The sequence below is a fragment of the Cynocephalus volans genome, chromosome 7, assembly GCF_027409185.1.
Source record: "Cynocephalus volans isolate mCynVol1 chromosome 7, mCynVol1.pri, whole genome shotgun sequence".
Taxonomy (NCBI): Eukaryota; Metazoa; Chordata; class Mammalia; order Dermoptera; family Cynocephalidae; genus Cynocephalus; species Cynocephalus volans.
Genome location: NC_084466.1, coordinates 120,133,295 through 120,277,473, shown reverse-complemented (window position 1 = coordinate 120,277,473; position 144,179 = coordinate 120,133,295). Strand labels below are relative to the sequence as shown.

General features: G+C 39.5%; 1 protein-coding gene across 1 annotated transcript; it reads left to right on the top strand.

Moving 5' to 3' along the window:
• The first annotated feature begins 24,045 nt into the window (after nt 1-24,045).
• Nucleotides 24,046-77,302, top strand: PANK1 (pantothenate kinase 1). The gene is made up of 7 exons (XM_063102838.1): nt 24,046-24,730; nt 51,707-52,059; nt 61,658-61,911; nt 66,544-66,720; nt 67,210-67,333; nt 71,993-72,118; nt 76,224-77,302. The coding sequence occupies exons 1-7, from the start codon at nt 24,046-24,048 to the stop codon at nt 76,281-76,283; spliced, it is 1,779 nt and encodes a 592-aa protein (XP_062958908.1). The 3' UTR covers nt 76,284-77,302.
• Nucleotides 77,303-144,179: the final 66,877 nt, after the last annotated feature.

Below are 144,179 nucleotides of genomic sequence, written 5' to 3'. Positions count from 1 at the left end.
AGCCATTCCAACCTAGGTGTCAGACATGAACATGAAGAAGCCATCTTGGACATTTCAGCTTCAGCAAACATGATGTAGAGAAAATTTGAGGAACCCAGTGATAGCCAGAATTAAGGCCTTAGTATTGCCTTAGTCAATTTGGCTGCTATAACACAATACCATAGACAGAGTTGCCCATAAACAATAAAAATTTATTTCACACAGTTCTTGAGGCTGGAAGTTCAAGATCAAGGTGCCAACATAGTCAGATTCTGGTGAGATCCTCTTCTGAGCTGCAGACTGCTAACTTCTCTCTGTGTCCTCACATGACAGAAGGGATGAGGTTCTCCCTCTGGGACCTTTTATAAGAGCACTAATCCAATTCATGAGGGTTCTGCCCTTATGACCTAATCACCTACCAAAGGACCCACATCCTAATACCATCATGTTGAGTGTTAGGATTTCAACATACAAATTTGGGGCCGGCGGTGGGGGGGGGGAGGGGGTGTACAGACATTCAGACTGTAGCAGATATATGTTCCCAGTTGAACCATCCCAACCATTTATAGCCATTTGAATCATCCCAGCCATCTCAGACATCATGGAGCAGAGATGAGTTACTCCTCCTGAGCTCTGTTGGAATTCCAGACCCACAAAATAATGAGCATAATAAGTGTTGCTAATGCCTCTAAAATATAATAATAGATTTGTAAAAATAGAAACTTTTTTCTTCCACCATGGGATTCAAAAAAGATATTTGAAAGAATGAGAAACACTAGCTGAAATATTTCACTGCTACCCTAGCTACTGAATTGGCTCCTATGTTAAAAATCAGTTGCTCACCATTGGCATTGATTTTGATCCAAAGTCACATGTGTGCTCTCTGCAGAGCATCCGCAAGGATGGCAGCTGAAGGTTTTTCCTGGCAGTTTTCTTCAGCTGCTTTAGCCCAGGGGACCAAGAGTGACCTATGAAAGCTGGTCCCCTTCCAACTGTCAGAGAGCGCTTTAGCCACTCAGCTGCCTGATATACAACACTCCCTCAGTCTGCCTGGTATGGTGGGGAATGCTCAGGCTTTAGGAGTAGCTTAATCTGGGCTCAAATCCCAGCTCTATCACCTAAATTAGTTGCATGACTCTGGGCAACTTAGTGAACTTGGGGATACTAAATTTTCTCATTTTTAAAATGAGGATAACTACACCTAATTCTGTAGGCTTGTTGTTAGAGTTAAATGAACCTTACTTACCTAACATTCAGTAATAATAGTAGCTAATGCTAACTGAGCATCTTTCCAAATGACTTTAAATTACTCATCACCATCTTTAACTGATCATTCAGCACTCCCTTACAAGAGTAAGCTGATGTTCCACTGTTTCATACCCTTTCTCTCTCCTCAAACCTGTCCCACATCCTCTTTCCCCTCACTCTAAGCTGATGACCTCACCTCATTTTCCACCGATAAGAGAAGGAAACTACCTCATTGTTTAGTCACCAAATCAAGACTTCTCCCTGTATCTGCATCTATTTCTCCTTTCCTCCTATTGAAGACCTGACCTTCCATTTGTATTCTAGATCCCAACACATTTCCCATCTCCACTGGATCTTTTTATTGGCATAGGCTCCGTTATCTCTCATCCTATCCTTACCTTGGGCCCCTAATCTCGCTCCAGCTACTGCCCTGTTTTTCTGCTCCCTTCTTAGCAGATTCTCTATTAAATTTCTATACACACCATCATCTATTCACTCTTCAGTTCACTCATATTTGGATTATGTCTCTGCCAGTCTTCTGAAATTGTTCTTGTCAGTGTCACCAGTGACCTGCTTATTGCCAATTGCAATGTCCCCCTTATTGTTCTCATGTTATTCTACTTCCCAGCAGTTCAAGGCTTACTTGGACCGTTTGAAACACTCCCCTCTTAACTTCTGTGACTTCATACTCTCCTGGTTTTTCTTCCCCTTTATGAGAGTCCCTATGCTCTGTCTCCTTTCCCTTCTCAACACCATGTGTAAATGTTGATATTTCTCAAGATTTGATCCTGGGTCTTTTTTCTCCTATAATTATACATTTCCCTATGCCTTATATTGAATGTCCTCCCAAAACTTAATCCCCACTATGACTGTTAAGAGGGTGGGAAATCTTATTATGGTAATTGAAGGGTGGGATCTTGAAGAGGTGATTAAATTGATGGTTTAATGGTGGTCATGGGCATGGTTCTAAGGCTTTAAAAGGAGAGCACATGAGGAGCTCTCTCTCTCTCTCTGCTCCACCATTTTCTGCCATGTGAGACCCCTGCATTGCTGTAAAGCCACCACTAAAGAAGACCATCTCCAGATGTGTTCCTTTGACTTTGGATTTCCCAGGTTCCAAAACTGTAAGCAATACATTTTGTGGAGTTTTTTTTTTTTTTTGCAAATTACCCAGTTCCAGGTATTTTGTTATAAGCATCAGAAGTGGACAAATACACCCTAGGGGATCTCCTATGTCACAAACTTTAAATACAGTATCACACTGATGGCTTCCAAATGTATACCTATTGCTCAGGCCTCTCTTAGTATCTCCAGACTCATGTATCCAACTGCCTAATTGACATAGCCACTGGAATAGCCAATTGGCATTTGAAGCTTACCTTTTAAATTTTACTTTGCTGCTAAAACCAGAAAACTAAGAGTCATGCTTGACTTTTCTCTTTTCTTAATCTTCTACATTCATTTAATGATTTCTGTCAATTTTGCTTCCAAAATAGGTCTCAAAACTGTCCACCTCTATCCATCTCCCATTGTCTCTTATCTGAATAGTTGCCTTCTGTCTGGTCTCTCCAGGATCTCCCTCTTGCCCCTGCCCCAGTCTATTCTCTATAGAGCAGCCTGAGTTACCTTTCTACATATAATAAATAAATTCCTATCACCCGTCTGCTTCACAACTGTCAGTGGTTTCTTGTTATGCTTTGAATAAAATCCAAACTAAAACATCACATGGCCAGTTTCCACTTTTATCTCATTGGATGGAGTTGTGTCACATGGCCACCCTGAGCTGGAAGACAGCAATGGATGGAGAGGCTTCAGAGAGGCTTCCCTCAATGTCTCATCTAAAGAACGTACTCCCTATTATTCTGCAGGACACTATCCTGTTTGCTTCGTATATACTATACTTAGTGCATTTGTTCACTTGATAAGGGTCTGATTGCCTCACTGGATTGTAAGCTTCATGATGTCTTCCTTAACATAATAACTTCAGGTACATATGGAAGATACTCAATAAATATTTGTTGAATAAATAAAACAAATGCGGTAGACACCATTCTTATGTCTACTGTCCAGTACAGTAGCCACTAGCTATGTGACGTTTGTTTGTTTGTTTTTGGAGGAGGCTAGTACAGAGATTGAACTCACAGAAGACAAAAAACTTTTTTTTTTTTTTTTTCCAGCTTGCTGGTAAGGGGATCCAAACCCTTGACCTTCGTGTTATCAGCACCACGCTCTAATCAAGTGAACTAACCAGCCAGCCCAGCCATATGTTGCTATTTAAATTTAAAGGTACATTAATTAAAATGAAATAAAATTTTAAAATCCAGTTCCTTAGTCGCATTAGCCACATTTCAAGTGCTCAAAAGCCATGTGTGGCTAATGACTACCATACTGCACAGTGTAGATATAGATACAGTACATTTCCCTTATCACAGAATTCTATTGGATAGTACTGCAGAGAATAAACTGGCTAAGAGGTAACTTTATCAAAGTCACACAGTTATTAAGGTTACACAGCTACTAAGAGGAGAAGCTGGGATTCAGACCTGTCTGAGTGACTTCAGAGATAGAACTCAACACTATAACATAGTTATCATTGTTATTCTTATTTGCTTAGTCCTGCTTTCAATTTCAGATCCTCTGTAGGAATCTATAGGTAGCTTCAAGCCTGGCTACTTTACGGGGTGACCAGCTGTCCTGCTTTACCTGGGACTGAGGATGTTTCCAGGATTCAGAAAAGTCCTGGCAAGCCATGCTACCTAATTATCAAAATTCTCTGTTGAGTTTTGTGACAAGTGAATAGATGGGTTCATTCAGCTCCATTTCAACCACTTGCAATATGCCATATTGCCTGCTAGAGGTGGGAAAAGTGAAGACTTCATGTCCTAGATTCCCTTACAGCTCGGGTCCTGTACATGGCCTAGCTCTGCTAAGCAGATGCACTTAGGCAACACCTGGGAGGCCAGATAGAGGAGGAGGCTGCACTTCTGCTGTTTTGTCTGGCAGGCAGTGCAGTGGCAGAAGATGCCCCAGTATCTTGCCCTTAACGTCATGGATTTGAAAAGACAAAATATGGGACATCATTTTGCAGGTGAAGATTCATCCTTATACGTCAGTCCTGGAGCCAGCAGTAGAAGCAGTGAGTCCTTGACGTCTCAGAAGTGGAATTTATGATTTAACAGAAGTAGGAGCTGCCTTAGTAAGCTGATTCTGTAGTGGAAAAAATTCCACCCAGAAGGGAATCATTACTGGGAGTCTAGTCTAGAGGCTGTTCCTTCAGCGTTTCCAGTGATTTTTATCCACTCATTTCCCTGTATCAATTCATTTTATGCTGAAATGATATTGTGATATGATAAGAAATACGTTTTTGGTCTCTGCCCCCAGTTCCTGACACAGAGTTTTTAACCCCTTGGAATCTCCTGGGTGATAGAAGCATCTTTTGTTCTAATGAGATGAGTCTTGGTGGGCTCCTGGATGGGGGCTGGGCACCAGAAAGACCAAGCCATAATTAGAAACTTGGGACTTTCAGCCTCACCCCTCATTCTCTGTGAAGGGAAGAGGGACTGGAGGTTGAGTTAATAACCAATCATGTCTACATTGTGAAACCTCTGTAAAAATGTCTGAACTATGGGTTTTGGAGAGTGTTCAAGTTGCATAACATGTGGAGGTGCCTGGAGGGTTGGCACATCTGGAGAGGGCATGGAAGCTCTGCGCACACACCCCCCCCCCCCATACTTTGTCTTATGTATCTCTTCATCTGGTTCTTCATCTGTATCCTTCAAAATACCCTTTATAATAAATCAGTAAACAAATTAAAGTGTTTCCTTGAGTTCTATGAGCTGTTCTAGCAAATAATCATACCTGACAGAGTATCATGGGAACGCTGACTTGTAGCTGGTTGGTCAGAAGTACAGGTACCTGTACCTGGGACTTGCAATTGGCATCTGAAGTGGGGGGGGGAGTCTTGTGGGCTGAGCCCTTAACCTGTGGGTTATAACACTGTCTCCAGGTAGGTAGTATCAGAGTTTAACTGAATTGTAGGACACCCAGTTGGCATCCACTGGAGAACTATTTGGTGTGTGGGAACCACCCCCCCCAACACACACACACATTTTGGTCACAGAAGTGTTCTGTGTTGTGTTGAGTGTGTGAGAGAAGAAGGAAGAAACAGTTTGTTTTTTCCCTTACAAGTGGTTTTATCATTTGCAGCTGATGAACCCTCACTATTGAGAGGACTTTGCCTGACAAACAAGGCAGCTATAAAACAAATTTGAATGTTCAGAATGCTGGAACCCTAATATAAGAATCTCCCTATCACTATCATTCTTGAAGAAATGTGCATACACCCAGTCACACCAGCAGCCTAAAAATACTGGAACTTTGATTATGAAGAGATGACTACACACACACGCACATGCACACACATGCACATACACAAGTATATATTTTTCCCCTTCCATATGCTGGAGCACCTTTCCAAACCTCCTTACATGACAGGTTTCATCTCAGCCTTCAAGCACCAGCTTAAATGTGGTTTCCTTAACTACTCCCATCTACTGGGACCCCTCCTCCACTTATTCTCTTTCACATTATTTTGCTTAGTTTTTATGTCACTTAACACAATCTGTATTTTATTTACCTACTTTTTTACTTGCTGTCTTCCCCTGTATCCCCCACCTCAGAAGAATGTATATTCCATGATAGCAGGGACTTTTTTCCCTTGCTCATCAGTGTAAGCTCAGTATGTGGAACAGTGGCTTGCACATGGTAACATCGTTTTTAAATATTTGTTGAATGAATATACAAAATAGAAATTATTAGAGCTAGAAAAATTTTAGAAGGGCAAAAAGGCTCTTTTGGAAACAATAAGAATATAAGATGCTAGACTGCAAAAAAAAAAAAAAAAAAAAAAAATTCACTAGTAAATTAAGGAGCCCAGTAATGGTTATGGGAGGCAGCATTGAGCCGGCAGTGGAATATTATATCAGGTGTTTGCAACCATCATGCAAAGTCTGCAGGTTATCGGAGATACACCAATTTTGGGAGGTACTACAGCTAAGTTATAAAGTGCATAAGTGTAAAGGAAAACAAAATATTTTTTCTCTCTACTCACACTCACAACGCAGAACACTTCTGTGACCAGCTGTATGGAGGGTTTCCCCTACACTCCAAGCAATTCTCCAGTGGACACCAACTGAGAGTCCTACAATTCAATTAAGTTGTAACACTACCTGGAGATAGTGTTAAATCCCACATTTTAAGGTCTTGATCCCACAGACTGCTCCCACTTCAGATGCCATCTGCAAGCCCCAGATTTTTACCTATGCTTCTGATGGACTGGCTTTAAACTGGATTCCAATGACCCCCCTCCTGGATTTCAGTAATTTGCTATGATGGCACACAGAATACATGGAAACACTTTACTTACATTTACTAGTTTATTATAAAGGATACAAGTGAATGGCCAGATGAAGAGACACATAGGGCAAGGTAGGGGTGTGGGAGTGTCTTCCATGACCTCTCCAACTGTTTTACCCAGCAATTTCACATGTTCAGCAACCTGGCAGCTTATCAAGAGTTTTAGTAGAACTTAATCTTCAGCTCCCTGCACCTTTCCTGGAGGTTGGTAGGTGGAACTGAAAGTTTTGACTCTCCAATTCTCTAATCACTTGGTCTTTCTGGTGACTGTCCCCCATTTTGAGCTTCTCTCAGGCTCCACCTAAGTCACCTTATTAGTATAACCAGGTATGATCAAAAAGGGCCCCGTATGAATAATAAAAGCCACTCATATATCATTCAGGAAAATCAAAGGGTTTTAGGAGCTCTGTACCAGGAACTGGGGACAAAGATCAAATATATTTCATATTACTGTATACCACAGTAGGTTCTGGAGCCACCCAGATCTGAGTTCAAATGTCAGTGACATACCCCATGTCCCTCACCCAATGTGCCTTGCTTATTTCACTCAACATAAGTTTCTCCAAGCTCATCCATGTTGTTGCAAATGGGAGAATTTCATTCTTTTTTATGGCAGAGTAGAATTCCATGGTGTATATATATATATATATACCACAGTTTCCTTATCCAATCATCCATCGATGGACATTTAGGTTGGTTCCTTATCTTGGCTATTGTGAACAGAGCAGCAATGAACATGGGAATGCAGGTATCCCTTCAACATGATGATTTTCATTCCTTCGGGTACATACCCAGTAGTGGGATTGCTGGATCGTATGGAAGATCTATCTGTAGTTATTTGAGAAACCTCCATACTGCTTTCCATAGTGGTTATACTAATTTACAGTCCCATTAACAGTGTAGGAGCATTCCCTTCTCTCCACATCCTTGCTAGCATTTGTTATTCTGTCTTTTTGATTATAGCCAGTCTAACTGGGGTGAGGTGATATCTCAATGTGGTTTTAATTTGCATTTCCCTGATGACTAGTGATGTTGAGCATTTTTTCAGGAACCTGTTGGCCATCTGTATGTCTTCTTTTGAAAAATGTCTATTCAGCTCCTTTGCCCATTTTTTAATGGGGTCATTTGTTTTTTTACTATGTAATTGCTTGAGTTCCTTGTATATTATGGATATGAATCCCATGTCAGATGCTTAGTTAGCAAAAATTTTCTCCTACTCTGTAGGTTGTCATTTCACTCTGTTGATTGTTTCCTTTGCTGTGCAGAAGGTTTTTAGTTTGATATAGTCCCATTTGATTATTTTTTCTTTTGTTGCTTGTGCTTTGGGGCTCATGTTCATAAAGTCTGTGCCCAGACCTAGTTGCTGAAGTGTTTCACCTATATTTCCCCTTACTAATTTTACAGTTTCAGGTCTTATGCCTAAGTCTTTAATCCATATGGATATCCAATTTTCCCAGCACCACTTATTGAAGAATCAGCCTTTTCCCCAATGTATGTTTTTGTTGCCTTTGTCAAATATCAGATGGCTGTAAGCCTGAGGGGTGATTTCTGGGTTTTCTATTCCGCTCCACTGGTCCAAGTGTCTATTCTTATGCCAGTACCATGCTGTTTGGGTTACTATAGCTTTGTACTATAATTAGAAGTCAGGTAGTGTTATGCCTCTGGCTTTATTATTTTTTTGCTCAGGATTGCTTCAGCTATTCAGGGTTTTTTATTATTCCATATGAAAGTTGAGATTTTTTTTTTCCATTTCTGTGAAGAATGTCATTAGTATTTTGATGGGGATTGCATTAAATCTGTAGATTGCTTTGGGTAGTAGAGAAATTTTCACAATGTTAATTCTTCCAATCCAAGAATATGGAATGTCTTTCCATCTTTTTGTGTCTTCTTTAATTTCTTTCAGTAGTGGTTTGTAGTTCTCATTGTAGAGGCCTTTCACCTCCTTGGTTAAATTGACTCCTAGGTTTTTTTTTGTTTTTTTTTTTTTCATGACTATTGTAAATGGGCTTACTTTCTTGATTTCTCTGTTAGGTCATTATTGGAGAATATAAATGCAGCTGATTTGGGGCATTTATTTTGTATCCTGCAACATTACTGAAATTATTAACCAGCTCTAGAAGTTTTTTGATAGAGTCTTAGGTTTTTCTATATATAGTATTATGTCATCTGCAAATGGGGACAGTTTGACTTCATCTTTTCCAATCTGGAAGCCCTTTATTTCTTTCTCATGCCTGATTGCTCCGACTAGTACCTCCAATACTATGTTAAATGGAAGTGGTGAGAGTGGGCATCCTTGTCTTGTTCCTGTTCTTAAAGGAAAAGTCTTCAGTTTTTCCCCATTCAGAATGATACTGGCAGTGGGCTTGTCATAGATGACTTTTATTGTGTTGAGATAACTTCCTTCTACACCTAATTTGTTGAGAGTCTTTATAATGAAAGGATGAATTTTGTCAAATGCTTTTTCAGCATCTATTGAGATAATCATATGGTTTTTGTCCTTAATTTTATTGTGATGTATCACACTTACTGACTTTCATACGTTGAACCATCCTTGCATCCCTGGGATGAATCCCACTTGATCATGGTGTATAATTTTTTTGACATGTTGCTTTATTCTGATTGCTAATACTTTTTTGAGGATTCTTGCATCTATGTTCATCAAGGATATTGGCCTGTAATTTTCGTTTTGTTGTTGTTGTGTTTTTGTCTGGTTTTGGTATTATAGAATGAGTTTGGGAGAATGGCTTCTGTTTCAACTTTTTGGAATAGTTTGAGGAGAATTGGTATTAATTCCTCTTTAAAAGTTTGATAGAATTCAGCCGTTAAGCCATCTGGACCTGGCCCCTGTCTTTGTTGAAAGATTGCTGATTACTACTTCAATCTCATTGCTTGTTATTGGACTGTTCAGGCTTTCTATTTCTTCTTGGTTCAGTCTGGGTAGTTTGTATGTGTCCAGAAACTTATCCATATCTTCCAGTTTTTATATTTGTTATCATACAGTTGTTTATAATCGTCTCTAATGATTCTTTGTGTTTCTGTCATATCGCTTGTAATGTCTCCCTTTTCATTTCTGATTTTTGTTATTTGGGTCTTCCCCCTCCTTTTTTTTTTTTTTTTTTTTTTTGTTAACCTAGCTAATGGTTTGTCTATTTCATTTGTCCTCTCAAAAAAACTTTTTGTTTTGTTGATCTTTTCTATGGTTTTTTGAGTCTCTATTTCATTTAGTTCTGTTCTGTTCTTAATTATTTCTTTCTGTGTACTACCTTTAGGACTGGATTGTTGTTGTTTTTCAAGTTCTTTGAGACATAGTGTTAGGTCGTTTATTTGAAGTCTTTCCATTCCTTTGATGTAAGCATTTATTGCAATAAATCTGCCTCTTCGTACTGCTTTTGCAGTGTCCCACAGGTTATGGTGTGACATATCTTTATTTTCATTAGTTTCATGAAATTTTTTAATTTCCTGTTTAATTTCTTCATGGACCCATAGGTCATTCAGGAGCCTATTGTTTAGTTTCCATGTATTTGTATGATTTCCAGAGTTTCGCTTATTATTAATTTCCAGTTTTAGTTCATTGTGGTCTGAAAAGATACTTGGAATGATTTCAATTTTTCAAAATTTGCTGTGGCTAGATTTGTGACCTAATATGTACTCTATCCTGGAGAATGTTCCATGTGCTGATGAGAAGAAAGTATATTCTTTATTTGTTGGGTGAAATGTTCTGTATATATCTGCCAGGTCTAGTTGGTCTAATGTGTAGTTTAAATCCTATGTCTCTTTGTTGATTTGTTGCCTGGAAGATCTGTCCCATACTGAGTGAGGTGTGTTCAGGTCTCCCACTCTTAACATTTTAGGGCCTATTTCTTTCTTTAGGTCTAAGAGTGTTTGCTTTATATGTGTGTGTACTCCAGTATTGAGTGCATACATATTTATGATTGTTATGTCTTTTAGCTGGATAAATCCTTTTATCATTATATAGTGGCCTTCTTTGTCTCTTTTGATGTTTTTTCATTTACAGTCTATTTTATCCGATATAAGAATAGCTACTCTTGCTCATAATTTATGGTCATGGGCATGCTGCCAGGATGGATCTGGCCATCACATCTTGGGCACAAGTGGTGACAATTAGCTTTGTACCCCATGAATATTCATAACCAATAAAAAAATTTTTCTTAAATGTCAGTGACACCATTTTCTGCAGGTGAACTTGGATAATTTAATGAACTCCTCTAAGCTTCAGTTCCCTCATCTGGAATATGAGGATGATAATAATAGAATTCAACTCATGTGGCTACTACGATGATTTAGAGAAGACATTTATAATGTCTTAGTACAGTGTATGGCACATGAGAACTCAATAAATGTTAGGTAATATGACTATTATGATTTTGCTGAACTCAGCTTCATTCTTGAAATTATGCCCAATATTTGAGGTCACTCTGATTATAGCCTATCAAATTTCTAGGCAGCCATGCCTCATTCCCCTTCACCAAATAGTAATTAGTAGGTGATCAAAAAATATTAGTGACTGACAGGAAGTTTGTTTATGTAGGGTGTGTTTCATTCCTGCACACACAGTTATTAATGGGAGTGGCAGATGCCAATCCTAAATTGTTCTATCTCTGTTGAACATTAAAAAACAAACAAACTTAACAAGATTATCTTGGGTAAATATGTGTGATAAAAATATCCCATCACCAGAAAGAAAAGCAACCAACATAGAAGAATAGTACAGAGAAAGGATTACTCTTACATGATCAATTATTGTGAAAGACTGATGACCAGAGAAATTGGCCTAAACCCTCTCCAATGGATATTTTTTTCCTTACATTTGATTTGCTCAATTGAGAGGGATAGGGCCAATTCATTCTTTCAACCAGCAAGTATTTATGAAGTACCTACCATATTTAGGCTGTGGGTTAGGGTAAGAATATCTCCTCTACGTCCACCCAACGTCAGCTAATTGTTATTCAGTATTTAGAACTCAGCTTAAATATCACTTCCTCTGCTAAAGCTTATAACTAGGTCAGGTCACTCTGGCATGTATCCTCATGACACTAGGCATTTTACCTTTATTGTACTTCACAGTATGCACTTCCACCTTTGATTTTTTGGTGATTGTGTGCTAAAGGCTTGTCTTTTCTGTAATCTTTATGAGGTCAGGGACTTTTTTTTTTTTTTTTTTTTTTTTGGTGACCAGTAAGGGGATCGCAACCCTCCCGCGCTCAGCCAGTGAGCGCACCGGCCATCCCTACATAGGATCCGAACCCGTGGCGGGAGCGCTGCTGCGCTCCCAGGGCCGCACTCTCCCGAGTGAGCCACGGGGTCGGCCCAGGGACTTTGTTTTTGCTCAAGATTGTAATCACAGTACTTATCTTGGTACCTACTTCATAGTATTTGCTCAGTTCTGAAGATGAGTATGTCATCACTACCTCACTATAACACTAATCACCAGAAAACTTTTTATTTGTTTTTGGTGGCCTCTGACTCCCCAGTGCTGCTCTGTTCAACCCTAAGGGACTGCAGAAAGTACAATAATGAAAATCACCGTTTTCGAACATAGTCTTTTGTATCTCTTGTGTGAGGTGGTCCCATGGTGAATCTCTGAGGAATGTACCAACATCAATAACAAAAAGCAAACATGATAAAAAGTTCATCCTGGGTCAATATTATTCTGGCAGCCAAAGTTTTAATGTTTCTTTTAAAACTATGCCTTGAAGTGTACCTTTCTCCAGGTTCACACTGTAGCTAATGTGGTTAAGTGGATGAAAGCTTGGGCATGTTTGACTTTATTCTCACTTTAATGATAATGTGGAATGATGGCATGGTGAACAGGTTACATTTGTGTATCTTCAGAAAATAACAGAAAATAAAAGTCTGATTTAGAATAATTTAAACTAGGTTACAAATGCACACCACAGACCAGCCTCTTCACTGAGAGAAAACCTTTCCCAGAACCCCCCAGGAGGCTTTCTCTGATAGCTCATTGGCTAGACAGCTCCTAAGTCAATTACAGACTTGAGCCAATCAGGATTGCTCTCGTGAGTCTGGGCCCACCTCCTCGGGGAGTTTTACTCCCCATGCTCAACAGAACCAGGACCGCTGAGCCAGGAAGGAGGAACCTGCTTTGAGGACATTACTGTGTCTGCTCTGCTTCCACTCTGCTGCCTCAGCCTCTTCACCTGTACAATGGGGGGAACTGCAGCCTTCACTGATTCCACACACATTTCTTCAGCTCCCATTTTGTGCCTGGCACTATATTGAGCCCTGGGCATTCAAAGATGAGAGTCTTCTAGTTCTGGTTTGGGAGGCTGAGAACTATCAGAAGTGCTTCAAGGCCAGGTGGGTAACATAAATGCACAAAGTTAGCCTACTTGCTTTCTAATCCAAACGTTTAATTTGGAAACAACCAACTGGTCAAAAAGAACGCATCTTGGCCTGGAGAGGGATTTGGTTTCTTGTTGGCTGATCCTTGAGGAGAACAAAGAAAAAAAAGTTTTTAAATAAAAACTTGCAATGGGCCGAACCCGTGGCTCATTCGGGAGAGTGCGGCGCTGGGAGCGCAGTGGCGCCGGGAGTGCCGAGGCCGCAGGTTTGGATCCTATATAGGGATGACCGGTGCGCTCACTGGCTGAGCGCGGTGCAGGCGGCACCAAGCCAAGAGTTACGATCTCCTTACCGGTCACAAAAATAAATAAATAAATACATAAATAAAAATAAAAATAAAAACTTGCAATGGTATGTGATAAGTGTTGAGTTAGACTGAGATAGGAAAAGAGTGACATGGCTTACACTAGAGAGGCACCCAACTCAGCCTGGGGGTGAGGTAGCTGCTCATGATGGGATGGGGATCTTCTCAGAGAAGACCTTCCTTGAGTACTTAGTTTGTCTTGAGCAACGAATAGGTGATAATCACACAGTACTTTTGGGCAACTGCACAGCATGTGTGCTTTTACAGGAGTATAGGGTGTGAATGGGAGGGACAGGAAATAAAAGTGAAGTAGACAGGGAATTGAAGGACCCCCAGTGCCCTGCTAAAGAGTTTAGATGTGTTATGAATTGTTGGACACCCATGAAGGAATTAGGTACAAGAATGCCCTGATCGGGTCTGTAAGTTTAAAGGATCATCTTTTTAAAGTGTAAGACTCAGGGAGCATGTGAGTAGAAGGTCTTGCTCCTTTTCCATATTCATTATCTTGCATGTTGAAACCACCACATCCCCAGTGACTGAAAATGGAAACATAGAAATCAGTCTAGCCCTACTTCTCCCTCACCCTCCAATTGGCCACCAAGTTCTATAGATTCTACCCTTGAATCTTGAATCTACCCTATGCTTTCATTCCAACTGCTATGTCCTTCACTCAGTCTCTTATGACCTCTTAGCTAGTCTTCTACTGGTCTCCCTGACAAGAGACCTCCTTCCTCAATCTATTTTCCAGGCTGCTCCCTAGGATCCTCCCAGAATGCAAGTCTACTAGTTTTTCTACTGCCTAAAACTCTTCAGTGGTTTCCCGTGGCCCTCAGTTAAATATCCAAACTCTTTCCTATGCCATTGAAAGCCACCTGAGATTTGGACCCCATCTAACTTTTTCAGCCATTATTTCTCACCTTCTCCCTTTGTAGGTTAGTCTTAAGCCTTGTTGAACTCCTGGAAGTTTCCGAAACATGCCAGGTTGTTTCAAATCCACCCACAGAGTCTTGGTTCCTTCAGTTCTGAATGGATTCTCTTAAACCTTTCCTCACTATTCACCTGAAGAAAGCCTATTAACTATTCAAAATTCAGTTTAAGCATCTTTTTCTCCCTAAACCTGTTCTAATATCCACCTCAGCACTACCTCCTTCCTTCTTCCTCCCCTAGTCCATTATTTCTCACACTCTGGAGTTACTGTTACTGAGACCCCAAAGGTCCATTTGCTTGCCACTCAATAGCCAGTAATTGAGAAACAAGTGCTGGTGTAAGCAAAGGTAGCTTTTAATCAGGAAGCTGGCGGACTTATGCCTCAAAGACCATCTCCACTTTTCCCAGACTTGCCAAAATGTTTTATAGGGATAGGTGATAGGGGGCTGATTCATAGTGATCTAAGTGGGGACATGCAGGTATAATCATAATATTGCAGATAAACATCAAAGAACTTCTCGGGTGGGAGCTGATTCATGGTGACCATCCTCCATGGAGTCAAGTAATGGATGCAGTTCCTGTTAACCTCAAAAAGGTCTACTTAGTAAGCTAGTAAAGAATGGCCATCTGGGTTAATAATTTCTTCTATAATTATTCTGTGTACAATGTGAGCAAAGTCATTATGTTCTAGCAATCATGTGAACAAGAATCATTGTATTCTAATGTCCATGTGCAAGCTATGCAGTCCAGGTTACAAGAATAAGAAAAAAAAATCTTTTTAATTTAGAAGTTTAACAAAATGGAGTCACTTCTGTGCAGGCTGTTACAAACTCCCGTTGTCAAATGTTCATTCCATTTCTATGGAACAGGGGCTATCGAGTTCATTCTGACTACTTCCTGCTAGGTGGGGGTGATGGAGGGATTTGGAATGGAATGTGTTACTTTTTTCTTCAAAATTTTCTCTGGTCCCCCTTTGGGGAACAGCTCTGTAGCATAATTTTAGATCAGGGAGTGAACATCCTTTGGGTCAATTATTCTTGCATTCCCATGCAAAGATTGCAGTAACAGTACACAATGCAATGAAATTAAATTCCTAAAAGTACTATAATTACTAAAACTATTAAAATGTTTTTCCACCAAGATATTTCTCCTCCTCCTCCAAACCAGGAGGACACCAAATCAGTTAAAGATAAAGTAGGATCAGACGTATAAACAACCTGTGACTGCATATTTTTTAAGGCATGTGAAATATTGCCTGAATTATCTGGAATATATACACAGCGTTCAGCTTTAATTATAGCACAAGTCCCACCTTGAGCTGCAGTTAACACATCTAAAGACATTTTATTTTGTAAAACAGCTTTTCTCATCAGACTCATTTCTGAGTTAATTAAAGCTGTTTTATGTATAGTGTGTTTACAGAGAGTTGGCTCAATCTAGCCTAATTTGAGGGTATTATTGGGCCAATGGTTATAAGTATTACTTCTTTGTTTCCAGCAGAAAGGGGCAGTACAACTTAAGTGCCTGATGGTGGAAGTTAGATAACCACCAAGGTAGACCGAAAGTGCTGGAAAGAGGAAGTAGCCCATATATATATCCAGCAAAAATCTACCTGCAGCTTGTCAGCAGTGTTAGGCCCAATGTAAAAACAAGTTGGAATCATTTGTTTGGCACAGCAAAAGTATACGTAAGAGTAGCCATAGAAAACAGTTATTAAACCCCGTGGTGTTAATTATTTTCCTTTTTAAAATAGAAGTTTGAGGTCCTCTAACATCTCACAAATCCATGGATCAGGCTTAGGTTCTTCTGGTGGTGCTTTTTTTTTTTTCCCTTAAATGTGCTAAATTCAAGGATTAACATTGGCATGCTTTAGGGAGGTATGGGTGATTAGCAAGACATCATAAGGACTTACCCACTTCTTAGTCAGCTGGTCTGGGCTTTGGTGTCACCATGTCTTTAGCAGCATTCTGTCTCCTGGGTTGAAGGGGTGTACAGGTTTATCTGCTGTAAAAGCTGACCTGGAAAAGGCAAACTGATGTAGAATAGAGTTTGACAGTCATGTTCTATTGGCTAAGAGGGTGTCCCTAATGTGGAGGCTTGGAAGGGTCTCTCATATACAATTTTAAAAGGACTCAATTTTAGTCCATTTCTAGGAGCCACCCTAATACAGAGCAAGGCAATGGGTAATGTTTTATCCCATTTCACGTTTCCCAGCAAATTTTGGTTAGAGTCCTTTTAAAGTATGATTCATCTTTTTGGTTTTTTGTTTGTTTGTTTTGTTTTGTTTTGTTTTTTGTGGACCGAGGTCTCCACAGCGAATGTAGTTTCCATTCGATTTGTAGAGCTTCACTCACCTCCTGTATTATTGTTGAAATAAATGCAGGTCCATTGTCATTTTGTATTGTTCTGGGTAAACCAAATTGGGGAATTAGTTTAAACGAAAAACCTGGCTACATCCCTGGCCTTTTCAGTTTAGGTGGGGTAGGCTTCTACCCATCCAGAAAAAGTGTCTACAAACACCAACAAAAATTTAAAATTCCCCATAGTTTGGGGCATTTGAGTGAAGTCTATTTGCTAGTCCTCAAAGGGGCATATCCCTTTTTATTATACTCTTCTTAGGTGGGAGCTTTTCAGTTTTAGGATTATTTCTAGCACACAGGTGGCATCTTTGAGTAATTCTTTGTATATAGTTTGCTGAAGATGGGGTCCTTTGAAGTAAGACTTGACTAAATCTGACAAAGAAAGCATAATGGCCATAATGAGTCCCTTCATGTAGGAGTTTCATAACTAGGAATACTAGGGCTTCAGGGAGTAATATCATCTTGTGGGCATTCATTTTCCATAAAGAGTTTGAGTCCATATTTGTAAAGCCCCGTTCTCAAGCATGTTCCTCATCTCAGCCTGTGTAATTGGCTTGAAGTCAGATAAGTCTACATGAAGTATCAGAGCCCCTAGTTAACTTCATTTCTTTGGATGTCTGCTTAGCTGTTCTATCGGCTGCTTGATTTCCCTTAGTTATTTGGAAATCATTTCTCTGATGGCCTGGGCAGTGCATTTTGGCAACCTTAACTGGCAGCAGAACTACTTTTAACAATGCCAAGATTTCTGCTGTATATGTCTTTGTCGGAGGTTAGTAAAACTGGTTGGATGTCTTTTAAGGCCTCCCTTTTAGGGGATACTGTCTCTTATGTGGAACATGTGCCCCCTTGTTCAATCTAATGGCTACTGGTTCTACATTTTCAGCATGACCAGGTATCCCATCTGCCCGAACAAGCTTACTCATTCTTTTGTAGATCTCTGGTGGTATAAGCTCTTCCTTTTGTTCTTCCAGATGGGTGAGTAGTGTCTGTAATCATGGGGCGTGCTCTGGGGGAACCTAGACATGGAGTTGCTGTTTTTCAGGATAAAATATTACTTGGGCACTTAATTTACATAAAAAATCTCAGTGCAACAGAGGAATTGGGCATTCTGGCATGTAGACGAAGCTAAATCTCAGTTTTATATCTCCTAGTTGGCATTCTAGAGGTTGGAGAAAAAAACTTTGTTGCATCTTTCCTGTGACTTCAGCTATGGGTACCATTCATTATGTACTTTTAGTCATTTGGGTATTTAATATTGAGCAATCTTTGGTTCCCCATTGTCAATTGCACTTGGGGGCTCCAGTGGAGAAATAACTATAGGCTCCAGTAAATTCAGGTAGCCCCTAGGCTTCCTCATTTTTCATTAGACTTTTTCATCTTGCTCTATCATCTGTCTCTTGTGTTTTTCTTCTTCTTTTTTAATTTTTTTGTATTAACATCCCTGTCTGGGTATTGTCTTAATGGATATTGCCCTGCCCCATAAAGGGGAACACCTGGACTGAAACGGGTGCCCTGTCGGTTCTTAGAGGGGGAAACCATTCCATTGCCTGAGTCATATTGGGGTGGAGCAGTAGCCACAGCAGATTCCAAATCATCTGGAAAGTTTTCGGGAAGAGGTGATGAAGGCAAAGCTGCTGTGGGAATAAGCCCTGGGGTTTGTGCAGCGTTCTGATCACCCTGTGGGTTCGGAGGGTTTAATGTTGTTAGCAAGCTGCATGCCTCATCTTCCTTCTCTTTTGGACAACGGCTATTCAAAAGGCTCAATATCTCTTTTTCTTTTCCCTGGATCATAAAGCCGTGAGCCTCCCTGTGAGGAGTCTTTATTATGTAATGCCATAAAAGCTTGTACATAAGGAATTTCATCCCATTTCCTTGATTTCTGACAAAAGAACTCTAGTTGGAGGATAGTATAATAATTAAGGGAATGATTTAGAGGCCAGTGCTCTTCTGAGTCCAAAATATACACGGCCAAGCAGTATTATAATAAAAAAATTATTTTTCCTTTTGTCATGGGATTATAACTATAACTGGACCATTCAGGTAAAATTCTTCCCAAGGGCACTTAGCTGGGATTGAAGGCATTCTGCCCAGGTCTTCTAGAGTGGTTGCAGCGCCAAACCTGAGAATAAAGATCAAGAATTTGTTTCCAACTTCCCAGTGGAAAGTTGCAGTGTTTAGTGGGGACACACACTTTACAAGATTTTATCCAAATATAATTATCTATCTTAATAGTCTGAAATATTGCCCACAAAGTGAGAGGATTCAGGGGTCTTTTCCTAAAGGGATTAGCAATAGCTAGACATTGAATGCATAAACATTGATGTAATGTTTCCCAAGTGTGAATGATTCCCACATGCCAGTCACTGATTTCTTGAAAATGTGAATCCCACCAGTGCTGAGTTACATTTCTATACCCTGGAATTGCACTTCCTTCAATAAGCAGGACCCTTGAAAGAAATGTTGAAGCACTTGGGGCTGACCCACACTGTTGTAACCACTGTAATTCAAACTTTAAAAGCCCAGTGAGTGCCCTAAGAAATTGGAATCTAGGTATGGTATCATGACCAGGACCCGTGTCTGCGTGGGGGTCACTCCATTGGCTTACCTCAAAGAGAGAAAGAAGCCTTAATGACTCTTTCAGTAACTGAGAACGTTTAGATCCCCCTATTCCCAAATGGAAAAGAACAGGGGTCTGACTGGCAGTCCACTGGCATTTAACTAAAACAGCAAAACTCTTCGAAGGAGTACCTGCCATCTCAGGAGGACAAGCTGTACCAGTGTTAGTTCAGCAGACCAGCTGCTGTATAACAGTTAAAGAACAGGTAGAAAAACCCTGAGTTTTCCTATCCCAATAATTCAAGACAAAGTTAGAATGAGTAGTGTTGGGCTAGGGCCCACAGACCCTTTCACAAACCCCTCACATGCAGGTGCATGAGCTAGGTAATAGGAAAAAGATCCTGGGAGCCATGAGTAAATAATTCAGATGCAAGTTCAGGTAGCTAGCAGCAGCCACCCTAGTGGCCTCCTGGGGCATCCTGATGGCCATGGGGAGGCCACGACTGCTGCTGGACTCTGTTGTAGCCAAGGGCCCTGGGACGCTCCGGGAGGCCCCTGCTGCTGCTGCTGAGGAAGCTGGGGACTGAGCTTGTTTTGGAATGAACCTGTCAACTTTGCTAATGGCTCCCGGGATCCTTCCCAGTTACCTAGCTCATGACCTGTATGTGAGGGGTCTGTGAGCCAGCCTGGCATGTGGGGGGCTTGTGACTTGGCCTGGCATGTGATTAGTCTATGACCCATCCTGTACATGGGGGGTTTGTGACCCAGCCTGGAATGTGAGAGGTCTGTGACCCAGTCTGTACAACGGGTTTGAAGGGTCTCTGAGCCCTAGTCCGGCAAGTGGCCAAGTAACAAACAGAAACAAACAGGCACCTAGCAAACTAGTTCCCCGTCCCAGGGAACCAGATTACAGTTCTTGAGTCCCTTCCTCCCCAGCCAATTTAGTACTACAAATGACCTGACCAGGTCCACACAACCCAAAAAGAGTTCAAACGGCGGGGCAGGGGACTCTCAGCATGCATGCTGATATGACTTACTGATCAGCCTGTCCAAATGGCTCCAGTTCCTTCACCAACTGAAAGCGAAAAAGGCAACTGGCACTTTGGCTGTGAGGACAGGGAATGTCCCCAAAGGAAAAAACCTCTGGCAGCCTCTGGGAAGGTCCCCAAGATCACACCCACAGGGTCATTTAGCCACAAGCAACCAATGCATCTGGGCTGCCAAAGCTTCTCTCTCACCAGAAGTCAAGGGGGCTAGGCCCTCCAGATTGCATAATCTCCTGGTTTGGCTCACCAACTTTGTTACCAAGACCCCAAAGGTCCATTTGCTCACCACTCAATATCCAATAATTGAGACAAGTGTTGGTGTAAGGAATGGTAGTCTTTAATCAGGAAGCTGGCAGTCTGGGGAAATGGTGGACTTAAGTATCAAAGGCCATCTCCACTTTTCCCAGACTTGCCAAAATGTTTTATAGTGATAGGTGATAGGGGGCTGATTCATAGTGATCTAAGAAAGGACGAGCAGATATAATCATAAAATTGCAGATAAACTTCAAAGAACTTCCAAGGTGGGAGCTGATTCATGTTGACTATGCACCATGGAGTCAAGTAATGGATTCAGTTCCTGTTAACCTCAAAAAGATCTAGTTAGTAAGCTAGTAAAGAATGGACATCTGGGTTAATAATTTCTTCTATAATTATTCTGTGTACAATGTGAGCAAAAGTCATTATGTTCTAGCAATCATGTGAACAAGAATCATTGTATTCTAATGTCCAGCTGCAAGCTATGCAGTTTGGGTTACAAGTATAAGAAAAAAAACCAACTTTTTAATTTAGAAGTTTAACAAAATGGAGTCACTTCTGTTCAGACTATTACATTACCTCCCACAGCACAGATGACATACTTTGCTCCATTCATTGTTTCTCCAGACAAGGGTCATGTACATCATAAACCCGTTTTTTAAAAAGTTGTTATTGAAAAAAATTATTGTTTTGTTTTTTAATTAAACATTATTTATCATTGTCATACTCTTCATTATTATCACCATCATTACCTACTGATGAATCAGTTTATGGAACTGGGTCTAGAATCTGTGCTTAAAAAAATTCCTAATGTCCTATGTCTTGATCAGGTGCTAATTACGCAAGGTGTTCATTTGTGAAAAATTCATTGAGCTCTACAGGATATGCATACTTTTCTGTATGTATGTTATTTTTCAACAAAAAATAAGGGAAAAACTCTTGGTTATTCTTATGTAACACTGATGTTGGAGAACCTTGCCTTTTCTGTCTCTGTACTGAATTTTAGGCCCCTTGAGGGAAGTGAAGGTATCTATCTTATCTTTGTATTTCCAGCATCTGTTTAGTGCCTAAACATACTATGCACTTAATAAATGATTGATAAATAAATGAGGAACGGAGGAAGAGAAGTGGCTTGTGGGTTCCCTCCTCCCTCAGTCTCTTCCAAACATCATTTGTTCCTTGTCCCTCCTGGAGCACATGATAGCTCATGCCTCAAAGTTACACCTCCTACACACACCCTTGAATAAACCTGTGAGATGCCTCCTGGCTTCCTCTCTACCACACTCCGGGTGTAACTGATCCAGGGCACCAGCCTGACAAGGGTGGGAGAAAGCAAGCAGGTAGAGGACATTCCGTCCCCAGTATCAGTACTAGTACTTCTGCCCTACCTGGGTCTGAGCCACTTGGCTCAGGACTTTCTCACCATGCCTGGGAATCAAACTGGAGAGATGTCCTTGGAGATATGGCAGTGCTAAAGCTTCTATTTGCATCTTTGATGTAAACTGCTTCCTAAGCTACTCATTTCATTTATGCGGGAATTTGAAAAGTATATATTTGAACATGTAGGAGTGGCAATGGAGATTTTTAACAAATTTACAGTAGAAAGTGAGAGGTCCTGGGTGAAACATCACCTAAGTCATTTATTTAGTCACAAATAATTACCCAGCACTTCCTAGGGATACAGTACTGAACAAAATGATCATCTACCTTAATGGGGCTTATAGTGCAGGGGGAGGGTGAGATGGGCAATCAAATAATAATATCTAATTTTTCACAGCACTTACGATGTTTACGATGTACTGGCACTTTACATATCTTAATTCATTTCATCCTTGTAACAACTCAGTGATGTCCTATTATTATACCCATTTACAAATGAAGGAACAGATGCATTGTATCATTACACACTAAGAGGTCACTTATGGAGTATAGGGAGTCACGAGTGTAGCAGGAAGTCCTAAGGGTCAGGGAAGGTTTCTCAAGAGAAGGTTGAAGTGGAGACCTAAGGGGTGAGTTGGAGTCTAGTAGACAAAACAGGTCTGAGGGAAGAGAACTGCAGGCAAATTAAACAGCAGATGCAAGATGTTTAAGGAACTGAAAGCAGCACAGTGAGTCTGAGACAAGGCAGGAGAGGTATGCAGAGGGCAGATCACCCAGGTTTTTGTTTTTTTTTTTTAATGTCTTCAAATAGCACGATAAGGTCAGAGAAGCAGAGAGAGTTGAGATTTAGGGTCTAGTCCTAGCTTTGCTCTTGATAACCTCAGCTATATCTCTGTGGCTCAGTTTCCTTATCTGATAAAAATAATTGGATGGACCGGCCAGAGTTCTCAAGTGGCCCCTCTTGTTCTGAAGCTCTGATTCTAGGTAAGACTCTGTTGGAACTAATTGCCAGTCCCTGGTGCAAGTCTGAGGCTGCTGAATGCACTGAGGCCCAGAGACCCAGAGGCCCAGCCCACAATGACCAGCCTCTGATTCTTCCTGATTAAGTACAAATGATGAAGCACACCACAAGATAAATACGGCTGTGAGCATGGTTTGTTCCTCTCACTTTAAAGGATGAACTGCTAATAATAAGAGTGTAATACAGATAATTACCTCTTTTGAGCATTTACAGTGTGCCAGGATTGCACCACTTACTTTCAGGTAGAGTTCCTCACACCAGCCTCCATTACATATACGTAACTGAGGCCTGAAAGGATTTCATAACATTGGGAGGGTTTTCACCACCCAAATTTGTTGCTACTGAGCATGTCCAGTCCTGTTTCCAGGTATGTTAACTTAAGAAATAACTTTCTCTGGGTTTGCTCAGCGGCTGAGTTGGAATTTGAATTTGAACCCAGCGCTGACTCCAAAGCTACTGGTGTTGATCACCATGTGATGCTGTCAACTTCTTGCTCTATAAATAACATGGCATTGTCTCTTGAAGTCCTTTCTGGGTGAGGAAAGAGCTTTTTATAGCTTGGGATTGCTTCTGTTTACTTGGTCTCTTCCAGCATTGGTTAAATCCTGCCTACAGTTTTGTCCTTCACTGTCCTTACACTGTATTCCTAGGTTTCCTCCCGGCTAAAGGCAGCTCCACGAAAGTGTGTGTGTGTGTGTTGTGTGTTGTGTGTTGTGTGTGTGTGTTGTGTGTGTGTGTGTGTTGTGTGTGTGTGTGTGTGTGTGTGTTGTGTGTGTTGTGTGTGTGTCGCGCGCGCGCCAGCAAAGAAATTTCACTCTCTTCCCTCCCCAGGTCTGCCTATCTTTCTATAAATAATCGTTCTCCTCCCTCCCCTCAGGCCTTTGAGTAGTTTGGTCACTTAACCAAACGCGAGCGCGCGCACACACACTTACGGGGGGGAGGGAGAGTATGGAGGGAACAACGTGAGTGACCTTGCAAAGGAATCTAGCCCACTGAAGACAGGATTAGCAAACCTGAAACCTCTGCAAATATTTGTCTTTCTCCCGAATTCCTCGCGAAGCTGCTCGCTTCTCTCCCGCCTGGCTCACCCAGTCGCCTCTCGGCTCGCTCCGCCGCACAAAGCCCAACCCGCCCATCTCTTCTTTGCAAACCCAGAGAACTTCATTCCCCATGTTGAAACTCGTCGGCGGCGGTGGCGGGCAGGACTGGGCATGCTCAGTGGCGGGGACAGGTCTGGGAGGCGAGGAATCCGCGCTTGAAGTCGCGAGGCCGCGGGATCGGCTAGAGGCTGACGGCGGGGGCCCCGCCTGGGGGTGCGCGGGGATCTCCGATTCCGCACCCGGGGCGGGCATGCTCCAGGCGGGAGCCACGGGGCCGACGCGAGGGAGGCAGGGCGCGGAGGAGGTGGGGGAGTCTGCGGGAGGAGGGGAGGAGCGCCCGGCTCGCCATCCCCCGGCGCCGGCTCTGCGGCTGCTGAATCGGAAGCTGCAGGGAGGATCCGGGAAAATAAAGACACCCGAGAATGACCTCCAGCGAGGCCGCTTGAGCTGGGGCCCGCGCGCTGCCCCGCCAGCCCTCGGCATGGGCGACCGCGGCGGGCAACTGGAGCACTCGGCTCCGCACTCCCCAGGAGCCGCCGCGGTGAATGGGCTACTGCACAACGGCTTCCACCAGCCGCCAGTCCAGCCGCCGCTCGTCTGCCTCCGGGGCCCCGTGGGCGGCGGCGACGCGGCGTCTCCGCGCCACCAGCTCGTGCCTGAGCTCCAGCCGCAGCTACCGCTCCCTCAGCACGACTCCCCGGCCAAGAAATGCCGGCTGCGGAGGAGGATGGACTCGGGAAAGAAGAACAGGCCGCGTAAGTCCCGCCGGGAGGGGAGGGCAGACGCGAAGCAGGCGCAGCGCGCGGGGCTCCGAACCCGCAGTGGCGGGGACAGGCTCCGCAGCGCGCCCCGTGCGCACCAACGCCGGGGATCGAGGGACTGCCCGGAGGGGGCGCCCGGGACTGATTGTTTCCCCAGAGACGCTAAGGACTAAAGATCGTTGCCTGAGCCTGCCCTTTGCTTGCTCTTATCACCAGAATGGGCCGATTGGACACGGAGCTGGTCCTTAAGTCACCGCTCTGTAAAAGGCGAATGAACTGCCCGCGCTTCTAATTGGCCACTGGGAAAATGCATGTGTGTGAACATTTGGTGAGGTACGAGAGTGGGGATAGAGCAAAAGGAATAGCCCAGGCTGCCCTTTTCCTTCTCGCCCCTCTCCCTTCTCAGAGCGAGTCTTCCTGGGGTTGCAGCTCAGGCCACCAGCTTGCCCCTTGAATCGCAGAATAGCCGCCAGCATCTTGGGTCTATTGGCGAAGGCAAGTCTGGAGGCGTGGAGTTTGACAACCCCCCAAAATCACAGCCTATGAATTGCTGTTTTCTCGCAGCCAATGAGAAGGACTGTTGGGAGGGACACACCCACTGATACCATGTGGGCCGGAACTATGTGGACCAATGAGGATTGGAAATGGATTTTTTTTTTCGGGGAGGGAGGAGACAGAATTGAGGGTTTATAATTGTAATGTACAGCGCAGAAAGCCGAAGTGCGTTATTGCACAATCCAAAGCTTGTATATAAAATGGTAGTTTGTAAAGAGCACCTTCCCCGCAGGACGTTCTGGGGTGTAAATTTGTAGGTCGAGGTTTCAGCTGGTTTTTCTTATCTGAGCCGAACCTCATTCAACTGGTTACCTCTTTGTGGGTGTCTTTAATGAAGCTTATAAATGGCAAAAAGCAAAGTAAGTAGAATGCGTGATTATAAATGATGGCATTCACACTTGCACCTTTTGCGTGTCGTTTATTGTGTCTGATATAGGGAAATTGTTAAATAGGTTTTGGATTTCTGTAAAAGTTTGATATTTGGCAAACAGCATAACACCTTTACTTTTTCCTATTTCTCTTTTTATTTCTTTTTGACTCTTAGCTTTTCTGCTTGAGTTAAAGTTTCTGAGACTTTGGAAAGCACTTTAACATGATTGTGGGTGACTCTGATACTTGTATTTTATAGGTCCGAAATGTTAAGGTTGAAAGTTCAGGTTTTGTGTGGAACTTGGAAGCAATACAGCAGATTTGGCTTTGGTTGTAAGGAAGGCATCCAAGCACCTGAATTTTTATTTATTTCTGTTTTTGATACTTGTTAGAAAATGACTTTCTTTTATGAACTTAATATTGATTACCTGTGATTTATTAATCTATTTTACTTCTTTTGAAACTACATTTTAGTTATTGCTCTGATCTACATTAACAAATTGTACTAGAGTTCAAAGTCCAAATAGCTAAAATATAATGAAAGACAACTGTATTGAGTTTTCATTTAATCTTACTAGCTTGAATGGTCTGTGTTTAATTAAGCATATCACACCTCTTGAAATAATATTTGAGAAATTGAAAACATTCCAACAGTAGCTTTTAGACTGAGAGAAAGTAACCTGAGCCTTAACTTGTGCTTGCAAACTCATAGGAATTATTTTCAAATACGAGAAAATATAGCTATTTGCTCGTGTGCTTTGGGTCAGCAATAAAAGTGGTTTGTATTCCTTACAAAAATAAAAATCTTAGTTGTTCTAAGTTTAGTGACCATGATAGTTGCTTATAATTCTTTTAAGAGGATTCATCAAAATTGGCTTTTCATTATCCTATCATGTTTTCTTTTCTCAGATTTGAACAGACATTTGGGAAATAAATTTTACATGTTCCAAGGAGTCACATTTGCTCTTTTCACTACCAAAATTCCTTAGTTAAAACTGAGTTTAATTTAATATCTTTGTACCTTGCCTATTAACATTCAGGTATCTTTTTGTAAAAAGAAGTATTGCTCGATCAGTTGATATTTAGGTACTCTGAGAGGAATCTACTTAGATTTAAGCATATCCTTACTTAAAGTTAAGCCTGTTCCTATTTCCTGATGACTGACAGGTTTTTCATGAGCAATTATTGCAAAGAGCATTTGTGTGCTTTCAATGTGACCTTTGAGGGTATGTTGGTGGTGAAACATCAAACTGTACAAATCAGTAATTCCTACTTACCAGTTTACATCAGACACTGTCCAAACCAGATGTGTGTTAGGACAACCAGTGATATCACTTCTAAAGGCACCTGGAATGCATATGCAGATAGGTGTGTTTCTGTTTGGTAATATTTTTGGTAGAGTGCAATATATAATAAAATACTTCATGTTTGAAAATGACGAATGGAATAAAATAAACAGTTCAACATTTTCAGATTTAAAAAAACTAAATCTGACCTCTCAATGCAGAGACTATTAAAAACATCATGCAATCTAAAAATCAGATCAGTGTCAGGTTGATTTTGCTAAACCAGGAAAGAAGAATATTGTCCACAGTTATCATCTAAAGTGTCATTGCCTCACTCTACTCATCCTTGGAAGGCTTTTCCAAGACTAACTGCTTCATCTAGTTGCCCTAGTTACTTTACCTGCCTCGGCTGCTTAGCAGTGGTGTGATCTCAACCAAGTTACTAGCTCTCGTTTTGAAATGCTGGAATTGGACTAGGTGATCTCCAAGTGTTGTTTCTGGTACCTTCAGAATTCTATGATACTTCAGAGCTCTGTACGGGAATGACCTGTGCACTAGTTATCCGCTCTGCCATGACTTATCATTTAATTATGCATTTTTTTTTTTTTGCCTTGTGCTGATTGCTTTGTGTTTGTTACTTGTCTACCCAATTAAATTGAAGTCTGATTATAGATATATATTTTTTCTTCTATGCCTTACACCTTGGGTACATCAATGTATATTGATGTCACTGAAAAAACAAGTGACATCATCACCACCTCATCAAGGTAACCATTTCCATCCCTACAACAGACTTTGGCAATAGTCTTTTGATGGAGTTTCCATAAGGCATCAGTAGGGAAATTCCTTTGGTCTGCTCCTTGGTATGCTGATTCTTTGAAGCATATTTAAGTAGCATCTCATGGGGTCAGCTCATTTACCAAATATTTTGAAACTAGTGATAGTCCTGACTAAGATGCTGTGAATGCCTAATGTGTTGTAAATGGTGTAATGATTCAATGCCCTCCCACCCCTTATCCCCATCACAAGGGCTTGGGTTTGAATCTCAGCTGGAAAATAAGAGCCAGTTACTTAACCTCTTATGTTTTAGTTTCAGTATCAGTAAAATGGAGATAATCATACTATTTCATGGGGTTGATGTGAGGATTAAATGAGATAACATACACAAAGAACTTAGATTCCAGCTTGGCATATAGCACTTGGTAAATGCCAGCTCTCATCATCACCTCCCTAAGAAACACTGTCCACCATTAATCTACAAAGCAAGACAATGGAGCTGGCAGATACAAGCTCAGACTGACTTTCTTAGTTTAAAAAAAAAAAAAATGCAGGCCTAGAATAAGAAAGACCAAAAAGTTTTATCTGATTAGCTATAACACTCCTAATTCCACAATTATTGTGTCTGTCTTCCTTCCTTCCTTTCTTACTTTTTTTTTTTTTCCTTTTCTCCCCTGTTTACTGGATAGTATAAAAATGTAGAAAAAAGTAGGAAAAGCATTCAGGGTCCCATCACTCAGAGAAAACAACTGCTTAAAATATGCCATATTTTAAAGATAATTTTTGATCATACTAACATAAGATTTTGATAACTTTTATTTAAAAATTTTAGTGTAAGCATTTTCTTATGGCATTTAGGCATTATCCTTAATGGTTATATTATATTTCCAATATTCCATTAGGTGGATATACCATAGTTTATTTAACCTGTCTTTTGTAGCTTTAGGCTGCAGCCTGCGTCTCTCTCTATATCATGAAGCACACACACACACACACACACACACACACACAAAGTATTTGAATTCAAACCTTGTAGTCTTGGTTAGAACTTGGAGTATTTTACTGTATTAGAAAGCAGAAGTATTGCAGCAACAGCTTTGTATATAGTTCTTTCTACCTAATAAGTTATTTTCAATAAAATTGGTGAATACATACTTTTTAGGGGAGAAACAGAAAGGACACAGTATTATATAGATGTCTTGAAATCCTGGATATTTTAGGCATCATGAACACTGTTTAGATAAGCCACAACTCTACTGCAAAAAGAATTCAAAGGAAATAACTGAGTCACAGAATCCTATGCTGCAAAGGTAAACATTTCAGCATCATCTGAAGGGTTCAAGGACATGTGCTGCCTTCTTCCTTCCCGGTGTGCGGGAACAGGCAGGGATCACAAATGGATCCATGCAGTGGCCTTTTGAGGGGAGGTTCCGACTTCTCAAATCATCCAAATGGAACATCCAGATAGCAGAAAATGGGTTAGAGTTCATTATGCACATAACACACTCATGGGTACAAACTGAACAAACCCAAATCTATTGTCAGTTTTAGCCACCATTGTGAAAGTATAAGGCTTCAATTCAGGATATTTAGCTTTCGACTGTAAAGGTGCAAATTACCCCTGAATCAGGCTAATAAGAAAAACCAGGATAAAAAAATGAATTAAACAGGGAGAATTTTCTGGTTATATCTGCATTCAGTGTTGTATGTGCCTTTTTAAAAAATTTACATGATCAACCCTTCTACATGGATGAGAAGAATTGCAAATTCAAGAACAAAAGACTAAAATGGAAAGTGGGAGCACACTCTATTATTGCTACCTTCTGGAACGTGGTCAGATTCCCAAGTTTGTCAATTAAGTTATGAATTGTACAATACACATTTGAACTGAAGATTAAGAATTTAAGACCCAAGTGTCCAGTGTCTAAGTGGTTAAGGATCAGGATTCTGTTAAACACATGCACACTGCTTTTCCTCCAAAAGGCCTGTAAGTGAATTTCAACATTAATACAAAGAATATTTTCTTTAGCACGGTAACCAAAGATGGAATACTGCTGTTAATTCTTAACATGTAGGACATTTAGCAAGTGAATAAAACAAAACCCATCATGGTTTGGGAGACAGAATAAGCAGGGAAACAAAGTATTGGTTTTAACTGATTGGTGTGGTGGGTGGGTGTGTGTGTGTGTGTGTGTGTGTGTGTGATAGCCTGACTTTTAATATTGTGTGTGTATGTATGAAATACAATCTAGACCAGTTACCATGAAAATAAATCAGGGTTTGACTTCTATTATATTTAATTGTTTGTGCTTTAACTTCAATATGTAAGCCAGTATTCACCTTGGGATGACATATTTTGAGTCAAGTATGGAAAACTGTTCAGTGTACCCAGTGCGGCTTACAGAATTTCTAAGTAGACCTTTTCTCTAGATACTGCAGCTGTCAAGCTTGGTATCTCATTACTTAATTTCTGACATCTTTCAGATGTTTTGAGTTGGTTAATCACGTGCGTGTGTGTGTGTGTGTGTGTGTGTGTGTGTGTGTGTGTGTGTGTGTTTTCTCCTTGGGAATGTATTTGAGAGCAGAAGATGATTGTAAGGTGTGAGGCAATGTTATTTTTATAGGCCATTACATCAAAATAATGATCTCAGCCTCTAAGAGATTTAAATATAGTTTGAAAAAAAGGTAGAAAAACTCATGGCAACAATAGGTACGTATAGTAGTAGCTTGAATGTACCTAGCAATGGGAGTAGCTATTATTGAGCAACGGCTATGTACCTGTGTTCTTTAATCTTTTTTGCAAAAGCATGCAATTACCACCCCCACTCTCCATTTTACAGGTGGGGAAAGAGAGGCTCAGAGAAGTGAAGCAAACTGGTCAACGACCTGTAGTCAGTGAATGGCAGGGTCAAAATTTAAACACAACTCTGTCTCCATTGCCACCTGGCTTTCTTTTCTGCCACAATAAGCTTATTATGTATGTTTGGAAAAGGAAATGTATTCTGCAAAACTTCCAGAAAAGATAGGTGTATGTGCTCTGTACACCTTTGGCAAAAACCTCACTCCTGTGTCAGTGGAAGTAACAGTACATTAAGAAGCACTTACTATGTGCCAGGCACTACATGGATTATCTCATCAAATACTCCTAGCACCCTATGAGATAGGTACTATCATTGTCTTCCTTCTATAGATGAATAAACTGAGGGCTCATAACTCACAGTAAAACTATCTCAATTCAGATTTTGACTTGCTGGGCAGGACCCTAGTGGGTTCCCAGAAAGAAGTAAGTGTGGTTAGTGTTCTATAGTGGAAAAAGCTTTAGAGCTATTAGACCTGGATTCAGATTCTCATTCCACTGTTTACTAGCCGTGTCGCCTTAGGTGCAATTCTTAACTTCTCCAAGGCTCACTTTGTCAAATAGAGATAATGGTGCCCACCTTATCAGTTGTAGTGAAGACCAAGTGTAGAAAATGTATATAAAGTGTATAGTAGCATGCCTGAAGCCTGGTATATGCATAGTAAAAGATATCTTACTATTTGCTGTGGTTTGACTGTGTCCCTCCAAAAGCTTGTGTTAGAAACAATCCACGACACAACAGTGATGGGAAGTGGGGCCTAATGACAAGTGTTTAGGTCATGGGGCTCTACCATCATGAATGGATTAATGCCAATGATAAAAGGGCTTCAGGCAATGAGTTCAATCTCTTGTGCTGTCTTGCACATGTGTTCTTTTGCCTTTCTGCCCTTCTGCCATGGGATGATGCAGCAAGAAGGTCCTTGCCAGATGCAGCCTCTTGATCTTGGACTTCCCAGCCTCCAGAATAGAAAGCCAAATACATTCCTGTTCATTATAAATTACGGTTTCAGGTATTCTGTTATAGTAGCACAAAATGAACTAGGACACTATTAATAGTAGTGTCCTTAATATTAATAAAGGCCATTTAATGTTAATAATATTGCTGTTATTTAGTCACAGAGGCTTTCAAAAGTTTCTAAAATCTTAGGATTTCTATGAACTCATCTTTCCCTGACTGGGAATCTTTTGGGGACCAGATTTCAGAGTATCGTTGAACCTGACCTGATATCATCTCCTGAATACAAGCTCCCCTAATGCTCTCTGATGTTTCTAGAAGCAGAACACATGGCCTGTGTCACAAGTCTTGACCTCGTCACTTTCATAGATTGCCTCATTGCAACTCCTGAGACCAAGTACAGCATGCTCTCTTTGAAGAGTGATGTTAGCAACTTAATGAATAAGAAGACTGTGTAATTTATTTGACTGTTAATCTAGTGTCAGGACAAAGTTATTTTTAAAAAAGGAAGTGTCCTCCTTTGATCTTGACTGTTTGATATCTCAGCCCTTGACCTACGCAGATATGCACAAAGGAGATGAGGATTAGAAAAGTGAGGACTTTTCCTTTTAAAAAAAAAACCCATGAATTGAATAGGACTTCAGAATTCAGAACAGCTGTGTCCAGTTCTTGGGTCATTTTTTAAATTCGTTTTCCAGGGTTTGAAAAAAATGGCCTTACAAACTTTGTCCTGGCAGATGATGAATGAGGTAGATATTTCTGGGTGCGTGGTTGCCTTCAGCGCCAAGCATGTGGACCTTCTGGTGCTCCTGGCCTTGACTCTCCACTGAATCTTAGGTTACAAGGACTTTACATAGAGACTCAGGATAGACTGGACCTGTATGAACCTCTGTGAGCTGTGTGGCCAGCCTGGGCACTGTCAGTTACTTAGAACCTGCTGGGGCTTCTGAACAAACAATTCCTTCACAGCCCAAGGGTAGCCAGTCCAGGGGTGAGAGGCAGGGGTGGACTTCGTTGACTTCAAGCCTGATAGGAGTCAGCAATATGGTGAGGCTTCCAGCAAAATGTAAGCAGTCTGTAAATGTTATTTATTATTGGTGGTGGTGGTAGCTGTTCTTCTTTATACTAAGTCAAAATCTGTCTTCCCATAAATTCTTCCCTGTGTTTCTTGAAAATACAGTACATCTATCCATCTTCTACATGACAGCTCATTAGATATTTAAAGATACCTGTATTATCTTGACTCTTCCTCTGGGTCTTTCCTACTTTTTTTTTTTTTTTTTTTTTTCTTTCGTGACCGGCACTCAGCCAGTGAGTGCACTGGTCAGTCCTATATAGGATCCGAACCCGCGGCGGGAGCGTCGCCGCGCTGCCAGCGCAGCACTCTACCAAGTGCGCCAGGGCTCGGCCCTCTTTCCTACTTTTTGAAGAACCAAGACCTACACACTTGTCTGCCAGACTCCACCCATGTGATTCAGTACAGGTTGTATTGAGTTGCTGACAAGTATTAAAGCAAGACTTCTTTGGGTTGTCATAAAGGAGATCAAGTAAATATTGACCTGAATGGCCTTGAACTCTGAGGTTTAATGATTCTCAGGGGACCCACAGGGACTGATCAGTTTTTATTCCTTTGGGCCAGACACTGTGTGCTGGACTGTGGAAGTGATACTGGGTTCCATGTGACTCTAAATTGGAATGGAACCTGAGGCCAGTTGCCTGGCTGGATTTTACTTAGATGCCATCACAGTTCTGGAAGTCACTAAACTCTGTGTACGAGTCAGGACCTGAACATTAGTTGAGTCTGGAGACTGTTTACTATTCATACTTCCCCAACTACCTTTGTTAAAAATCTAAGGGAATGTTATGTATTTAGGATGTTATGTACAAGGAAGGTAACATAAGTTTGGCCGAGAAGATAATCACATCTTCTTAACTTTTATGGAAAATCCTCTCCCTTTTGTGGAAGGTTTTTACTATGAGATAGGATTCAAATGTGATTTATTCTTTGAGGTGACCACATAATATTTCATCAACACTTTTGAAGAGTGGTAGGGGTACCATTAATAATTATGCCAGGACCACAGGCGTAAACTGGGATTATCTTAGGCAAACCGGGAGTCCCAGTGAGTGGTGTGCTATAGAGCCAATTTATACAGGCTCTGGGAGCTGACTGTACACATTACTTTCCAACGCTGCATTCAGTAGCCTTATGTTGGTAGCATGAAATTGGCCATGATGGATATATTTACACCATGGAAATGGCAAGCACTGAAAATCAAGGCTTTATTTTTATAGAGCCAGTTGTTAAACATTTACCAGCACACCATTGACTGGGACATAGTTCACAGAAGAGGCTCAGAGAAAAGTCCCAGAGGGCATCAGTTATCCCAGTTGAATTATTGAAGCATTTTAGGTAGTGAATAGGAGGAAAGGTCAGCGTGTCCTTTGCTACTTAGGACAATGTCAGAAGATGAAAAGTTAGATGAGGGAGCCTTATTCTCAGAAAAGAAAGTATTCTACAAATACTTGAGGACCCACTATGGTGTAAGGGTAGGATTTGTTTTGAATTACATTGTTTTCTGCCTCCCCATTCTCCCTCTTAAATTCCTACTCCAAATGTAGTTGGGCTCAGTGCTGGAGTATCCAGTAGGTAGACCAAGCAGGTGTCACTGTACCATCAGTGCAGCAGGGAAACTTAGGAGAGGAGAAGAAAGTAATATAAATGTATTTATATATATAGACACATACACATGCATGCACCAAAGTATTAATCACATGCAAATCATAACTTTGGACCTATTTATACTTATTTTATGATTCACTGTTGTTTTTACTTTTGAATGACTTGAGTTATTTTTTCATTGTGGATTGGAGGACACCAAATTTTATTCTTTAAATAGATGTAAATCTGGCCCCAATTGGCTCTCCTACTTTTCTAGGGTGATTTATAATTTATTTATGTCAGGGTGGAGTTGCCAGAATGTCTTCATTTCATGTTTCTAGTTAGGGCAGGCAGGTTGAAATTTGTCCCAACCAAGAGGGAAAGGAGTTTGGTATGTTTGGTTCCGTAAGCAGGATCTGTGAGGCAAAAAAGAGACTTCCCCAGTTGAGACCCATTGGGTGTTTACTCCAAAAGTAACTCATTGTGTTCTACTTGTCCTCTTATTTTCCTGAATGAGTATTTGGAGAGCGTTGGGATTTTAAAAACTCTTTAGTTTAGGAAAATTTCAAACATTATACAAAACTACAGTATAGTGCAATAAATTACCAATCTCATCACCCAGCTTCTATAATTATCAACTCATGTTCAGTCTTATTTTATGTATTACCTGCCAACCCCCTCTCCTCCCAAACTGGATGATATTGAAGCAAATCTCAGAAATCATATCATTTGAATATTAAATGTTTTCGTATATATTTCTAAAAGATAAGAACTCTTAAAAAACATAGCCATAATCTGTTATTTGCTGAAAAAAATAACATATTATATCTAGTTGAGAGTATAGCATTTTATGATGCATAGTTAGATAAATAAATTCAGTTATTCAACCTCAGTTAAAATTGTTACATCTCATTTGTAGCTAGATAAATGGAAACCTGATATTGTGTTGACCCTGGAGAATAAGTTTGGTTGCCCGCACCTGTTATTGTTTGTTTTTAATTAATTTTTAAGCATTTCTTGTAATCTGAGATTTGAAACCTTATTCTTGTAATGAAATAGATCTGTGCCAAAACGCTGTTTTGGGATTACCCCAGAATCACTGGGCTAGAAGTGATTAGTATCTTCTACATAGTTTTTGTGTTGAGATATAGATTAAGAAATAAGGAACAGTATTAAAAGAATTCCATGTCTGCTTTTCACTGAAGTCACTGGGATGGGGCCAGTGGGAGCCTGAAGACAATTAAGATGTAGGACTGGGCTCAGGCCTGGAAATCTGGAATTCCTGGATTCAGGGTTGTACTGGGGGTTTACAAGGAGAGCTATTGCTGAAATTTGTGAAACTTGGGATTCTGGGCAATATTTAGACCTATGACCCTGTATTTCAAGTTAACCACAAGAACAAAGAAAACGTTCTTGAATCTATTTAGTATTACTCTGTTTATTGAGCATTCCTGGGATTAAACGAGTTAAACATCAGTGAATTATCTGTGTAAATGCCAGAACTGGTTTACTTTTGTCAATTTTATGAAAATGCACTTTAAATGCATTTTATCCATCCATGGCTTCTTTGATAGAATTAGTACCATTTGATGTATTCTAATAATTTAAGAATATTATTAATATCAGTTTTTATACTGGGTTTTAATACAGGGAAGTCTTAGATAATGATGTACAAGGTGTTTGGGTTTGTTCATTCAATGAAATGGATATTTGTTATGCAACAGCTATACAAGGGCTGTTCAAAAAAGTTCACGGAAGCGTTCGTATTATGTTTTAATTCCATTTTTCCATGAACTTTTTGAAGTACCCTCATATGTAGTGCATAACTTTTAGGGGGTCCAAATGTTTCATTCAAAATTCTTCTTAAATTTTTTTGTCTATTTAAAAGCTGTCATTAAAAAGCATGCTGGAGCCCCTTAACTAAGGTTTGGGTGAGTTCCTTAACCTCTGTGAGCCTCTGTTTCATCATCTGTAAAATGGGCATAATAATTGTGCCTACCTTATGAGAACTAAATTAAATAATACACGTAAAGTTCCTAGCACAGTGCTAGGCACATAGTAAGCCCTTAATGTTAGTTGGTACAATGCTGCTGCTGCTACTGCTGCTGCCGCTGGGTTAACTCATTTTTTATAGGCTTCGAACAAGCTTCTTCTGAATTCTTATAGACCATTGCTTGGCAAGTTTGTAGCTCTGAAGTCTCACAATTTGGCCGATACGTATATGTTCCACATAAAATTGCACAAGCTAGTATACCACTTCAGCATAATGTACCAAACCCAATTAAATTTTAGTCAAGGCTTAGGCATATTTGCTTGGTAAATGCTTTCACTGTGGCTTAGGTCAGTTATGTAACAAGTAAATAAGTAACCTGTCAAGTCCTGATAATGCTGTCTTAGAGTTTTAGCACTTATTAAAAGGTTTAGATGTTTTTGTTTGATTTTTATATTTATTACAAGAAAAGTGAGGAGTTCTTGGATATTTTTAGTATTCAGCTTTTTTGTGAAACATTTTCAGTAAATCTTTCAAGCTACCGAATCGGATTTGATTCAAGAAATCTCTGAGACTGCAAAGAAAGCTGTTCAAAAAACAGTTGCAATTTACACCTACTCTCTGTGAATCAAGCTTTTCTCCATATTGTATAATCTAAACAAGGTACAGAAATAAATGGGTGCTGAAGTTCACAAAACTGCAGCTATCATCCATTATTGTTCTTATTAACTTTACGTTAAATATGTAAAATTTACTACTAATTACTAATTAAACATTTACTACTCATTACAATGACCATCACTTCTGCAACTGCCAGTGATAACTCACAAGGCAGCTGAGAGCTGGAAGGAAGCAAACGCTTCTGAGCAACCAAAACCAGTGTAGGGAAGTAGATAAGATTGGAGATGCTCATGCATTTTACACTTGGGGTACTTCCTGTGCTCTCAACCAGAGTCAGAGTTTTACAAGACTTGCTTTTCTGGTTTCTCTGCATTCATACGTAGCAGGTTCTAGATAGATATATTGCAGTAACACTGACAGCAGCAAGAAATTAACAGCATTAGCCCAAAAGCAAGACATAGAAAGCTGTGATAGAGACCAAAAAAAAAAAAAAAACAACAACAAAAACTCAATACTCATAGCAGCTGGGGAAGCACAAGTTTCAATGATTTCTGACGACATCAGTGTATAGTGGGCATAATAATTGATTATCCTACGACTCTGAATCATCAGAAAGAGCTTAAATTACATTCAGTCTATTTTGCTTAAGAATATGGGAGAATGAATCATACATTTTAGAAAGATTTCCTTTAAAAACTAATATAATTTGGCATTTATATTTTAAATCAAGTTATCTATAAGATGAGAGTAGTGAGATATAATTCACATACCATACAATTAATCCATGTAAAGTACACAATTCTATAGTTTTTAGTATATGAGGGTACTTTAAAATTTCATAGAAAGATTCATACTATCTTTTAATTCCATTTTTCCACAAACATTTTGAAGTACCCTTATATTCAGAGTTGGGCAGCTATAACTGCTATCAATTTTAGAACATTTTATCACCTCCCAAAACACATATTAGCCGTCACTTCTCTTTTTCCCCCACAACTTCCAACCCTAGACAACCACCAATCTTTTTTCTATCTCTATAGATTTGCCTATTCTGGACATTTCACATGAATGGAATCATATGTGATCTTTTGTCATTGGTTGCTTTCACTTAGCGTAGTGTTTTCAGAGTTTATCTGTTGTTATAGCATGTATCAGATTTTTGTCCCTTTTTGTGTGAAATAGTATTTCGTTGTATGGATATTATCACATGTTATTCATCTATGTTCATCAGTTTGAGGACATTTGGGCTGTTTCTGCTTTTTGTCTATTATAAATAATGCTGCTATGAACATTCATGCCCAAGTTTTTGTGTAGACATATGTTTTCATTTCTCTTGAGTATATGCCTAGTACTGGAATTGCTAGATCATATAGTAAGTCTATGTTAAACTCTTGCTGAACTGCCAGACTGTTTTCCAAAGTGACTGTGCTATTCCCAACAATGGTGTGTAACAGATTCCTACTTTTCTACATCCTCACCAATATTTATTTTCCTTTTTTTTTTTTTTAAATTAAATAACTATCCTAGTGAGTTTGAAGATGTGTCTCATGGTAGTTTTGATTTGCATTTCCTAAATGACTACTAATGTTGACTGTCTTTTCTCGTGCTTACTGTGGGCCATAGCTCTTATATCCCTGTGATACTAACATCTTTATGATTTTAAATTTTTTGTTAAGCTTCAGTTCTTGTCCAGTTAAATTATAAGTTTCTTGAATGGCTAGAAAGTATCTCTTCACTTTGCGATAGCTACCATGTTTAAGAGGGTGCCCTACGTAGAGCTGCCATTAGTAAGTATTAAAAGATTGTTCTAATTTAGTAATATCTAGTTCTAGGACAACTCACAGCAGTGTTTTTATTCCTTTTTAGATTGTTCTTCTTGATTATTGATCAGTCCTTGTGGACTAGAATTTAAGTGCCAAGGGGGCAGCTTCGCTGCCGCATCCTGACGCTGTTTAGCACACTTCCTCACACTGTCTAGCAATAGCATGTTGCTTTTCCTCCCACGGATTTGTCACCCCTTTTCCCCTGGGTGACGGAGCCACCAAAGATTACTGAAAGCCCATCTCTTCTGAGCAGTGAGAAGCCCTGAAAAGGGGTTAATCTCCAGGAACCCTCAAGATAGAGGCATTCCTTCCATTTGGGAAATTAACCCCGAATTGGGTTTCCCTTTCCGCATTTATTCTCCAGACCAGGAAGTTTCAGGAAGAGAACATAGGTGGGGTTTTTGCTAAGTACAGTTTAACAAGTTTAACAATAGAAGCTGTTAACATTCAGTAAGACAAGCAAGGTGACATTCCATAATGCAGTTTTCAAGAAGTTAAGTCAATCCACCAACAAAAGCTTGATCTTAGCAAACATTCTCTTCTTATAGCAATTTCCCAGTATCTTTACATATCAATCAGTAACCTCTGTCTTTGAGCCAGCAACCTTACTGTGTTACAATTCTTTATCTTACAACAGAGACTATAGCCTGGGGAAAATTTCCTGTCTTTTGCAAGGTTAATATTTGAAACTGCAAGGCTTTGGAAAACCAGGCCCTGTGAAATACATTTGCTTTATACTCCACAATAACAAAATAAGTACCTGTTCAATTGGTTAATGAATAAGCATGTAGTTGGTCTCCAGTTATTTGAGGTGGGTGCATGTGGTCCTGTCTTTATTTCAGTTTGCTTTGCCATTTGAACAGCTGGAACATCTTTTCTCAGCCCCTCCTCCCCCCAGCTTGACTTTAAAGATTTTGACTTTAAAAGTCAAGGCTAAAATAAATTAACAAAGCTCATTTCTGGTAGATCTGTTGTTCTGCCTGGTGGTGCCACCTAGCATGCTCTTCTCCCCGATGCCTCTTTAATTAACTGCTGCCTGGTATTAAATTGTCAATAGCATCCCTAGTGTGAGCAAGCATGCTCTGGTGACTTGTCAAGACAGAAAGCTAAACCTCTTGTGTTTTAAGCTGGGATTTATTTAAGCAGGTAATGAGATTATCATCATGAGCCTCAGTGCAGGGCATTAGGAGGCTGGAGTTAGCCATTGCTGGATGGACACTGTGATCAGCTCTGGTTGCTGAATGATCACACTGGAGATAGTCACACTGGAGATAGTCACACATGTGTGATAGTCATGTCCCTTGGCACATCTATGCATGGTCAAAACTATGGAATCTTCTTTTTAGTCCAGGGACTGTATTTTTGATGAAGAAGGTGGTGTAATTAAAGCTGAGGACCACATGGAGGGTTGATATTCATCTCCCGTTGCCTTTAGGTTGGCAGAACTGGCAGCTTCTTGGTGAGAAATAAGGGTGATGACTGCAGCTGTCTGTAATTGCATTTTCTTCTCACCTCCTTCGAACAGCCTGAGAACATTACAGTGGAATGGGAAACAAACTTCATCTGCCTACCATTTTTCCTTCTTACGACCTGGAACAGAAATACAGGGCTTGATTGCAGGGGAGAAGAGAAGTTCACTGGTCACTAGCTTGACATTCCTCTTTCTCCTCTTATTTCTTTCATAAGCGTGGCATGGAGAGGCTCCAGAACCTTAGGGAAGAAACTACGCTCACTGAGCTGCTCAGGGACATGAAGAGGAGACCGAAGGAAAAAAGTTTTTTTTAACCTCATGGGTTTAACATTTTTGGTCTCCTCCTCTCCAGCTCCATCTTGCCCCTGCTTCCTCCTGACCCAGATCCAAACTAAGAATACATTTACTGGTGCTATCAGAATGGCACCTTAGTGCATGGCTTCCTTTACCCCTGCAAGAGCTTTTTTTTCAAATCTTAACCTTAAACAAAAAAGTAACATAGCTTTTATGTTGGTGTTTCTGTTTGTTGTTCTGATTTCATGTGGTTGTCTGTCTCAGGATCAGTCGCATGAGTTGCAAATCAAAGAACTTCTGCCTGCGTGACCTAAATACATGAGTGCTGTTGCCAGAGCTCACTTCTTTATGGAGGAATGCATGCTTACCTTTAAAATGGCAGTCACTGGGAGAAAGGAGCCCATCAATAGAATTTAATCATCATGGATGGGTGATATCTAGGAATTTGAAAGCTGTATTTAAAATTTGAAGATCACCTGCGCCACTCATGTTGTAAATTTTCTATAGATAATTTCATTAACAAGAAGTTGGATGTGTTCTGGGAATGGGAACATCTGGTGGGGTGGTTGCTGTGCACTGGCTTCAGCTGTCAGCAGCAGAGTTCTGCCCTCACAGTTTCAAGCAAGGGCAGCTCATTCAAACTGTGATTTTTCTCACTTTAAAAACATGGGCCAGCTATTTACAGCATTCATTTTGATTCAACTAGAATAGTAGTTCTGAACTTGACCGGTGAGAACTACAGGGGCCCCTCACTGAAAACATTTTCTGGGGCAGCACTTCAGTCCCCCCTAATCAGAATCTCTAGGTGATGGCCTTAGAGTTTGTGTTTTTAACAAGTGTCTTAGGTGGTTTTTATGATTAGGCAAATTGAGAAACCATGCGGTTGAATATGGCCAGTTGTTTTTATAAGTAAATATAATTAAAACTTAGACTTTAAAATTTAGTTGCAATAAATACTAAAGTCGAAGTTGCTTTAAGGGAATGTGATTGTAAACAAATCATAGAAGCCTGATTCAAATTGCAGATGCAAAGTAGATTCTGGTATGGTACCATGCCAGTTCCAACCTCCGGTTGGGTGTGGAGCTAAATGTAAAGAGGCTAACTTTTGTGGGCCCCCAGCACTTCTGCCTTTGTGGGCCCCTTTCTCTATAAAAAATAAATAAAAATTTTGTTTTATGACCGTGTTGGTATAAAGACAAATGTATTCCTATTATAACATTTTCTTCTACCTGAAAGTTACGTTGTCTTCTGATTTTAAAAGACATTGAAATATTTTCCTGGGTGCCTACAGTACTGCAGGTCCTAGGCACTATGCCCACTGTGCCTGACAGATAAATTGGCCCTGCATGGAGAGGTGGTGAGATCCAGACTTTACTTCTCTCTGTTGCTGATGTGATAATACAGGGCTTCTCTCCTTGCCTCAGAAGTTTTGAAAGGAATCCTCTCTGTTCTCTTTTTCCCTCTAGCATATTAGAATATGATCGGCCCTTTTGTTCCTACCCTTGTCTGGGTGAGAGGGAGAAAGCTGATTGGAATCTGGGGCTGTGCCAGTGGAAGAAGGATTATTGTCACACAAGGATGTGTGGCCTTTCCCACAGTGATTCTTTCCCACAAACATGCCTGTGCCCCCTGAAGTGTGTTTTGAATTGCCAACTTTAACATAATTTTTGCCCTGACAATAGTGTAGGTGGGTAATCAGACCTCTTCCAACTCTAAATTCCTGCCTGAAGAAAACCTTGTGGTGTCAAGCTTCTAACTGGCTGAACGACTTTGCTCTTGGGTGTTAGGCTTTCTCTGCCACTCTTGATGGCTTGTGTCGAATGGATTATGGCAACAGGTTTGATATGTGTAGAGTCTTTCAGAAGACAAGAAGAAACTGTTGTTAGCATACTGTTTTCCATGTACAGGACCACAGATACGATATCTGCTCATTGAAACAAAGTTAAAACAATTTTTTTTCTTTTGCATTATTACAAAGAAATTTTTAGCTGAGAATTAAAAAATAACTCTGATTGTGAGGCTTAAATATGTTGATTATAAAATATTGAAAAGTGTCAGAAAAGCGAGAAGAAAAAAATTCACTCTAATCAATGATCCAGAGGAAACAACTGTTAACAGTTTGGCCTAAAATGTCTAGTCTGGTTTTCTGTGACCAAAAACCCATTTAATTTTTAGACAAAATTATGATCATGTAAAATGTACCATTTAATCACTGCCCTCTTCACCTAGCAATATAGACTATAATGAACATTCTTCTCACATTATTAAATGATGTCCTGCAAAATGATTTTAATGGCAGTGTGTTGTTCCTTTGTGTTAATGGATAATTCTCTGTTTAACCAGCTCTCTATTATTAGACAATATATTAGTTTTCCCATTATTATAAATAAAAGTTCAATGTGAAGTTTCAGACACACGCATAGTTTTTTTTTAGGGTAAAGAGTATAGAAATTTTGAGCTTTTTAATATACATTTTCAAATAACTTGATGGAAAGATTGTACCAGTTTACATTCTCATCAGTAGTATATCAGTGCTTATACCCTTGCCAACACTGGGTATGACCACGTGACTAACATTCAAACTAAGGAAATCTGGCATGCATTAATTTAAAAGAAACCATAACTCAAGTTTCTTTGCATAGAATATCAAATGCTTAACAGATTGCTCTGTATGCAATAATTATGGATTTCTTTACAGTGTTACAGAAACCCTTTTATTAAATTTAACATTTACGACTTTCTTCAAGGTCCTTAAACAGTTCTTAGATTTTCAGCTGTTATACTTTATGCTGTTAAAAGTATGGTTTTGGAGGACTGTGTGTATTTAGGATGATGGAATGTGAGAAGTAGACATAACTTTGGTGATAGGTTAATCTCCCTCCATATACAGATTAGTAAACGGCTCAAGTAAGAAACTTGCCCATACGAATTCTATCTGGTGGGATGATCCCAGTTGCAACAGCTCATCTCAGACTGCCCTAGCAAAAATGGGGAGTTTATTGGCTCTTGCAACTGAAAATGGGTTCTAAAACCTACTGACTATCCAAGGCTGACCTTGGATAATCTCCTGATCTAAGCCTCAGTTTTCTTATGTATAAACAGGATGTTGGACTCAACCTAAGGTTCCTTCTACCTCTTAAAGTTAAACATTTCTGTGATTATATTAGCAAAGAATTACATTATACTATCAACCAAGTTCACACATAATGAAGGTAAGGCTAGCCCTCAAAGATAGGAAATTTTTAAAGAAATACAATTCTGTTACGTACTTGGGTCTAATTTAAGTTTTGTTTTGTTTTGTTGTTTGACTTATAGAGGTCATTAGGCAACTTGAATGTATAGTATTCCTTTAGTGTAAAAAGTATCTTTGAAGCACTTTAAAAGTCTCTTTTCTGTTAATTACACAATCCTCAAACATTTTTTCCATCTTTTAGTTTGCTTCACAAATGTTCACAAGTAGTGGAGAAAGAAATTTCAATCCTGCAGCTCCCTATGCACAATTTGGTTGAAACTTGAGAGAATTGTTATGTTCTTGGCAGTAACTTGTTACTGAGCCAGACTCATGCCCTAAGGAGCTAATCTCAGGTGCCTAATTAACATTCGGGAAGAAACACTGGCATTAGGGATTCTTGCCTCACCAGGAACACTTGTGCCTCACTAGGAACACTTCTGAAATTTCTATGGCTGGTTATAAGGAAACTCAACATTTAGTTTTCTACACCGTGAAATCAATAGGACGTCCATTTGCTCATGTCAGGGTCCCTTAGCTCTTTAAAATTGCTTCTTTGTAGGGCTGGCTGGTTAGCTCAGTTGGTTAGAGCGTGCACTTATAACACCAAGGTCAAGGGTTCAGTTTCCCATACAAGCCAGCTGCCAAAAAAAAAAAAATTGCTTCTTTGTTAGGAAACCTTTTCTGTTTTATTTTTTCTCCCCTTGTCTTTGCTCATTTATGCTATTTGGATTTCACTGCATACCATTGAAATTTACTGCAGGAAGCCTAAATGCCCCTCAGAGACTATTCTAGTGTTCTGAAAAGGTCTTTAAGAAACAGGCTTTGTTTTAAAGCCATCGACTACCAATTAAGTTTTAAAATATTTTCACCACAGTATTTGAAATGCAAATTCATTTCACAATTTTTGGCTTTTTATGTTTTTGTTGGTTTGTTCTTTTGGCAGCTGTCCAGTACAAGGATCTGAGCATTTCACAGTTTTAACTACTACCAGATTGACAATCTTGGTTTGTGTTTGGAGAAATTTTTAGACAGAAATAAATATAACAGGACCTACATACCTTTTTTTTTTTTTTTTTTTTTTTGTCGTTTTTTCGTGACCGGCACTCAGCCAGTGAGTGCACGGGTCAGTCCTATATAGGATCCGAACCGGCGGCGGGAGCGTTGCCGCGCTCCCAGGGCAGCACTCTACCAAGTGCGCCACGGGCTCGGCCCTACATACCTTTTTATTAACACTCAGCTACCACATGTTCATCGGTGATAATGACAGTCTCTTTTATCTGGTTCTGCTGGAGAGGGAGGTTTCCAGGGAAAAGAAATAGTCAAAGATTTTGATGAAGGATATACCAGTCAGGATAGGCAAGGTTATCCTGCAGTAACAAATAACCCTCAAATCTCAGTGGCTTAAAACAACAAAGATTTATTTCTCACAATACAAGTTCATTGAGCGGTGGCTAGGAGCCCCTCTGGCTGATCTTCACTCTGAGACCCAGATGACAGAGCAATCACTATCTAAATTTTGCTGATAATGGTAACATAGAAAGAGTCCTAAAGGGTCTCACATCAGCCAGAAGTGCTCTTGCCTGGAAGTGACATACACCACTTCCATTCCACAACTCACTGGCCAGATTAGGAACATTGCTCAGCTCAATTATAAAATGGTCAGGAGCTGCAGTCTGACTCCATGGGCCTGGAAGGAAGAGACCAGAAGTATTTGGCCAGCAGCATTAGTGGTATCACAATTTGCTCTTCTGCATACCACATATTTGGCTCACTGTCCCTCTTGCAGGTGAAATACATTCATCCCTTCCCCAAAGGAGACCAACCCAAAGTCCCACCCAGTCACAAGATCTGGATGATGCCAAATTTAGGCTCTAAATTAGGTGATAATACAAAGTCATTTCTACATCAACTTTGGACATGGTTTCTCCTGATGTAGAACTTCTGAACTAAAAAAGGCAAGTTATCTGCTCTTCACCCCCCTCTCACACATTGTGTATTCATATATAATGGTGAAACAAAATTTGGGAAACTCAATATATACTCCTATTTGGAAAGAAGGTGAATGGGAGACCAGCAGTCACTGGTCCTTGTGTAAAGCTACTTGTACCTGCCCGTAATCCTGCACTGACTGGGCCAATTGCCGAGCTAGGGCTGGGTCTGGCGCTCCCAGGCCCCTCAAGCCCATTGTCCAGACTGGGTCACAAACCCTTCACATGCCAGGCTGGGTCACCAGACCCCTCACACACAGGTCTATGAGCTAGGTAACCGGCCAAAAGGTCCTTGGAACCATAGGTTCGAGAGCATGGCCTCGCCGGGTGGACACCCAAGGCACTAGATGCCAGCCAAGCCATAGAACCGCACATGTGCACTAACTCCACCCACACACAACTTATTTACAAAGAATGTACTGCACCACCCCCAACCTGACCAAGGTGAGTGGGCCTGATTTAATTATTCTATCTTCCCAACACCTTGTCATTAAAATGCTGAAGTATTTCTGAAATCCCTGTGAGCTCCCCACCTTGTTAGGTGAACAATGTTCCTTTGGGTTCCTGATTATTCCTGGAAGGGCCTCCCCAGTCTGTTGTTCTCTTGAGCTCTCAGCTCCACCCCTTGGGAGGTCTCCTTTTCCTGCAGGCTCCTTGATCACATCTAAATTGAACACTGAAGAACATGCCCTCCTTAGAGGCTGAGCTGCTTTCTCTGCTGCTTCCTGACTTTAGATCCTCGCGGGGGGGCTCAAGAGTTATTTTACTTCTTGAATGGTTTTCCCAGCCATTTTATGTTCTGGCACATGGTTTTTTGGCGGTACGACTTTCTCTCTCTCTTTTTTTTCCATTTGATTCTAGTTTATTGCCATATGCCAACAGTCAAGCCCTCAGTTCTTTTCTAGGTGTACTTTTTTATTTGCTGTATGCCTTTGTGTTTTTGCTTTGATGCCTTAATTGACTTAAAGGATAGTAGAACCAGTCCAGCTTTGTTGGGAGAGCCATACCTTTAATTTCTTTTTCCCTGAGCTATTCTAATTGAAAGAGGTAACTGAGAAGCCACACCTTAATTGAATCTTTACTTGGAGACATCTTAACCCTTTCAGTGTGCAGTGAGTGTGATAGCCATTTTCTTCATTTGAGAATTAAAACGCGAAAAGCTAAGTGCTAAGTGCTAATTAACTTTTTTCACTCAAAAGCTTTCTTAGTTTTATTTTTTATCGGCTAGGAAAGAAAAGTAGCTGCGTTTTCCAACCCTGCAAATCCCACTTTATGGACTCTATTCCCTTTCTTTTGTGTTTGTAAACCAGCCAATTATTTCCTGAGCTCAGCTTGCTCTTTTTTTGGTTACACCTTTTAAAATGCACCCAATAGTAGCCAATAGTAACCAACACATGCTACAAACATTTGACTTTCAAACTCTTTCACTAGATCTGCTAGTTCTTTAGGTCTATTATCTGCCTTTCAAGTTACACACGATTGTTTTACTAAGTGCTTTGCCAATCTCCAAAATCCGTGTCCTTACTCCTGCTGCCTGAGCTCGAAGCCAGTGTCGCATTTTTTGTTGTTGTTAAAGCTGCATTCCACTTCAAAAGTCAGTCAGAAAAGGCCAGGTTCTGTTGCAGCAACCAAAAACACCCAAATCACAGTAGTTTAAAAGTGTTCTTTTGTGCTCATGCTATATGTCCTTTGAGGACTGGTTGTGTCCTCACTTCAGGATCTAGGCTGACAGATGAGCCACTAACTGGAATGTTTCCCATTGCCGTGGCAGAGGCAACGTTTTGGAGGGTCTCATGCCTGTAATTAAATGCTCTAGCCTGGAAGCGATGACATACATATCACTTCTTTTCACCATTAAAGTATTTCTTCAGCATTGTTTTTGAGCTCTTATCCAATAAGATGTCTTTTGAGACAAATAAATATAGTTGATTCTTATAACTATATAGTATTCCATCAAATGTCACATTTTATTTACATATTAATGGACATATAGATTGCTACCAGTTTTTCATTATTACAAATTGTTGCAGCAAACATCTTTGTATTTGTCTTCTAGTGCACATGTGCAAGAATTTCTCTAGGAAATAGTTCTTTTTATTCTTTAAAATATGCTGAACAAAGATGCAGTTACAGTCAACCATTTTATCTGTAGCACTTTGTTTTATGAATATCTGCTGCTAGTTTAGACACTCCTCACCATGGTGGAAATTATTTTGAATGAGGGGATAAGGTTTATTTGAGGAAGTCTTCTTGTGAGGTTTGAATCAGGTCTCCTGCTGAACATTGCTAGAAAGTGTCTAGAAATTTTTTTAAGTGACATCTAGTTTGAGAAAGAGGAGTAAGAGGCAAACATAAATATTTCGTATCTAGAACCAACATCACTTCTGGCAAAAACAGAACAGGCTCTTATCAGTAGTTCAGCTGAATTTATCAAAACATCTGGACATCCTGGATTAAAGAAAACATGAATCAGGGATGAGAGCTGCACTAGGATGTTCTTCCTTCTCCTTCTCTTCTATTTCTAGTCACAGTGTAGGTTTACGGCAGCTTAGGTTTACTGATCCCAGTATCAGGAAGATGAATAAAACTGTACATTTAAAATATGACAGTGCCCTAAGACCGAAATTTAAAAAAAAAAGAAAATGACAGTGCTCTGAAATAGCATTAAACTGTGAAGAGCATTACATTTTTTATGAAGGAAAGAAATGAGCATAAGTAAATAAAGGCAATTTCTATACTTAATAGAAAACTAACAAACATTTAAACTGATACAGTAGTTCCAATCCCTGTCCTTTTTTGCCTTAACCCAAACTGCTGATGTAACATTTAACTGAATATTCAAAACTACACTTTTTGTTCCATGGTTTTGTTGAGTTGCCAACAAAAGCTTTGAAAAAGCTCCAAAATAAGCAGAAGTGGAGCAAGAAGAAAAAAAACAGGGTTCCAAATTACTCATAAAATGTTTCAGTGACCCCTGCAGCATTTTTCAAAGTAAGACTTCTTTTCGGTTGCCCATACTTAGTATCCAACCAAATAAAATGTTATGTGGCAGTTCTTTCTTCCAGAAGTCTGGTAAGAGCTGTGGCTGGTTGAATACTGGATTTCTGGCAGAACTAGATTATTTTCTGGGTTTTACACAACTTGTGTCCATACTGTGCTGAGATTATCTTTTGTTTTCCATTATTGCTGAATTCTTCTTTTCTTATTTTTCTGCATGTACCAAAAGTTCTAAGTGTAGAATTTTCTCCATTCCCTTCCTTGGATCTCTAGCCTCCACCCATACATCCTGCTCATCCTGCCACCCACTATCAATATTAACAGGCTGGGGGCCGTCTGTACCTTTCTACAGGCTCATATAATCATAAACACATAGAGATTGTCCTTCCTTTTTCTTCCTTCTCTCCCTCCCCTTCTCTCTTCCTCTACTCCTTTTTTTCTTCCAAATCCAATGGGATAAATATTTTATTTACACTTCCTAGGCATCTCTTGCTTTTTCTCATTAACAGAAGATTGGGGAAATCTTTCAAGTAAGCTGGAGTAGATCTCACTCGTTCCTTTTAATGGCTGCCTGATATTCCAGTGTGGACGTCATACATTTCATTGAACAGTTTCCCTGATAAAGGGCATACAACTTTGTTTCCAGTTTGTTTTGTTGCTGTTTTCTAATTTGTCCCCTCGAAAGGGTGCTGCAGTGAACATTTTTGTTCCTTTCCTTGAATACTTGTGCTTTTTTTTATATGGCCCAGGAGAGACGTTAGTTGGGTTAAACATGTATGTGTACTTTTAATATTAATACATGTTGACAAAATCTTTCCAAAATGGTTATCCTAGCAATGTTCCAGAATTCCCTTCCACTATTCCATCCAGTAGTAGTTGTCTTCCCTGCTCTGATAAGAATGGATTACAAATGCAACATTGGCTGCAGAGCCCAGGCACTTGTTAACATGCCATAGCATATTTGAGTGGCATTTAAAACTCTACAGCAAAAGACTCTAGTCCACCTTTACAATTGGGAGTGCTTGTGATTTTTCTTTTAAATTTCTTAAAGAATTCATAGAAGGTTTATACAGATGGGTAACTGGAGACCATTCTAATGCAACCCATTCATTTCACTGGTAAGGAAATTAAGATCCCGGAGAGATGGAGGAAATTACAGTGAGCTAGTTCCTGGCTGCTGCTCCTGGGAAGCAGTTGTCCTGAATCCTAATTAGAGGCTTTACCTATTACACCATGCTGCTCCTACACTGTGGGCTATGACAGTGAATTTTAAAGAATGCACCAACAAACTTCATCTGTGAGCTGAATTGACTAGCAGGGATGAACTGTTTCTGTTTTTTTTATTATCTCCTGCTAGGACAAGCAAGCTTCCTAACCTACACTGGGCTGTGTGAGATTTGCTTTGTAAACTTCCACAAAGATAATAGGACATTTGTTAACTTGGCCTTGTCAGCAGAATTTGTTGCTCTTAATCTTTGGGCATGGGGTTGGAATTTTATTTTTCTAGTTTCTGCTCACCAAAGGTGGAGCAGCTGACTTGTATCTTATAAAATAACAACAGCAGGCAGAGAAAAGAAGATTTTGTTTACAGGAATGGTTTCCTGCTATGCACCTCGCCCTCAACCCTCCTGAATAGAAAGCTAAGTAGTAGGGGTGCCTAGAAACAAAGACCTTCTGTAGGTCCCATTTATGTTTCTGGCAATGTTGTATGCCCAGTTTGATAGGTATAGAATGTGCAATTTGACAAGGGCTCATATGGATGTTCTCTAGGGCTGCAATAAAATAAACTTTTTAAAAGAAGCCATTTTTGCTTGAGTCGTTAAACTCGGTTTTAAATTACAGTTTCAGATTTAGCCAATGGATTCTTCTGAGGGAAATGAAAGAGGAGACTCCAAAATTTGGGTTCCCATTTTGGTTTGCCCTGTGTTTATTGCAGAGTGTTTAACAGCATAGCATTAACTTTCCATGCTGTCTCTATTTAAAGTCACCCTGTTCAGGTAGCGTGTTTTCTTAATAACTATACAGATAATCACAGAGAAGATTCATTTTGTCTTAGATAAACATCTTGAGCGGATTAAGTATATATACACCTAGAGGCATACATATATATATGCCTTTGTGTTTCAGATCTGGGTAAGAGCTGTGGTTATTTATGGGCTTGCCTGTCAGTGGCCTTTATTCCTCTGGTTTAGTAGTTCCCAGACCTGAAGATTGGAACCACTGGGGAACTTTAAAAAAATACTCATGCTTGGGTTCCACGCCTGAATTAAATCAGAATCTGTGGGAGAGGAAACTAGACATAGAATGCTAAAATCTTCCCAGGTGATTCTAACATGCAGCCAGGTGGAGAACTTCTGGGCAGGCCATTTGGGATGGAGAGAGTGTCTCTGCTTAATGCAGAAAGAAAGCAGAGGTAACACTAGCTGTTCTTTTTAGAATTCTGTAACTATACATCATCATGCCTGTCCAACATCGCTCATAGTTTACTTTCCTCTCCCTTTCTCCTTCCTATATATTGTGTGGATTAAAACAGTGGAGTCACATCTTATAAAGTCAGCTCATAAGGCAAAAATTAAATCATTGAAAAGTGCCCTAAGAAGGCACTGTGTAGGTTAGAGACCAACACACCGTCTCTTGAGATACCCAGCACAGTCAGCTTTTCTCCTGGGATTGGAACAGATCAGTTTCTTTGGCTAAGATTCTCATAAAATAGTTACCATTTGGAGACATGATATTTGCAAAACACATATATCTTTGAATATTGGAATAGCACTCAGTTTGGTGAGATACTTGAGCCCCCAAAAGCACATAGGAATTGAGACTGGCTTAGGGAACTGCAGAAATCTTATTTCTCATCTCATTCAGTTCTGAGGTGGACTCATTGAGGGGTGTGGGCTGAGTGGTGGGCACCACTTAAATTGTGAATATCTCTGCCTGTGCCTTCTTTTAGGCACATATAGTTGAATTCAAGTAAATTGAACGTTTAATGCACATGAAGATGTGATACCACTGCATTTCCTTATTTATTATTCAAAAACTGAGCGTTCTTTCCATGTGTAGAATCCAGCGGCACTCTTTCTTTCTGTCCTCTAGCATTCCCGTGGTTTGGCATGGATATTGGTGGAACGCTGGTTAAGTTGGTCTACTTCGAGCCAAAGGATATTACAGCCGAAGAGGAACAAGAGGAAGTGGAGAACCTGAAGAGCATCCGGAAGTATCTGACTTCTAATACCGCTTATGGGAAAACAGGGATCCGAGATGTCCACCTGGAACTGAAAAACCTGACCATGTGTGGGCGCAAAGGGAACCTGCACTTCATCCGCTTTCCCAGCTGTGCCATGCACAGGTTCATTCAGATGGGCAGCGAGAAAAACTTCTCCAGCCTGCACACCACCCTCTGTGCCACGGGAGGAGGGGCTTTCAAGTTTGAAGAGGACTTCAGAATGGTAGGTTGGGTTTGTCCTTGTTAAAACAACAAAACGTCACATGCTCATAATCTTGGCATCTCGTGTCTAAGAACTAGACTACTAGCCTTGTGACTTTGGACAAGTTTATTTCACCTCTCTGTGCCTCAGTTTCCTCACCTATCTGAGCCTGAAAATATCTCCTACCTCACAGGGTTATTACATGAAGGATTAAATGAAATAATATGTACCTGACACTTAGTGAGTACTCAATATGTATTGATTACCATCATTATCATTTCCGTTAAAATTGCTGCTGTGTAATGTGCTGAAGACAAGATGATATAAATCCCCTTCTGAAATATTTTGGTTAGAATTTTCCACAGACTCTTACTGTATAATCATGATGGCAGTTTTATAGATACATAGACTGAGGCCCACAGAAGGCTTTCTATAAATTTTACTAAGAATGATTACCTCTGTCTACCCATTTGCTCTCATTAGTGTCTTTTTTGTTATATGAATGTCATTCATAAGTTTTGTTCACAGACAAAAGCAAAATCTTTGATATCGTGTTTAGGTGAATTCCTTCTTTATTGACTACCATTTAGCGGATTTGGTTCTACATAATAAGGATTTTGCTGTATCCTGACTGGCAGTACATACCAACTCTGCATTGCTCATGTGGATTTGACAAATGTGGCTGAAAGGAGGATATGGAAGAGTAACATGGAGTCCAAAGTTTCTCTTTATTTAGCAGTCCCATAACATCTGTATGTGCCAATTTCCCCATCTTCTTCAGTCAAGACAATAATCTCCATACTGTCTAGTCTCATCTCACGGAGTAAAGTGAGAATAAAGTGAAATAACAGATGTAGATATATCTTGGAAAATAAAGGGAGCTAGATAAACAAAAGCGATTGAGTGTAGGAGAGGGAAGGGTGGGAAGGTTTTAGGATGAGCCTTACCACAAAGTTAAAAATGTAATGAGGTAAACTTAAAATACATTTTCTCAAATCCTGTAGTGCAAATAACTGGCATTTTTATTTTTATCAAAAGTCCGGTTTCTGCATTTAACAAGCTGGGTGACTCTGAGTTAGACATGTTCCTCCCAGTTATATCATCTGCAAAAAGGTGGCAGTAAGGTGGATGGAGGAGAGAGAGTTTCTAGGATGTCAGAGCTGGAAGTGTCCTCTGGAGATGAGGAAGTATAGCATTTTTGTGCTACATGGATGAGGAAATTAAAGCTTAGAGAGAAATTAAGAGGCTCTAGTAGTGCCTCCTAGGTAAGAGCTGGGCCTTTGGCTCAATTCTGACTCAGAAGGAGGTGCTGACTCATCCCCAGTGCTGTGAGCTCCTCAGGTCCCTCATGGACACTATCTGTTCATCTCCACTTCTCTAGTGGAGATGAACCAAGGTAACCCGGAGGATTTATGCAACCTCTGTCGATGCCTCTGTCCCTCCTCTGAGTCGATGTATGTCCTGGGAGAAAGTTACTCAGTATGTGTTGGACATAAACAAGTGTGTTTCTCCAGGTTCTGAACTGAGAAAGGTCATATCCTATTACAATCAAGATGTAAAAGCCTCTCCTTCTGGCAGGCTGTTGGAGCCTAGTGAATAGACTGGAGCAGGGAGTAACTCTGGAGTATTTGCAAAACAGCCTGACCAGGCGTCCATCTACAAAAGAAAAATCCATGGGCTGCCTTCTGTTTCCATGCTCAATTTTGGCCAAAGTGAAGGCAAAATTGAAAACTTTTTCTTCCCATAGGCTGTTTGACAGTGTACTAAGTGATATGCTCATATCCTTCCAAAGTTTGTGAGAACGAATAGGTTTTATCATCCTCTTTCCTAAGCACTTGTTCACTCACTCAGCACATAATTTGTTATGTTCCTTCTATGTATCAAATAATGTTATGAACAAAACAAAGCTTATATTCTAGTAGGGGAAGACAGTCAAAAATGAAATGGTGATAAGTGCTATGAAGGGGGAAGAAAGCAGGTCAAGAAGTACAGGGAGTGCTGGGTGAGTGTTTGTGTGATGAGGTAACATTGAAGGAGAGACCTGAGAAAGCAGGAGGGTAGACCATGCAGGTATCTATCTAGGCAGATGGAACAGTGAATGCTAAGGCCCTGAGGTCTCCTAAATCCAAGCCCTCCCCCTTTCCAGTGTAGAAAATTGAAGGTGCTTACTTAGTTGTAGAGGACTGATATATACTGCTATATATATTAAGCAATTTCACAAACAATAAAGCAGTGCATATACATACCTGTAAAGTCCTATTATTGCTTTGTATAAAAATCATTGTTTTTGGTAGAATACAACTTTGCAGTTAGGAGTTTTAAAAATTGGTGGGGCTGCAAAATGGTGCAGCCTTTATGGAAAATGGTATGGAGGTTCCTCAAACAATTACAGATAGATCTATCATATGGCCCAGCTATTCCACTGTTGGGAATATACCCAGAGGAATGGAAATCATCATGCTGAAGGGATACCTGTACTCCAGTGTTTATTGCAGCTCTATTTACAATAGCCAAGAGTTGGAAACAGCCTAAATGCCCATCATCTGATGAGTGGATATGGAAACTGTGGTATATCTACACAATGGAATACTACTCAGCTATAAAAAAGAATGAAATACTACCATTTGCAACAACATTGATGGACTTAGAGAAAATAATACATATTAAGTGAAACAAGTCAAGCACAGAAAGAGAAATACCACATGTTCTCACTTATTTGTGGGAGTTAAAAATAAATAAATAAATAAACACAAACAGATTGGGGGGTGGGGGGAGAAGACACAATAACCACAAGAAATTCCTTGAACTCTTTAAGTCAAGTGAACAGATTTGATGCGGGGGGAGAGGAGGAGGTGGAGAAGAACGGGTAAAGGGGCATGAAAATCAACTACAATGTATATTGAGAAGTAAATTTTAAAAAATAAGGGAAAAAGAAAAGGAAAAAATAAAATAAATTCATCTGAGTGATTTTCTTTTTCTTTTTTTTTTATTTCTTTTCTTTTTTTTTTTTTTTTTTCTTTTTTCTGAGTGATTTTCTTCACAAATTTTGAAGGACTTCTTTCTTAAAATATATTTTTATATTAGAAATACTTCAAAAAGTTCATTGAGAAATGGAATTGAAAGGTAATACAAACTTTTCCATAAATTTTTTGAAGACCACTCTTATAGTAACTGTACTTAAATCTTTAGATATGGTTAATTATTCTTCATCCAATTTATAATGTACAAAAAAGATCTATAAACCATGAGACAAGCATTAAATTAGACCCCTGTGTAGAATACTTTCAATTGAACAAAGTTGCATTTTGTTCTTCATTTTTCATTCCTTTTTTTCTTCCCTTCCTTCCTTCCTTTTTTAATATTTTAGTATCACTGTCACAACCAAATTTCTGACTAGCAAAAATTAGCCTTCAAAATTCACAATTTACCAAAATGGAACACAAATGAAAAACTTAATCTAATTTCAAGCTAAGGTCTAAGACAGAGATAAACCAGTGAGGAATCCCATCACTTATAAAAGTGGTTCCTCAAAAGTGGGGAATCCTGCTGTGCACCAGGGCACTGAACATTATAGGTTTCAGTTAATTGTGTGTTTATTCCTACTGTCTATAGTCTGTACGTTTTGCTTTAAAGAACCTAGCAGAATATTTTATGTACCCATTCTAATATTTTCATCCACAATCACACTTCCTAACTTCAACAAGAATATTCTTAAGAATGCAGAGTATTCTTAACAACAGAAAATTTATGGGGAAAAAAATCCCATCCTTTCTCCCCATGTAGCTCTTCATTACAGTAGATATACTTGTGATTTTTGTTCAGTCCAAGGCTAACAATAATTGAAGTTAGAAGCAATCCTTTTAATTGCTTCTAAAAAAAAAAAAAAACTACCCTTTGAACAAATTGGATTCACCACAACATATTCTGTTGACAGGAGATTTAGGGCAGAACAAAGGATTTTCTGACTGCCTTCATCACAATTTTTTCAATGTCTAAGGACTTAAAAACTGACATTTCTTATGCCAGAAATCTCCAAGGGAACAGCCTAAAAAAGTTAGTAATGGTAGAAAAATCATCAGGAGAGGGAAGGGTAATTGTGGATATGTGGAATCTCTAAATCTAAGAGGACATTCAAGAACATTTATTAGCTTGGTCCCTGCGATTAATCCAGGGGCTGATTTGTGATATCGCAGGAGCATAAGGTTTGTAGACTCTGTCATTTTCCATTTCATTTTGGCTTGACACTCTGTCCATTCATAGATGACCTCTTTTATCATTGGATGGAGAGAGGAAGAAGTCATCTTTGAGGTTTTTGTTAATATTTCTCATTCACTGGACATGTTTGAAATTTATCTCTCTCTCAGGTCTCTGTTAGGTCTCCTTTGTGAAAGGAAAAGAACCCTGAGTGTGATTTGTACTTCAGAATCAACCATTTTATATGCAAATTGTTCTTGGGTTAATAAGATAACCTTTTCTGTCACTTCCAATTTGATTTATGGAGCCAGTGTCAACAGAATCACCTTGGGAAATGTAAAGTATCAGACAGATATGTATTTTATTCATTTCTGAAACAAATCCGGTGACTCATTTCTCAGTTACAGGTGAGTGTTATAACTGGTTTGGGGTAGGTTCAAGGAATCCTCCCAAGGAGTAAATATGGAACTTCTTGGGAAAGTTTTTACCAGATTTATTTACTGAGTAGTTAGCTAGCTATATAGTTAGTTATTTTTGACAGACTGAGCTAAAGCACATAAGGAAACCCTCTTACAATTGTATTCTGAGCATGGCTATGTTCAGGATTCATATTTTTTCTAGTATTAGCATATAGGGAATCACTGAATGCTCTCTAAAATTTAGAGCCTTCAGTTTGGAAATGGCGTTTCGAAATTTATTTCAACTTGAGATAAGAAGACCTGAATTATTTTAGTTCCCTTGTGTATAGTACCTTATAGTTTTCAAAGATTTTTACACAGCCATCTCATTTGATCTTGAAAACAGCCCTGTGAGTTAGCTAGGACAGGTGCTTTTAGGGAGAGTATGTGACTTTATCCCACACCAGTAGTGGTGTGTGATAATAGACTCATTCCCAGCTCTTCAGCTGCAAATGCTGTGCTCGTCCTTCTCTATCTCAAAGTGTGGTCCCAGCACCAAGCAGCATGGGTATCCTCTGGGATATTGCTAGAAATGCAATTAGAAACTCTGTGGCTAGGGGCCCAGCAACCTATGTTTTAGCAAATGCTTCAGGTGATTCTGATGTGTCTAACGTTTGTGATCCCCACTGGACCGGTACTTGCATGGGTGACTTTGGTACTGGGCCAAACAATGTTAATTTTTCATAGTTGTAGTTTGAAAGTTTTTTCTACTTTACCTCTTCTCTTGCTAACTTGCTAGCCTTGGGATACTGAGTAGGTCATTTAACCTGCCGACTGCCAGTGATGTATTTTATCTGCAAAATGGATAGTAATAGTAACTTTCTTGCCTAAAGTCCTACCATGGGATCTATACAGTTTTCGATTAGCTTCCATTATTTACACAGAGTTTGGGTTTTATGGCAGAAATGGGTTTGTTGTTTTTAAGTTTGGGGAGTGGTTTAAATTTAACTTAATGATTTAGGAATTGGCAGAACTCATATTCTCCAGACGTGCTAAGGAGAGTTAGAAGCAACAGGGTGCTCGAGCCAGCTCCTACTGGCTTAAAAGAGCCCATGTATGCATTTCTTCCCAACTCTGTGTTTAGTGACATCCTGTTGGTAGCTTGAAATTGGCCATGGTCGGGGGTGACTGACTACACCATGGAAATTAGTAAATGCTATAATCCAGGGCTTTTGCTTCCAGAGAGCTGGTTGTTAAACATTTACCAGCATACCTTGGTCACAAGGTTATATTCAAATTAGCTGAACTTTCATCTGCATATTTGCTGGATCTGATATTTCAAATTTGTCATGATTTAAGGCCCATTATAGAGATTAGCATTAGAATACATATATAATTGGTAGTGCAGTAGTCAGATTCAGCCCACAGATGATGTGTTTCGTTGGCCTGCAATATATTTTTTTAAATGTTAAATTAGCTGCCAGCATTTAAAAATTGGAAGATTTCACATAAAAATCTGAATTTCTAGCTCTTGAAAAATAGGATCATCTGGCAACCCCATCCCCCTCCCCTGTACCACACAGCAACAGTGGAATGGAGGTGTTTGTTTTCTGTAGCTTATAATAGAGTAACTGAAACAAGGTAATTTATAAGAAATAAAATTTATTTCTTACAGTTTTAGAGGCTGTGAAGTCTGAGGTCCAGGGGGTATATCTGATGAGGGCTTTCTTCTCTGTGAACTCTCTGCAGAGTCCTGAGACAGCGAAGAGTTACCATGGGGCAAGCAGGGAAAGAATGTGTTAATGTGCTCACTTGCTCTCCTTATAAAGCCACTAGTGCCACTCCTGTGATAACCAATTTATCTGTTAACCCTTAAACTATTAACTCGTGAATGGAATAATCCATTCATGAAGGCATAGTACCCAAGATCGAATCATCCCTAAAGGCACCACCTCTCAACACTGCCACATTGGGGATCAAGCTTCCACATGATTTGGAAGGGACAGACACTCAGACCATAGCAAGGTGAATTTTCAGTAGTGCAGGTGGTCTTGTTTGCCACAGTCCCCCTCATTCTGTGACTTTACATCTAGTCAAGGGCTTCACTCCTTTATGTTTTCTTACTATCTCATTTAGGCATTTGAGTTTGTGACCCCTGATATAAAGAAAGCCCAGAAAAAGAGTGTTTCTCAGTAGCTGGAATCTGAACGTGGTGTTTTAAGCTTTCCAAAAAGTTAATTCAGTTGGGCTTATGAACTTCAGCGTCAGGATTAATTCCTAACTTGTTCTGGATTTTAGATGGCCTATTTGAAAATCCAAGTAGCAGTGTGACTCACTGTCTTCACTTGGGAGCCTGACCTTTTTCCTGGATGGTGAAGACTTTCCAGGGAGGTCTCTATGTCTCAGTGCAAGTGACTAAAAGTCTTCATTTCCCTGCCTGGGGATGTCTCAGTGCAAGTGACTAAAAGTCTTCGTTTCCCTGCCTGGGGATACACGACCTCAGTCTTCAGAAATTTCCATTCCTTAGTAAAATGTATGGAAGAGATGTTTGTTTGCTGCTAGCACTTTATTTGAATGTGATTTTGAGGGGAAAGGTAAGATAATGATGTTTTCTTTCAGATCAAAGCTGTATGTGCTTAGTTTATTTGCCTTGACAGGTTTTTCTTCTTCCCTTGCATAGTTTCAGGATGTCCAACTGGACAGACTGTGTCCATCCATGTTTGTGATGTTGGCTCTTGGCTTAGCTGTCAATATTGTGGATGAACCTCTGATTAATTTTAAGCAGATTAACCTGTGGTCCCAAGGCTGGCTGATGAAATGGCTACTTTTCAGTTTGGGGTGATCCACAAAGTGATAACTTTCCCTGTTCCATTTAATAAATGTTTATTAAGCAATTCTTATGGGCAGGCCTTTTAGCACAGTGCTGAGGGGCACCTGACGAACCAGAATACAAGCCAGAATGTGATCGATGCTATATGCACAATGGAAGGCCGTGGAATCAGGGAGGACAGAGGAGATGGTATTTATATTGCTGTGTCCTACTACAGTCTTTCAGGTCTCCAGATACTTAAATATGTATAATATTGCCCCCTTAAAACATGCATAATTTCATGCATGTCATCCAAAAGTTTCACTTGGTAAAAAAATGAAATGTTTGGAACCATTTATGGTATAGATTTACTTTATCACCAGGTATCATTTAGAATGTTTATTTCCATATATCAAAAATACTGTCACCACCTGGCGTGTAACCCATTCTAAGTAATTCTATTCTGCAGGAATAGATTCAGTAGATTTTGGTAAATGGGAAATTCAGATGAGTGAAAAAAGTCAAGTTTTCTTCTAGCTGTTAACTTTTGTGATGAACATGATGTCTTTTTTGCAAAATATCTAAGTCTAGTACTTGTATAGGTCATTTCCAAACCCCAGAAGCAGGACCCATTATTTCAATGAAGATAAGAGAAGAACGAGTCATTGGGAGATATTAGCTAGTAGTGTCCTTTAGGGAAAGTTACATAAGCTCTATGACTCTTAACCATGGAATAAGGATAATAGTACCTACTTATAGGGTTTTTGTGAAAATTAAATGATGTGGTACAAGGGCTTGTCATGTAGTAAACAATAAATTCTTCTTAAAGAGGTTTTTTAAGAACTTGGGTTAGACTTTATAAATTATCATTCTTCATTGGTTCAGTTTAATGTTGTTGATTATTAGCTTTTTCTTTTTTTTTCTTTTTTTTGTCCATGGAAAATGATCATCAACCCAAGCCTCTGGGCCACCAGTAATACTGCTCTTGAGGATCATGAATTAAACTTTTGAGGATTCACAGCCAGTTCATTCCCCTTTAGTTTTTTCCCCTTGTACCTAGAAGAGCAGGAGTTTTTGTCTCACAGGAACATGAAAAGACACTCTGGGGCCACCCCAGCTATTAACAAGAGCCAACATTTTGGGGGCCCTTTGTACATGCCAGGACCTGTGTAAGCACTTTACATATATTATTATCATATAATCTTCACAGCAACACATACAGTGGGTATTATTAATCCCCATTTTATAGAAGAGGAAACTGTGACTTGAGAATTTAAGTAACTTGCCTCAAATCCTTCAGCTAAAAAGTAAGTTTTAGAGCCAGAATTCAAAGCCAGGTCTGTCTAAATCCAGAGCCCAAGACTTGGAAAAGTGTAATTGGGCTTTGGAGGCCCAAAGGAGATTGTCCCCAGTTTTCAGGCTTTCAGGAACTTGTGCCCTGACAGGAAGTGTAGGATTCTGTTGCTTTCCGAATATTCTCTGCTCTCTCTGTGGAAAAGGCCCCTCTCAGTGGCATGCTATATTAGATTCTTGTGGCTGCTGTAACAAATTACCACAAATTGGATGGCTTAAAACAACAGAAATTTATTCACTCATAGTTCTTGAAGCCAGAAGTCTGAAATCAAAGCATTGGCAGGGCCACATTTCCTTTAGAGGCTCTTGGGGAGATTTCATTTCTTGCCCCCGAGCTTTTGGTGGCTGTTAGCATTCCTTGGCCTGCAGGGCAGCCCTCCAATCTCTGCCTTTATCTTCATATACCTTCTTCTGTGTTTTTCCATTTTTCCCTGTGTGTCCCTTTTTTTCCCCTGTGTGTCTCTGATAATAAGGACATTTGTCCTTGGATTTAGGGCCCACCCAGATAATTTAGGATGATCTGTTCTAATTATATTTGCAAAGACTCTTTTTCCAAATAAGGTCACATTCACAGTTTCAGAGAACTAGGACGTGGATGGATCTTTCAGGGGCCACCCTTCAACCCACAACACAATGGATGCTTTTCCAGCAACCAGGCCAGTTCCTGTCGTTTAGCATATATGCACTGTGGCCAGAAGGCTACTTTTCCATGGAATGACTGATTATCAGTGTGATTATGCAACTCGTTGTTTCAAAGGTGTTTTCAGGCTTTTCATGTGAATGACCCAATCTTAAGTCCAACTAAATCCTCTGGAGCATTCCCTGAGGTGATCACACTATCTCACAAAGTTTTGTTTCCTTTCAGATTGCTGACCTTCAGCTCCATAAACTGGACGAACTGGACTGTCTCATTCAAGGCCTGCTTTATGTCGACTCTGTTGGCTTCAACGGCAAGCCAGAATGTTACTATTTTGAAAATCCCACAAATCCTGAATTGTGTCAAAAAAAGCCGTACTGCCTTGACAACCCGTACCCCATGTTGCTGGTTAACATGGGCTCTGGTGTCAGCATTCTGGCAGTATACTCCAAGGACAACTACAAAAGAGTTACAGGGACCAGGTAAACATGTTTTCCACTAGGAGAACGTTTTTGTGCTTAAACCCAGGCCTCTTCCTTGATGATCAGTTTGTAGTAAGAACTTAATTGTATTGAATACATTTTTAAGAGAAATATCTTGGCCTCCTCAGCCAATCCAAAAAGGAGTTATTGAATGATATGTTAAAGGAGTAAGAGGATGGTCTATATAAAAGTTGGTAAAGCTCTGTTCTTACCCTGCTGGAAATTGTGGCCGGGTAGAGGAAAGAAGGGTTGCACAGATCAGAAGTTTGCCAAGAAGGTGGTATATGTCAAGTGCCAAATGAATGGCAGAGGCAATAAGCAATATTGAACGGCAGAGGGAATAAGCAATATTGAATGGCAGAGGGAATAAGCAATAGAGGGAAGGATGCATGGGATGGTCAGAGAGGGCTTCAGAAGAAACCTCTTGGAACCTCCTTGGTGCCTAGCCCGGGATGAATTGCTTGAAATCATACACCACTCCAACCAGCAAACCAAACGGGGTTTACAAAGAATGTTTTTTTACCCTCAGGTAAATTCTCTAGATGAAAACTGGAATAGTCAGCATACCTCATAGGGGATTTTGGAGTGCAGTAGACAGGAAAACAGCCCTGCAACCATACCTGGGCAGAGTGCCCTGTTTTTTAGTGCACACATGCCCTGAGGCCTGCGTAAGGGCAAATGGGCTCAGCTTCCTGTTAATGGGGAATCCACATGGAAAAAAGATCTGGGGTCAAGTATCTTTCAGAAATCCTAGTGTAAAAAAAGTTAAATAGATTTTCCTTCTTTTAAGAGGAGGATTTGGTATGAAGCTTTTCTCCAACTTATTGGACCACAGAATCCATTTTTAGAGGAACAACTTAAGAAACCAGTGCCATGTAGAATGTACTTTGGGACATGGTGTTGAAACCATGGTTTTTGCTAGACGAAGACATATAAATTCTCTGGATCTCAGTATCCTCATTTCTACCATGAAGGTGGTTGTCTCTTTGACTTTTACAGGCTTTTCTCGTACTGAAATTCTGCAGTACTTACCAATTAGGACAGCACTGCTTTTCCAGTGAATTTCCATGGCTCATGATAGATGTGCATAAATCTCCCCACTAGAGAGGGGAAGATTTAGCCTCCACCACCCCCTCACGACGTTTGATAATGTCTGACATTTTTTTGATTGCCACCGACGGAGGTGGGGTACTACTGGCATCTAGTATGTGGAGGTCAGGAATACTGCTAAAATCCTACCATGTATAGGACAGCCCACCCCCACAACAAAAAATTATCAGGCGCTAAATGTCAGTAGTGCTGCTATTGAGAAACCCTGACACACGCACACATATACACTCCGACTGAAGCCTGCTTGTGTCCACAGTATAGTAACTTGTTGTGTAAGTTAATTGCTACTAGATGTACATTTTCTCATTGAGAATACAGAGGTTTACTTGCTCACACAAGAATCAAAACTGACCCCATGGCCTCATTAGGGCTGTCAGGAGTATCAGACATGAATATTTCAGCTGAGCTGGTTTTACCTTAGATAGTGATCTCCTGTTAAAGGTATAATTTTTAAGAAACTACAGACCTTTCTCCCAGAAGGAGTAATTGAATTGGTAAAGCCAGTCCCAAGGTAACACAAGCTGAACATTTTCCACAATTAGAGATATTTACAGTTTTTTTGATTAACTCTTAACAATTTCATGAATAGCTGCTAAGGAGCTAATTGTGGGGTTTGGATTCTATTACACATGTAATAATGCCTATAAATTCCAGTTACTGGTTAAATGCCCATTAAAGACCAGTGTTCTGCAATCACCAACAAATCCTGTCTGCATGTCCACATGTCTCTCTTTGTTCAGTAGTTTGGGAAATGTGCTACAAGAGCCTGAAGGTTAATGGGGAGCCCTTTAGAGGCAGCTACAGGTAGGGAAGGGGAACGAAACATCAAGTCTGTGGGACTCCTGGTCGTTGTCCAACCAGAGTTGTTTTGACAGAGGTTTCTTTTGATCCAAGTTGGAAAACCTCTGACATAAACTATTGTGGTTAGTAGTGAACATCAGTCTGGGGAACACACTTTGGGAATCACTGAACTAAGCAAATGGCTTAAGCTTTAAGTTTTGGTGCTCCTCTTGTGAACTGATAGCTGTAACGCCAGGTTTTTTGTTATTGTATTATACCGTTTTCCCATTAAGCATTTTCATTTTTAAGAAGCCACATCATTACAGGATATCAGTTTTCTTTTAATAAACATGGTTTTAAACAGTTCGTTATGTGTAATTTTATTGCATCCCGGATTAGGTAGCAACATGTTTTTTTTTTCTAGTAACACAACTCCAATTTTATTACAGGAGTCAATGGAAAGAATAGTACTTTAAGCCAACAAAAGAATGTGTATTCTGTAAAAAGAAGAATGTAAAGAATTTTGAAACTTCAGTGAAAGAAGCAGTAAATCTCTCGTTGTTTTGGAATCTGTTTTAAGGGCATGAGCACTCAGTAATTACTTCTACTTCTCCCTAAAATCTCGCCCTATGATGTCGTTTCTTTGTTTTGTTTTGTTTTTTAATAATGTTAATATTCAGTGGCTTTTTCAAGCAGTATGTATTTGTCTCTGACATACTGAGGGTTTTACTGTCTGCTGAAATGAACAGATGTAGCTGATTGTGAGTGAGGAAGTCACTTGATTAAATAATGGTTAGCAGGTGAGGATATGAATAAAGTGCTGGGAGACTTGGCTGCTCTGTGACCGGGCATTCTTTCCTCCAGTCTGCAGTGTGCCAGCTGTGCAAACGCTTGCTCGCTTTCCCCATTCAGCTCCTATTCTTTATCTGGACTCACCTGTCATTTTCCAGTCATACAAGGAACTCACCCTTTTCACTTATACCAACACATCAGTTGATGAGTTACCTTCTTTCCAAGTCAGCCAGTGACTCTAGTTGCCTGCATTTGGACTAGGTGGTTAAATGCCTTGATTAATGCAAATACCTAATGTTCAAAGAAAGGTTATTAGTGAAGGTGAAAGGTATTTAGAAGCTAGAAATGTGAGCAAAGACATCTTTTTTTTTTTTTTTTTAAATATACAGGGATAAAACAAAACAAATCCATGTGGCACACAAACCAAATGTGTTCCTATTAAAACACAGTAGCTGTATAGGATAGGCTGAAACTGACAAGGTAGCATGATATGCCATATTAAATGAAAATAAAGGTAAACTTTCTTAGAGGAAATACAAAATTTTTGTTGTGACTGAGTTGTTAAGGTAGTAATGTACATGGAGCTCTTTGTTTCGCACCTACAGTTTGAGTAGCTATTGCTGGTGGTGCCTAGCTGTGTAATTTCAATCAAGTATGTATTTTCATAAGAATTAGAATTTAAGAATATTACCCACAGTTGCACTTCAGATGCAGTGTAAAGAACTATGTGCCTATCTACAAGCTGGTACATTCTTTTTAGTAGTTATTTACAGTAAATATTATTTACCCTAAATTTTATTTTTTCAATTTAAGTTTAAAATAACCTTAATACCAACTCGATTTTTTTCTTAGAATTAAAAGTTAGTGCCCAAACACAGATTGGGTTCCCAGAGCTAGCAGCTCTTTGGGGCTTTAGAACAGATTGAGGTGAGCAGCTCTCCTACATTTACTCTTTTACATAGTAAATAAAAAGTAAAACCTATGTCCACAACTTTAGGAATTAGTGCTGCTTCTCCAGCCAGGAGTTCACTGGTGGTAGCTTTTCTCTGAATCTGCTTTCTTTCCATCAGGTACTTTGATATTAATACACAACTGAATGTATTCTCAGCTATCATAATTCGTTTCTAATTTTATCTAAAAGGACTATTTTAGAGGAACTTTTCCCCAAACATTTGAAAGCTTTTAAAACATAGTTCAAGCATTGGAACCATTTTATGACCTTTGTTACTATTTTTTACTATTGGGTGGCAAGTAAAATATTAGTAACCTTTTCTAGTGTCTACTAGAACAACAATTCAATATCAGACAGATAAATGGTTTCTTTCTAGAAATTTCCCAGGAGGTTAAAAGATTATTTCTGCTTGAGAAGTAAGGTCAGGTGAGAGACAGCTAGCTTTTGGGCTGGCTACTCCTGGCACTCCTAGGTCAGTTTTGTCATCAGAGGGTTTGGCTCAGTGTTGTGAACAATGCTTTACACATACACAATTTCTTTTTCTAAGTGTTTGTATTCAGCTGAATATTGGGGTTTTTTTGTTTTGTTTTGCTTTTTTGTTTTTTTGATAGCAGCCATTTCTCTGATTATTTGCTGCTTTTTAGACCACCCAAATAGAAGAGGGCATGATTTGGCCTCATTTCATAAGTGGGAAGACTGAATGAACCACTTAGGTTAGTGGCTAGTTGAAGGTCTCACAACGGAAATCAGTGAGAGTCTTTCTCAAGTTTTGTTCTCAAATTTAGGGGCAAAGTTTTCCTTGATGTTCCTTTTCAGTCTCCGCCCTCTTTTTTTACCTGATCTACCCTAAAGCTCTTGCACCCCATTACTTTAATTCAAGTGCCCCTTTGTTTTTCTTCTGTTTTTATTAACCCATGTTTATAGTCTTAATGTAGTTGGGGACTTGGATGGGCATATCTTAAAGTAAAATTTAAAAATAAACCTTATTGTTCCTTCAGTCTTGGAGGTGGAACATTCCTAGGCCTATGTTGCTTGCTGACTGGTTGTGAGACCTTTGAAGAAGCTCTGGAAATGGCAGCTAAAGGCGACAGCACCAATGTTGATAAGCTGGTGAAGGACATTTACGGAGGAGACTATGAACGATTTGGCCTTCAAGGATCTGCTGTAGCATCAAGGTAGAGACTTAAGTAGCTAGGAGCAGTAGTGATTCAACACAAGGCAGCCTCTCCACCCTGGCCATTCATTTGGTTATTTTTAAAAATGTCAACCAGCCTGGTGCATATATCTATTACAGCAGAGCTCAGACTTGATCTCCTGCCCTAAACACTGAGATGTTTAGCTATTGATGATTGTGCTTAAAATAAGGCAACTTTGAAAGAAGGTTCTGGAAAACTGCAACAATTTCCCCTGTTTCATTCTTGTCCAGATATCTAGAGGCATGAAAAATTTCGCCCCCATGAATAGTTATGCTACTTTGTCCCTGTTAAGAAAAGGACAACCAGCCATTCATACAGTAATACTGTCTGCTTATAAACCATGGTAGCAAAATCAGGTCATTTGAGTTTGAACAGAGTTATTCATAGAGCTTTCCACATTACCTTGGTGGAAGTATGGGCCCTGCCTGAGGATGATTTTGAACACTCTCGCTAATATTTCCAACATAGCTTTGGCAACATGATGAGTAAAGAAAAGCGAGATTCCATCAGCAAGGAAGACCTCGCCCGGGCCACATTGGTCACCATCACCAACAACATTGGCTCCATTGCTCGAATGTGTGCGTTGAATGAGGTAAGGCCTTGCTTAAACCAAGCTGCATGTCATTCATACGCATTATCAGTGGCAGTGTAATAACTGTTGACTCTTACAAAACTACCTATCCTTGGGAAACCTGCCCTTTAGTGTAGTCACACCTTGTAGAACCAGAAGGGTATATGTGTATGCTGGGGGAGGGGGAGGAGTAAGTAGGTACTGAATGATAAATAGCAAACGCTAAACCATTCAACTATGGAAACATGGTAAAATTACAGCCCATGTCATAGCTTCTGTAGCCATCATTATTGCCATGTGCTTACTGAAATGTGAGGAAAATTTCTGAGCATCCTTGCAAATAATTGCAGGTAAAATAGCTCCACTTGCAATATTCGATATTCTCTCTGCTTTCAGCTTCTTTACAGTGTTGCCTTGTGGCATGGAGTTCAAGCAGCATTGTACAGGGCTATCAAAGCACAGAGAGCTTGCTGCAGCTGAGGCCAGGCCAGAGCCCCAGGCACAAGAAGGGGTGGAGCTGACACACAAAGCTTTCTTCATATGTTTTAAAACATTGCAAAATTCTTTTGGAAAAATTGGAACCCTTTTTTGAAATACAAGATGTGTAAAGTAGAACAACTTTCTTCTCACTAAGGTGTGTTAGGAAAACAAAGAGAAGCTAGGGTATGGAACAGGTAATAGAAGTATTAAAGAACCAGAGTAGCATCAGTAATGGAGTTTTAAAAAATATAATTTTTAATAGAAATATGACACACGGAAGAAGGCTCAAATCATAAGTATACAGCATAATGAATTTTCAAACACACTCACCCCCGCCCCCTACACCTGTATAGCCACCAATCAGCTCAAGAAATAGAACATTATGGATACTCAGAAGCCCCTGCAAGCCCCTTCCCAGCTGAATAGTGGAGTGTTAGGGTATGTGGGTTTTATCCCTGCCTTTCAACTCTGGAGTTACAAAAGAGACACCTTCCTTTCACAGCATTGAATAGTGTATGTTAGATGCCTGTGGATCAGGGTCGTAACTTTTTGCAAGTCTCCAGTTCAAATGGAGTTTAAATGGAAGGCTGATATTCAGATAAAACGGTTTTCTAGAGATGTGCCTTTTCAAAGTCCACTTCAGTCATGGGACTGATTATAACAGAGGGTTTATTTTTTGACCTTTAAAGCGTGTTTTTCCAAACTAGACCAAACAAGCCTTAAGACTAGTATGTGTGCAGTTGCCTGTACTCATGGGCTCTCAAAGGTCAGTTAAATGGTAACATCCCTTGCCCCCTAGAGCAATAGGTGACCTTTCCCCTGCTTTCCACACACCTGGAGTCTGCCTTGCACTTCTGACTGGAGTGAACCAACAGGTCTTTTAACAGGTATCATAATCCCTTTGCGGGAGGGCAACTATTTTTTACTTTTGATTTCAGTGCCAGTGCCATTTATTGTTGGAGTGCTTATCTGAAAATGTAGCCATGTTATACACTAGTTTGAGTAACTAGTTTAGATTTTCCATGGAGTTGAATGAATGAAGGGAATCACTGGTCCCCTAGGCTCCGTCAGAGGGCGTCTAGACAGCACAGGCTCCCAGGGGACACCAGTGATGGCAGCAGTGTGTTTCCCTTTGAATTTTCTTATTCATATTTTTGAATAGATAATATAAGCACATAATGTAGAGCTCTGAAGACACCAGAAGGGTATACAGGGAAGTGAGTCACCATTTCCACCTCTGGCCCTCAATGTTAACCTCACTAGAGGCAGCATTGTTTTTAAATTTTTTTTGTTTTTATCCTGTATTGTATGTAATACAGAATAAATATATCCTTCCAAAGGTAAGATAGCAAACTCTACATAACATTCTTTTTTTAAATTACAGCTTTATTGAGATATAATCACATACCATGCAATTCACCCTTGACATAATATTATTCTACATCTTGCTTTGTTTATCAAATATTATGAAAATTGGTAAACAATACATAAAGGAGAGAGAACAATATAAAGAACCTCTATGTATTCATCAACCCAGACTCCACAGTTATGAAGACTCCATCACACATGCTTTAAATCTATCTGTTTTCTTCTTTCTCCTCCCCTGGTCCTCTCTCCTTCTCCTTCTGTCTCTTTTTTGCTAAAATATTAGAAAGCAAATTCCAGACATTATATCAGTCTACCCTACATATTTTAATATGCACCTCTGAAAATATTGCCTCTTGCTTTTTTACATAGTAACATATCTTAAGATTGCTCATATTAGTATATTTTAAATTGCTTCATTTTAATGACAATATAACATCCTAACATGTAGATATGTTGTTATTGATTTCATCAATTTTCTAATGATACTTAAGTTTTTCTAGTCATTTGGTATTATTAAAATCTGCGGTATATTTAAGATAGTACACACATTCATACATTGTTTTGCGTACATGTGAGTATATCTGTAGGATAAATTTCTAGAAGGGAAATTGCTGAATGAAAGGATATGTTGATTGTAATTTTGACAAATATAAAATTACCTCCATAAAAGTGGCTCTAATTTGTATTCTCACCGAAACAGTTATAAGAGTACAAATTTCTCCACAGAACATTTTCAAACTTTTTGACCTTTTCCCATCTAATAGGTAAAAAATGGTACCTTATTTTGGGATTAATTTGCATTTTTCTTATTATAAGTGAGATTAAGCATTTTTCATGTATTTAATAGCCATTAGAATTTCCCCTTTTGTGCACAGGTGGACAATCTGTTTGCTCACCCATTTCTCTATTGATAGACTGTTTGATTTTTGGGGTTTTTTTTGTTTGTTTTTTGTTTTTGAGTTATAGGAACTCTATTAATTAGGTAATGAATCTATTTTACATGATATGTACTGAAAATATTTTTTATTTATTGCTTCCCATTTGGATTTGTTTGTGGTGTTGCTTTTCCTCTGAATAAATGTTTGTTTGTTTGTTTTTGACCTGTAAGGGGATCGCAATCCTCCGCACGGTGTGGTCAGCACCACGCTCAGCCAGTGAGTGCACCGGCCATCCCTATGTAGGATCCTAACCCGCAGCCTCAGCGCTACCAGTGCCGCTCTCTCCCGAGTGAGCCACGGGGCCAGCCCAATAAATGTTTGATTTTAAAAATAAATATATCAATCTTTTTTAATGGATTCTGAGTGTTATACCTTTTCTACTTCAACATTGTTTTTATTTATTTATTTTTTTATAAAGATGACTGGTAAGGGGACCTTAACACCAACTTGGTGTTGTTAGCACCAGGCTCTCCCAATTGAGCTAACCGGCCATCCCTATATGGGATCCGAACCCGTGGCCTTGGTGTTATCAGCACCACACTCTCCCGAGTGAGCCACGGGCCAGCCCTTCAACATATTTTTAAAAAGAATTCTCTCATGTTTTCCTCCGGTCTGTTTTTCTTTTTTCTTTTTCTTTCTTTTTTTTTTTTTTTTCTTTAACATTTACACTTTTGACCCCTTTGGAATTTATTTGAAGCACAGGGTACTAATCAGCTTTTAATGCCACTTCTACTCCTTCCAGATTTCTACCAGGGTAATGCAGGACTCGGCTTTCAGCAAGTCCTACCTTGGGCTTCCTTGTTTTGCGAGAAAGGATGAACTCCTAAGTTTAATTACATTCCTCTTTAATCTGAGTTTCTTACTTTTTCTCGCACCTCTTAGTCTGGGCAGTTTGTAGCTAAAGGTTTTTTTTTTTTTTTTTTAATGAAAACTTATTAAAACCGCTTCCCACCCCCTCACCCATGGAAATTTTTCAGTGGTTAATGGGTTCATAAACATGCATTGTTAAAACTTGAGACATTTAAAAGGTGATGTTCCCAGACCCTGATTACTCTTGATAGACCAAGCAGAAAATAATGGCAGCTTCAGAGACTCTCTTGCCTTTCATGAGTGACCATAGCAACTGGCTTTGTGAGTGGGTGAGCAACTTCTGCTGAGTAGACAGGCTGAGCTCAGTTTTAAGCTTAAGAAGTATCGGGGGAGTGAGAAGAGCTGCGAGTGCACTAGAGCTGGAAGTTTACAGGATTTGGAGCATGTCTGCACGGACAGGAGAGAAGAGGCGTGTTCAGAAGTGTGTGTTCAGAATGCACACCTACATCAATGATGACAAAAATATAAATGTATTTTTTGTTACCATATTTTAACTCATTTTGTTGACCAAACAGGATATTCCACCATATATCCTGAGAGCAGAGACTGAGTATTGTTTCTTTTTTGTATCCGAGTGTCCAGCACAGAGCAAGCTGAATAGATGAATAAACCATATCATAGTCATTTTTTTGTGAGTTGGTTATAATAGTATTTTATATTTGGAAGTTTGGGGGATTGAGGGAATGCACAAAGACATTCAGCTAAACTTGAACTCCAGTTACAATTTCATATTATATATGTGCTGGGAGCTGAATTTTATGTCAGACATAAAGCAATCTGACATAACACCTGCAAATAAGCCCAGTATCAGTTTCTGTCTTGCCCAACTAAAGTCTTACCCTCCTGTTTTTGTGGGATGCATTATGAGATTTGTTCAACTTCATTTTGGAAGTGCTGAAATAGTTCCACTAAAAAATAATACACTCTGCAAGGTTCTATATAGTGATATACAGGACATTGGGTGTTTGCTAAATGCTATTTCTATGGCATGACTCAATTGTTTTTCTTTAACTTTTTTTTTCAGAATATTGACAGAGTTGTGTTTGTTGGGAATTTTCTCAGAATCAATATGGTCTCCATGAAGCTGCTAGCATATGCCATGGATTTTTGGTCCAAAGGACAGCTAAAAGCTCTGTTTTTGGAACATGAGGTAGGTTGAGCTTACACAGACTTAATCGTCCTATGTAGACTATATTTTGGTTTATCTAACATGAGTGATCTCAGTTTTAAAATGGGTCGAGTAGAAAAGTTGCCATTTAAACTTTGCATTTATGAAAGTGTAAGAAAGAACTACAGTATATATATAAAATGGAAGCCCTCTTATCCAACAATCGAGACTGATAGTTGGTTAATCAAAAATAAAGTCACTGGGAATGTAAGTTAGTACAACCATTATGGAAAACCGTGTGGAGGTTCCTCAAAAAACTAAAAGTAGAACTACCATATGTTCCAGCTATCTCCCTGCTGGTCTTTACCTAAAGGAAAGAAAATTACCACACTGAAGAGAAATCTGCACTCTCATGTTTGTTGCAGCACATGATAGCCACATTATGGAGTCAACCTAAGTGTCCATCAACAGATGAATGGTTAAGAAAATGTGGTATATATACACAATGGATACTATTCAGCCTTTAAAAAGAAAGAAATTCTATCATTTGGAACAACATGGATGGAATTGGAGAACATTATGCTAAGTGAAATAAGTCAAACAGAAAGACAAATACCACAAGTTCTCACCGATGTGGAGTCAAAAACAATTGAACTCATAGAAGCAGAGAGTAGAATGGTGGTTACAGAGGCTGGGGTGGGGGGAGGGGGAGATGATTCTCAAAGTGTGCAAAACCTCAGGTAGGAGAACACTTTTTTTGAGATCTATTGCACAGCATCATGAATATAGTCAATAATAGTGTCCTGTACATTTCAAAATTAAGAGAATAAATTTCAAATATTCTCACCACAGTGATGGTATTTGAGGTGGATATATTAATTAGTTTGATTTAATTATTCCACATTATATTCATAAATCATAACATCACTTTATTCCATAAACAATTATAAATTGCCAGTTTACAATAAAATTTTTAAATTTTTTTTCAAAAGTCCATTAAAATGGTTAATTATTAAAAAATAACTCTTTAACCATTTTAACTTATAATGCATAAATGTGCATTTATTCACCAATCTTCTGATGGAGGACCAAAGCCTATTTTTGAACATGGTGTCTGCTGATTGGAGTGCTATAGTTTCATAATCTACAAATATTATTATGCATCTTCTTTGATTTACAGTTTGTTTTCTTAAAGTGAATCAAGAAATTAAAGATACTTATGAGACAATTTGGTTGCAAAATCCTTCTAGATTTGTCCCTCAGTCTTTCATGTTGTTGCATCCACCTAAGTAGGGAGCGATGGTTTGTGACTACCCTTTTCAGTCTTTTTCAAGAGTTGAACTGAATTTTCACAGAACAGACCACCATGTCACAGACTTTTTATTGGTTTAGGTAGTATGTAATAAAACTAAATTATTACATTAACAATAAAACTGTCATAAATAATTTCGAGAATAAATACAGCTAACTTTTGGCAAGTAAACAATTCAGCTGGTGAGAACAGAAGTGCTTGAGCTAGTTAGAGTAGCCCATTAGCCTTGAGAGGTCGGCGTGCCTGGCCAGTGGTGAACCCGTTTACTGAGGAAATGAAGAGTGTCAGTCCACAGAGTCCGTTATGTGGAGTTTCTGTCATAACATAAGTCAAGGATTCTAAGAGTGAGTGGGAGAACCTCCTCTCTTCTCCCACCTCCTCTGTCACCACCTTTAAAAATCAGTGCTGTAGAGAGCTACTATTTATCATAGGACGTACCTAATCTCTTGAGCATGTTACCATAGAAAAACATTGAGAGAACCAGTATTGTAAATTTCAATTGTAATGAATGACTACTGTGACATTTCTCTCATTTCCAAACTGAATTATTTATTTGAGAAGTTACCAATGCATTTAGAAGTTATTTAGAGCTCTTGCTGCCCATATTTTGTTTTATTAAAGCAGTAAGAACTTAAATACTAAATAGTTAAGGCCCAATGAAGAAATTAATACTGAAGAAAGCATTTTTTTTTTTTTTTTTTTTTTTTTTAATCAGGCTTAAGGCATGAAATGATATAGCCTTTTTTGGGTGAGGAGGAATGATGTCCCAGAACCTTCACTCCCTCTCCCCCAACCAGAGCAGCTCCCTTTTAAATCTGCTTATTTATGGATTTTCTGTGTAAAGTTTTGTTTGAAAAAGAAAACGTATCTTAGCTTTAAAAAAGTAAATAAAAAGAAAACCTCTGCTAGTTCAGATAGAGTTGCCATATTTAACATTAAAAAATACAGGATGCTTGGTCATCTTCTCTGGCATTTATCTGTATTTTATCTGGCAACCTTAAGTCAGGATCGATCCTCTTGGTCTAATGCAGAGAATAAAACCTGGAAGCTGTCAAGGATGGCAAGTTATCAATAAGATCACACAGTTAGTAGTTGGTGGTAAGACAATAAAATCCAACATTTTGGGCAAACTCACCTCTGAATGTAAAAATGTAGTCACCTGTACCACTTTGTACAATGTAAGCCCCTTTTGGCTATGGTTTTGGTTTGTTACTACATATCACAACTCAGTCTTTATGGCCAGTGAAAGTGGAGCATTCTTATAACCCCTTGAAGGTGTCACTCAGAAAATTCTCTGCATTCTTAAGTTCACTCTGTCTTAGGCAGGTCTTACCAGAGAATGCAACAGAGAGAATTTTGGGGAGGCACTGGTTTGGTGGTCACCTGCCCTGGCCTTAAGAGTCCTCACTTACTTAATTTCTCCTTTAGTCAACTAATAATACTGAGCATCTCCTGAGAGAAGTAATCTAGCCAAGCAGTTAAGAGCACAGCCTTTCACTGACCATGAGATCTTAGACACTGATTCTACTCCATATCTGATTTAGCATTTGTAGAATGGGGCAATAACATTTGTCTCTTAGAGTTACAGAGATGAGTAAATGAGTAAGTCCATGTAAAATGCTTAGAACAAATTTTAGCATATAATGAGGTTTTAATAAATGTTAGCTGGCAGCAACAGCAACAAAAATCCCACACATTCACACCTATTTCTGCAGTAAATAACTGTTGTCAGGCAAATACCAGAGGAATACAGTCTCCTGCCTTTTGGAAACAAGTCACTATGGACTGAATATCTGTTTCCCCCCCAAATTCATATGTTGAAATCCTAATCCCCAAGGTGATGGTATTAGGAGGTGGGGCCTTTTGGAGGTGATTAGGTCATGAGGGCTTGGTGTCCTTATGAAAGAGGCACAAAGGAGCTCCCTTGCCCCTTCTGCCATGTGGGGTTGCTGTGAGAAGACAGCCATCTGTAAGGAACAGGCCCTACATAGACACCTTGATCTCAGACTTCCCAACCTCCCGAACTGGGAGAAATAAATTTCTATCGTTTATAAGCCATCCAGCCTATAGCACTTTGTTATATATGGCAGCCTAAGACACAGGTTCTCTAAAAATTTCTGGTTTTTCGTTCCTTTCATTTTTACAGAAACGTGGGTTTTTATTTTACACACGGGCAATGTGAGGCTCAGGCTCATTTAAGTACCTTCCCACGACCTACTGAGGGAAGTTTAGGGTATTCTCCCATGAGGTACAGCTTTTTTTTTTTTTAAAGATGATTGGTAAGGGGATCTTAACCCTTGGCTTGGTGTTGTCAGCACCACACTCACCCAGTGAGCTAACCGGCCATCCCTATATGGGATCCAAACCCATGGCCTTCGTGTTATCAACACCACACTCTCCCGAGTGAGCCACAGGCCGGCCCATGAGGTACCGCTTTGAAGTCAAAGAGATTTGGTGTTAGGCCCATGATCCTGAAAGGGTAATTTACTTTATTACCTTCCAGTTCTCATCTGTGAAAAAATAATATGAACTTCGCCATGGCAAAGATTAAAACAAAAGTTATAATACTGTTACCCAGCACTTAGCACAAGCTGTGTGTCAGACTATTCTAAGCACTTTACATATGTTAACCTATTTAATATATACAAACAAGTAGTTGTTCAATAAATTATGGTTGTTATTATTCCACCATGTTTCATGGCAGAGAGTTCAGGTTTTAATTTTCTCTTTTATCAATAACATTATGGGAGTGGCATTCCTAGAACTATTAAAAATGATAAGTATTTGGCTAAGGTTCAGAGATAATCACACAGAAGTTTTCCATTGTTTTTGTAGGGTTATTTTGGAGCTGTTGGGGCACTGTTGGAACTGTTCAAAATGACTGATGACCAGTAGAGATGACAGTGGAAAGAACAGCCTCCTGTGAAGACACAACTGAAAATTGCTGCTGGAGAAGGTGAAAGTCACTGTGGGACGGAAGCCAAGCCATTATGACAGATGAACCTGCTGGATTTGTAAATAACTTAAAATCCTTCTAGCTGATCTTTTACTCCTAGGTTTTGAGCTTATGATTCAAAATAGGGAATATAAGAATTTTTTCTGTATATTGTATTTTTTAAAAAAAATTTGTGCAGCGTGGCCAAACCTACCATTTTTATGCATTAACTTTGAAAAGTTGTACGATGTTTAAGGAGGACCTAAAATGTAAGCGCTGTTCATTTTTCTTCTGGGGTTTACTGATCGGTGTGGTAATTTTAACTTCATTTAGTAATTACTCTAGGAGATTTTACCTTTACTTATATTTTTCATGACGTTTCATGATTTGCTGTTGGTTTCAAATGAAACTACAAATCTGGCATGTGTTACTGTGAACACTTTTTTGTTTGTTTACCCTTTTTTGTCTTGTTTTTTCTGTTTGAATGTCTTATGAAAAAAGAGAGTCCTTTCCCTTGTTTCTGTCCTCTGATGATCTCTGTCCCCCACCCATCACCTTTCTTTAATTGTTCATATCAATCAAGGTGCTGATCAACTCAATACAAAGTTAAGCATGAGATCTAAAGCTCTCAAAAGTGCCCATGGAAAGAAAACTCTGAAAGTGATAAGAAATTCAGTGAGTCAGGCAAAAGTTGAAAATTATAGGCAATTTCGTCTTATTCCTTATAAATATAATGTTTTGTTGGTTTTATTTTATGCTAGGTTATATTAAGTTGAAATATACTATGATGAAATGTCCTCATCCATGCACAACATATAAATGTCAGCAAATCTTTGTGCAAGAAGTTTGGAACTTATTGGGGAAAGTCTCCCAGTAGATTAACTGTTCATATCAGAAGATTTATGAGAAGTCATGGGTTGAGGTGTCAGGTAGTGATATCTATTTATTTTGTACATGTATGTATCTAGGAGCTTTGTAACAAGACATCTTAAATAATAATGTTAACATTTTTTCATTTTTAATATTTTAAACTGTATTTCGATCCCAGTTTCTAAAATTAAAAAACAATTTACAATACCAATCTATATATAGTTTTTTTCTGTTTGAAAGACTCCATTAAGACTGATGGCAAACTTTAAAATGAGGGTCTTATATGAATGTTGGAACACATGAGATCTAATAGTCTTTTGGATTGAGTGTATTGTTGAAAAAGGATTTTTGAAGGGCAGTACAATTGTTCCATGATGAATCTTTCCTTCTCTGCCTTCTGAGCACCATCTCTAATTTCCATATCTTCAAGTCTTGAAGAAATTGATGCTAATTGAGGAATTCACTTGTCTGGTTGAAATAAAGCCCGTTTCTGTTGTGATGTTTTCAGTGTACATGTTATTTTTATTTCTTAATCCTCATGTTCATATTATATGCTTTGTACCATAAAATGACTATGTGTTGTGTTTTTGCTACTCTACATTTCATAATTTGAGGCTTTTCCGTGAGTGTGGTAAGGTCCAAAACACTATGTCTCCCCCCCCCCTTTTATTTTGGCAGCTGGCGGGTACGGGGATCCGAACCCAGGACCTTGGTGTTACAACACTGCACTCTAAACAGCTGAACTAACCATCCAACACAAACACTGTGTTTTTTGAAGCTGCAGCCCTATGCAGGGATTTTTTAAAAATAGCTTTATTGTTCTACACAACTGACTCTTTAATACCAAAGTATCACTGCTATATTTGGTAATTCTGAAGGACCTTCAAAATTTGGCCATCACAAATGCATTTTTTCAACTTCCACCTGGCTTTAAAAAAATTCAAGCAATTAAGATGTTCTGGGAAAAAGATAAGTTAAAAACCTACGTGTTATCTATAATTAGTGCCTTTTGATGGTGTCTTCTACCTTTCCTATTTCCATCTATCAGGGAACAGCAGACCATGGTTCTGCAAAGAAAATCAGGGCACGTTGAAACATTGGTTTAACCGAGGAAATAAATGATTTCATTACACAAATATCAGTTATGTACTGACTGCATATAGCCAGCCTGTTTTTACAAAGAGGAACGTATGGCCTGAGGGTTTTCACATTTACTTGATTTACAGAAATGTTCCTTAGACTCAACATCACCAAGAAACTTGGTAAGACTGAAGAATTTTTATTTTATGCCACATGAAGTCAGGATGATCAGGTAGTCCAGAGTGTTGCTTTTTATTGTGAGACAGTTTCACTTTGGATCCAGCTTAGCCAGTTACTAGCTATGCAGGCAAGTTGCAAACCTTTCTCTAAACGGCAGTTTCCTCACCCATAAAATGGGGTAAATAATAGTTTTACATCCATATTTAAGGAGCTTAGCACAAAGATTGACATATAACAAATGGTTCATTAATGCTAACGGTAATGAAAAAAATAGATATTTTAAACTAACGCATTAAATCAGTGATTCCTAACCTTCTGGAATGTGGGGAACCCATTTAAGCATGGAGATATTTCACAGATATCCATATGCTAGTACATATCCACAGCTCCTTGTCCACAACTCCAAAATCCCAAACACTTATCTTTATTACTCAGTTGGCAGCAAAAGCTGACTTGAGCATTATTTACCAGATGTAGTAGGACTCTTCACATGTTTTGTTGCAGAGCTATTAATGTGTTTGATTACAATGCGCTGACCCTGCTAGGAAGGTTAAGTAATGAATGATTCTGCATTTTGAAACACATCTGGTTCTAAGAGTTTCAGATAAAAGATTATAGAAATAAACTTGTATTTTTCAAACTATGCAGTATACATGGATTCAGAGTTCCTTTTTGGGAACCATTGTTATAGGTAATTTGTACCCGTACTTGATGTTACTCAGTCATACAAGGAATATCAAGTTACTCTGTACCAAGAAGGATCTGGAGACTAAGAGAAATAGGATACAATCCCTCTAGTTCAGCAGCAGAAAACCGTGAAGTCAAGCCAACCTATGTAATAAAGGACCACAACTGCCATTCATTCATTCATTCATACATATTTACAAAAGTAAACAGAACAGAGAGGCACCATCACAGAACTTATATTCTAGAAGGGAAGATAGGGACATTACTAGATATATAATGGTAAATCAGTATTACAAAGAAAAAGTAAGCTAAGTAGGGTAAGAGGCTAGAGAAGGGGTAGTTTTATTTAGAAAAATGAGAAGGGGAGGAATTTCTTTGGATAGGGTGGTCAAAGAAAACCCCTTCTAGGTTACCTTTGAGCAGAGGGTTGAATGAACTTGGGAACACACCATGTAAATTCCTGGGAGAATATTTTTCACTCCTGGCAATTGAGAATTGTGGTTGTGAGAAACTGCAAGGAGGCCAGTATCTAGAATAAAAACTGAGAAGAGTGGGCAAAGCAGTCTTGGGAGTAGCCATGAGCCAGGTGCTACAGAACATCTGTAAGTGAGGATAGAGGGTGTTTTAGTCTTTTGTGTAGCTATAATAGAAATACCTGAGACTGGGTAATTTATAAGGAAAAGAGGTTTATTTGGCTTATGATTCCGGGATAGCTGCATCTGGTGTGGGCCTCAGGCTGCTTCTACTCATGGTGGAAAGTGGCAGGCAGCAGGCAGTGGGTACAAGCAGATCACAACTGGCAACAGGAATCGAGAGAGAAGGTGCCAGGGTCTTTTTAAGCAACGAGCTCTCTGAGCTCTCGCAGGAACTAATAGAGCGAGACCTCACTCACTACCCCTCCTCCCCCAGGGAGAGCATTAATCCATTCATGAGGGATCCACCCCCATGACTCAATCAGTTTCCAACACTGCCACGTTGGGGATCAAATTTCCACATGAGTTTTGGAGGGGACAACACATCCAAACTCCATCAGAATGATTGGTCATTTCTCCTTTGGAAAGGTACTGGAAAAGATTTCATGGAGTCTTAACCAACGAGTAGGGACCACCAAGTGCACCAGGGTGGGGGAGGGCTTCCCAAGCAGAAGGAGCCAGGTGAGCAGAAGCACTGAGGGAGGAGACAGCCTGGCTTATTCAGGGAACTGGAAGCTATTTGCTTCAGCTGGTGCCTGATAGGGAGAGAGGAATCAGATACTGGGAGAAAGGAAACTGGCTCGACTATTGAGGGACTCATATTTCATGTTAAAGATTTTGGACTTTTCTGTAGTCAGTGTGGAGCCATCAAAGAATCTCAAGTAAAGTGAAACTAGAAATAATCTGGCTTGAAAGTGATAGAGCAAATGAGGTGAGTGAATAAATCAGTTATTGTGCTTTTGAATACTCAGCACCATGCCATTATCATGTTTATTTCCCCTATTGTGAAGTAGCTGCACAGTGGGCCATGTCTTCTCTGTAATTAAGATGGTTATACAAACTCTTGTGAACTTTCCCAGAGGACAAAGGCTATTAATAGCTACAACTCTACTATGATTCTATTCAGTGAATAGGAAGGTTTTAACACAGTAAACTCTATCACTCACAAGAATTGTTAGAAAGAAATTTTCCTCCCAGTGAGGAGAAGATGACCCCAAATTATGGGGAATATTTAATCAATACACATTTTTTAGTGGGCCTACCAGGTGCTCATTCATTCATTTTTCATCTGTTTGATTTTTACTGAATAACTATGGGAGGCATTGGGTAACATTCAGGATGCATTCAGTTATGAGCAAGACTATAGGGTCCCTGCCTTCATTGAGCTTACATTCTGGTGAGGGAGATAGACTGTAAGCATATGAACCAAAAAATAAACAAAAATATCAGGAAGTGATAAGTGCTACATAGGAAGGAAACAGGGAGATATGATAAGCAGGAGAGGGTCTTCCTTAGTCACTGGTCACAAGATGCAAATATGACCGAGTCATGGCCTCAGCTTTTGAGGAATGACAGTTTTGCTTTGCTTCTGTTCTTGCCACCGCCTCAATGAAAATGAAAGATGTTTTGGGGAAATAGTTTGATAGCTAATTCATTTAAAAACATTTTTTTTACTTAGAATATTTAACTTAGTTTACATTTGTATTTAAAATCGAATATCACATAAAAGAATTTATTAATTTAGTAATGCACCTTTTTTTACTGCTCATTTCATGAAACAATATTATTTGAACTGTTCACTTGAATCTTCATTGTCAATACCTTTGTTATGACCAGAGTCATTTAATCTCCATAGCACAAGTTTGAGATACAGCACTTTTTGAATCTGCATATGGTATGTTGATCATTGGGCTTTTTTAGAAACCAAGCAACAAGTACCTATTCTCAGAATGATCTCAATTATTTCATTTTCCAAAGGGTGTCTAATGATGATACCACAGTGTAACCATTTATGAAGAGCCTTTTAAAGTCAACCTTAAAAGTCTAGTTTACAATATTCATCCCTTACAATACAAAAATAAAAGGAAAATTTGTATTAAAAGTCTTTGCCTCTTTTTTTTACTCATGCTACCAGGTAAACACTAAACATTCTGAACTAGAAATAACTGAAATGATCTCAGTTAATGTTTTCATCAAACAATTCTCAACCAGTTCACAAGGAGAGTTTATCTCTTTTAAATATCTAAATATATATTTTTTAATTTCAGTGATTTACATGCATATACAGGTTGAGCATTCCTAATTAGAAAATTTGAAATAAAAATGCTCCAAAATACGAAAGTTTTTGAGTGCCAACATAATGCAAATGCACATTGGAGCATTCTGGGTTTCAGATTTTCAGATTAGGGATGCTCAACTGGTATGTATTCTGCAAATATTCCAAAATTCAAAATCCAAAATACTTATGGTCTCAAGCACTTCGGATAAGGGATAATTAACCTGTAGTTTAAAAAGCCAAATAGTTGCACAAGACTAACTATAAAAAAGGGCTGTACCCGTGTAAAAAGGGCTGTACCCGTGTTTTCTTTTTTCTTGTTTTATTTCATCATTTTGAGCACAGTGGCTTCTCAGAAAAGGGCAAGGTGATGGGGGAAAGTTTTTTTTAGTACTTGCATGTCTAAAAATTTCTAAAAATATTTTTATTCTACCCTAATTCCCAACTGATATTTGGCAGAATTTTAGACTAGGTATTATTTTACCTCATAATTCTGAAGCCATGGCGCTATGATTGCAAAGCTAAAAATTTCTAAAAATATTTTTATTCTACCATCATACGCATTTGCTAGTTTGGCAGGGAACAGAATCTTAAGTGAGATATTATTTTTCCTCCGAATTTTGAAGGCGTGACCCTAGATTGCCAAGCTTCCAATGTTGCTATAAGCAAGCCTGATGCCATTCTGGTGCTGGTCTTTTTATCTGACTTTTTCCTCTCTCTTTTCCAGAAGCTTTTAGAAACTTTTCTGCTTCTGGCTTCAGTTCCAGCATGTGAAGAGCCTGGAATTCACCATTCTTATCCTTACAACAAGAAAAAAAGCTGAACAAACTGAAAATCAATGACTTTTCTTTGGTCCCCTCATTGAACTGAGGTGGCAGAGCAATCTACCACCCCGAAATCTGAACAGACAGGAAAATACAAAAAATCACAAGCTAAAATTATCTTGCCTTTCATTCATAAACTGGTAGGAATACTTAAATGATAATTTGGATGAATTGCTGGAGGCAGAGTATGGGGCCATAGTCTTAGGGAAGGGGCTCCACACTTTGATGGGTTTTACCTCCAAGAACCCACCAGGTTCTCATGGTGAGGAGCCAAGAAAAATTTCCTAAGTATATAGCAGGGGGGAAGGAAAATTTTCCTTTTGCAATATGTCCAATGTGTTCTCCATGAAAAAGGCCTGCTTTCCAGGGTAAAAGACTTTATCAGAGACTTACCTCACCTCAGGCGAAGGGCTATTACTCAACCTTAGCCCTCTTTAGCCTTCCTCTCTCATCTAAGGGTTCGGGGGGGGGGGGTGAAGAAAATATTAACAAGACTTGTAAAAATCACAACCCAAGGACACAGGCCAACTAAAAGACTGAGATGTGATCGTAAGATTATAGAATGCTTCTCTTTCCCACATCTTACCGCCACATCAACAGGGCTCCAGTATAGTAATAATGGATGACAGCTGAAAGGTACGGAGATTATTTTAAAAGATGTTATTAGGGAAACCAAAAGACAATGCAGTCAGAAATAAGGACACTAGAGGAATTTGAAGCTTCTGGCACCTACAACTTCAGCAACATTAAACACAGCCCCACTCCCAGCCAGATTAACATAATACCTCACACTAAATATGTTTTTACCTCAGTGTCTACTACCTGAAACGTCATTTGTAGCTTTCAACAAATGATTACAAAAGCTGCTAAAAGACAAGAAAAAATATAGCCTGAAGAGATAAAGCCAGCATCAGAACCAGACTCCAATATGACACAGATTTTGGAATTATTAGTCTGCAAATTTAAAATAACTGTTAATTAATATTTTAAGGGCACTGCTGTGGATTGATTGAATTGTATCCCCCAAATTTCATATATTAGAAGCTTAATGCCCATTGTAACTGTCAAGGGTGGAAAATCCTATTATGGTAATTAAAAGGTGGGGCCTTCAAGAGGTGATTAGATTGTAGGAACACGCCATAGTGAATGGATTAAAAATGGTGGTCATGGTTTGGAGGGCTTTAAAAGGAGAGTGAATGAGGAGGTTAGTCTCTCTCTCTCTCTCTCTCTCTCTCTCTCTCTCTCTGCTTCCACCATCTCATAATGTGAGACCTCTGAGTCATTGTCACCACCACCAGATGTGTTCCTTGGACTTTGGACTTCCCAGCTTCAGAAACTGTAAGCAATAAATTTTGTTTTCTTTTTAAAATACCCAGTTCCTTTAAATAAAAAAATAAAAATAAAAAATAAAAGAAAATGTCTGCCAAATAAAAAATAAATAAATAAATAAAAATAAAATACCCAGTTCCAGGTATTTTGTTATAAGCGACAAATACGGTCTAATACAGGCACTAATAGAAAAAATAGATAACGTGCACAAACAGATGGGTAATGTTAGCAGAGAAGAGGAAACTTTCATAAGGAATCAAAAGGAAATGTAGATATTAAAAAACACTATAACAAAATGAAGAGTGCCTTTGATGGGCTCATTAGTAGATTGGATGTGGCTGTGGAAAGAATCAGTGAGTTTGGAGATATGTCAATAAGTGTTTCCCAAACTGAAATTCAAAGAAAAAAAAAATGATAAAGAGCAGAATATCCAATAACTGTGGAACAATTTAAGAAGTTATAACATATGCATAATTGGAATACCAGAAGGAGAAGAGATAATTGAGTAGAAATATTTGAAATAATAATGGCTGAGAATTTCCAAAATTAATGAAAGACACCAAACCACAGATTCCAGAAGCTCAGAGAATACCAAGCAGGATAAATACCAAAAAATTTACACCTAGGCATATCATATACAAACTGCAGAAAATCAGAGACAAAGAAAAAACCTTAAAAGAGTTAGAGGTTGTAACAAAACTTTACTTATAAGGGAACAGTGATAAGAATTACAGCAGAGACCATACAAGTGAGAAGAGAGTGGGTTAAAATATTTAAAGTGTTGAAAGAAACTTTAGTATGTCACCAGTATTCTGAAATTTCATAGCAACAGGCCTTACTTTAAATGCATTTTCATCTGCTGTGCTGGTCACATGATGGATCCCTTCAAACCAGAGATTCATATTCTTCATCTCTGAGAGAATTTCTTGTATTATTTCTTTGATAATTCCATCTGTTCTCTGTTCTATCAGAACTACTAATTTTTGGTGTTGGATTTCCTATACTGGTTCTCCAATTCTCATATCCTTTTTCTTCTATTTTTCATACTTAATCTTTTTTGCTCCATTTCAATTTCATCTTCCAGCTCTTTTATTGAGTTGTTATTATTACCATTATTAGTATTATTTCTACTATCATGTTTTAATTTCCAAGAGCTCTCTTAGTACTCTTATTTTTTTGTAGCCTATGTTTCATTTCTCAAGCGATATATTGAGTCTTTTATGTTTTCATCTCTTTGAGTAATCTCTCTTCCAAGTTGCTTTTTTTCTGTCTGTTTTGGTCTCTGTCTTTCACTTTTGAGGCTTTCTTCAGATGTCTGTGATCCTTGACTCTGTACTCATACATAACGATGGAGCAACCAGAAGCTGACTGAAAACTTTATGCAAGGGGTAGAGCTTGCGGATAGGGCTTCAATGTAAAGTGATCTGGCTCAGCCATTTCTTTACAGAACCACTGCTGTCAGTACCTTTGGGCTTTTCTATGGGGTTGGTCACATTCTCCAGGGAAGGCTGTTTCCATAAGTTTGGCTGCAGCATTTTGTGGGGTGGAAGGAAGAATCTGAACATTCGATGTTGGAGGCAGTAAGGTGTAGTGGCACTCTGGAGCCACCTACTGTGTGAGCTTAGGCAAGTTTTTCAACCTCTGTATATTTCACTTTCCTCATCTGTAAAATGCACATATAGTTGAGCATTAAATCAGTTAATATATATAAGATGTTAAAAAGACTACCTAAGCACCAGAAAAGTACTGGCTGTTATCATAGACAGACTTTGATTTAGTTCCCCTATTTTCAATACCGTGCTCTTCCCATAATTCTGCCAAATGTTACCTACCCACTGCAGGACTTCCTATTTTTATATTTTATTTTTTATATTTACTGCAAAATTGTTCTTCCAAAAAAAGTGTATGCATTGCAAGTGATTTTTAATAGTGTTTAGTTTCCTGCACATCCACATTAGGTATTATCAATCCCCTTTGTTTTTGCCAATCTTACAGGAGAAAAAATTATTTTGTTATGCATAGAAAGCCTTTAAGATTTTCCTAACATTGAGATTTTTATTCTAATGTTGAGAATTATAATAAATTTGTCAGGTCTAAAGAAAGCTATCTTGCAGTCTTTGGGAAGGCAGTGGAGTTAAGTGAGCTAGGAAAAGCTCTGTAATGAGCCTTCCCTGGTTGAGGTCTAACCATCTTCTAAACTAAACATGTGAGTGACCTTGATTGAGTTCCCTAACCTCTGCAAGTGTCAGTTAGCTCACCTGTAAAATGGGGATAAAAATAGTTCTTCCTTCATAGTGTTGTAAGAATTAAATCATAAAGAAAAATAGCTGAGAACTGTGCCTGGCCTAGGTGCTCAGCCACGGGCATCCCACAGAGGGAGCAGCCACTCACATGTCCTCTGCCTCCAGGAGTGAAGGGTTAAGGATATGACCTAGCACATTGTCTTGTTTGACCTTTCCAAATGCTGATTTTTTTTTCACATGTGAGAATCTAGTTTCTTATTATGCAACATCTGTAGTTTATAAAAATGTATTTGTTAGTACAATTAATCTTTAAAACTCATTCATCAGCTATGTTATCTTCAGAATATCCCTATGAACTAGGTAAACAGGTGATGATATCCCTACTTTACAGTTGGGGAAACTGAGACAGAAAGTCAAAGCAATTTCTCTAGGTTAAAAGAATAAATTGGTAGCAGATCTTGAATGAAAATTTAGATTGCAGATGTTAGAAAGGGCCAAAGTGTCATTTTATTCCAGGTGAACTAATGGTGTAATTTATGAGTACCTACTCTGATAAATAAATAAGGATGAATTATAATTAAAGTATCAATTGTTTATAGATAAGCATGTTTCACTTCTAAAATGTCTAATGGTTTTTTAAAACTGTGCAAAACAGTTAAAATGTTTTTCTTACAAATACGTTGGAATTAATGTTAGTAGTAGTACATCCATTCTGCAAAGTAATGAACTAAGCTTTTGTTATTTTTGTGTGATAAAAAAGACTAATCAACTTAACTTTGACTGTTGTTTAATAGCAGGATGGATCCTTAAAAATAGTTATCATCTGGGTTCTTTATAATATAAGGCTTCCTGAAAATTACCTCATAAGACTTTAGCCAAGAATTTATTAATGAATTTGAGGATACTGATTTAAAAAGCAATCTAAAAAACCTAACAACAGAGCCCCAACACACATGAAGCAAAAACTGACAGAACTGAAGTGAGAAATAGATAATTCAAGATATTATTAGTTGGAGATCTTAATATCCCACTTTCCATAGTGTATAGAACACTAGTCAGAAAATCAACAGGAAATATAAGACTTGAACAACTCTATAAACTAACTAGATCTATCAGACAACTATAAAAATCTCCATCAACAGCAGCAGAAATGCACATTATTCTGAAGTGCACATGAAACGTTCTCCAGGATAGACCATATGCTAGGCTATACAAGTCTCAACAAATTTAAAAGGATTTACATCATATAAGTTATGTTCTCTGGCCAAAAGAGAATTAAATTGATATCAATAACAGGATAAATTTGGGAAATTCACAAATGTGTGAAAATTAAACAATGCATTCCCAAGTAACCAATTGTTCCAAGAAGAAATCACAAGGGTAATTTAAAAAGGCTTTGAAATCAGTAAAAATGAAAACACGACATGCCACAGCTTTACTGGATGTAGATTGAGCATGCTTATAGGGAAATTTGTGGCTGTACATACCCATATTAAAAAAAAGGCTTCAAATCAATAACATAACCTTTCACCTAAAGACAAAGGAAAAAGAGCAAACTAAACCTAATGCTAGCAGAAGAAAGGAAATAACAAAAATTAGAATGGAAATTAATTGAACAGAGAATAGAAAAACAAGAAAGAAAATCAATGAAACCAAAAGGTGGTTCTGTATCAACAAAATTGACGAATCTTTAACTAGATTGACCAAGAAAAAGAGAGATAACTCAAATTACTGGAATCAAAAATGAAAGAGGGGCCATTACTACCAACCTTACAAAAATAAAAAGGATTATGAATGAATAGGATGAATTATTATATGTCAATAAATTAGATTACTTAGATAAAATAGGCAGATTTACATGTTAAAAAAACAAAATATCAAATTTGATTAAAAAACAAATAGACAATCTGAATAGACATATAACAAGTAAAGAGATTGAGTTAGTAACAAAAAGTTTTCCCCTCACACAAAAAAGCTCAGGCCCAGATGGCTTCCCTGGTGGATTCTAACAATCACATAAGAACAATTAATACCAAGGGTGAGGGCTGCCTCCCAAGGCTGCTGGAGGCAAAAACTGCTCCCTGCGTGGGATGCCCTGCAGTCTCACTCAGGCCCACCTCAGCCCCAATGCACCCATGGGCCAACCAGTGGAGGGACCCTGTGAGCACTGGACAGGCAGGTAGGCAGCTGGAGTTGGAGCCCCTTCAGAGACCCAGGCTCTGTGACCAGCAGTTGCAATCTTAGAGTGAAAAAAGACTATCTAATAGACTTCTGGTCAAGGCTGCAGAATAGATGGTCCCCAGCATCACTCTCTCTCACAAATCAACTAATTCAGAACTATAAAAAAGCCAATCTGGGGCCACTTGAGCTCAGGGGAAGAGGAGGCAAGACCTATGGAGTGCATGAAGGCAGGAGAAGCAATGAGGAAAGAAAGAAAAAAACATTCTGAACGTTTTGAATCCTAGCCACTTCCAGGCCAGGCTGGAGCTGCTGAGCATGCAGAGCAGGAGCTGGCAAAAGCTGCAGCTGTGCCCTTCAGATGAAGTTGCTTGGAGGTGGCAGGGGAGAAGAGGGCCTTGGTGGCCCCCATGCCAGCAAGACCACTAATAGGGTTGCCATGGATCCACATAGGAGAGAGGAGCCACAATGACTGAAAAAAAGGAGCCACTCAGAAGCTGGTGAGTCATCTCAAGGGCACGGCCCATCCCATAGGTAGTGTTTGGAGCATGGGCGGTGGGGGAGATGGGCCACTGGGGGAATGCTGGGGCACAGCAAAGACAGCTGATCTGCTTCCCAAACAGTGTAGGGCCACTCAGAGGAGACTGGTCAAGAATATAGAATTGCATGGGGTGCAGTTTGATGAAAAGACTCAGGCCCAGACCAGAGTTTCTATACAACCCAGGTGTACTGGATCTCACTAGACCTGGAAGTACATATAAAGTCTACCATTGAAACCTGAGTTGCACAAAAAGCCTTTGCTAGGGAATCAGCAGCAAAGCAGCAGTTTAGCTCAACCACAGGGCTCAAGTACTGGTCCCCACAGGAAGCTCCTCCATTTTAGAAGTAAGCAAAGGACAACAAATTAGTTCCAGCTCAGAGTTTAAGTGGTGGGAACAGCAAAGAATTCAACACAGAACTGAAAGAAAAAACAAAATACCCACAACCAGAGACTAAGTTTGATATTAACTAGTAAAGGTCTCATTTCACCAAAGAACACCTGTAGCACATTGAAGGACTGGAAGTCCTTTGAGCTACCAAGCCAGAAAAGGGGGAAGGCCAAGGACCTCAGCCATGCCCCCCGATACCTGCAATCAGTAGCAAGGGTGGGGGCCAAGGGCCTCGGCCACACAACACCGGCACACATAACCACCCAGCGACAACCATAGAGCCTCCACAGGAAGTGCCCTGGGCTCTCCTGACACCCGCAACCAGCCCAGCGACAACCATCATGCCACAGCAAGAAGGGTCCCGGGTTCCTGAGCTGGGGTGGTGGAGGATGAGGGCTTTTGTTACATCCCCCTGACATCTGCACCCAACCTGGCAATGACCAAGCCACCACTGGAAGCCCCTGGTCTCCCCTGTGGGAATGAGGGGGGTGCCACAGGCCTTAATCCCACCCCTCTTCCTTCCTCCTTCTTCCATCCCATTTCCTTCCCCTCTCCCCCTCCTTCCCAACTACTCTGCAACAACATCATAGAATGTAAAAAAATAATAATATTAATTTAAAAAAACAGAATTAACACCAATTTCTCACAAATTCTTCCAGAAAAATACAGCAGGAGTAAACACTTCCCAACTCATTCTATGAAGCCAGTATTATCCTAACACTAAAATCAGATTTTATTAGTCTGTTTCTGTTGCTTATAACAAAATACCTGCAACTGGGTAATTTATAAGAAAACAAATTTTATTGCTTACAGTTTCAGAGGTTGGGTAGCCCAAAGTCCAGGGAACACAGCTGGTGAAGCCCTTGGTGGTGGTGACGGTTACCCAGGGATCTCACATGGCAGAAAATGGCAGAGCAAAAAGAGACAAATCTCTCATGTGCTCTTCTTTAAAGCCCTCAGAACCATGCCCCTGACCACCATTATTAATCCATTTACTACAGCGTGGTCCTACAATCTAATCACCTCTTCAAGGCCCCACCTTTTAATTACCATAATAGGATTTCCTACCCTCAACTGTTACAGTGGGGATTAAGTCTCTACTAAATGGACTTTAGGGGCCACAATTCAATTGATCCAAAGCACAGACAAAGATATCACACAAAAAGAAAACTACAGACCAATGTCCCTTATGAATATAGACAAAAACAAAAAAATCCTTAACAAAATACTAACAAACCTAATCCAATAGCATACACAAATGATTATACATTATAGCCAAGAGACTTTTTCCCCAGGAATGCAAAGTTGCTTCAACATACAAAAATCAACTAGTGTAATATACCATATCAACAGAATAAAGGACAAAAACCACATGATCATCTCCATAGATGCAAAAAAGTCATTTAACAAAATCCACCAATGTTTCATGATAAAAACACTCGACAAAATAGTGGTCAAAGGTACAAAGTTTCAGTTACACAGAATAAATAAGTTGTGGATATGATGTCCAGCACGGTGACTATATACACTGTTTACAATCGTGTACTTGAAAATGCTAAGAGAAAAGGTAACTAGGAAAGTGACAGGTATGTTAATTAGCTTGATTGTGGTAATCATTTCATAATGTACACATATACCAAAACATCACATTGTACATCTTAAATTTACACAATTTTCATTTGTCAATTTTACCTCAATAGGGGGAAAAAAGAAAAAAAAGCTCAACATCATTCATCAGTAGGGAAATGCAAATCAAAACCACAAGGAGATACCACTTCATACCCATTAACATGGGTATAATAAAAAAGATAGATAATAAGTGTTGATGAGGCTGTGGAGAAATTGGAACCCTCATACACTGATGGGATTATAAAAGGGTGCAGCCAATTTGGAAAACAGTCTGACAGTTCTTTAAAAGGTTAAGCATAGAGTGACCATATGAATCAGCAATTCCACTCTTAGGAATATACCCAGGGGAAGTGGAAACATAAGTCCACATACAACGTGTTCGTAAATATTCTTGGCAACATTAATCATAATAAATAAAAAATGGAAAATTACCCTACTGCTCATCAACTGATGAATGTATAAATAAAATGTGTATTACTAAACATTGAAAAACTATTTGGCTATTAAAAGGAATGAAGTACATTATAACACAGATGAACCTTGAAAGCTTTATGCTAAGTGAAAGAAATTATTCACAAAAGACCACATATTGTATGATTCCATTTATAGGAAATGTCCAGAATAGGCAAGCCTATAGAGACAGAAAATAGGTTAGTGGTAGAAATGAGGAATTACTGCTAATGGTTATGAGGTTTCTTTCTGTGATGATGAAAATGTTCTAAAATTGATTGTGGTGATGATTGCACAACTCAATTAAAAGTCATTCAATTGTACACTTTATGTGAATCAATTGAATGATGTGTGAATTATATTTTAGTAAAGCTGTTTTTAAAAAGCGATCTAAATTAGAAAACAAAAAAATCCATTGACGATAGCACAAAAGTGAAATTATATGTTAATAGGATTTTTTTTTTAACCTAACTGGTATTATTTTTGATTTTGTAAAATATTCTAGTTGTTGCTTTTGCTTTCCTACCAGTTTTTCCCTGTACATTCCCTGAATTATCACAACATTTGTAGACTCAGCCAACAAGTGGATTTAGTCAAATTCGTGTGGCCCAAAGTTGAGGTGGTTGACAGTAGGAGTGCTGTGATGCAAATTTAAATACCCTCAGCCCCAGTTGCCTAAATTTTTTTTAAAGCAAATAGATATCCTTTTTAATTTTTGCAGTTATAGCTTAAGAAGAGTTTTTAATTTTCTCTAGACTGTAAAGCAAATAGAAAGTATTAGACCTTTTTTGCATTAGACTTTTTCTTCTCTCCTTTCCTTCTCCTCTACACTTATTTCATGAAATTTACTGTTATTGTTTTAACCAGGTTTGGCAGTTAAAGAATTTATGCCACTTGGCTGCCATGATATGGCTATGAATTATGGTGTTTTACCATGTTCCATAGTGAGGCAGGTGATCTACATCTCCTTGTATACCTTTAAGAGATACTTAAAATTCAATTTTAAAGAGAAATTAAATTTTAAAATAATTACTTTCCATTAACTGCTCAAGGTTTTTTATCCTGCCATATTAAACATTTCTTTCATAGTATGTTCTCAAACTGTTTTCTATCATTTATGTCATATGTGTGTGTGTTTGGGTGTGTGTATGTTTGTGTTGTATTGGGGAAGAGATATACCCCATGTTAATCTTACAGGTAATGAATCTAGATTTTATGTTAAAACTATAATTTAGGCAAAGATATTTTTAAATTTAATACTTGAATAGTTTGTCAAATGTCACATTATTTTAGATATAGGCCAGGAGTATTTTTATATTAAGCTGCGTAAGTGTGAGTTGAAATTAGATGAGTTAAATGTCATTGTGAATATTAAACAGGAACGTTTTTAGGCATTCTCTTTTAGGGTTTGATTACTATTTATGTTGGGTTTATAAATTTTAAAATGAGCAGTCACTCTTCTGTCTGTCTGTTCATGTGCCAACATCAACATTGAATTTATCAAGTTGTTATTTATGCAATGTTTAGACAAGCAAAATGAAATGGAGAAGTGAAGCAATTATTTGTAGATCCTACCCACACAACTTTCAGCAACTGTGGAGGAAATAAATGGTTTAGTTGTCCAGAACAATTGAGTTTTGTTGGCCATGCCCTGAACATTTAGTTAATTGCACATTTCTTTGTGTCCTTTAGCCTGTGTTTCTGCAATCCACGTCTGACCTCAGCTGTTCATGGCAGTCTGCTGTGGTTGTTAATTAACCATGAGGGTTGGTTCATCAAAATCAAGCTGTAGGGAACCCCATTCATTGTAAAGCTTGGTCTCAGAGAACTTTAAGGACCATTTCATCTCTGGCATAATCCGCTTTTAATGGCCATAGAAATAGACATCACCAAGATATAATTTCACTTGGATATAAGAAACTAACCCTTTAAAAGGGGCATTTGGCATTAAGATTTGAACTTTTGAACTAAAACACTATACTGTGCATAATTTTTGAATACCAAATTCTGTTTTTTTCTAAAATTAATTTCATGGAACTGAATGCCAAACAAATTCTAAATACATTGATATGAAAACTTTAAGATGTAGAGATTTAGTAATGCATTAGATAGTGTTAATTACTGAATAATTACTATTCAAGTTTTAGTGTCAGCTTTTACCCATTCACCCAGTCCTGCAAAAGAGCAATAACTGAATCTTACATTTCAACTCAGGAGAAGTTAATTTCAATCACTAAGGGGTGAGTTGCAAAACTACATGAAAGGCCTCTCCTAAAGTAAGGCTATCTGGTATGAGAAGTGAAAATTACACTTTTTGCTATTATTCTAATTTTTAAGTTCCTAGATAAATGTTGCACACCTATTTAGAGAATATCAGTAAAGAAGGTACCACATTATTAGTCTGCATTGGAATCTTACAGGTTCTGACCTGGCACTGATGGAGAGGTAGAGACTGGACCAGAGATGACTTTTAATGTCCTTGCCAACCCTGCGATTCTGTAATTCTATCAAATGGGCTTGAGCTCACCCTTTACAAAGCTACCATGGGAACAAAAGATGTTTACGGGAAAAAGAGTTCACAATAATAATGACAGCTCTGATGGATTATGCCTTTCATATGCTTGGCATTCCACATATGTCACCTCTTTTAATGCACTCAGACAATGAGTAAGGTGGAGATTCTTCACTTTACAGGAGAAAAGACCGAGACTTGAAGAGATAAATTGGTTTGCCAAGATCACAAACCAATAATCAGGAATCCTGACATGGCCTTCTGGGAAAAGTCAAGCCTTCTTTGGGACCAAATGATCCAGAGATTTGTTCCCATTCTCCAAAGTGATGGTGTATAGAGGCAATGTTTGAATGTTTAACTATCATTCCTATCATTCATCTTATTGAAATCCCTGCATGCCCAGGGCTCAAAATTTGACACTGGCTGGTGTGAGGTCCTAATTCAAGTGCCTTCCTCCTATTGCTATTCAGTTAATGCTAACATTCCTCCAATTGTCCATCTCTTTTCTTTCCTTCATCATGCTTCCACCATACTCTACATAAACATTTTTTCCTAATAAAATAATTGCATTTACTTAGAAACATTCAAAATGTCAACAAATGGCTGCAACTGTTTTTTTTTTTTTTCAGAGTGGTATGCAATTAATAGAACAACAATTATTTCGTATAAGCTGCCTCAGAGACAACTGAAGATGAAAAACTACCATCCTTCCCATCCATGTACAGCTAATTTGTGCTGTGCACCAGCAAGAGCCTGCTTTAAATCTCCATGCCAATTTACAACCCCCTTTCTGTACCAGGCAAATCTACACAAACATCAGTGCTAGCTGGACTTGTACATACTGGAACGATAAAACAAACAAAAAATTAACTATTGACTAAATGTGTGGTTAAAATAATATGTATTTCATTTTGTCTAGATAGAAATACTTGAGGCTGTTGTGAAGACTCATGTCAAAATTATTTTTGAAAAAGTAGAACAATTATTAATTACTATATCAATTTTCTCTATTATAATTTGAAATAAATATTTTCTATTTTATTCAATAACTTACATTTCTTAGCTCTGACGTTACTTTTGAAATCTGTATCTGTCATGAAACCAGTTTACCTTGATGTAATTTTTTTCTTATATTTCAATTATTAAATTTTGAGAAAGGTATGTAGAAATTATTTGGCTTCTAGTAAGTATTTCTTGTCAGATTTAAATTTTTTTGAAGTGATGCAATTTGTGGTTTCAGCAAATAAACCTCCTCTCAAGAACTAATAATTTTTTAAATGACCCAATACTTTGTCCTGATTATAACTTAGGTTGTGAAGAGCTTGTTCCCTAAATCCATTGCCATTTTTAAAGATGGTTTAGAAAGGAGTTAAGAGTAATTTTTACTCCTGTTCCATTTTTATTTGTCCCTAGAAATGATGTAGGTCAAAATAGTTTTCCTTTTTAAACAGAATCCTATGTTCTCAATCAATAACTTATCCCAGCACAGTTGCTTAAGTAAGCTTAGCATCTCAGATGTCAGATAGCTTTTATTCAAGAAGACACTTGTAATAAAGATTATCTTGATAGTTAGGCCAACCTGTCTTAAAACAATCTGGAGAGTTTGTTTAAAATGCTTGTTATGGGGCTTCTCCCCAGACCTACTGAATCCAAATCTCTGGGAATGAGGACCCAGAAAGCAATTTTTAAAAAACCTCTCCAGATGAACCTTGAACACTTAAAATTTGAGACTCACTTATGCCTTAAATGTTACATTGCTGTCAGCCTGAAAAAGCATAACTGCACTTCAACCTTCCTGATTCTCTGCCAGGTCATACCCACTTGCAGGAAAGCAGCACTATATGATGATCACCAGACTAAATCAACCCAGTTGCTGTCTCTGTTTTCAAAATGATTGCACTGCGTAGGTGCCACCCAGCCATGTCTAGTGCATGACGACTAGTGCTCCTTAAAACAGTAGAGACTAATGTGTCCCCCACATTACGTTGAAGCTGATTTTGCCAGCACTGTTTTGTAGTCTAGTTTTCAGTTTCTGTTCTGCTCCTACATTTTTATACCTCCTTTGGCACAAGGAAAGCAGTGTTCCATGCTCAGTTTGCAGGGGAGAGGGAATCTCTTAGCAGTGCGGTTACTCTGTTTGAGGTTCATCCCTGGTGAGACACTCTCCTCATTCCAAGAATGGAAGTGACAAAAGACATCTTCATAAGATATTTCTGCACTTACTGTTGCTGCCACCTCTGATGTTCAAATAAACACTTTGCATTTCTGAAGTGCCCTGCAACCACACCGGAAAACTGAAGCTTAATTTGCAAGGAAACGTAAAGATTTCATTTCTTCCAAAAAGACCATTATACTGAATGGCAGAGGCAGTGCTATAGTGTAACTATTTGGGGCTATGGGAAAACAGCAATTATGTCTTGCAATCATGTAGCCCTTCTACACCTAGGGATCTACAAATTTTCTTCAACAACAGCAGCAACAAAAATCTATGACAAAAAAATCATTTTCTAACAGAGAGCATGTTTTTAAAGGTCTCCATGACAGAAGTTAAGCTGAACCTTGTCTGTTAATCTCCATTTCATGAAAGCCCTACAAAATTTATTCAACAAGTATTTATTAATCACCTCTCAGGAGCCTGGCTCTGTGTTTACTCCCAAATTCCATCTCTGTGTTGGCAGAATCCAGGGCCCTCTCATTATCTTAAAAGATGTCTTTGTATTTCCCCCAAATTACAATGTAAAAGTAATAGAAAGTCATTCCTTTTTCTTTTTATAAATAAGTAGCAAACTTCATGAATTGAGAAGAGGAAAGGATTTTAAATTCTTCAGGCTCTGGAATGTCAAAATTCCCAGATGACTGAAAAATCACTATTCATCTGGATATTTAGACATGTTTACAAAGCTCTATTATAATGCATAGTGTATCCTGAAACCATGTTACTTTAAAAAGCCTGTACCATATTAAATTACAAATTATTAGAACATACTGCTCTCAACTTTTACTATGTAATTGCTAAAATTTTTATCGTAGCATCACTTTATTTGTGCAGAACTAGGGGCACGTTTCCGCCCCACTTAATGAAGTGAAAATACAAACTTAAAAAGCCCACTTTTTGGATTTGCTTTGTATACGCGACATATAGTTCATAATTTTGGAAGCTTAAGCTAGATGAATCATTTTACTGCAAAGATATATACATAAATCTATGTCTATAGAGCTGTTCCATGGACTTCATTGCAATGTGTGATCATTGCTTGCTATTTATATCTTATTAATAAAAGCATAGTAATAAAAACTCTATTCAGAGTAAGCTTTTCTTTTTCATGCAATTACATCCTCTTAAAGCTTTTTTGTTGCACTTAAACAAAGAGTCAACAGGGGGTATACAAAATTCCTCAATGATTTGGACATTTGAACCAATCACATCACTTATGCCAGGACTTACTGTTCTTTGAAGTCACAGCTGGCTGTTCCAATGGCTGGCTACCCACATCACCCTCTGAGCAGAGGTGTTTGTTAAGGGATTTGGGGCACATATTCTGCTTTCTGAGAGTCAGCACTGCATAATGATTATTTTTTCTCTCTCTTTTGGTTTTTCTTCCCTCCAACGCCCCCCCCCATTACTTTATTTTCAATAACTGTCACTTTCCTGAAGTGACTGATATGGGGAGAAGGGTAGAAGACAGAGAATACTTCTTTCAAATTTAATCAACAAAAGCCTGGGACTATAAAGAACATTCTAATCATATGACCACACCACATTTTTGTGTTTAAACCAAGTCAGGCTTTTGGTGGTGATTAATAACACACATTGACTAAAAACGTCAATTGACATCATTGTGAAGGGAAGACTTTTCTAGTGTTAGTGAGGAAACAAAATAGGCATAAAACTGACCTCTACATTCCATTCTACTTTAAAAAGTTTTTCTAGGCTTTAAAAAAACTTCATACTTCTATTACATATGAAACTTGGAATTACATGCTTTAAAAATGTGCTATCAATAAAATTTCATCTTGGCAGCTGGATCAAACATTTATTTAAGAATATGTAGCAGTTGTGGCTCTTGTAGTTTAATACAGATGGCAGGACTCCACTGGCACTACATACTAAGAGCAAAAGTAGTCTTTTTGAATTTTCTTAAAGTTTTGCTGCTTTGAAGTTTGAGGGGACTTAAACTCTTTTGCTCTGTCCTTAGTGGAGCACACAAAAGGTTCGGAACATGAACTCAGAAACAGTGACTCTGAAGAGGTGTACAGCTGTCCAGGAGAGTGAACGTAAGCTGCCGGGTGCCCACCCCAGGCTGGAGGCCGCATGTCAGGATTCTGCTTCCTGACGTCCTCTTCCAGCTTCCAATCCTCATCCAGCTCACTTATTCTGTTCTCTCATTAAAATGTTTATTTTCTTGCTCTTTGGAGATGCAGCGTTGGCACATATTCCCACTGTAAGACAACTTATTTTCCTCATCAGAAAAGATCAGGAGAAAAACAGAGAAATATGTATGAAGTCACAATGCATGTTGACGTTATTTCTCCCCTACCTTCAGCCATTAAAGACCAAAAATCTGTATGTTGGTGGAAACATAATGACCGAATGATTTAGCACAGGGCCTGGCACATAGCAGGTATTCAGTCAACCTTGAACAAATGAATGTTTCCTCCAGTTAGACTTTCCTCAGCTTATTTGAGCTCCCTTGTCATTTTTTATTTGTTCACTTATTTATTCATCCATTCGCCCAATAGATATTTCTTGGGAGCCTAATAAGCACCCACTACAATACAAAGGGCTTGAGAAATATTTTACCTAGACACTTAATTTCCATCCCCTAAGTTGTACTATAAAAATAAACACTGATTATTTTTTCAAGCACACTTTTCTATTTGGTATTCAGTAGTTTTCTTACAACACAGGGTACTTATTTTGCTAATGAGGCTAAGAACCATCCAGATGTCTTCCAGTGAGAAGTTAAGTCTGCTTAAACTTTTGGTCTGTGATATAGCTATTAATGAGCATAAAAAATGCTTGAGGGGCTTGTTAAAATGCAGATTCCTTGGCCCTATCTGCAGAGATTCCAATTAATTTGTTGGGAGAGGAGCCAGGTTGTATTTTTTTTAAATCTCCCCGAGTGATTTTAATGTGCAATCAGGGCTGAGAACCACTGGATTGATGGGCAGGAAAGAAAGCTGAAGGTAAGACTCATGATACTTCAGGATGAATGAGCGTTCAGTGAGCACTTCTGGCTGCAGGGCACTGTGTGAGGTGAAGGAAACTTGTAAAAGTTTGTCCGAGTTGGAGGATTGTGGGATTGAAACCATGTTTTTTTTTTGCCAATTTAAAAGTTATAAAAGTAACACAATCTCCTTGAAATAATTCAATAATAACATGTCAAATAAGAGTTCCACTTCACTCTTATCCTATTCCACTCTCCATCTTCTGCAAAGTGAGCACTGATGTCAGTTCAATATATACATTTCCATTTTTTCCTATTCATATGCATTTATGGGTATTCATAGAAATATATAATTTTAATATGATAGATTGGTTATGGATACATATTTATATATTAGAAATATAAAAACATACATGGGAATAATAAACATGAAGTTCAAGATAAGGTTATGAGAGGAGAAAGGGATACTTCACATATTGACAAATAAAATGGATTTTGGCTCTGTGAGTGTTTTTTTAATGTTCTTTTGCTCCTCTAAATGCATGAAATATAATACAAATCTATGCATTTACTTTGTGTTGATGTATATTTTTAGATATATTTTTATTTTAGTATGGTTTTAGATTTAGAGAAAAAAATGCAAAGATAGTAGAGTTCCTAAATACCCTGCACCAGGTTCCCTCATAGTTAACATCTTACATTAGCATGGTACATTTGTTACAATTAACAAGCCAATGTTAATACATTATTATTAACTAAAGTCCGTACTTTCTTTAGATTTCCATAGTTTTTAACTTAACATCCTTTTTCTGTTCCAGGATCCCATCCAGGATACCATTTTGTTTAGTTGTCATATCTTCTTAGATGCCTCTTGGCTGAGATAGTTTCACAGACTTTCCTTGTTTTTGATGACCTTGACAATTTTGAGAAGTACTGGGCAAGCATTTTGTAGAAGGTTCTTCAGCTGGGATTTGTCTGATGTTTGCTCAAGATTAGGTTGGGGTTATGGATTTGGATGAAGATGATCACAGAGTTAAAGTGTCATTCTTATCACATTATGTCAAGGGTACAAATTACCCACCTGACTTATCACTGATGATGGTGATTGACCTTGATTGCCTGTCAGGTTTTTCCTTGTGAACATTCCCTTTTTTCTCCCTGCCATGGTTTGAATGCTTGTCCCCTCATGTTGAAACTTAATGCTCAATGTAACAGTATTAAGAGGTGGGGCCTTTAAAAGATGATTAGATGATGAGGGCTCTGCCCTGGTGAATGAATTAATCCATTCACGGATTAACGGGTTAGTAGATTAATGGGTTATCACAGGAGTGGGTTAATTATCACAAGACTGGGTCTGTTATAAAAGCCAGTTTGGCTCTTGTCCTCTCACTCTGTGTTGCCTTCTGCAACGTTACGAGAAGGTGACCAGATGTGGCCCCCTGATCTTGGACTTCCCAGCCTCCAGAACTGTGAGAAATAAAGCTCTTTAAAAGAAAAAAAAAAAAAATTACTCAGTCTTGGGTATTGTGTCATAGCAACTGAAAACAAACTAAGACACTTCCTTTTCCATGCTGTAGTCTTTGGAAGGAAGTCACTATGTGCAGCCCACACTTGAGGGCTGGGGAATTATGCTGCACCTTATACAATTTATTTTGAATGCTTCTGCATAGAAGGACTCCACAGACTGCTACTAGCCCTCAGTCAAAGCAGCATGGTGGGAATTCACTTCCAGGTATTTGCCTAGTGCCCTCGAGGTATGAGCTGCCTCTCAGAATATGTGCCTGGATCTCACTGCTAGAAGAGGCATCAGGGAGATGCACCCAATTGTGTTTGTGGGGCTTAATGGTAGGGCATTTAAATTTAAGCTGAGGTTCTCCACATGCTATGTTGTTTTTCATCAAGCTCCAGATCAGAAACCATCTTCTCTAAGAGTCTTTCCTGCATGGCCAGCCTGCTGGGCCCCCACTGTGAAGTATTCCTGCTCCTCTCCAGTTGACCAGAGTAGTTATCTTTTATCTTCTTTGTGCCACGTATTTCATTCTACCTTCTAGGGTTGTTATTTAAATGTTCAGCTCTTCACCACTAACTTTTTAAAGATAGAAACTGGCTTTCACATCTTCATCTTTTTGTAGTGCCTAGAACATTGCCCTTTGTCAACAAATGACAGGACAAATATGATTTATTATATGTTTTGTGTAAATGTCAATATTACAAATTAACGTGTCCTATACATTTACTGCATTTAAAGCTAACAATTCAGTGGCATTTAGTACATTCACAGCCTTGCAAAACATCTAGAACATTTGGAATATCTAGTTCCAAAACATTTTTGTCACCCAAAGAAAACCTCATGCCCATTAGTGGTGACTCCCCGTTACCCTCTCCCCCCTGCCCCTGGCAAGCACCAGTCTGATTTCTATCTCTATGGATTTACCTATTCTGGACATTTCATATAAAATGGAATCATATGATACGTAACTTATGTGTCTGTCTTCTTTCACTTAACAAAATGTTTTCAAGGTTCTTCCACATTATAGCGTGCATCAGTATTTCATTTCATTCCTTTTTATGGCTGAATAATTATTCTGCATATTTTACTTGTCATCTATTGCAAGCACATTACATCTGCCCTGATTTTACCACTAGATGGCACCACGTTCCTGGGAATTTACTGGCCACTGCCTACACTACTGAAATTAACAAAACTGTGGAAATATGTCAATTCAAAGACTGCTTTCATTGCCCTGATGTGAAAGTATATATTTAGTCTTCATCTCCTTCTCCTGATATACAACTCCTAAAATCCTTAAAATCTCCAAAGTGGTGAGTCTTTTTCTATGCTAATGAGTTGACTGATGGCTGGCAGCCCCTTCAAGATGGGGGCTGGTCAAAGGAAAGACCAAAGCAGGACTTTCATTCCCACCTTGCAACCTCTGGAGAAGACAGAGGGACTGAAGGTTAAGCTGATCACCAATGGCCAATGATTTAATCAATCATGCCTATGTAATGAAGCTTCCATAAAAACCCAACAGGACTGGATCCGGAGAGCTTCTGGATAGCTGAACACGCGGAGGCTCCTGGAGGGCTGGAGGGTGGTGAGCTGAGGAGGTCACGGAAGCCCCGCACCCCTTCTCCCACACCTTGCCCTGTGCATCTCTTCATCTGCATCGTTTGTAATATCCCCTATAATAAACTGGTAAACGTTAAGTATGTGTTTCCCTGAGTTCTGTGAGCCTCTCAAGCAAATAAATCAAACCCAGGGAAGGAGTGGGAACCCTGATTTATTGCTGGTTGGTCAGAAGCTCCAGAGGCCCGGACTTGCAGGTGGTGTCTTTGGTGAGTGGCGGGCTTGGAAACTGAGCCCTCAACCCAGGGGATCTGACATTGTCTCCAGGTAGGTAGTGTTGGAATTGAATTGGAGGACAACCCATTGGTGTCCCCTGGAGAATTGCTGGCCTGCTTGCCAGGGTGGAGAAATCCCCACACATTTGGTCACGGAAGTCAGTTTTCTGTGTTGCTTGTTGTACTGTGATAGTAGAGGAAAGACAGTGTGAGTTTTTGCCACTCATACAACTGCATAGCCAATTGATGCCTAATAAATTAGCCATTATGGATTCTTTGATACTATGGCTTGCAATATGTCATGTATCTAGTCATTATTTGTGGCTATAGGAAACAGTGGTTTCCACGAAAGTAAGTAATACTTTTCAGATGTGTTTTAAAATATTTATCTCTTTCATGTTGAATGAATTATTGTAACATAAATCTTTTATTAAGCTTTCAATGAATAATAATAATATTCTTGTCGAGGCTGAAAAAATACTATAGGGGATTTTGTAAAGTCATTGTGAAATCTACATGAGACTTTGATTTAGAGACCTGGCTTTACCTGTTAGCTAAAGAACCATAGGCAAGTTGCTCACCCTCACTGGGCTTGCTTAATACTCTAGAAATGGATGAAAATAAGTAACACCTTCTTTGCAGGGTTTCATGAGTATCAAATGAAATAATGTCTGTGAAAACACACCGTAATCTGGGAAGCACTATGTTAACTGCTATCAACTCTGAGGACTTAAAAATTCACAACCTTATCAGTATTTATATCATACATAAGATGTCATGCTCTAAGGTAGGCAGTGAAATTAAGCTCAGGACTTATAAGAATTTTAACAATTTAAAAAGCAATTCCATTTTGAGCATCTTTCCAAGACTATCATCAGAGAGGGTGGTTTGAAAAGATTCTGTGAGGAAATTACAGCAATTTTACTTTGATTTTGTTAAAGGAAATTGAGGAGTTCTGCTGGCTAAATCCAGATTCTTAGAGTCTCGAACAAAGAATTGGGTAAGATACGTCAGAGGCCAAAAGCAAAGAGCAGTTTTATTTAACAAAGCCAGAATACACTGCGGAGAGGATGGAGCGGGTTCAAGTGAGAGAGAGTGGCTCAAGAGCCCCGACAGGTACATCCCTGGGAGTTTAAGTCCTCTTAGCTGGATTTGTGTCATTTGGTCATTGGTTGAGCCCTGAGTGTAGTGTCTGTTGATTGGCACCCAAGCTGGGGGGAGCTCATTGGTCTGATGGAATGGCACCTGATGTGGGGGTGGAGCTCCCTTTCTGGAATTTTGTCTCCTGTGGTCGCTTTTGTGCACTGTGCATGCCTATGCTCTGGTTTTCCCACTTGCAAATAACCAGGTTTCTTCCTCCTGCTCTTGTCTCTAACTTCCTGCTTCAGTATGACTGAAAATACATTTCAGTATGAGAAGCATTTGTCCTGTCTGATAATAACAGTTCGGAGCCTCTTTGTATCTTTAGTAACACAAATATTTACATACAATAAGCCTTAAATAAGTATATAACAATGAACGAGTAAATGAGTTCCATTTCCTGTATTTCTCCCTTATTTGACTTTGGGAGTAAAAAAAGGGTTAAAAAAAGTTTCTTTAGGGTAAAAAAAGTTTCATTGTTTAGTGAATTCTTCCAATCTCTTGGTGTCTGGCCCTCAAAAATAATACAATAACTATTTATTGGATATGTAAATGAATAAAGGAGTAGATAAATATATTACTGCTAAAAATGCAGAATGTTTAGGTTTAAATCAGTTTCAGCTATGCTTTAAAATTATTAAAAGCCTATTTCAAAGTTAGGCATTCTGCCCTACTTGATCTAGTTTCTTAAAGCTGCCTAAGAAGTTAGCGTTTGTAAGCTTCTTTTCACAAAACCAAAGCAAGGAGGTGCTCTTCATAGCCAAGTTTATAAATAATTTAAATGACCTAAATTTCTCAGAATGTAAGCGATACAGAGGTTTTTTGCATGCATAGGAAGCACTAGGATCTTGAAGCAGAACAGGTGAAGCAGTGAGGACACCTCGATGACATGATATAATTCACACAAAGCGTTCAGCTCAGTAACTGGCTCACAGCACCTCTGGACTAATTGGGTAAAGACCTCTCAGGGTAGATGCAGCCCTGTGGGCCCACAGTTCGGCAAGCTGAGTGAGGACTAGACCTCTGTCCCACGTACCCCACTGGGCAGCATACGTGCACAGTGAAGAACCTACAGAACTATTTTTGGAGGCCCTGGTAGTAGTTATTGTCATTAAGAAATGGCACGACATAGTGGTCAGACTGCTGCCCCAGCTTGCGAGCTGATGCCTAGTTAACAGTAATTTTTCTGAACCTTGGTTCCTCAGTTGTAAAATGAGACAATATTACTACTCACCTCTCTGGGTTGTTATGCAGACTAAATGAATGAATGTAAGTAAAGCACATAGAACAGGGTATATATTATATAAAATGTTAGGTATTATTATCAATACTACCCAGATAGAATAGTTCTTAGTAACAGAGGAGGCAAAAGCACACATACCAACCCTTTGATGGTCTCGAGGCATGATATTTAGGATGGAGAGGCTTTGAAGGAAAGGTTGTCCTCTGCACAGAGCTTCCCGATGAGAACACTATGACCAAGTGGTCTTGTGGAGAATTATGAGTAGTTAAACTCTATTGAGAACCATCCAAATTTAGGCGAGTGTGGAATTCCTCCGTGTAATTCCATGATCTTATTCACTGTCTCATTCCAATTGACTTGCATCTAGATGTTAAATAAAATGTTTTTGGTGAGCTTAGGAAGTAATGGGAAATGTCTACAAATCTTTGGGTTCTCCATCCAGCCCAGCCAGCTGGTGTGTTAGGATTGCTGGTTTATTCTGAAGTCTGAAGTCAGACGAGGCAGTTTTCTCAAACTCTTCCTCTGAGATGATTACTTATTAGTGCTTTTCCAAATACTGCAGCATCCTGAAGCATAAGAGGGGTCTTCAAAAGTTCATGGAAAGATTCATACTATCTTTTAATTCTATTTTTCCATGAACATTTGAGGCACCTGTATCCATTGAATTTGTGTCACCTGTACTTTGTTATCATGAATATTTCTGTTCTTGGGATGGGAAGGACTAGAAGGAAGTGTAAGAGTTCTTGGACTGCATTCTGCCAGATTTTGAATACCAAACTTTCCCATCATGGACTTAAAAAAAAGTTTAATAGACTTTATTTTTTAGAGCAGTTTTAGGTTCACAGCAAAATTGAGCAGAAAGTGCACAGTCCGATATATTCCTGTCCCCCAACAGCCTCCCCCACCATCAACATCCCCCATCAGAGTGGTACATTTGTTACAACTGATAAACCTACACTGACGCATCATTGTCACCCAAAGCCCATAGTTTATATTAGGTTTCACACCTTCTGTTTTTCATTCAAAGGATTTGGACAAATGTATAACAATGTACTCATTACAGTATCATACAGAACAGTTTCCTTGCCTTAAAAATGCCCTGTGCTCCACCTATTCATTCCTCCCACCCCCTAACCCCTGGAAACCACTGATCTTTTTACTGTCTCCATAGTTTTGCCTTTTCCAGAACATCGTGTAGTTGGAGTCATATAGTATGTAGTCTTTTCCAGTCGACTTCTTTTGCTTAGTAATACGCATTTAAGTTTCTTCCATGTCTTTTCATGGCTTGATAGCTCATTTCTGAATAATAGTCCATTGTCTGGATGTACCACAGTTTATTTATCCACTCACCTGTCAAAGGGCATCCTGGTTGCTTCCAAGTTTTGGCAATTATGAATGAAGCTGTTTATATGTTTGTGTGCAGGTTTTTGTGTGAACATACATTTTTCAACTCATTTAAGTAGATGCCATAAACCATTATTGATGGATCGTATGGTTAAGAGGATGTTTAGTTTTGTAAGAAACTGCCAAAATGTCTTTCAAAGTGTCCGTACCATTTTTCATTCCCACCAACAATAAATGAGAGCTCCTGTTACTTCACATCCTGCCAGTATTTGGTGCTGTCAGTGTTTTGGGATTTTAGCCTTTCTAATAGGTATGTAGTGGTATTTCATTATTGTTTACATTTGTAAACTCCTGATGGTGGATGACACGAGCATCTTTTCATATGCGTATTTGCCATCTGTATATCACTTTTGCTAGGGTGTCTGTTCCCATCTTTTGCCCATTTTAAAATTGGGTTTATTTTATTATTGAGTTTTATCATGGACTTTTAAGAAAATTATGGAGACTCTAGTAAATGCAAAAAGCACAGAAGAAAAATAAAAATTTCTATAACTTAGAAATACCCTTTGGGCCTGTTTTCTATGTACATATGTAAGTATTGTTTTATATCATGTATTAAAAAAAATCAGGATAACATTCAACAACTACAGAAGCTCTGGTAGGTCACAATTGTTCCCCTGTTGACTTAACATTTATGTAGGGTCTGTGGTCTTCACCTTTTCCATCATTTCACTTCATTTTTCTATCTTATTTTATTTTATTTTTTTTGGTGGCTGGTTGGTACTGGGATCCAAACCCTTGACTTTGGTGTTATAACACCTCACACTAACTGGCCAGCCCCCATTTCAGTTCTAGACGTCTCTCATGTATTCCTTTGTTTTAAACTATGCCGACCTCTTACTGTGATTGAACGATTGAGGTAGGCTTCAATCTTTCTTCCTTGAAAAACCACAATGATGTCAAGCAGTATAAATATTTTGTATAGTACAGAAAGGCTTTCTATACTTTTCTAACAGATTTATCAAAGAATTTTAAAAAGTATATCAAAAGCAGTTGCTAATTTACATGTGTCTGACTTACAGGTTGGTGTAATTTTGGAGTTAGATAAATACAGGTTCAAATTCTGGGTCTGGGTGATGAAATGTAAGTTATTTAACCTGTCCGATTTTATCTTTCTTACACTGAAACAAATGGGAATAATAATATCTAATTTGTAGGGTTGTTGACAGCCAGGGATAATTAGCCTAATTTGGCTCGACGCGTGCATCTGGTTGCTACCATCTTCAGGATTGGTCGCAAGTACATATCATACCCACGCATGCCAAGCAGGTGCTACAATCTGAGTTGGCATTATGATGAGTAATTGCTGATGCTACTTATTTATTCCATAAACATTTCTTAACTATCTGTTATAACCATACAGTTGTTTAAGCACTGAAGATATTGAGAAAAAAAGAAAAAAAAAAGCTTCCTGCCCTCAAGAAGCTTGTTGTCTGGAGGGCAAAGCAGATATGTAGATCGCCAGCTAGAACGCAGTCTGGTGGTCACTACGATAGAGTGTGCACAAGGTGTCAAAGTGTTACCAGAGGATGCTTGTCTAGTCAGGATGGGGGGAGGTTTTCCAGAGAAGCCCATGATTAGTTAGACCAGAAGTGTAAAGTGGAGTCAACCTCGGTAGACACAGAAGGCATGGAAGGGTGAAAAAACACAGTCCATTTGGAGAACTGTAAATGGTTATGTATGTAGGGAGTGGCATTGCCTTGGGTTGCCATAGGGGAAGCATCTAAGAATTAGCTTCAGCAGACATCATTATCTGGGACAGCATTTCCCCTGTCCTGACCCCATCTCATTTCCTACAACATTTTCCCTGGTTCACACTGCTCCAATCACATCAGCCTCTGTGCATTTCCTCAAATAGACCAAGCACACTCCAAATCAGGGTCTTTTCGCTTGTCCCAGTCTCCTTTCGAATGTACTCCCTGCAGGTAGCTATGCCATGCTGCCTGACCCCCTGCAGGTGGCTGCACGAATGCCACTTCTCTGACCACCCTCTTAACTGTACCACCTAGTCCCTGTCCCTCTCCCTGTTGTGTTTCTCTCCACAGCACTTATCTCCAGCTGACACACCATATATTTTACTTGTTATTTGTTTATTGTTTATTTCTCCCCCTTGATGAAAACATGTGGCATGCAACTCATATGTATTTATTTTTAAATGACTGCCATATCATTACTGTTAATTTGAAGTTATTACAAAACACTGTTGTATGATAGGTTTTTTTGTATTTAACTTACACATTTTTTGATAGTTGTGTAAGAGCTAAAAACATTCAGAGTTCATACCTTATACATGCTTAAGCAGCAAGCATTACAATCAAAATAATTTAAGTTGCTCCTGGGCGGTGGCAATGAGGAAATCTGTGAGAAACTTTTTATTTTTTATTTACACATTTCTCAGATTTAAGAAACACTGCTACAGTATCTTTGTTGTTTACCTCCCCCACCCTCTTTTTTTCAGTTAGTAAAATGGTAAGAATGGTTGTATCATAGACCCCCACCTCCTAGCTGTGTAATCTTTTGCAAATTATTTATCTTCACATTACCTGCCTACAGATTTTGAGAGGATTAACTGAGAGAATGTATGGAAGTGCTTATCACGCTGTCTCAATAAATTGACCTATGTTATACTAATTATCCTGGGAGGCCAGGAATAAAGCTGAATTATGTTCAAAGCACCATATCCTTTCCTCCAAAATAGTTACTGCAGTCTGAAATTTCATATATATCTGAATGATTATTGAATTGACTGACTCTTTGACGAGATCGCAGGAGCGCTGTGTGTTGCTCCCTGCATAAAGACTCCCTGCACCCACATCAGAGGCCGGCAGCGTATAAGGTGATGTCAGTTCCGATAGTAAACGCAAGGGGGCAGTGTTCTCCTTGCTGTCCCCACCCTGGCTCCATTCAGAAACTTGATTTTCTTGAAGCGCATTTTTAAGTCTCACATTCGTCAAGGAAGTAAGTGCTTTTTGTTCCTTTAGGCACAGACTTACTGTTTTTGCTTCACCACTGCCTAGAGTACATTTCTATCATTTCTTTAGAAATAAAAATGAACTCTAAAAACCTGACTATATTTGTACCTAGAAAATGTTAATAGAGTTTAAACAACAAAATATTTAAATAAAAGCAATTTAAGCCGACAACCCCTCTCCATTGCGTAATGTAAGACATAATGAGACTGCAGTGAAGGTGATTACCTGTGCCCACTTAAGTATTAATTTGCTCTCTAAATCACTGTGGACCCTTTCCAAAGATAATTGCTAACCCTGAATACTTCATTCTACAAATATTCACTGAGTGCCTTCTGGGTGCTGGAGATTTATCTGGGTGCTAGGGATTTAAGTGGGGGAGATGGGGTCAAGCCCTGTGTTTAGCCTGGTGGGTATTCTGCCAGGAAAGGGGGAGGCACATACCTCCTTGCAGAGGCTCAACACCTTGAAATATTGTCTTAGAAATGTTTAGATTTATGAAGATGGAAGGGGATTTAGAGATTCTCTAGTGGAAACTCAGATGCTTAGAGGGGCCAGACAGATAACATAAGTAAATAAAATGGACCAGGTAGGACCTGCCATAAAGTGACGAGCAGACATCAGTTTCAAGGCCACTCCCTTCCAGTCAGCTCAGGCTACAGTTTTCTTTTCTCTCTCTCTCTGGTTTTTCTGCAGCCAAAAGTAAGACCCCTTCCCCCCCCACCCCCACCCCTTGTCCTAAAGTCACCAAACAGAAAGCACTGCTCTGGGAAAGGTAGATTCAGAGAATCAGGAAGAGTGAGGTGGCAAGGTAAACCACCTCGTCCTCCACCTCCCCCACACCCTCAAATATCTTTTAAAAACAAACCCGTTGAACTCAAGCCATGGCAAATATTAAACAATGCAAAACCACAACATGAGTGGTAACCACAGCTCTGGTAGAGGTGAGGGCTCCTGTTTCCTTCTGTTTACTCAAAGGGTTTTCTTGGTTATTAACAGATCTTCCCTTTCTAGATATGGTTCCTCTAATTCTCTGCTGGATATCACCAGGAACAGACTGTGGACATGACCATCTTCTGGGGCGATCAGAAAAGAACTGAATGGGTTAGATGTGCCTTCTTCCCTCAGCATTTGTGAACGTGAGATGAATGTGCAACTGAGGCACAGAGTCTCTGAGGTCAGACTTTTCCAGGGAAGTCAGGTTTTGCCTTTTCAAGAGAAGCCAGAAATCTGAAGTTTCATGAGAACTCTTCCTATTTAAAAATGTTGTCAATTAATGAGACTTTTTAAAATGCCACGAGGGCCAATTCAAGCTCTGAGAGCTAAATTTGCCCCATTGTCCAACCAGCTTAACCTCAAACCTAATTCAATCCCCTAATTTTCAGTTGAGCTAACAGACTCAAAGAAGTTAATGACTTGCCCAATATTACCACAAAATCTGTATTCTTTCCACATAATTATAAAATAACTGCAAAAAGTAGAGAAAATGTCTGACAAATATTAAGACAACTTGTCAACTTTAAATAGTTTATGACTGAAAAGAGCCATGCTACTTGGTAATGCTTGTGCTGAGATAATTCAAAAAAGTGTGATTTATGCTAATAATGAATGCAATACCTAATGTGGAAAGCGAGGATCTTCCCAGAGGGGCTAATGAGAAGACACAAGTGTACTGTTTGGCTGCAAGGATTACAGACAGGCACCATGATAGTGCTATCAAATCTGAGTAAGCAACTACAAACAAAACAGTGTATTGGAAAACAGCTGCAGGATAATGTGGCAAGAGTAAGACATTCTATTATTTCATAAATCTTATTTTAAAAGAGCATATGGATTTTACTATTAAATTAGAAAAAATGACTTAATATCACATAGGAAACAATGAACACGTGGGTATGGGGAGGGAGCGCAAATGAATGAGGGAATGAAGGAACTTTCCAGTGAACTCAGATGGGGTCATTTCAAATGCTTTCAATGGTCATTTCATCTAACCGTGAAATAAAAATATTTTGATAACATTTAAGGAAGTGCTATTTCTTTGCTTGCTCATCAGACATGGCTAATTCTGCTGTCAAAATAACATTCTGAGAGGAAAGCTAAGTGCTGCTGTCACCAACTGGTTTTGCTAAGTCTTAGTTCACCTCCTATGCTGCCTCCCAATTCTGTTAGGGCAGGTTTGATGTGTATCTTGTGCATTATCCTATTCCCAGCTTGCTTCCTGGCACTCAGAAGTCTCTGGATAACTGTTTGTTTAGTCGGATGGAATTGGCTTAGCTGGAATTAAAGATTCAGAAGCAATTGGAAGGGACCTTAGAGCTAGTTCTCCTCATCCACACTCACTCCTACCCCTCCTAGTATGACACCTCTTCCTTCTGTCTCACGTTCACTTCAACTTGTGATGGGAAATATGATGGGCTGTTCTACCGTAGCTGGCAGGCAGTCAAATCTAATTTAATGCTACTGCCTAGATCCTCTCCAGATGATGCCTAACTCCAAAATAGATTATAATTATGTTCTTGGCCAAAGCCTATACTTTCAAGATGAGATTACATGGGATTTATTTAAGTTTTAATGTAACCATAATAAGTATTAGTAACACACGTTCTATAATTAATTGGCATTCTTCCCCAAAGAGCTCAAACTATTTTTTTATTTCTTGCCATGGTATTTTTGTTCTTACAGGTGAAAATTAATAAAATTCCTTTTCAGAAGGGGCAAAACAACTTTTCATAGAAGTTTCCCAACAACAATGTGATCCATCTCCACCGGGTCGGAAGAGCAACAGACTTGGGGATTTTAGATCACTAATCACTAATATAACTTTTCGATGCTTAATTCCAGAATGCACACTCTCATCCCATTCCACTTGGAAGTTTCTAAATTGTCTATATCAGGGATTTCCACACCTTAAAAACTTTGGATCCTTTCATTCATTCATCCAAAAATTGAGTTCCTAATATATGCCAGGCACCAGGGAACACAATGATGAATATGGTGTGCCATTCCTGTTTTCATTGAGCTTTTAGTTTAGGGCTGAACAAAATGAAAGCAAGCAGCAACAGAAAATTTAAATTAATTAACGTCATGAAGGAAACAAAAAGGGCTAAGAAGGAGACTAACGGGGAGAGGGAGACCGAGTTTACATAGAATGGTCTTGGAAGATCACCTGGGAGGCGACTTTCAGCAGAGGCCTTTGCAAAACAAGCAAAGGGCATCCCAGGCAGGAGAAAATCAAGCAGAAGGGCTCTGTATCCCTGGCGTGGTGCAGAGAGCGTGGCCAAGTGTAATGAGATATGGGGAGCGTGGCACAAGATGATGTAGAAAGGCTGGCAGGGGCCAGACCTTGACACTCTTATGGGCCATGGTTGGAGGAGCTCAGGTTTTGTTTTAGTGCTTTGGGAGCCATAGAAAAGTTTTTTTTTTTTTTTTAAAGAGCTGGGGTTTATTTTATTTTATTTATTTTATTTATTTTTTTTGTGACCGGCCACACGTCACTGCACCGGCCCATCCTTATATGGGATCCGAACCCGCGGTGGGAGCACTGCTGCGCTCCCAGCGCCGCACTCTCCCAAGTGCGCCACGGGGTCGGCCCTGTAGAAAAGTTTTAAGCTGTGAGGTAATGTGATCTAATTTAAGTCTTGAGAAAAAAAAAATTATTGGTGTTCTATGGAGAATGCACTGGAGGAGGCTAAGAGCAGAAGCAAGGAGATCAGTTAGGAGGCTATTGCAGGGGCATGGAAGAGAAGGTGCAGACTGGGTTAGGGCACTGGCAGTGTAGATAGAAAAATGGGGTAGATTTTGAGATATATTTGGATGAGATAATTGACAGGACTTGTTGATGTGGGAGGTAGGGGATGGCTCCTGGATTTCTGGCTTGATGAATGATATGGATGGAAGCCCAAAATAATTAAACCACAAAGTAGAGCTGCTCTACTTGAGAAAGGAAAGAGGGAAGAGGCTGGGTCCTGTCTACTGGGGCACCTCCCTTCTTTCCCACTGCTCTTGGGTCTCCCTAGAGTTCCTAGGTTATGGTTTTCAAATTTTAGGGTGCTGAGCTAGTTGGAAAGATTGTTAAGATGTTGGTTCCTGTATATAATGTTCCTGGAGCAGAGCACATGGTGCAGATATAGATGAGAACGGTTAACATGGGTGTGTCTGATGACTAAAGAACTATATAGATCCACTGCTTTCAGCTAATTTTCACATTGGGTGGAAACACCCTAAAGCAACTGGTAAGCAGTTTGCTGGCAAAACTATGGCTTTTAAAATAAACTTTAAAAACAACCCCCCCCCCCAAAAAAAACAAGGTAGGTTTTTTTCCACTTTATGCTTCTACATTCCTCACACTCTATTGAAATAAAATATAACTGATGGCTGTTATTTATATTGCCAGAAACTCTTTGAGTGGTTCTTTCAGTTAATGGGATGAAGTGTGCTTTCTTAACTTAAGGATGTTATCACGGCATCGTCTACAACCATGAGAACTAATTGATATGGGTGTGTAAGTATGTGTCTCTGCTGAAGGAAGCAGACCCAATCGTACATTTCTGTGTAATGTGTGTATCACCTGAGATGTACATATAGCACAGAAACTGAAAGGAGATTTGGCCATTGTCCATTTACCTGGGTGCTTATTTGGATTGGCTTTATATCCTGATCAAATATTTTCTTTAATTTATACTTTCTGAATTTATCAAAATGAATAAAGTTGAAGCAGAAACTTGCTAATTAATTCGTTAAGAAGATCAGCACAAAGAATCAGTAAGGATTAAATCAGCCCCAAACGAAGCTAGCTATGCTTTTTTTTCAAATAAGTCTAATCAGTCTCCACTGGTGTTTCAGTTGTTAGCAGGTGAGCAGTCCAGCTGGAACCATCCATTCCTTCTAATGATTTACAGAGGCAGTCGGACCCTGCTATGAGCAGGTCCAGCTCCTTATCACGCTTCTCCCCTTGAAAGAGAATGCTTCTCCTCTGCTGCTGTACACTCCTCTCCCCTTCTCTAAATGGTTATCACACTTATGTAGCTCTTGCTACATCCTGCTTAGCAGTCAGCCATGCATCTTTCTTATCTCCCCTACTAGACATTGCAGGCATTCCCCAAGGTCCAGTCCTTGCTCTGCTGCTCTAGCTTCATCTCACCTCTCTTGTACTAAAGATTTTCAAACCAAACTTCTAACCTTGACTTTCCCCCTGGGCCCCTGACCTGCATTTCCAACAGATTGCTGGGTATTTCACTCTCACCCTAAGCTCCACATGTCCAATATTGAATAGTTCACAAGCTGTTACCTCTTAACTTCTCTCTGTTAATAATCACTACCCTCCTGGCTGGTGACAGACGGGCTTCTCATTTCTATTCTGCTCCATATCTAGTCAGTCAGTTTGTCTTATTGATTTTCTCTGTTCTCATTAAAATGACTTATTTACTCACTGCCAAATACACCTTGCACTTTCCCACTGTAGTATTATTATCTGCAGTTTCACCTACCAAGACAGCCTTCCTACACGCTCATTGAAATGCTCCAAGAAGGAGAGATCCAACCCCACCTATAAAGTCAGCCTTTACCTTGCCAGCTTCTTTCCCAAGAATTTTACTCCTCCTATGAAGGGTTGACTTCCTTTATCAAAATGACCATGCAACTTTTCTTATTGTAAGGTTATAGTAAATTCTTCCTGAAATCTTTTATTGTTATTCAACTTCTCTCATTTGCGTGGCTACTTACATTTCCAATTAGATTGTAAATTCCTTGAAGATAGGAATCATGTCTTAAAACACCATTTTACTGTGAACAGGGCCTATACAAACTAGAAACCCAAGAATATTTGATTTGTTAGCACTGGATTTATCTAGTGAAAGAAATGAGGAGAGCTACCCATTGTAGTTCAGTTAGCAGTTTAGTTGCTCATTAAGTTGGTTCATTAAACACAAATTATTTCTTTTCTGTTCTAATACATTTCTAATAAAATATTTTTCCTCCTGAATAATTGAAAAGAATTACAATAGCATGATACAAATTTGGAAAAAAAGACTTTTGATAGATGTGTTTGCAAAAACTTTTCTCCTTATACTATTGTAATGTATATTCAAGGTCTGCAAGGAGTGTGAATTTATATTAATTATTTCTTGATTAAATAATGTTGCATGACAAAACCAACACATCTCAGCGGCTACAACAGTAAACTCTTTTTTGCCCATGAGTGTGTAGTTGGTTGGGCAGTTCTGCTGATCTGAGCAGGTCTCAGTGGGCTCACCTGTGCACCTGCTGTCTGCAGCAGGATAGCTTTGCTGATCTTGGTTGGACTCACCCAGTGTCTGGGCCCTTGGCTGGGACAACTGGGCTGACTTAGCTCTGCATCACATGTTCTCTCATCATCCAACAGGCCAGACCAGACTTGTTCTTAGGGTGATATGTGGTTCAAGAGAGGGCCAGATGGGGGCATAGCTTGTTAAGGTTACGACTCAGAATTGGCCAACTATCTTTTCCCTTTCCTATTTGCTAAAGCAATCACAAGATTAGTCCTGATTTAAGGGATGTGGAAATAGGTCACACTCCTGATGGGAAGAGCTACAAGTCACATTGCAAAGCATATGGGAACAGGGATGGTGAAGTGAAATTCAGCTATTTTTGTATTCAATCTACCCAAGAGTTAGACAGACCTGGTTTCATACATACCAGCACTGTTTACTATTTGCACAATATTGGGCAATTGATTTAAACACTCTGAACCATTTTCCCTCAACCAGAAAACAGGTATTGTGAGGACTGAATGAGATAATATATATTCAGGGCCTGGGACATCATAGGAACTCAATAAATATCAATAAATTTATCTCACATCTCTCCCTTCAAAGGATTGCTCTTAACATTATGGAAATTAAAAAAGCAGGAGCACACCTGGGGACATAGACATGAACCATGGGCAGCCTCCCCCACCTGACAGAAGGCAGGAGCATGCCCAGACCTAGGTAGGAGGCACAGTCAGCCTCCCCTGCCTGGCAGAAGGTAGGAGCATGCCTGGGGACCTAGGCAGGAGCTGTGAGCATCCTCCTGCCCAAAAGAAGACAGGAGTACACCTGGGGACCTAGGCAAGAGCATACCAAAAACACCAATTCTACACAGGTGGTCCACTCTAACTACCACCACAGCCACTGCCACCATAAGGGCAGCTTGCCCCTGCAGTAGCAGCCATGGCCATTGTGCAGGCATCCTACCACCCACTTGACTGCATTGACACCAGAGTGTCACCAGTAGAACCCAGAATAAGAGGAGGAAATCTCTCTCTTCAAAGTCCACTCCAGAGAAATAGAAGAAGCATCTGGTTTACCAAATGACAAGACATTAATGTAGAGATACTTGAAATACAAAAAAAACCAAACCAAAACAAACAAACAAACAAAAACCCACCAAGAAAATATGATACCACCAAAGGAATACAGTAATTCTCAAGTACCAGACTCCATAGAGCAAGAAAGCCTTGAAATGACTGAAAAGGAATTCTGAGCAAGAATCTAAGAATCTTAAGGAAACTGACTGAGATATGAGAATAGTCAGTTAGACGATACAATGAAATGAGAAAAAATATACAGGATATGGAGGAGGAAATTTACAAAGAGATTAATAACTTTAAAAAGAAGTAGCAGAACTCCTGGAACTGAAGGATTCATTCAATGAAATAAAAAACACAATGGAGAGCTTAAGCAGCACGTTAGATTAAGCAGAAGAAAGGATTTCTGATCTTGAAATGGTCTTTTTGAAAAAACCAAGGTGGATCAAAAAAAAAAAAAAAAAAAAAAAAGAAAGAATAAGGAAAAAAGAATGAAAAAAATGAAGAAAATCTAAGAGAGCTAGCAGACAACTTTAAGCACACAAACATCCAAACCATGGATATTCCAGAAGGAGAGGAGAAAGGAAAAGTTATGAAAAAACTATTTAACAAAATAATAATGAAAAACTTTCAAGGTGTAGGGAAAGACATGAACCTTCAGATCCAGGAAATTCAAAAATCCCCAAACAGATTCAATCCAAAAAAATCCACTCTGAGACACAGTCAAACTGGTAAAGCTCAATGACAAAAAGAGAATTCTAAAAGCAAGAAGAGAGAAGCATCAAGTCACCTACAAGGGAGCCCGCATCACACTAACAGCAGACTTCTTAACAGAAACTCTACAGGCCAGAAGAAAATAGGATGATGTATTTAAAATTCTAAAAGACAGAAACTGCCAGCCAAGAATACAATACCCAGTGAGGCTACCCTTCAGAAATGAAGGATAAATAGTGTATTGCCCAGACAAACAAAAACTGCAGGAGCTCACCACCATATGACCAGCCTACAAAGAAATCCTCAAGGAAGTCCTGCATCTGGAATCCTAAAAATGATAATCACTACCATGAATACACAAGAAAGAACAAAACCCACTGGTAGAACAAATACAAATAAGAAAGAGGAAGACACTGTTTTATCATCTCAAAAAACAAGAAACACTGAAGACAAACAATAAAAGGGGAAGAAAGGGAAAGGATATTTAAAACATCTAAACAAAAACTTGATAAAATGCCAGGAATAAGACAATACCTTTCAATAACAACCTTAAATGTAAATAGATCACACTCCCCACTCAAGACACAGACTGACTGATTATGTTTAAAAGCTAGACCCAAATATATACAGTCTTCAAGACACTTACCTCCTCACATATAAAGACACATACAGACTAATAGTGAAGGGATAAAAAAGATATACCATGCAAATGGAAACCAAAAACGAGCAGGAGTAGCTATTCTTACATTGGATAAAATAGACTTTAAACCATAAAAGGAGACAAAGAAGGCCAGTACATGATGATAACAGGATCTAACCAGCAAGAAGACATAATGATCATAAATATATATGCACCCAACACCAGAGCACCCAGATTTTTAAAGCAAACACTATTACACCTAAAGAAAGAGATAGACCCTAATACAATAATAGGAAGGGACCTGAACACCCCTCTCTCAACACTGGACAGATCATCTAGTCAACAAATCAACAGAGAAACACAGGACTTAAACCACACTTTAGACAAACTGGACCTGGCAGATATCTACAGAACATATCCAACAACTACAGAATATAGAGTCTTCTCACCAACACATGGTGAGAACTAGAAGTCAACAACAAGCAAAACTCTGGAAATAATACAAATACATGGAAATTAAACAATGTCCTCCTGAATGATATATGGCTCCAAGAATAAATTAAATAGGAAATCAAAAAATTTCTTGAAACTAATGAAAATAAAAACACATCATAGCAAAACCTGTGGGATACTGCAAAAGCAGTACGAAGAGGGAAGTTTTTTTGCAGTAAATGCTGACATCAAAAGAATAGAAAGATCTCATTAACCTAATGCTACATCTCAAAGAACTAGAATAATCCAATCCCAAAATTAGTAGATGGGAAGAAATAATTAAGATCATTGAGCAGAACTCAATAAATTGAGACCCCTATAGTAAATGAAAGAATCTTAACACCAAAAACCAAGGCGTGCTCTTGGAGAAGAGAAACTTGAGATTTGCTGCAGAGCTAAAAGCAGATTGTAGTGATAACTTGAGTTCCTGATATTTTGAAATTTGAAGTGATGGGGTGGGGAGAAAGCAAGTGAAATATCTGCTGGGTGTCTGACGACAAGAATTGGAATTCCGAGGGAGGTCAGAACTGGAAACCCACAGCCACTGACAGCAGGTGTTAGCCACAGTCATGAGAAGTGGGATCGAGGTAAACGTTAAGAAAGAGGAGCAGAGAAATAGGGGCTGAATTCTTAGAAAACGCTCATGAGAAATAGAGCGAAGTGGTGAAAGAGCATCCAAGGAAGACAAGGAAGGACATGATCTTATTAAAGAAGTCAGAAGAATAGGAGTTTAAGAAGACAGCTATTCATAAATCTGTTTCTGGGTATCTAGGGAAGGATCTCACTATTTCCCTTTCCATATATTGCCCTAATCTGTGTAGCTGATGGCTTAAAATACTGGCATTTTATTTAGGTTGTTTGTAGTTATCTTTAAAATCTTAATCAGTCATAAAATAAAATTTCAAATTCTATTTAGGCAGAAGTTCCATCCCCAACCCCCAACCTTCTGGTAGCTTCATTCTGATGTAGACACCCTAAATATTACTTATCTGGAGCCAATGTTCTCGTTTCTCTCTGCTGAGTCCACACATCCTTGTTTGACCAAATAACAGGAACAAACAATTCCTTTCATAATGGATGTACCCTAAGATGTCATGCTTCTCAGAATCTCATCTGAAAATGAATTCCACTGAACCATGGAGCAATACGATTTTAGTTAACACACTTGTCATTTATCGGCCACAAATGGTAGGGATTTGACCAAATATGCTGTGCCTCTAGGACAGAACAGTACAGGTAGTGCTTAACTCTGAATGGAGAGAAAGTGGGAGGGAGGGAGTTGGAACACAACTATCACTGGTAGTTGAGGTACTGGATCAGCCGACCACATCAAAAAAAGGTTATTTATCAAATAATGATGTGACTATAGTACCATGTCCCCTGTTAAAGAAAAAATTATTCAATGACACTAGTTAAAGCACGGTAAGGAAGACTTGCTCAGCACCATCAAGATAGGTACAGGGACCACTGCATTGGAGTCTTACACTGGAGGAGAGAGATTGGGCTCAACTCCAAATACAGCATGGGCAAGTGGGAATTTATAATCAAGGAACAAGGTGGGGGCCAGAGGATGGAAAATTACTAAGAGGAAACATTAGGGGTATGAGGGATTCTGGCTAAACCAACCTAACAGGGATCTTGCTGAACACAGGCCAGGGTGATCAGACATCACCTGGTGGGTGGTGGAAGCTGAGTAACCCAATTGAATAGATCAGATATAAAAAGTGATCAGATATCAAGTGTGTGTGGGGGGGGAGAGATGATCTTCCTAAACTGATTTTGTAGGGTTCTTGCTAGAATTGGATTTTACAAGGAAGTACACTTTTACAAGGGCCTAGGAGAAGGTTCAGAAGCCTGACAAAAGTGTGGCCAAGAATTTTTGTCACTTCCAACTTTTTTAATGTAAAAAGATTACTAATACTAATATGGGTTAATTTTTTGCATGTATTTACTATGTGCAAGGCATTGCATTAAGTACATTCTATGGATTATCTCATTTTGACCCTCAGAAGGACTCGATGTAGGTTTAATTATCATTTACCTACCTGCATTTGAACACATAAGGTTCTGACTAGGACTTGGAAAAGCTGGATATTGGGGCTCACCTCCTCACCAAAATCTTTGCCTCTAACTACTGCTGTCTAACAGAACTTTCTGTGATGAAGGAAATGTTTTATGTGCTGTCCAGTATGGTAGACACAAACCACACATTGGTATGGAGCACTTGAAATGTGGTTAGTGCAACAGTCTAGCACGAAAAAACAAACATACATAAAACATGACCCCTCCAAATTTAAATTTTAATTAGTTAACTAAAATGTTAAATGTAAATAGCCACATTTCATGGGCCTATTGGACTGCACAAATATACAATATTTCCATCACTGCAGAAAGTTCTATTGGACAGGGCTAGTTAGGAGAAGTGCTGCATATTCCCTTTCCTCCTTGGTTGGATTCTAGGGTTCCACCTTTGCTTTTCTCCCCAAGTGAGAGCAGAAGGGCTTTGTCCTGCCCCTCCCAGCTCAACCCTTCAACTTCAGAGAAAAGAGATTCCTTTCCTCTATCTCCCCCTACTTTTCTTCCACACCGGCCACCCCCAAGGCAGTAGCTATTTCAACAGCCTTGAGTGCAGAGCCCCAAATATAGATATAGAAAAGTCATGAGAGTGACCTTACTATATCAGGCACTGCCTACTGCATTACAGTTACCATCATCATCATCATCAACCAAAATTACTGAACTCTTAAAGGATGAAAGGATGAAAATCATTCTGCCAGAGATAGAATCAGGCACACTAAATCTGAACACTCAGAATAAAACAACAGCAACAACACAGCATTTAATAAAATATACAAAATACTTGCTTTGGGCTTTGCCAGAGCCCCTGTAAGTGGTGAGCTAGATGGAAGGAAACCAGGGAAGTTTCTTTCTGTTCTCCAGAACTTTTTAAAAAGAACCAGTTTTCCTCCATTGCCTAAGTAAAAAATGGGACTTATTTGCCACCGCAAACAATATTTAACTAAGAGGAGTCTTTTTCTGAAACGCAAAGGTATTCAAGCCTTTAACCTAAAGACCTTCACAGCTGAGAGCTCAGGACTCACTACTTGCCTCTGCATTTATAGGCTTATTTTCAATGCTAATGAATTTTTACAAGCTGTGTTTTTTCGCTCTTACGTGTGCTTTAAACATATTTTCACTAATCGTCGCTTAGATATAACCTAGAGTTTTTTGTGACTGAAAATAGAACTTAAATTCAGATTTATATTTAAAGGGCATGAAACCGAGGGAGGGGAGAACAAATAGCCAGAGGGTAAAATGAGCAAGGCTTCTACTAGTCTGCTTTAAAAATACCCTAAAGTACTGCATGGCAAATATTGCCTACTACTAATCAGTGACTTCCTAGTCCCCTTCTTAAATTTTCCAAAAAGTTTAATTCCTTTTGAAATTTCCATATACATCCGAATCACCAGGGAATCTTGTTAAAATGCAGATTCTGGTTTAGAGGCTCTGCGGTTGGGCCTGAGATTCCACATTTTTAACAAGCTACCAGGTGTCCGCCGTTTTTAACAAGTGTCCAGGTGACGACGTTGCTGTTGGTCGCGGACCACTCCAGAGGTAGGAATCAGACTGCCAGCTCAGAGGCCTTGCTTCTGACAAGGAGAATACTGTGTGGAAAGGTTGGCCTGGAACCTGCCTTCCGTGGGGTACCTCCTGGCAGCTGCGTCTTCGGGCTCTAAGTCAACGTTTGGAGGTTGGGCAGACCCTAGCACAGGCAGCAGCAGTAACGTTTCTAGGGGCCGGTTATGTATCGGGCGCCTGCACCGCACCCATTTCCTCTCCACAGCCACACGAAGTGGGCACTGTTCTCATCCTTTGTGTTACAGGTGAAGGCACGGAGGCTCAGAGAGATGTGTCATCGCCCAGGGTAATGAGCTTTCCAGGAGAGTTGAGTCCAGGTGCATTAGAGTCCTGTCTTCCTTCTCGAGACCTTGCGCTTTGGCCCTCCAGGGAGAAGTTCTTTTCGAGAACACCAGCCCCCTCGGCTTCTCTAGGTCAGGGGCACGCAGGTTCCCGGGGAGGGTCGGGCGGTCCCCGAGCGAGCCGGCTCGGGACGCAGCGGGCCGACGCGTTACATAAGCGCGAGGCGTCCCTCCTCCCGCGCGCCCCTCAGCCCTCGCCAAGCCACGGCACGTACGACGGGTCCCCGGGATAAATCCACTTCGCCCTCCCGGCAGAGTCCCCGGCGGAGCTGGCGGGGCTGAACGAGCCGGTGCATTTCGGGGCCGAGCACCGAGATTTTGCGCGCGACACTCCCCTCCCCCGGAGCTGCCCGCGGGGCCCCCTGTCCCAGCTCCGCCGGCACCTCCGCCCAGTCTTCTCCCCGCCCTTCGGAAGCGGAGTCCGCGGCGCCTGGGGCCCGGGAAGGGACCACCGCGCAGGGACGCCGCACGGCGGGCGCGCCCCGGGGGCATGTCCGCGCTCCAGGGCTGCAGCGGTGCCCGCGAGGTGAGGACGCGGCAGGAGCGGGCTGGGGGCGCGCACGGCAGAGGGGCGGGCCGGGGGCGGCGGGGTGTGCGCGGCGCCGGAGCCTGGACCAGCCGGGTGGTCCCGGGGCGCAGTCTCGCGGGCGGCTCCAGCGCCCCGGCCGGGAAGCTCCCCCGGCTTAGCCTCTTCCCACTACCCGACTCGGTTGTGCCGACGGCGCGGTGGCGCAGGTGACAAGGTCATCCCTCGAGGCAGGGCGTTAGGGCTGGGCTCGGAGCTGGCGGAGGACCGACCGGGACCCTCCGTTCTCTCTCCTCTGCCCCAGGGTCCCACCTGCGCCTAACTCGGGTCCCACGGCCCGTCTGCTGGGTTAGCAGAGAGACGCGCGCCCACTTGCCCTGCCTGTGCTGGGCCGGAGCTCCGCCGAGTTTCTGAGCAGGTGGCTGCAGAGGGAGCGGCTTTGATCTCCGTCTCCCGTGGTTTCCAAACGCAGACCTCCCAGGGCCATCGAGACTTCTCTCTTCTGGATTCTCTGTTTTCAGTGTATTTTTCTAAGCCTTCCCCCCACTCCGTCCGCCTCAGACAATAGTTTATTTCTCGTATGTGTTATATTAAAAACACACCAGCCTTCAAAATCTTCAATGGATTAAACTTCATTTCTCAGTTGCTTCTTGTCCACAAAGAAGAGCAATACCCACAGTCCGGACTCGGAGAAAAATGTTGGCAGCAACATTTTCAAGCACGATTCCAATAAATCCTGGTGATATTTGGTTAGCCTAACATTTTCACAACTCAGCATTCTAACCCTTTTACAATTTTTCTTTTTAATGTCGAGTCAGATGGGTTCTTCCAGGGCACTGGTTAAACACTTCCATTTTGAAGGACCTCTAATCAGTTCATCCTACCTGCTGAGAGTTGGGCATTTCAGCTTAACCCAGGGAGAAATCTTCAGGCCTGCCAAATTCAGAAACATGGTATCTCCACAGGTACCCTAGCTCACTGGCCTTTGACATCATCGGTGGCCCACTGTATAGTTTGTCTCGCCTATCCTGTCCCACTAAATGTCATGGCAAACTAGGGCTAATGGTGCAGAACCGCCCAAGGTGCCCAACACAGATGTCTTTTGAAGAAATAAAGGATGGAAGGAAGGAGTAGTAATGAAGTGACTGAATTTGGTCACTTACGATCACAGGATCTTAGAAACTGAAAAGGGGTTTGGCAATCATTTGCTAAATTCAAACCCTTTATCTTACCGAGCAGGCAGCACAGATCCAGGCAAGGACTGGCTAAACTCATACTGTTAACTGGTGATGAAACCAGCACTAGAATCCAGGCTCTCTCATTCCCACCTAGTTCAGTTGTCAAGGCATATTGCCACTTGGCGTTTTGAACAAAAATGATGTGACTAGAATTACCTAATCATATTATTTTCTTGTTGTTGTTATTTATTTATTTAAACTGGTAGGATTCTGAAATAGATGAGAGGTTGATTTAGTCAAACTGTTTTTGTAGCACAATTCTTAAAAATATGGATCCTTAATTTTAAGTAATATTTAAAATTCTTATATAAAGATGCATATGCAGATACGTTCCAAGTGATCCCCTAGTAGAAGAAAAATAATCAAAATAGATGGGAGTAAGTCTACCCCCTTCTGCCTTTGGAGTCTCTGCTTCCTGTGGTGACAATTAGTTAGAGCTCAAGGTGTGATTTATGGTGTTGAGAAAAGTGGCTTATACGAGGACCGTTTGTTTGTTGTGATTAACACCATGACCTGTAACAGAGCTAAGAAAGGAATTTGAAACTGACTTATTTAGTTAGCATATCATTGCACTGTATATTTTTCATGTTTTTTAAAAAATTTACTTCAGTTTAATAGATATTTATTGAGTGCTTACTATGTGCCCAATGCTATTCTGGACCTTTGGGATGTGTCCATGAAAAAATAGAAACTTTGATCCTGTGGAGCTCAAGTAATAATTTATTCATTAGAATTTTTCCAGGATTTTATTAGGCGGATAGACAAGAATTTCACGTTTGCCTAAAGCAGAAATGAACATAAAAGTCTCAAACTATGTTCCTTCCAGTCTCTTGATTCTGCAGATGTTATAATCATGGGAAACAAAGAAATTCAGATGAAGCTACTTTGATTTCTGTGAACTAACATTTTACTGTACCTGGATAGCAGTTCCCACATTTGGTTATTTAATTGTATGTTTATTAGGAGTTCCTGAAATTACGTTTCCTTTATTGCAGGACATCATTGTGGTGACTTTAAACTTAATGAAGCGTAGGAGGATTAGTTTTCTCAAAAGTGTTGGTGCTAACATGTTAGTATTGGGGACTGTAATTGCATTAGTTGGTAATATGTAGCTTTTAATTTATTTATGAAGATGGTATTCTGTCTTTATTTTGTCTCACTTTATATTTTGTCCTCTGCTCGCCTCCGTATTCATAGGTTGCAAGTGTTGTGACTTAATGGTAAATCTGTTACCATGGTAGTTTTTCTTTTTGATCAGACATTCCAGTTTTAAGCATTTTCTAATTCTCTCAATTGCTTTTTCTTCAAAACGGCATGGTTTGCAAGCTCAGGCATGTTTATTGTTTTAAACAAAGGCTTATCAAAATGAACTTGGCAGTTTTTCAGTCTTGTACAGCCAAAAAAAAGTATTCAGTGCAGCTTTTGGGGTTGTTTGTGCATTCCTTCCCTAACCAATTGCTTTGCTTTTAAAAATTGCCAATTGGGAAGCTATTATTTTTCTGAGTAACTTTCTAATATATCTAAAAACTCACCCATTAAAGTGGAATAATAAGTTAATTAAGAAAAACCAAATCCACAGTTGAACACATTGGGGGATTTTGAGCACAAAGATTTTCTCTCTGTCTGTTTTTAATTTGCTCTACATCAGAGGACATCAGGAAGTGTCATTATCTAAAAATGTCTTATTTGAAGGTGGTCTCTGTTAAACACTAGCTGGGGAGTCAAGATTTGTGATGCCTGTTAGGCACTCAGAGTACAGTTGGCCCTCCGAATCCACGGGCTGACTCTATATACTATTCTGCATAAGGGGTTTGAGCATCTGAGGATTTTGGTATCCCCAAGGATACTGCGGGAGGACTGTAGTTGATTTTTTCCTTCACTCACCCACCACTTTGCCGCATCAGATACTCATCCTTCCTTTTTTTTTACTGCACATTGTTGAATAGGGTGAGTTGCTGTAGCCGCATAGAAAATTGCATGTCATTAATTAATTATTTAATTAATGTGCCTGTTGATTTATTAATTTAATGAATATTGATTGAACTTGTACTCCTTATTAAAGATTTGTCTAAAAATTATGTTTTGAGCCCTTTATTTGTGGTGCTGATGGCAGTAGGCAATATACACCCAGAACCTGCCTCTGAAGCGGCCTGGTGTGGAAGAAAGAACATTGTATGACCAGCTGTCGTACCAATTGTAACTACCATAAGAGACAGACACGTCCTTTGGAAATTAAAAGCAAGAGAGTGAAGAGGCACTGTGAGGGAAGACTTTATAGAGGAGGACACATTTGAGCTGCTCCTTGAAAGATGGGTAGTGTGGTAAAACTTCTATAGAGACAGAAAGATATACCCATCGTTATGGGAGCACATCCTTGCTTTTCTGAAGATATTTAGAAGGCTTCCTTTCGGGGACCAGTTGAGGATGGGTTGGGTTGTATAACAGACACTTACCACCTCTGCATCCCTGTGCATGCATCCTCCTTTGTCCTGGGTAATACAGTCCTGACCAACACTAAAACAACTCAGTGGTTTAACCAATGCTTTCCTTTCCCTCTGAAACACATTGTTCCTCAGAGCACAGAGACCACTGTGGCAAATACCTATCATCATAATAAATTAGTATAATTTGCTCTTACCAGGGCAGGTGCGTGTTTGGTCACAGTTCTGTTTATACCAGTTGTGCTTGCTACTGTAATTTTGCAATTTAATTAGATATTGAATAAACTAATGTAATGTGAGTGCCAAACAAAAATGTTATTTGTATGAAAACTAAGTTGATTGCCATATGGGCCCATAAAAGTGAGCTGTGTTAAAAAATAATGTGAACACATGCTGCAGCATGGATGAGCCTTGAGAACATGATGCTAATTGAAACAAGCCAGATATAAAAGACCACATATTGTATGATTTCATTTATATAAAATGTCCAGAATAGGCAAATCTATAGCGACAAAAAGTGGATTGTTTGCCAGGGGATGGGGCTAAATAGATTTGGGAATGACTGATGATGAATACAGGGTTTCTTTTTGGGGTGATGGCTATGTCCTAGAACTAGTGGTGATGGTTGTACAACATTGTGAATATACTAAAAATCCACTGAATTGCACATATTAAAATGATTAAAGTAGTGACGTTTATGTTATGTAAATTTTATCTTAATTAAAAAAATACTATAAAGTTAAAAAAAGGAACGTGAATAAACAAACTACTACTACTTAGGTATGGAATAGACTGCTATAAAAGATTGGAAAATTAGAGTAAAAGTATCTAGAAAGATTTTGCACTGAGCATTTTTCACAAGCTTTTTTAAGGTCCCGCTCTACTTTTAAGAAATGGAAGCAGGAAATCTGGGTGTGGTTTAACCAAGAAAGGCAGCACAAAACTCCAGTCATGAGCCAACATCCAAAGACTAGTGAATGAATTTACATTTACTCATGTGGCTGAAGATGGAATAAAATATACTAACTACGTTGTATCAACTTCTTGACTCTCTGCTTTTACTCACTTCTGATTGCTTCAGTGAAGAGAACTTCTAATGTTTCAATTTGTGAGGGTACCCAGGATATCCTGAAAATGGCTCATCTCTGCATCTGGAGAGGAATTCCATGTGTATGAGCTTCTTGCAGATACAGCATTAGTCACTTTAGATTGCAGAGGAGATGAACCTAGTTTTCAAGCTTCCAAATCACCGTAAAAACCAGCAACCCATTTTCCACCAAACTTTGTCTTATGGCTCCCTCGTTCACATATATAAACAGAGCAGCGATATAAAACGTTAACTATACTTAAAATTTATCACCCAAAACATTTGTAGATTATAATTTTTCAAAATATTCCTGAATACAATACACCATTTTGTGGTTTATTTAACAGATTGCAAACTGAGACCACAACTACTTATTTTGGGGCCAACTAGTATTGTTTTTGTAATTCTACTTTGCTTGATGAAATACTTTCCATGGGAGCAAGCTCATATTTATCTACCGAAACCAGTCATGTTTCTTGAAATAGCAATTTCAGCTCTCTGAACCTGTAACTTCAAAACAACCACATTCATAGCTTATACAGGAATCACCGAAAACACAAAAACCCATTCACAACAAAGCTAAATCTGCTTTAAGGGAGAATAGAGTGCTGCTGCTTTAGTTTGACAGATATGTGTCAATAGACAACTGTCAAAAACCAGCCTTTGTTTGTAGAAGATATTTACAAGAAAAATAAAAACACAAAAATAAAAAGTACCCCACAGACTTAACCATCCTTATTAAATAGTTACAAATAGGGGTAGCCCAAATTCACAGGCATAATTGGTATCAAAAAGAAGTGGTTTGTTCAGGTTGATACATGACATCTTAGTATCCATAAGTCAGTTGACTCAAGACTCTCTATGAGTGGTTCGCAATCCTGGCTATACTTTATAATAGCCTGGGAAAGATCCAGGTTCCCACACTCAAAACTTCTGATTCAGTAACTCTGCGAAGGGGTCAGGGCATCAATCGTTTTTAAAGCTCCCTTGTGTGAATATCCTCTGCAGCCAAGGTTGAGAACCACTGACATAAATTATAATAAATTTATGCTTCAGAAAAAAATGTGATTGAAACAAATGGTTTTTATGGTATCTTCTTAATGTATCTGGTGAAAAAATTAAATGTGATACTTTCTTTCTTTCTTTCATTTTCTCTATGCAGTGCCCATTTAATATATGGGAGGCTTTCTCCAATGGTTGAATGAATGTTCACTGATTTTTACCCCCTGCGGAATTCAGTAAGCTTATGTTTATGCAATGTCAAAGTTACCAAATCAACCAAATTGGTATAATTAGTCAACCAACCAATTAATTGGCCAACTTGTCTCTTGTTTTTGGTGATTGTCATATATAGTTATATTTGTTGAGGACAAAAATTTGGCCTGTTGCTCTACAACAACAATTTGTTTCCTCTAAGATAACTTATAAGTGTGTCCTTGTTTATTATGTTCTTCCTTAAATTGATTGAGTTGTCAACTTTAATGCTCAACTTGTCTCTGGGTACTTGTTTTATATCAAAATGGATTTTCAAAATATAGTACTTTTGTGTAAGAAAGATATAATATAGGACTCTTCTATAAGAAAGACAGAAGTTGCCCTATGTGACTTCAACAAAGTATGATTAATTTTAGGCTTTTCCTTGTCATTAGGAATTCCTGTCTGTGAGCAAATATGGTGACACAAAACCTGAAAAAGACTGATCCAGTGGATTACTTAGAACTGACCTTACTTTTAATGGCATTTGTTCTTATTTTATTTTTATACTCATGGGGAATATTCTCCACTGTTAGCTTTCCCAAATTGGGCTTTAAGTGCTGATTTTCATGTTAAAAAGTACCATCTTTGTAGATCTTGACCAGTAGTTTTTGCACTGTGTTTTGCAGATTTCTGGTAGTTTCAAGGAGCCCTTTAGGGGCTGTTATAGGCATGACGACAATTGGGGTGGAGGGGGGCCAGGGAATTGTCCAGCTTCCAACTTAGGGATCCTTTAGTGTGCCACCTTCTGCAAACTGGGCAGGTGTGCTTTTATATATATATATATATACACACATATATATGTATATATAATATTTCAAATATTTGGATTTCCAAGTAAGATTTTATTTGAACAGAAGATTTCTTGGCTAAAACAAGTTTGTAATGACTGGACCACATGTTTTAAGTTTCTGCTTCCCTTTCCCTGCCAAATTTGGTTTATGCTCTAGCAGTTCCTAATTGTTTCTAGCTACTACTGTGCATCTGTGTTGAAAAGCATGGAAAGACTTGGGTCTTACTAACTCTGGATATTTGGTGCCTGTGAAGAGAGGTAGCCAAGTAAGCAGTTAGATATTCGGGGTGAGAAATATAGACTGGAAGTTATCAGTATGGAGGGTCAGTTCAAGTCATATGTCTCCCCAGGAGAGTTTATAGAGAGAGGTGAGATGGGTCAAGATAAAATTCTGGGAAGTAGCTATGTTGGGTCAGGTACCCTTCTTTGTACTCACACAATGCACATTTTGGACAATGACGTTTACTTTTCATCTTTTAATTTTACATTTCCTCCACATACATTTGTTCATAACTGTCAGAAGAGTTGGAGCATGAATGTGTATGTGTGTGGGCGGGGTGGCTGTTGTCTGATGGGGTCAGAGCACAGGGCATGGAAACTAGCCAAGGATGTTTTTCCTGTCTTTGAAACCCTACAAGCTGTACAAATCCCTAAGGCCCCTTCTATATGCATATTGAGGTGCAAAATGAAAAGATAAAGTTGAGTGGTTACTTAGTGGATTTGGCAGTCCAGACAGCTATTGGTATTTTTTGACATAAAATAACTTTTTAAAAATGTTTTTATTGAATCGTAATTGCTTATACATATTTTGGAGGTTCAACGTTGGCACATGTTGATTAAATCAATGTTATTAGCATATATATTATTACAAATCATACTTATTCTTCATGCCCTGTATCCAGTCTCTCCCCATCCCCCATCCCTCCCCCCTCCCACCTCTGATAACTCAAGATTTCTTCTCTCCTTCTGAAAGAGTAACAGTTACTCTGTTGATTTGTTACCTAGAGGATCTGTCCTGTGCTGAGAGAGGTGTGTTTAGGTCCCCCACTGACATAAAATAATTTGTTAAGAAACATTGTGGTTTCTTGAGTTTTAAAATGCAGACGTTTCTCTCATATCTTAGTTCTCCCTGTGGAACTAGAAAGGTGACTGCTATGTTCTGGGTGTGGTCTCAGGGAGGCCTGGGGGTTAGTTCCCATTCCACGTGGGTCTGCAGCTTGTTGTGTTTCATTGACAGACCCCACCCTCAATGCTGGCCAGGGGTTTGGCAAATTTAGTCAGAAGGATCACCAGGCAACAGCATATTAATTTAATTTAAAAATTCAGAAACACTCTTAGAAAATGGCAAAATACCCAGGTAAAAAATGAATAAATGCTCACAAATAGTACACTTGTTAAAAGTATGTTACTTAATAGTTAGGGTTTTCCAGTGATAAAGGGACTGGTCGTTGTACCAAAAATTAAGCCTCCCATATTTTTCTTCTGTCCTTTTTACTTCTGTAGGTTGACTTCTTTGATTATCTTCCACATAACATTCCAGATAAAATTTGGACAACTATATATATAGTCTAATTTTACTAGAGATGAAGGAAGGTCTGAATAAAATTTCAAATGACACCGAGTAGCTGTTGTACCCAAATTGGCATCTCAGAATCTTCCTGGCATATTCTGCTTTCATTATAAATTCTTGCATGATAGGACTGTTTACCTAATTGGCTGTAAATGCAGGCTATGTTAAGGTGAAGTTTTAGTGTAGTTTTTAACAGTTTTGAGCAGAAGCTGAAGAAGAGACATTTGAATTAGAAGAAATAGAATTATTTATTTTTAAAGTCTCTAAGAAAAAATATTGTGATTAAACAATATAAAACAACTCAACAAGTTTACCTCTTCACCAACCAAGCATTTACTGAATACTCACCATGTGCTAGACACTGTGTTGGGTGCTGAAGGCCCGCAGAGAATACACAGGTCCTCACTCTAAGGCTTACCATGTCCTAGGGAAGACAGGTGTGTGTACAAAGCATCACAGCATTGTGATGAGTCCCACAAGCGACCACCTGTAATAGAGTTCAAAGCCAAAGGCATGCTACCTAGGTTGGCCAAACCATTACGGAAATGTAGAAATTCATGAGGTGAACATTTTGTGTAGTTGGAGTGACATGTACAAAGGCATTGAGGTGGGAAAGTGCACTGGGATTGAAAGCACTGCCAGTTCTGTGCACTGGTGTGGGATGGCTGATGTGCAGGGAACATGGGTGGCCAGGGTGCTAAGAGGACCAGAGGAGCAGGCGGGAGCTAGTGTGTTTAGGGTCTCGTACATCACACTAAGGAGTTTTTATTTTCCATTGGGAGCTCTCAAACGGGGTATGGGGGTGCCAGTTATAAAATTAGCTTGTGTTTCAAACAGGTAACTATGAATGGGGTTTGAAGAAAGTCCCTAGAAGGTGACGAACTAGGGGTCTGTTGATGTGGTACAGATGGGCAATGGGTTAATGCCTCATGGTATCACTTTTGTTTATATTGTATTTATATTCTTGGTGCTTCATGCCCTTTAAGGCATGTGGTAGAGATATCTGGTAGGCAGTTTGATATTCTGGAGAAGAAATCCAAAATTTGGGCATCATCAGCTAATAGGCTCAGTTGAAATCACACATCTGGATGTAATCACTTGCAGAAGCACCTAAGGAAGGAGATGTGAAACGGGCCAAGGAGTTGTGGGAAACAATGAGGCTGTGCTCACGCTGTGGCAGGGCACGTCTCGGTTATCGCACCTTTCCTTTTATACTCTAATGGTCTAGCTATGTGTTGCTCTTTTTCATGGTCCTGCGATGAGGGCAGAGACTGTATCTTATCTAGAGTGTGTCTGCCATTGCACAACTCCAGAGGGCGCCATTCATATGTCTGTGCAGTTGTGTCTACACTCTGCATTGTGCCCTCTCGAGTGGTACTTCAGCTGTCCCCCCTTAACTGGTCCCTGCAGCTGTCATTGTACCTGACACATGGACAGCGTTCAGTATGTTTGTTGAATGAATGAATAGATGACACAATGTATAACGAATGATTGATCAGAAGAAGAGAATCCAGCACAAGAAAAATAAGAAGCAGCGGTACGTAGGGAAGAAGGATAAACAGGAGAGGCTCCTGTTGTGGAAATTCAGGGAAGAATAAATTTCATTAATGAGTTTCAATAACGAGAGGTCAACAGTGCCAAATGCTGCAGAGAAGTCCATTAATTAAGGGTGGCAGGTAAGCACTGGCAATGAAGAGTCGTTGGTGATAATATCAAAACCAGCTTGGTGGTGTGTGAGGGAGGCAGGAGGCAAATTCCATCCACCGAGGTGGGAATGAGAAGAGGGGTGAGGTAGACGGGGCAGACAGGTCCGTAAGAGGCTGGGCTCGTGAGGAGAAGAAAATAACTGGTGACAGGCAGAAGGGACGGTAAGGCTGAAGTCCTCTTCCCTGCTCTTGCCTTCTCTTGCCTTCTTTTCTCCCTCACATTCTTCCTTCTTGCTTCCAAGAAGAGGGACACTTGAGTAAATTTACAGGCTAAGGAGGACCCAGTGAAAAGGTCTAGGTTCGAAATATAGAAAAGAGAAGAGGGATGCTAACTGGAGAGATTAAGTATAAAATCGCACGTCCTTCTCTGAGGCAGGAGAAATGACATAAGGATGTATGTGGATATGAATACCCTGGAGGAATAGCCTAAGGAAAGGAAATGGAGGAAAACCCCATCCAAGGGCCTAATTCTCTCTATAAAATAGTAACTAACATGTTTTGGTCACTTTCTATGTTCCAAGCATTGTTAAAAGTACTTTATGTATATAACTCACTAAATTCTCACAACAACCTTGTGAAGAGGGAATTATTATCATAATTTTACAAATGAGACATCTGAAATGCAGAGAGGTTGAGCAGCTTGCTTGCTTTAGTGGCAGAACCAGGATGCAGAGCTGTTTACCGTCATGCTATGCTGCTGAAAATGAGGGGAACGTAGCGTACTGAAGACTTCACATCACCAGTGCGTGGAGCAAGTACAACGTATTGCTGCTGACTCACACCAAGCAGTTAGTTTCCACTGGAATTCATAATCGTGTTGTACCATTCATCTGCAAGGTTGAGAGAGTCCCTCTAGCAAAACTTGTCTTACCAGTTACAGGAATGGAAATGTTTGGACGTTTGGGCTGAAGTGAAATTGGGGATGGGTGGCTTGGGGTGGAGGTGCCACCAAGAAGCAATGGAAGTAATGCCTCATGAGCTCTAGCCTCTAGGAAGAAGGAAAAGAGAACTGGACCAGCTGATGGAATGGGGGAAATGGAGCTGCAGTGGAGGCTGGAGGACTCAGGGAGGTTGAAAACCAGGGAGCTGAAAAATTGTGGAGGATAGAAAGTTGGGGTTCGAGAGGGTTACTTAATTCTCACAGTGGCCCTAGATTTCAGAGGTGAGGGCTGGCTTGTGATGATGGGTTGATGGTGTGGCTTTGGGAGCATGGCTGAAATGGAGTGGAGGTGAATCTTATGGTACGGGAGGTGGTCAAGGTTGAAGCTGAGATCAGCAGAGATGTTGGGTAGATGTTGAATAGGCCCTGCCTCTCAGCGGATGATGGTGTCCAGTAGCCATAAGGACTTCTCTGGACTTGAGAATGCTGCAATTCAAGTGTGCATGGTTATAGTGAAAGATACAAAAGGCTAGCTGGTATCTGGCATGCAATAAAAATTACTTGATGGTCTCAATAGAACATTGTCAAAGAACATTTGAATAGCTGACATTTTACACTGTTGTTTTTGAAAAAGAACTTGAAGTATGAATACCTTTGGGTGCTTTAGTCAAATTGTCATCATTACCCTGGGAAGAAAAGACGACATGCTCTGATGAAATCTCCTTCTGGTTTTTCTCCCCACCTCTGCCTGTTTTCCTGGTAATGTGCTGATACTCTCTGGACAGAGAAGGCAGCTGAAGATAATTAGGCTTCTAAATGTGGACATTTGTTTTGACTTGTGGGGGTGGGGGTTATGGGAGAGGGTCGGGAAGTCTCAGTGGGACTTGGTGTGTGTCCTCTGCTGCTCTAGTTAGCCATGTGATGGAAACCAGCAATACGTGTTTCCTTTGTACAGCTGTCCGTACCACAGTCTCTTTTCTCCTCTGCCCATGTGGGATTCAAGGCAATCAGAATGAAATCTGTTGTAAACTTAGAAAGCCCCACATGTGAAGATATGGAGCTACTGCACAGGGATAGAGTATGTGTGCCAAGTCTGATATGTAGGTGGCATGAGTAGAGAATGTATCAGGTAGGATGTTTTTGGGGTGTAAGGAACAGAAACCCTGACTTGGACTGGCTCTGATAAGGAGGAAAAGAATTCCTTCATGTAGCAGGAAGTCCAGGAGCAGAATGTCTGGGCTCTGGCTTTGCTTCTCTGTGATTCTCTCAGCTCTGTCCCTGCCATATATTGATTTCATTTTCAACTTGATTCCCCTCTTGGTCCCAAGATGGCTACCACAGTGGGAAGGGTCACAGAGAGACAGCATCCAGTGGAAGGATGAGGCCACATCTTCCTGTCGTCTCAGCAGTGAGGAAGACTTTCCTGGAAGCTCCCAAAAGACTTTTCCCCAAGTCATTAGTAAGAATTGGGTCACTGCCCTTTCCTGACATCAGTCCCTCACCTGCAGGGGGAGTAGGATTACCATAATTCTTGGTTAACCATTTCAGGTGGACTGGATGTTGGGAATCAGCTACAGTGTTCACGACAGAGAAGGCTAGGGCACCTACTCTGAGGCTCAGGCAGCCTTGTCAAGGGGAAAGAGCCTCTGATGGCGTTCAAGTCCCCAGCTTCAGCATTTGCTGGCAGTATGAAATTGGACAAATTACCAGCTTCCGTGAGCCTCCGTTTCTCTTATACGATCATTGTGGGAAACAAAAGCACTTTCTATAAACTCTAAGTAGCTATACAAAACAAAGCAAATTAGTCATTTAATAATAATGATAATAACATCAATACTTCCATTTACTGGGCACTTACATGTTCCGGGCACTTGCTACAGGTGTAACTGCAGTCTCCTTTTTACTCTCTAAACACATGTGGAGCAATGACCATACTCAAGGCACTCTATTAAATGCTTTATTTCTAATCTCGGTTAAGCTCAGGTCTGAAACATTAAGGCTCAAAGGGAGGGGCAGAGAGCAAGTGTGGGCTCAGTTGCACCCAGGGGTTCCATTTTGTTGGCCTGTGTGACAAAGTCATGGCAGCTGGCCATGGGGCCTTAGACAGTTGCTCTTTCATCTGTCACTGATACTGTCTTTTGCTAACTAGTTCAAGACTCACTGCATAGGGGATTCGCAAAACACAGGTGGTGTATATGTGCTTTTCTAACACTTGGTGCTTTTCTTCTCACTGTTCCTCTATTTTCCCAAATAGGAGCTTTTTGCATTTTTATGCTTTTGAAATAGTAGAGGAATTTACAAATGCTTATTAAGTTCTTGCATATATGAATAGTCTCATTTAAAAATCATGAAGAAGTCATGCCTGGATTTGCATTGTATTGAAGCTTAGTGATCCCAGTGAAGTATGAAATTAGGAAGTAGCATACATCATTTTTTGTTGTTGCAAATTGCTCTGCTCTGAACACTGTTTTGAATGTTCTGACATGAACTTTTCCTACTTTTCGGTTTCTATTCTTATGATAGTTTCCCTGAAGGAGAATAGCTAGGTCAAAGGGCTTGCACTTTTTAAAATACAGATTGACTGGTTGGTGGAAGCTTTTTGGATGGTGAAAATGTCACATTTGTGGTGTTGTCTGGGAATGTGCAATTTCTCTTTCTATGGTGTTCTATATACCTGAGATCGTAAAATATTTCCAGAAAATTTGAATTGTTCTGATACCGTGAAACCTACTTTTCCCAAGAACCCTCTTGCATTTATAATAAAAGCAGTATTTGTATGGCTTAGCCTACACTAGATTTTGAGAAAATCCAGCCCATATCACTTCCTCCCCATTAGTTCATAAAATTCTGGGAAGAAAGTAAACTTGTGCATCTTAATTCATCCTTTCCATAGTGTAACTTACTTGTCATGAGGCTTCTTGATTGTGTGTGCACATGGACTCCCCAAAGGCTGATCTTTCAGACACATCTGCTTTTTATTTTCTTATTTTTAAATTTTTATTTATTTTTAATATTTATTTATTTATTTATTTATGAATATTCATGAGATACAAAGCTAATTGTCACCCCTCGTGCCCGTGATGTGAGGGCCAGATTCATACTGGCAGCATACCCATTACCCAGAAATTACTTTTTTCCCCACCCAGTTATCCCCCAACCTTCCTCCCCCTCCCTCTCCCTCCCCACTCCACTTTATAGCCCTAGGAATGTTCCCTCACTCTGTTGGATCATGGCACCACTGTGGTCTTTCATTCCTTCCTTCTTTCTCTCTTAGCTCCCACATATGAGTGAGCACATGCAGTATTTATCCCTCTGTGCTTTGCTTATTTCACTCAACATAAGTTTCTCCAGGTTCATCTATGTTGTTGCAAATGGGAGTATTTCATTCCTTTTTATGGCAGAGTAGTATTCCATGGTGTATATATACCACAGTTACCTTATCCAATCATCCATCGATGGACATTTAGGTTGGTTCCATATCTTGGATATTGTAAATAGAGCTGCGATGAAAATGGGAATGCAGGTATCTCTTTGACATGAGGATTTCAATCCCTCTGGGTATATACCTTGAAGTGGGATTGCTGGATTGTATGGAAGATCTATCTGTAGTTGTTTGAGAAACCTCCATAATGTTTTCCATAGTGGTTGTACTAATTTACAGGCCCACCAACAGTGTAGGAATGTTGCCTTCTGTCCACACCCTCACCAGCATGTTATTCACCACCTTTTTGATTACAGCCAGTCTAACTGGGGTGAGGTGGTCTTTTAGTGTAATTTTAATTTGCATTTCCCTGATGACTAGTGATGTTGAGCATTTTTTCATGTGTCTGTTGGCCATTTGTGTGAATTCCTTTGAAAAATGTCTATTTAGCTGCTTTTCCCATTTGTTAATTGGGTTATTTGGGTTTTTACTGTATAATTGCTTGAGTTCTATGTATATTCTAGATATTAATCCTTTGTCAGATGCATAGTTAGCAAAAATTTTCTACATTTGCTTTTTATTCACAGTTCTGGCTCTTACACAGGACCCCTGCTATACTCTTAAACAATTTGTGAGTAAATTGATGAGAAAAATGAAGTGGGAGATATTGGTTTTTTGCTGACATGATATGAATGTGGGACATTTGCTTTGGGGTTGTGGTGGAGGTGAAAAGACTTTCAGTCCTATGACTCGATGTCCCCTGTAATTCAACAGTTCCTAAAATACTTCTCCCCGACTCTTCTTACTCCCAAGATATATTGATGATGAAGCTATTCCTTTCAGAGGGAGGAACTGCCACTATGATTAAACAGATTTAAAAAAAATCATAGTTGTGATCATAGTGTGTTAATGTAATGCATATTTATATTTTGTTCTCTCATGTATTTTTCCCCAGGTAATTTTAAACACCTAATGTGTTAGGTATGATGATAGGAAAAGCAAAAGAGTGGGCCCACTCTTGCCATGGAGGGGCCCGCCAAGAGGGACCACAGACTGTGGCCAGGACAGGGGGAGAAGTGGAAAGAGAGGGCTGTGGAAGCACCTAAACGGCTTGGGGGGAAGACCCAGAGCAACCGTGTGATGTAGGTAGAAAATAGAGGCCCAGAAGGTCACTCAGACCAGGTCACACAGCAGGTTCATGGGAAAGCCTGGGTTTCAACCCTCATCTTTCTAAATCCAAATTGCACATTCTTTATTTGCTTTTCCTGGTTTCCTCTTCCAGATTTGAGTTTTTAAATTACTTCTAAAATAATCCAGCCTTTAGAGAAGGGAATAAAGTGTGTACTGCCTCCCCGCCTCCACCCATACCTGAGGCTTTCACTACCGACAGTTTGGTGGCTGTGCTCCCAGCCCACCTTCTCTGCATGTACAAGTTGCCTAAGGAAACCAGCAGTGCCTGTTTCCAGCCAGACAGAACAGCTGTGGGGGGTCAGGAATTGCGTGGTCCTCTTCAGGTTTACCTGGGTGAGGCTCGTTGGCATGCTGGGTTCTGGGAACCTGGACACATCCAAGTTTAGCCCCAGCAGAGAGGAACCAGAGAGCACTGGCAGCCAGTTCTTTTGGGAAAGGAGAGCTGTTTGTGCTCTCTGGCTTTCTGTCTGTACAGCTCTGACTTAAGCAGAGAGCAGAGCCCCTTACCGGTGGGGCAGCTGGGGGAGGCCCAGGGGCTGGCTCTTCATATGTCTGGGATCCCAAAACTTTCCAGAAAATTTGTATTGTTCTGATACCATGTAACCTACTATTTCCCCAAACTCCCTTGCAATTCTAATAAAAATGGTGTTTCTATGGCTCAACCTGTACTAGATTTTGAGGAAATCCAGCCTATATCAGTTCCTCCTCATTAGTCCATAAAGTCCTGGGAAGAGACTAAACCTGTGCATCTTAATTCATCTAAGAAACTGTCTTTTTCCCAATGCCTGCACTTACTGGTGGCCAGCTGCTGTGGCGTGAAAGCAGGGAAGGTGCTGTAGCCCTAGTTCTGCAGGTGAACCCCTTGGGTCACTATGGGCGGGTCGCTTCAAGATTAGAAGTCTAGACTCAGTTTTCTCCAAGTCTAAGGTGCAGTTTTTTCCATCCATATTCTAATATTTCTGAAATAAGATGTGATTGGCAGAAGGAGAGAACAAATCTATGGTTACTAGAGGTGGGAAAGGGGCAGAGAGACAGGTCTTAGGGAGAAATTGGGAAAAGGGCCCAAAGAAGAATTATGAATTGTAATAATGAATATGCTAAAATATGTAATTGGCATTCGGTGTATATATTACATATAGTAGTATTTCTTAATTTTTCCTTTTTCTTGAAAAGTTGTTATGGATAACTTACAATTTGTGACTTTAGGATTGTGGGAATATGGTAATCACGCCCTGGAGTGGTCGTTTGGAGAACGGCTACTGTCTGACAACCTACTCTGTGGACTGTGAATTATGACATAAATATAAAAGATCAGAGAACTGCTCAACTGCATCATGACTTCTCAGAGATGCCTGTATAGGAACTTCTCGATTTAAAAAGTAGTGACAGTCTTCTATTCAATAAAGTTGGTTTTCTAGATTGTAAGAATGCACATTTTATTCTCCCCTCATCCCATAGGACTCAATAAGCTATTTTCATTTTGAATTAGACACACAAGCAAACACGGCTCTTAAACACTTAAATTTCTCTTGAGTTAGGCCTTGGCAAGAATCATTTGCTCACCATTGATTTAATGGATCCCTGGCCCTTACTGGAAATATCAGGATGTCCACAAAACTCTTGTAGTTTAAATAGAATGTTAATCCAAAAAGGAATGTTGTAATTCAAATAGAAAGCTAGAATACCATTGAGTTGCCTACAATATGCCAAGTAACATCAGGGGATTAAAAACAATTACTCAGACACTCTATTCCTATCCAGGTGGAGTTCACTTTGGAGGGAGCAAAGGGTGAAGCGTAGGCACTGAGCTAAATTTTCACTTTCCAGCTCAATTCAACCAATTTGCCTTAATAACAAGCCTGAAGGAGCTTACAATCTGGTAGGAAACAAGACATACGTGTACCTTGGCAGGTAAAAACAGGTACTAATCAAATAACTGGTGGAAAGAAGTTCACAGAGAGAATATTACATTCCTAAAAGAAATTTCATCAGTTATTTGGAGTATCCATTTACAAGTTAATGGTCTACGGCAACTTTTAAACCAGGGGTTGCAAAGTCAAACATCTTTTGGGGCTTAAGTATGAAGAAGCTGGGTCATGACATCATTGGGAGGGGCTGGGCTCTAGTCAAGTTCTTTCTCTCACCATTCACCAGATACTTAAGTTCTGTTCTCGTTGCTAGGGATACATCAGTGAACAAAATTGACAAAATCATTGCCCTCCTGGGAGCTTACATTCCAATCTGCTGCTGTCTTAGAAAACATATAAATAAGCCAGTTAGAATTATCTCTACAGTAAGAATAAATGAGTCAGGCACATTGATGTGATCCTGTGAATAAGTTGCACAGATTTTGATTTTGTTAACTTTTAAGCCTTTTATACATAGTTAAGATTTCTGGATAAACAATATTACTACAATTATAAGAAGTAGAGGTAGTCTATTTTTCGCATTCTGCTTGGTCTGTTTTGCCTTGATTTGCCAAATAACCAGCACCTGATTTATTTAATTCTAGTTTTGCTGTTTAATTGAAAATAAAACTTTATTGTGAAAAATCCCATTTTTTTTTCTGTCACGGTACTGATGGTGATGACTTTCTGTTAATTCATGATGACTTAGTATGGTTTACGACAGCCACAGTCAGTGGATTCCGTGGCTCGAGGTTGGAGAGTGTGACCCCCAAGCTCCCCGGGAGATGGCCACTCAGGGAGTGCCCTTGCAGGCCTGGTTTCCTTCACAGCACTCAAGCAGGGCTTTCTGCAATGTGACTCTAATGAGATCACTACAATAACAAGCCTGGGAGTTTGGACCTAGGAACCATATGCCTTTTCTTTGAGCTTCTTGTGGGAAAACAGGAGTAGGAGGCATTTTTGACTGCACTTATCTGCAGTTTCAACAAACGGAACTTCTCCAGGGCCTGCAAAGTGAAGCAAAATTGATAGCTGCAGAGAGAGAAAAAAGCAGGTGGCTGGCAGGGATTAGAGCCCTTTGATACTGACGGTTCAGTCTTCAATGACCTGGGTTTTTTAGCAAATCAGTGTGTATTGAGGATGTAAATGTTTGTGGTAGGGATCTCTATTTCAGGAGCTTCTTTGTGTGTGCACCCAGGAGCTTGTTAATTCTGCCATACCAGGGTCTCAGCATTCTCTCTATGGGGGATTTCCTGTTGGAGGGACTTGAGAGTCCTGATATGCCAGAAGGAGTCATGTGTGATGTGAGATGTTTCAGTCAATGACGGACCACATATATGATGGTGGTTCCAATAAGATCATAATGGCTATGCCATATAGTCTAGGTGTGTAATAGGCTATGGCATCTAGGTTTGTATAAGTACACTCTATGATATTTGCACAATGATGAAATTGCCTAATGACACATTTCTCAGAACATATCCCCATCATTAAACAACTCACTGTATGACAGAAGTGGTCTTGGGGAACCTGTGTGCCCTCAAGTAATCACATCATCCACTGAAACTGCTGCCAAACAGCTCATGGGCATCTTTTCTATAAATTTCAGTGGGCAGTATTATGGATCGAACATTGTGTCCCCCCAAATTTATATGTTTAAGCCCTAATCCCCAATATATTTGGAGGTGGGGCATTTGGGAGATGATTAGGTTTAGATGAGGTTATGAGGGTGGAGCCCTCATGATGGGATTAGTGTCCTTAGAAGAAGAGAAAGAGAAAAAAATATCTCTGTCCATGTGCACATGCTGAGAAAAGTCCATGTAAACACACAGCAAGAGGGCGGCCATCTACAAGCCAGGGAGAGGGCCCTCACCAGAACCTGACCTGATCAGAATACCCAGCCTCTGGTATTCTGTTGTAACAGCCCAAGCTGACTAAGACAGGCACGGTACCTCTCTTTTTAAAGTCTCACCTGGTTGACGGTATGGATCCTTTCTTCTTTGACTTCAGTGAAACCATGCTCTCCTGGACTTGTTTTTACCTTTCTGGCCACCCTTTCTCAATTTCCTTGCAGCCTCCTCTTTTCCTAAACTTCTCTTAAAAATTGGGGGTCCTTAAAGTTCTAATCTCTCCTCTCTTCCACCCACCTGCAGGACATGTTACTACTCACATTGTGGTCTCTGGGCCAGCAAAGGCCCCACTGTGAGCTTGTCAGAATGTGAATTTCAGGCTCCACCCAAACCTTCTGAATCTGAAGCTGACATTAGATAGCCGGTGCCCATGGAGATCTGAGAAGGCCAGCTCTTCAGGATTTGAGTGACCAGCTGTGTGCTCTGACCTCCAGATCTGGCTCCTGGGCTCCAGACCAGTTTATACAACAGGGCCTCTGGATTGTATACCTAGGGGTGCCTGCCACAGGAATATGTCACTTTCCCTGTCCAGAGTCTGACTCCTTTTTTCCCAAACACTCTATCCTCCTCCTCCTCTGGGAAACCAACAGTGGATAGGGCCTTTCCAGAAACTTACTTTAGAACTTCCTTTTAACCACGTTCTCCTGGCTTGAATGTGTTCTTTGGGGTTAGTCAGGGCTTATAGCTGGTGTTGTACTGGTCTGGCAAGCCCATTGTTCAGCCAGCCTCTCCTGTAAGTGCTCCGTGCCTCTATCAGCCTCTTGTTAATTTTGTGTGTGTGTGTGGCTGGCTGGCACAGGTATCTGAACCCTTGGCCTTGGTATTATCAGCACCATGCTCTCCAAGTGAGCTAACCAGCCAGCCTCTTGTTAAATATTTTGAATATGACCTATTGAGTCACATTTGATTAGTAACACTTCTAACTTTTTCCCCCCCATAGTAAGTTTCAAAGTGTACAAACATTTTATAAATATTTTATAAGTATTAATTATTATATTTATTAATTATTAATACATTACAGACTTAAGTGGTTAATAAATATTTTTAATAGTGAGGAAATATGATGTTCTCTGATTTTAGCATCAGATTTTCATAATATTTGTGAATGACCACAGTGAGTCCAAAAGAACCATTAGGAATGTCACGTGACCTGATGTGTCACATGATTGAATCATACAACATCTTTTCGGGAGAGAAAAATCAGAGGCAACCTAACTCTTCAGCAATAGGGGATTGGTGAAATCAAGTATAGTACACTCATGCAATCAAATACTTTGCAGCTATTAAAATGACCAGACAGAGTACATCTCTTAACATGGAAATGCAATTATGGTATATTAATTGAAAATAGCAAATTACAGATAGGATGATCACAGTTTTTAAAAACTGAGGTAAAATATACATAATACAAATTTACCATTTTAACCATTTTTAAATGTACAATTCTGTGGAATTAAATATTGACTAGAAAAAACAAGCTGTTTTCCTTTCCAGCCTACTGTTCAGTATGTCACTTCTTAACACCAGATGTGTAAGGGGTTTTCCACACCAAGCAATTTTCTCTGTGGACACCAATTGGGTGTCTTACAATGGAACTCAATTCTCACACTATCTATTTGGAGACAGCAGATTTCACAGAGTAAGGGCTCGGTCCCACAAGACTACTCCCACTTCAGATGCGAATGGCAAGTTCAGGTTGTCAACTATACTTTGACCCGACAGGGTGTAAATCAGAGGTTCTGACCTCCTTGGGCTTGATCGTTTGCTAGAATGGCTCACAGAACTCAGGAAAACAGTTCACTTACTAGATTACTAGTTTACACAAAGGCTATGTTGAAGAATATAAATGAACAGCCA

What these genes read in the sequence shown, in the direction of transcription:
- PANK1 (XM_063102838.1), top strand. Translation starts at nt 24,046, where the DNA reads ATGTTGAAACTCGTCGGCGGCGGTGGCGGGCAGGACTGGGCATGCTCA. An exon ending in AAAAGAGTTACAGGGACCAG is followed by an intron (nt 61,912 to 66,543) that starts GTAAACATGTTT and finishes TTGTTCCTTCAG; the next exon opens with TCTTGGAGGTGGAACATTCC. An exon ending in GAATGTGTGCGTTGAATGAG is followed by an intron (nt 67,334 to 71,992) that starts GTAAGGCCTTGC and finishes TTTTTTTTTCAG; the next exon opens with AATATTGACAGAGTTGTGTT.